Genomic DNA, 128,943 nt, shown 5'->3' on the forward strand with positions numbered 1-128,943 from the left:
CTGTGATCTAGTAATCATATACTAGTACTAGATCTAACTCCTTTCTGTCATATCGTGATCAGTAGGTGGCTGAAGTTTTATAAATCTATTCCATGACAAAACCCTGGCTAGATTTAGATCTAGTGGTCTAGACATCTAGATCTAACTAGAATTAAACTAGAAAACTGAATTAGAGAAGTAGCTTTCTGGATCTAGAACTAGAATCTATATATTACTAATATTAGATCTAGTTGCGTCAAACGCTTAATTTTTGGTTGTTGTTTTTAATAAATGCACATAAAATACATTGTATTTTGGCAATAAAAATACCCAGTTGGTAGTCAAGTAATTCTAATAATTAATTAATGAATGACTCTATCAGTATTTGTTTTAGATCTATCAGATTCATATGACTTATTATTTATACTTATTTTATATCATTCGTCCAAGAAAATCTAGCTCTAGATCTATTTCATTTTAGATTAGGCTATAGTTGTTTTGTTTTTTTTTTTTGTCATTTTATTTAGGCTACAATATTATCAAGATTAACTTTTTCTTTGTTTCCCACGAGACGTGTATGCCTATAGCCTAGTCCTTTCGATAATAAAAAAAAAACGATTAGAAATGCGTAGCTTGGAGTGTCAAAACTGTATTAGGCCTCCTATTTTTATTTCGTGCAATTTAGTATATCGTAACAAATACGCATTTGGCGGAACGGTAGACAGGTCTTCATCCATATTTAGTGTAAATAAACCAAACACAGAAACACTGAAAGATTGTATTTTCGGAATTTAGATTCTATTATTTGGAAAATAAGTGGCATTTTATAGGGTGATCGAAAAAAAAACACTTTAGTGACGATCTCTTATTCAGGGAAATTGTATCTATTTTATCAGATAGTCAGAAAATGGATAAAGTTTTTACAGATCTAATAAAATATAGTGTGGGGAAGTTTTACTCTCAATGAAGGTCAATCCAAGTGGCTCTCGGAGTAAATTTCTTCTTTGGCATCCTCATCGATTTTTCAAAAAGGTATGGTGCGCGAAAAAGATGCGCGACGGCACTTCGACTCTCTTTGTCTTTGTAAAAAACTCGAAGCTGGTGTTCCATTAGTATAGTTCCATGGTTAGACCTATGGAAAAAACTAAAACTATCCAGGCATTGCCCATCCATTTTCCGATCAAAATAGACGCAATGTTTAGTTTTGCACCACATATTTAAATTTTACATTCAAATCGATATGGTCAGTCACAATTACGGAACAGAATGTTTTAAGAAGTCACAATTGCGGAACACGGTAAAAATGTCGGAACAAAGTCTATATAAAGCACATATTTTTTTATTCTTATATGATACTTGAACTCCTTATCCTTTACATTAATTGTATTTTTATTAAAGCTAAGGACACACACTGTCCCTTTTAGTTTCTCTACCTCTTCTTTCATTGACGTCACACTACCCTGATATTTCTTACAAGGTTTTATTTCCACTATTCTTTAATTCGTTTTTGTTATATTAATATTATATATATAATATTTTGATTTGTCCTCTTTTTGCTGGACGTCTGGTAATCATAAATTCTATATTATATTATGCAATAATAATAATTATGTAATATTATTCTCTAAATGTTTTTATGTATACTAATACAAACTCATATTTACATTCCGATAATCTAATTCACTATGTAAATATTAAGCTAAATGCGCAGGTCAGATAAATAACATCTATAGTGTTCCACAATTGTGACTATCTTTAAAAAGGTAAAAACTGGGTGAACACCTCCCAATTTTTAAAATGGAATTCCTGAAAGATGGCTACGAAATGACGTTTTTCCACATCCATTTATAAACCTAAAAATAGATGTATCATGCAGGTGATGGGTCATTATCATTTTGTAAAAGTTTTAAGCCCTGACCCTTGCGGTTCTCCTGGTACCTTGAAAAATAATGGACGATTCCACACATGTCAACTTGGAGTCAAAATTAATTTTCTGCTGCGAAAGGAAAACCCGTATATTGGAAATGTAGAGAAATGGACCATGCGCAGTACCGTTACAATTTCAAAATAAAGTAGATTTTAACAAATTTCGACTAGCTGTTCCGCAAACATGCCTGTTCCGCAATAGTGACTCTACTATATAGTGAAATAACATCGATGTGTAACTTTCCAGTAAATATAGGCTACCATTCTGCTCCACCACATTCTGCTCCACCATTCTGCACCACCACTGCTCCACCACTGATGGTTTCCACTTCAAAGCAGGACGTTGAATTCCAATGGGAATTCGAAACAAAAAGGTGTGGTCTGTTGATTAAATCTATTTTATAAAGTTCAAGGCCATGTGGTCACCATGACGGACACATCAACAAATAGCCCACTAAATGAACATCGATCATGAATTGTAGGAAACTAGTGAATCCATGTATGGAAACGTCCGGAACCAACTGCGACTCTGGCGTGGGTGAGTTGGTACCAACTGGTGAGGGGAAACACTTCCCGCCAAAAAATAAAAATCTGATTCACCGGTGCGGACTTGTGTTGGAATGTTGGAACCACAAGCATGGGAGTTACTTTTGGAAAGAATTTGGAGTGAGCTTAATTGCATCAATGACACAAGGGAGTGTAAACTCTCGACCTATTTTCTGCGCTGTTCTGTGCCTCGTTTTGACGTTGGAATACTTTATTGAATTAACATTGTCTCATAAAAAAAAAACCACTACAACTAACAGATGTGTGTTAAGGAGTTCCCGTGTCTCGCTGTGGATGGTCACATTAAAAATAAGATCTATTCGGGTTCACTTAGTAATGATACTACAATAGGAGGCTGAGCGGTAACGCGCTTGGCTTCCGGACTGAGGGTTTTCGGGTTCGAATCCTGGTAAAGACTGGGATTTTTAATTTTGGGATCTTTGTGTGCCTCTGAGTCCACCCAACTCTAATGGGTACCTGACTTTAGTTGGGGAAAGTAAAGGCGGTTGGTCGCTGTGCTGCCCACGTGACATTTTTGTTAACCGTCAACCATAGAAACAGATGACCTTTACATCATCTGCCCTCTAGATTGCAAGGTCTGTAAAGAAGTAGCTAGTGATGCTACACGATACTGAATTATTAGTCATTTACTGGCTACACCATCACTGCCAGATCTACAAAAGTGCGAGATTGTGGTGCCGCCGCCCAAGATTTCTCCCCAAAAGGAGGTCTCCACCTTTAATAATTCAAAATTTATTTCCCTTTTCGGTATTAAACAAAATAGGTAAATTTTTTAATTGATTAATGTTTTTGTTAGGTACAAAAAATATTTGCGGAACATTTCAACTTGATCCGAGAATTGGTGTGGGAGAAATAACGTGTACAATTATCTAAGGTACAAACCCCACATATTTAGCCGTATCTCTTAATACTGAATTATTACTTTGCCTTATTGGTATAAAACAAAACAATTTAAAAAAACAGTTATTAATTAACTAATTGGTTAATTGTTTTTATTGATTCATGTTTTGTTAGATACAATGCAAAATTGTGCAAAGTTTCAACTTGACCCGCGAATGGGTGTGGTAGAAATAACGTAATCAAACTTTTGACCAGGCATACAGGGTCTATAGATAACAGCTTGGTAATAAGGGAAATGAGTTGAATTTTAATAGCTCTATTATTTTTTTCAGAAATGACATGCATTCTAGTTATTAAGAGAATTTCTATTGAAGCTTGAACAGGGTAGAGACTTCCACATAATTCTTTCACAGGGCCTCAGCTAGATGGGTTCCGACCCTAGTAATCACACACTAGTAACACCCTAATTCGCTAATTAAAATCTTGACTAAATATATATATCGATAGATTTGTGATCTTGTTGCATGATGTTATTCTAATTAAAGCTAAAAAAAAAAATTTGCAAAAAATATCGACTTTATCCAACGCTCTGTGTTCTTAAACGCCATAATGAAAGACTAAAGATCTAATTAGTAGGTCTAATGGTTTGAGGGGATTGAGGCTAGTGTAGGCACTTAATTGCACATGTCATGCACGAGCCAGTGACGAGCCAATCCCATACAAAGTAGGTCATCATTTATGTATAGGTTTTGGAATGTCAAGATGGTGTCGTTAACAGAGTTACACTATGGCAATGCATTTATTAATTATTTGTATGTTAATTATTTATATGTCAGTTTGTCCATGTCAAATATTAAGACGCTTAGTGAGCGTTTCTTAGTGTGTTTATCCTAAAATAAGTTAGTGTAACCTGCTCTGCCATATCAAAATGTCGGGTAGGCCCCTATTAGTGTAGATTTATCTCTTGATATAACCAGAACCACATTCCATGTGTATTAATGTATGAGTCGCGTCGCACTGCTTCTAGTAAATGGAAGCTTGCATATTATTATAACTTATTCATATACATTTATAGATATGTGAGTTAATTATATTTATCCTATTTTTCACAGCCGAACCGTATTTGAAATGTTTGGGCACTGTGTCACTTCTTAGTCTGACCAGCTTTTTGCTTCTGAGTTGGAAGTCAGGGGCGGCTTTAGGGGGGAGGTGAGTGGGGAAACCGCCTCAGGCCCCTGGCATTGGGGGGGGGGGCACTACCAACGGCGATAAAGAGAATCTTTTGCACCGTTAGCCCATCTTACAAATATCCGTGGCCCTGCTATGACACTCGCCCAGGGCCCCGTGCACTGCTAAGGCCGCTTCTGTTGTAAGTAGGTTAAGCTTTTTTGCAGTCTGTGTCTTATTTATGCCCCGCCTCTAGTAGGGCCTATCTATGCAGTCTGACTGTAAAGGGTAAAGTTTATAGTTTGCTCTTTTTATAAAGAAAGAAAGATGTAGGAGATTTTGCGTTTAATTTCACTTCACACTAAAGACTAAGTTAAGGCGAATCATTCCGCCTCTTTTGCTTATAAACCCACACACTCTGGCGGAACATAACATTCCAAAAGAGAAGCTCTAAGTGCTTTTTCTTTTTCTATAGTTATAGTGGCGCAAGGCTGTAGGCCTTTCTCTGCGAGGCTCATTCAGCCTCGACGCCTTGTGAGGTATCTCGCACTCCTATAAGACCAAACCGGAGCGCAGCCTCTTAATACACTTAAAATTTCCCCTTTCAGACCTTGCTATCTATAGGGCAGACGATTTAAAGGTCATCTGTTTCTGTCGTCAACTAGGGTGTCTTGTGGCCAGCACAACGACCAACCGCCTTTAGAGCTGGGTGGACTCAGAAGCGCCAAAGATACCGAAATTAAAAATCAGTCTTCACTAGGATTCGAACCCGGAGCCTCCGGCGTGGAAGCTAAGCGCTTTACCACTCAGCCATGGCGCTTCCTTTATTCACTTAATTCACATGAAATATCTTAGTTATGCCAAACAAATCACGAGTAGGCATAAGTAATGGATAATAGGTAGGCTAATCATTCTTGAATTAAGTTGAAATGCTCTGCAATTAGTTATTGTACCTAACAAAACATTAAATAAAAAAAATACCGAAAAGGAAAATTAATTCTGCATTATTACAGGTGGAGACCTCCTTTTTTCGGGGGGGGGGGAGGGAGTCTCTATCTCCTCCCCTCTACTCTGAAACATTTACTGCTCCTACACAGCACAAAGTAAAGCAAAAGACGAAAACCTTGTTGCCTCTGTCAATTGAAAAGGTATTTCAACGTATTTATAACGTCTTTCCTCGTGGTGACATGAATCTAATGTTTGCAATGGTAACATCTCCACCGAACATAAGATCCAAACCATGCCTCACGGGATTGAATTTGGCAATTAAAGGAAATTGAAAGAAAAGGAGGTCATGAAACCGGAACTGGCAACGAAGGACAATTTCTGTAAAAGAATATTTCCCTACTGACATCCGCTTGTTGCAAAGAATGTAGATAATAAATGTCATGTATTTCCTGCATCAATCTGTTTCTGGTCTAAAGAAATGGAGGTTTAGGAAAAGGGGGGGGGGATAAAATAGAGAGAAAGGTTTACCCTTGACCTCAAACACAAATTGATACAAATAAAGCATTTACGTGGGTAAATACAGCCTTTGCCTTGTTCTTTTTTCCTTCTCTAATCCTCAATCTTTTTTTCGCAATAAGTTTTTCTGCTAATTTCATCAAGTGTAGGCCTAAGTCTGCCCCAAACTTTAACTCACGTATGTAGAGACGATCTTTGGGTGTGTGTGTGTGTGTGTGCTACATGAAGGATTCGAACTCTTCTTCTATGGTTCAAATAGATGACAAGGATCTAATGGGCCACACCAGTAGGACCTGAAGATTTTATATCTAAATTGCTCTTTGACACGAGTAATTGTAATTCTTATCTGCCCTGTGAGATAAAGAAAGACGGTGGTTATATTATATCTAGATTTGGCCTTACTGTTATTTTGTATGAAAATACGTGATTGTGTGCTTCTGTGTGTTGGCGATTGGGGAAGAAATAAGAGGACAATCTTTGTGGACTTGGGAATTCCCCATTTGCCTTTAATTCGCTATAGCTCCCTGTCTGACAGTGTAACTGTTAATAGCAGCCTCTTCCTATCCTGTGTCAGGTCCTTATGTCAAAAGTCATTTAAAACGTGGCAACGGAAATATCCAATTCGGAGCGCGGACATGGAAATTTCCCCAGCAAGTCAAGATGTCGGTACAGCATATGGTTATGATTCTGTAAATATGTCTGGCATGACAGCCTTTCAAGTTTCTTTTTCGTTTGACTTTTTCGTTTGACTTGTTATTCAGATCAAGGCAGTTTCGTTCTTTGCTAGGAATGATGTCCTTCTTGTGAAAGTAGGTGTGTGTGTGTTTGTCTGTGTGTGTGTTTGGACAGTGTGGGATGGGGGGATTGAAGAAGAGATGACGTTTTTGTTTGGTATCAGAAAATGTTTTGTTTGGTAAAGAGTTATAGGGGAATCCATGATCTTTTATATAACACAAAAATAAAGTTTATAAACTAAAAAAATAACTCAATTTAATGAGGTGAAATCAAGGATGGTATTAGGAAAGTTTGAAATATCCGCCATTGTCTCCTATTTCCTTATTGAATGAGTATCTCAAAATGTTTGGTTTTTTTTACAGAAGTTAAAAATACAGATTGTATTTCAAATGCAAAAGGTAGTCACTCCGGGCGTAGATTTTCACAGGCTTCAAGTGAAGAACTGTCTTTTAGGATAGAATGAAGATTGGGTGAAATAAGGGTGGAATGGTAACCATGTTTCCCTTAAATTCTTTGTTTGAGCACCACCTCACACTACCCCAATACACTGCGACAGCATGACCACCACCTCACACTACCTCAATACAGTAAGAGCATGACCAACACCACACACTACCTCAATACAGTGACACAGCATGAACACCTCCGGACACAAACACCGTATTTATACACCACATCCATATTACCACCACACCACACCCAACATCCACACACCACAATCACATATCACCTTCACACACAACAACCAGCGAACAGCACCACATAACGCCCCAACCATCAACACCTTCAGTCATAACCACCTTAATCTCCAAACAGCACCGCACCATTACTACCTGCCCACACATACCGGCACCTCCGGTATGGAAGGTCACGCACACACTACCACCGTAACTTCCTCCACACACAACGGCCTTACAGCATCACATCACATCTACACTGCATCACCACACACCCCGAACAGCAGCATCACACAACTAAACAGCCGAAATGTTATAGTGTGCATAATCCTCCTCCTCACGTTATTTTTCTATTATCATTATTTTCATTATGGACATCAGAGAGCATAACAGCAGTGACGTCTTACAAGGTGTGTGCATTTTTTACTCACTCAGCCGAATCAAGATCTTTCGTCAAACTTTTAAAAAAAAATGGCGGGAATGGTATTCTTTCAATGTAGCACGCATCATGTTTGTGTGTTTTTGATTGTTATTTTATACAACTCTGTGTGTGTTCTCAAGAAATTTAAGATTTTTTTTTTTACATCGCGGAGAGACAAAATGGGGAAATCCCAAAAGCATCTCGCCTGACGGGATGTTGATGTTTCCCGCGCACTGCAGTGAAACAAGATAAACTTAGATAAACCTAGATAAACTCCTTGCCTTTTTGGATGATTGTAAGAAAATAAAAAAGAAACCGTGTTTTCACATTATTGTGTTGTTGTGTAAAACGTCTATAGAAGCCAGCAACTATAATATAATTACATGACATTATATACATATGTATAGAAAGAGTAAGCAACCTGTCTGATTTAAGCCTGGGATGGACTCGAGTGAGTAGGTCCACATTTACTCATGCTTCGCGTGTATTTGAAAAGTATTGCGAGAGGGATGCGGGGGAAAAAAAGTAATTGGAACAGCTGCTGATGACAGGAAACAACGGGGCTCAGCATCACCCCGCCCCAGTCCTCCCACTTATTGTACGTTTCCCGCCCTTCTTGCTCCTGCTGTTTCTTGACTTTGTCGTTGTCTTTCAGAGAAGTCATTTAGTCGAGAGAGAGAAGAGAAAACATATTTCCCCCCCCCCCCCCCACCATCTCCCTCTGCTCGACTTGCCTTGCTATGTTTTGTTTTTTATTCGATGCCTCGTTTTCCCGCGTTCTGTTTGTTTCAAAACCAGTAACGGGTGGTGGGCAATAATCTAGGTCAGACAATGGGGACTGGACAGAAATATCTCGTTGTATCAGTGCCAAACACACAGACATTGGCACCGGTATGGGTCGGTATATGAACCCCGTGATAGGCTGATAGCCTTATGTTTATATATGAGCCCTACGATAGCCCATACCTGCTCTGTAGAAGATTAAAGAGCACTGTGGTAGTCTGAATGAGCTCTTTAGTATTTCATATGAGCACTGAGGTAGCCTATACGAGATATCAGGTAGCTTATATGAGCAATGTGGAAGCTTACTTGAGCACTGTGGAAACCTTTACGAGCTCTATGGTAGCATATATGAGCACTGTGATAGCCGATATAGGTTCTGTGGTAGCTTATATCAGCACTGTGATAGCCTCCACGAGCTCTATGGTAGCGTACAAGAGCACTGCAATGTGGTAGCCTGTATGAGCTCTGTTGTAGCGTAATATATGAGAGCCCTGTGGTAGCGTATTATATGAGCCTTGAGGTAGTGGTATTATCCTTTTGAAAGCCTGACTTTGTATAATTTTTCACGATCATAAAAGAAAAATAATATTCATTGTAATGTTCTTAACACTGTCCGCACAAAGATTAAATCTTAATGTAATTCTAAAAAGAAATCTATAAAAAAAAAAAAAGAGAGTTGAAAGAAGCTTTGTAAAAATGTATTCAAATATCTGGTTCTCTGATGAATTTGCTTATGATGCGGTAGTCTGTAGTGATACTACCGCCCTTAGACTGGTAACAAGAATCTATTTACACTAGTGGACCCACGGCGTAGCATACGCCGCTATTTTGCAGAGCCGGCCTTAGGCCACTGCAACCTATGCGACCGCAGTGGGTGCCGCACGTTCATAGGACCCGCTCTAATTCTGGGTGTAAATTATTAAATAAAACCATTTTATAACTCCTGGAGCTCCTGGAAATCTCCTGAAATTTCAAAATATACGAAGAAATTATTAAAATCTTTTGGAAACTCACAAAAATCTCCTGAAATATATAAACAAAAATTGTCATTTTGGGGTGTCATTCAATTTGGAAAACGCCAATCCTATGCGCGATTAAACTTGATGCAATATCCGTAATTGTGGAATCTGGTGAAAGAAGCTTCTCGCGCCTCAAACTAATGAAGAATTACTTGAGATCAACAATTCTCGAAGATAGATTGAAACACTTGGTAATTTTTGCTACTGAGCGTGATCTATGTAGGAAACATAATATTTATTTATGATATACTGTATGACTTCGCTACACGCAAGGCTCGTAGAGTAATTCTGTGCGTAGTAAAGAATGAATAAAATGCAAAGACAAATTTATTTTCTAATACAAACTCTTAATTTTCACTTATTATTCGTATCCCTACCCAAACTGTGCCCCTCGAAACCCGTTTGGCATAAAGCCCCACAATGGTTTAGTCCGACCGTGATATTTAGTGACGGGTGAATACTACTTGTTCTCCCCCCCCCCTCTTTTTTTTTCCCTCTAAAGTTACATTACGTGGGATAACTCTAGTCCGACTTGCAGAAATAAAAGAGTGATCTTTCCATGACTTCTAGTGGTGTCAGGAATGGTTGAGCCATGAAGAGAATTATATATAGATATAGATATATATGCATGTATTCAGTCTGGAAGATGCATGTCATAGTAGAGATATCAAAGTTTGTTGTTGTTTTTTTTTTTGGGGGGGGGGGGGGTACAGCGAATTTCCATAATCGCTGAATCTAATTTCCAAACGTTTGGTTGTTCTGGTTTTGTTCTTAACTACTTCGTCATGGTATTATATGGTAGTATAATAATATAAATGAGTGTTCGGAGGTCAACATGCGTTGAAGACCAGTGTTTTTGTTTGTACGGTATTGGATCACTTACAAATCACTTACAAATCAAGAATTTTCATTTTCAGATATTTAAAAATGTACTCAATTGTTGCTTTTACAGGCTAATTCGGGCTACCCATTTTATGCTCAAATGGCACTTAGAAAGTTTGAGCGCTTTTTGTGAGATTGTCCTGGTAGAGATAAGATTTCGAACTTTTTAAATGCTTTTCTTTTCATAAGCGTGCCTAGGATTGTCCTCAGTGAACTGTTTGTGAGTGAGGTGAGCGAGGAATGGGACTGGGTCAGACGTTGAAGTAGACAGAGGTGCTCGTCTTTAGAATTGTATCCTATTGAGGATAACCATCCTACCTAACCATTCCCTGTAATACCTAGATCTAAACTCTTCTGTTAGTATAGCCCAGGGGTGGGCAAATTACGGACCGCGGGCCACATGCGGCCCGCCGGAGTGTTTTATGCGGCCCGCCGACACCTACAGAAGTCAGGTGTGCTCACAGTATATACTTATAAAAATGCAAATATATTAAAAATAATATAAATATAAATTATTGAAACTGTCATTATAAAAAGTTTCAAGCAAACGAAGACTATGCTTATTGGCTATACATCAATACACTCAATACAAAACACAATCTCTGATCAGTATTTATTCAATGCTATGAAGAACTGTGTTGAATGTTGGGTATACTTGGAACAAGATGTCAAGGGTGGTTTTTTTTTAATACCCCAACCATAAACTTTAAACAGGAAAAATTGCACAAAGGTGCATAAAATTTCAATTTGTAAGAAGCCTTATAGGGATAGTAATCGAACTTATTAGGGCTAGGAGTAATAACCTCATGTAATTTCGATGTTAAATCAAATAATCCAATATTTCCTCTATCGTAGCATGGGCAAGGTAAACGAGAACAATATAAAATCTCAAGGAAGAAATTGTTCTGTTACTTGAAGGACTGTGACCTTGTTACCAATATTTCTAATGAAGAGTGGAAGACAGATTTCAGGTTTCACAATTATCACTTCAATGAGTCTCTTGCATATGAAATGTAAATGGATGTTAAAACTTTTCAAACAAGGCCTTCACATTTCTACAAGCAAGCAAAAGAAAACAGGTTTTGTCATTTTCCTTTGCTGAAAGGTGAAATTATTTCTAGTGAAATAATTAAAAGTACAACACTTATTAAGATTCTTTAATTTTGCAATTTATAAAAGCAAATTTTAAGACGTCAAGAACCGGCCTTCAATACAATTAGCTCACCATTTAGCACAGAAGCTGATTTAGCTCCAGAGGACATAACTCGAGCAAAGAGAATTTCCAGTCAGTACTTCCACAGGAGTCTTATGGGTGCCAGAAGCTGTATGTCATCACTTTACAAAATGTGCTGCTGTTCACACTTTTTGTGTACACATACATCTGTTCTTCTTCTTCGTTCTCATTTTACATGTTGGAGGGTTTAGATCAGTAATCCTATATCTAAGATGAACCGCGCAATGTTTTCAAGATCAGGCAGCTCTCCGAATAGTTTTGGTTCTATAGGAGGGCCTTTGGCCAGAGTCCTGTTCGGGTCTCTGATTTATTATGCACCATTGAAGGACTTGGTCAGCATTCTCTGGTGATGCTCCAAAAGGGCAAGTTTCGCTCGTCCCGACATTTAACTTCCGGAACATATATTGTCTCATCCAGTGAACAAGCATTATATTTTGGGTGGGGAGAAACTAAACAAGTATAATTACTGGTCGATTTTGACTGACTGTAATTTGACAGCAGTCACAAGGGTAACAACTAGTAAGCTAGTTCCACAGTTCCGGAACATTATGCACGAGTGTAAAAAGTAAAATACTGCACATTAAGTACAACTGTATATTAATGGGTTATTGTAATATAAAAAGACAACAGCAATTAAAAAAATATTAATTGATTTCAAAAATTGCTAACTTTTCTTGTAATTCCTTAACGTGGAGTGTGGAAAAAAAAAACGTGAATATAATACAGTGTAACTATGAATTAAAAAGCATTCTACATAGTTAGCTAGAGTATCTTTCTAAGTTGTATATACATATGCGGCCCACCATTCCCAAATTTAAAGAAATGCGGCCCTCGATCCAAAAAGGTTGCCCACCCCTGGTATAGCCCAACGTGAACATGCAGTGTGAGATTTTCACTTTCATCATAGACTTTGGGCTCTTGAACTGGAATTTCTGTTTCCAATGTAAAGATAAAAAAAAAATATTATGTCATTTCTTATGACAAACCATTCAAATAGTTCTATGAAACAGAGCGAGGTGCCCATCCAACCAAAGAACAAAAGCACACACTAAAGAAGTATCCCAGGCGTGACAAAAACAATCTCAATTTTCAGTTCACATCTACAAAAGATTCTAATATAAAGATATAAAGTTAAAATAAAGAGTTGTCTTCTTGTAGAAATAAAAATCAATACAACCTTTAAAAAAACAACATGTATATGCTTTTTTAATTAATTTTCTTTACAATTAAAATGATTTCTTTTCCCTTGGTTGTAAAACTTTTAAAAGTGTTAAATTACGAAATGTCAAATATTCTCAGATCGAATCTAGGAAATTTAGGCACCGGATATTTAGGCAACCGGAAATTTAGGCACCGGATAATTAGGCACTTTTTTGATAAGGCGGAAAATTAGGCATCGGAAAATTAGGCACTCTTTAATAGCGACCTTAATTTTGGACATAATTAAAAAGTTTTGATGTATATTTTATCCTTAGGCTCTGGGCTATAGGTGACGTTATCAAAAGTAGCAACTCTAACGATTCTAACGACATGTTTATGATACAAAAGAAAAGCTGACAAAACGGAAAAAGAAAATGACAATCCTGAGAATGTGTGGAGAAAATGACTTCGGATTAATAGTCTTTATGTAATATAGACATCACAGGAGTCAGGGGAGGGGAGGTAGAGATGATTCTCCTCTCATTGCTTCACCTCCGATGCTTAAATATCCGATGACTAAATTTCTAGACACTTTGTTATTAGAACATGATGTGAAGAAATATGTGCCAATTAATCCTTGTTTCAAAAGTCAACGAACGACAATTTTAGACGTTGGCGGTTATGTTCCAAACTCCAAACAACACTGTAAATTGTGTAAATGATCGTGATCTATATACAATTTCTTGATTCACTTGACTGTCAGTGTTATATGGTCTGGATGCAGGGGCGGACTGGCTATATGGGCAAACGGGCAAATGCCCGGTGGGCCGGTACCAATTAATTTTGTTTAAAATTCAACAAGAATAAAATTTAAGATCTACACTATACACTGTACGTATTATCATTTGTAAAACGTTAGACCGTACTTTCTGCTATGCACGAGCGGCTTGGCCTTCAACACTACTTTGATGTCTTCAAGACTGTGTTTGGCCTGATCATTTTGCTGGTCGGCATGGGCCTTTGATGGCACTCCTATTTTGTTTTACTCCTTCCCTCACCTGTCTTTTGATGGCTCCATGAAAGTTAACGAAAAAGAGGGATGGGAGAGGTTAAATTAGAAAACATTGATATAACGCTGCAAAAGGGGAGACAATTAGCTCGTTAAAGCTTAATAGAACTTAATAACTTAAACACATACACACGGCCGAGAAATTGCAAACCACCAAACTTATTCATAGCTCAATATGGGTATAACCGTATAAAGTTCTAGTTTCTGCGATTTGAAAAGAAAAAAGTAAGTTTCTTGTTGTTTATTTGTAATAACATAGATCTAAAAATACTACACTTAAGGCTTACAAAAAAAAATATTATTTAATTAAAGCATAAATCTAGATCGAAAACGATACCTTTACCTTTATAATTAGAACTATATGATTAATGGCAAAGTTATGCTTAGTATGAAGTCATTGATGGTGAAAATTATTACAATAATTACAATAATTTATATAGCGCTGTCACATCCGATATTTAATGAAAGGAGATTTAGAATCATTTATATTTTAAATAATATATTCATATACGAATCGCGTTTTTGAGAATGTACTAGGACGAAGCAAGAGCTTTTCACATTTAGAAGTACCTCTCTAACCGTTCTGCTTTCTCTTATCTTGTAAAGGAATATATATAGTTCGTCCATCGTAGTTCGATTATGACCACCTTGTCATCCAGGGGGGCTGAGGGCTTTGCACTGGGGTTTTATGTCTCCTCGTGTGGCTGGTGAAACCTATGTGAGCCCGGAATGTTCGGCCGCACACTAGGCAGGTTATTCCAGCTGGAGCTAGTGTCATTGGCCTTGCTTTTCTTCTCTGGCGTTTTTCTTCTACCAGCTTTGTTCTCTTTTCCTCAGCAACCTGTGCGCCGGTTTTCACAGCGCGACGTCATGATGCTCTGTCATGTGCCTCTGTCTCCCAGGTGGCTGGGTCTATGCTGAACGCCTTCAGAGAAGCTTTGAGGGTGTCCCTGAAGCGCTTTCTTGACAACCTTGCGAGCCCTTTCCTTCGCTTAGTTGGCTATACAAGAGTCGTTTAGGGATGCGGTGGTCTTCCATTCTGCATACGTGTCCTGCCCATCGCAGCTGGGACTGCATCAGGATTGTGTGGATGCTTTGCAGACCCGCTCTTTGAAGGACTTCAATATCTGGTATTTTGTCTGGCCATTTGACATTCAGTATTTTTCACAGACATGTCGTGGTAGTGATTCAGTTTCTTTGCATGTTAACTGTACACTATCCATGTTTCTGAGTCATAGAGCAATGTAGGGAGAACGACGGCTCGATAGACCACTAGTTTTGTATTTGTGGTGATACCACTTTAAAAGAATGGGTTGCCTGAGTCAGCCAGGAAAATCAATGACTTAGCATATTTTAAGTCACAGATCAACACGCATGACTAGATTGACACGTGAAATGCGTAGGGCCTAATAATTTTCATTTTTTTGAAGAAACGTCTGTAATCTATAAGTAATACCAAAAAGTTTGAAACTCATTAAGGCTGATATTGTAGTGTTTATAGTTTTCAGACTACATACATGTATAAATAGAATACATTATGTAAGCCTACGAAAGCATGCATCCAGTTTTCGATGCGTTATCAAACTTTATATATTTTGAATAGAATTAGGCTTACACCTATGACAAAAACACATGGGCGTAGCCGAGAGGGGAGGCGTTCAAACCATCACCGGCCTCAGATCTCATTGTCTGAAAGGGAAACTTTACTTACTTCCCCCAGTGCAGCCAACTTAAGCAAACTACAGTCACCAAATTTCATGAGCGTAGCCAAAAGGGGTTTTGTGGTTTCCCTCTCCCCCCACCACCTCCAATACAAAAACTAAAGCATTTTACCTTTTTCTACCAGTCGCTGGATTCCACTGAATAGAAGATTTAGTTTTTGATTTTTTTAGCGGAAGAGTAGCAGGCTAATTGCACTGTAGATACCTCAAAATATGCATTTCATTTTTTTAAACTTAAAATAACGGAAATAATGCTTGGATCCGGGGCTTTGCCCCGGACCCCACTGGGGGAGCTTACAGCGCTCCCCCAGACTCCCTAGCTGTCCCTTGTCAGTGTATACTGCCTTTCACTAATTATAGGAAGAGAGTATTCTAGGGTAGAAAAAACTTTTGAAAGAATAATAGATAAGAATGTAATGAAGATTATTTACATATAGACACACACTAATATATATATATATATATATATATATATATATATATATATATATATATATATATATATATATATATATATATATATATATATATATATATATATATATATATATATATATATATTTATTTATATATATAAAATGCGGAGAGGTTTAAAATCCCACACACACACACCGAAAAAATATGACATGACATTAGTTGGCCGGTTTATATGGTAATGCCCGGGCCGATTTTGATACCCAGTCCGCCCCTGTCTGGACGTGAACTCAACACTTTGTTATTATCACTGAAATAATCTGAATTTTTTAAAAAGTGTCTGATATTCAGAATTTTTTTATTTTTTTATTTTCGTTTTCGCTAGTGTAGTAAACCCCAGTCCTCGGCATACACAGAAAAATAAACTTGACCCATATCCTGTTCACAAATAACTCGCAACAGGTAGCACCTTATTTACATCGGACAGTGCTGGGCTACGCTTCTTGGCTCGGGTTTCTTTTTCCTATTAATCCTCTATTTTTTGTTTACTGACTCGCCATGACGTAGTGGAAGCTATGACGCTGGGTCAGGGACTCCTGAACTTAACTTAACGGGACGTCATTACCAAGTGTGTGTGTGTGTGTGTTCTCTAAGAGGAGTGGGTGTGGCAAGACTGAGGGTGGGTGAGGGAAACAGGCGTGTTGTTCCTAGAATCTGCTAAACAAAGACAACCGCTGTGTTAAGGAGGCCACGCTCGCCCCTCTACCAATGGTGCTCAAAGTTCACCCCCTACTGGAGTGGCCACATTCTTGTGAATGAATTCTCTCTTAAACGGGAACAAAAATGGGAAAGGTGCGGTTTGGAGAGTAGCCTATTTCTGTTCTTTTGATTTTCATAACACATTTTCTCACAGTGTTGAAATGTCATTGCGAGGGAAAAAATAACCCGCGTTCTTCCAGCAGACGACGGGAAGAGTCTAGATGTAAATACAGAGCCAACATCTTTTATCATTAACTTGAGAATGTGTATAAAAAAAATAGTTCTTCTTAAAACACTTATTTTAAACATTCACAAAATTAGTAATTGAATTGTATGAAAAGGGTCTGATTGGTATGTATAATCGCGTGAACATTCCAGAAGTTTTGTTAAGTATTGTTGTTAAAATGTTAGAAAAGGAACCGATTCGAATTAATGTTTAAATACAATAACAGAAGGACATTTTCTGTATTTGCGTCGCGATATTTCTTAACAATACACCCAATCACTATGTCATCACACAGTAGTAACTTATGGTGTAGCATTATATTCATCTATAAATCATTTTCCACTTCTAGTGCGGGGGCGCCTACAATTTAAAGTGTTTATTGAGGGGCGAGGGAGGACCATAAAATATATTGTCTCCTTCGAACCGCGACTTCCACGACTTTGACGTCATCAATTTATCGGGTTACAATCACTGTGACTAAACTATACTAAGCTTTAACCTTATTATATCCACTTGTAGGCCTAACTTGAACAGACTTGTTTTACGCCTGACTAGTTTTATCTCTTTCCTTAAATTAACATTAAATTGCTGCCAGGCCTATTATCTGACCTTATCTGTCTGCTAGGTATAGAGCATGTGATTTGTAAAGCAAAGACCCCGGGTTTGAGACAAAGCCATAATTCAATACTAGGAATGGTTTCCAGACACCATAGAAAACCAAAAGTGTTGCAACGAGAATACAGACTTTTCGCATTTGGATACACGATACATGATTTCTCCCCCCCCCTTTTTTTTCCCAGAAATCTGTATTTCTTTGCATTTGTTCCGGTCACATGACACCATGTTTAACCGTCGCTTGTGAGCTAATCATCCTCTGCCCTAAGCTTGTTTGCCTTACTTTACGGATGTTCCTTCATTATCGAAGATTATTAGGCCTCCCAAAGGACGGTGCGGGGGGGGGGTGGATCTAGCGGCGAACAGGGTTTGAACCCAGGACCACCGAGACGACGAGTAAAGTGCGCATACTACACGACCAGGCAGTCATCTTTAATTAAAGATGGGAAGTAATTATAGAGATTTAAAAGTTTTCAAAATAAACATTGACTCTTTTGGGGTCAACTGGCAGGCATAGGGACAGAATCAAGGAGGATTAGTTCTGCCACGCTTTACTATTCTCGTACTAGGTCTAGGCCAAATAGTCTTTTTATAGTCCTTTCCAACATCTCTTTTCAACCTCTTTTTTCAACATCTCTTTTCAACCTCTCTTTCCAACCTCTCTTTTCAACCTTTTGACACAGTAATGAAGAACGTTAAATAAGAATCAATGAGGAGTCGGTACCACGGATTTTAAAGGTCTATAAGTTGGCAGCTAGAGGAGGAAGCATATTAACACGTTCGAGCATCCTAAAACATGGAATTCCTTCAAACCATCCTGAGGAATTTGTACCGAACCATTCATTTATCATCGCGTCCAGTGGGACTTCCGGGTTTTGTGCGTGTGTTGTGTGTAGCACTTGTCGCATTCCTTTCTCGCACTCCGACCAATCCTTGATACGCCGCGGATCAGTCAACCATAAAGATAAAGGCTGTGTTCCCAGTTAGCTCTGGATACACCCATTTTTTTTAAAACTGGAAATAAGGGACAGAGCAGGGCCAGATTTCAGTATGTAAAGGCCCATACACATTTTCGAAATTCAAGTATTTATCTAAAAGCATGCCATATTATAAAAGACAGTGCTTGTAAATAAAATTTAGTTTCATTCGTTTAAAAAATATATAATTATTTAATATGTATATTTTAGTAACAAAAAAGTATTTTTTTTTTAGGTTTACGCAATGTGGTATATCCGGCGTATACTACGAGCCATTGGCGTTGCTAAGAATTTACCATTATTTGGGGCCCGGGGGGGGCTTGACCTCTTTGGGGCCCCCCTACATTTTGAGTAATATTTAATGTAAAAAATTTGAAAACATTTGGTGGTCCCTCCTCAAGTGGGGGCTAGGGGTATTCACAATTTCTCCCACTCCTCCACCCTAGCTACGCCACAGCTACGAGCACACTATACGCGGACACTTTTTAACTACGATTTAAAGTATTGTTGGTAAAACTGCGGGGAAAAAATGTTTAAAAAAAACGTAAAGCCTCTGACTCGTCGAAATTTGGATTTTGTTTTCTTTAGTCTGGGGGGGGGGGCCCTTTCTGGTAGATTCCCCATTGGCTTTAGCCCCGCTTGCCCATCCTTAAATACGGTCCTGGGCAGGTGTCATTATATATTCCTTTAAAAAAAAAAGAAAATTCACACGATCTAGAGTCTAGAGTCTAGGTTGTACTAAAAGATTCCGTAATTTCTACTCGACTCACATCAAGAATCGTCTGCACGTGTAACTCTATTGTTAAATGGCCCACTCCCTCACTAGACAGTATTGCACGTGCTGCCATATGCTGTTGTGTAATACCGCATGTTAATTTTAAGACCTATACGACACTGCGTCTAAGTCGATGACAGCAGTTAACAAGTTTCGTATGCTACAGGCACTGACCTATATACATTTATATCCTAGGTCTATGGCTAAATGCGCAAAAGACGATTATGTAGATTAAATCTCAACTATTTGTCAAATTGCAGATAATCTCATTAGACGTTATACGAACAGGATATGTGTGTAAATAGAGACACTGGAAAGAGAATCAAGATTCCATTCAATCCTACACCGTTTGATTGAATCTCATTCTGATTGGCTTGCCGGATTCCCCATTCATGACTTGTAATTGACGTCACACTGTAAATAGAATATTCCTAACGAAATAATTGTCACACGATATATGCAAGTGAACTCTGGAAGTTTAAACATTTCGCGTGAAAATAAAAACAAAATCTAGTAGGGCCTAATTTGAAAAACAAATATTATATGCAAATTTTTTTTTCAGTCAACAAAGTGCAGTGTAGTTTTGGTTTTATAATAGTTTTCTTAATTATTATCGCGGTACAATTTTTTTTTCAAACTTATAGCGATCTTCGAAAAAAAAAAAAATGAAGCAAAAATTTTCGCATTTTATAACTTTTTAAAAAACAAAGCTGAACAACTCTTCCTTTATTTTGTACACCGGATACACCCTAAAGCTTGATAGTAATTGGCTTTCCGCCATGTAGGAAACTCCCCAATGCCCTACTTAATGCGATGAAATTTCTTACCGTACAGAATCATTTATATTGTTAAAAAAAAAAAAAAACTCACGTAACTTTATATATACCGGTACTTAATCATGTATTCAATTTAGAACTACACTGAAGCAGTTATACATGTTATATGTTATAAATGTTATTTAGTTCGAACAAAAATATTCTAGCAACATTTGAGGCAGATCTGTTACATTTAAAAGTTGACCCCGATAAGCTGCAAGGAGTGTGTGCGAGTGTGTGGAACACGTGATACCTTTGACATGTCTAATCAAAAGTTCGTTATCGAGGGATCCAGTGCTTCTAAATGAAAGTGTTTGCTAATAGACCTTTTAAGCAGGTTCAGAAACGGTAGTCACCTGTGTTGTTGTTTTTTTCTCTTCAGAGTAAAGTATTTTTAGTTGGCCTACTTTGCTGCAGTTTATACTATTTAAAACCATTAAGTTCCTGATAGGTAAACCACTAATAATTAATTTGTGTCTCACTACTTTTTTTTAATGTGCTGGGGACACGACACCCTCGTTACCGTGGGCTACAGAAACATATGACCTTTACATCATCTGCCCTATAGATTGCAAGGTCCCAAGTCTGAAATGGGTAGTCCTAGTACATTACATTTACTTACTTAATAATATCTTTTTTTTTTTAACGGTAGGTGAAAAGGGGGGATGCAGGAGAGGGGGTGAGTGATGTTCTCCCACACACACTTTATAGTTATAGACTAGGACTAGCTATCTGTGTAGCTTATAATCTCTCTCTCTCTCACATCAATGGCTTTGACCCAAATGCCTTTTTCCTATTCAGAACCATAGGTCTGGGGGGAAGTCCCTTCGCTTCAATAACCCTAATATTAAACAACAAAACTGTGTTCATAATGATATCCCACAAGTCCCTGGTGTGACCTCTAGACAGCTTGTTACGATTTAGGTAAACTATAGGTTGGATTGCACAGGCGAGATATCATTCTTAAAATTATACAGCGGGGAAAGTCTAAAATTACACCCTGCGCAACTTGCGTGTCTATTGGTGGAAACGCACCCACGTGACTCTCTCATTCACAAAACAGACGGGCTTGAAACCAACCACCGTGGCGTACCGTAGGGAGCGAGACTGATAGGCTGAGGAAAGCGAGTGTGAGGATATAGACGACCGGTGCAACAGGCTTCTTCAACGTTGTGAAATTCCGTTATTTCTATTATACGACTTGTGGGAGTTTTGAGAAGTTAGTGCCATCTTTGAAAAGTTTATAATGTGTGTTATTCCAAGTTCTTCGAGGATTATTGTGTGTCAAACTTAATTCCTTATTTTATGCTGGTTAGTAGAGACAGTAGTGAGTAGATAGAGTCTAGTCTAGATATTAAGATATCTATAATTTATAATAATAATCATATAGATTATAGATTTAAATGATATTTAAAGTAAATTATTTAGGGTAAGATCTTATTTAGTTCTGAGATCTATTTTGTAGAGTCTTAATAAGTTAATATAAATATATTATTCTAAGTCTAAGTCTTCTAGATCTAGAATCTATTTCTAGAATACTATAGTCTATAGTAGAACTAGACTTAGATCTATAATATATATTCTATATATATAGATCTAGATCTACTGTCTAGATTCTAGGTAGTGTCTGTAGTGACACTCTAGTCTAGTTAGATTTTAGATCTTTTCTAGATCTAGAATCAAAGATCTGATAGATCTCTATGTTATTATATCATTCAAACATGATGAAGTATTGTAGTTTATTTTATTCGATCTCGAATCTAATATTTCTCTCTAGAGCAGGAGTGGGCAACATTTTTGTATCGAGGGCCGCATTAAAAAAAAGTTTGGTAATGGCGGGCCGCATATAGATCTCTCTCTCTCTCTCTCTCTCTCTCTCTCTCTCTCTCTCTATATATATATATATATATATATATATATATATATATATATATATATATATATATATATATATATATATATATATGCATAATGTTTCTTAACTGTGAATCTATCTTACTAGTTGTTACCCCTATGACTGCTGTCAAATTATGACTGTAGCTTCTCTTTGCTTTGAGTTATTTTATGTCCTCTGGAGCTGATACGGTTTCTCTTAATAAGTGTTGTACTTTTATGCCTGGTCGTGCGGTTTGCGCGCTGGACTGTCGTTCGGATTTATCGATGGTTCAAATCCTGCCCGCTCCCATCCCCCGTCGTCCTGCGGGAGGTTTGGACTAGGAAGTAAACTATCTTCAACTCTGAAGGAACACCCGAAACATGTAAAACATTTTACAAACATAATCATTTCACTAAAGATAGTTATCATAGTTTCACCTTTCAGCAAAGGAAAATGACAAAAAACTATTTTTTTTTTTGCTTGCCTGTAGAAATGGGAAAGCCTTGTTTGAAAAGATTTAACATGCATTAGCATTTCATAAGTAAACAACCAATTGCAACAGCCATTATAAAAAACATATTTTGTCTTCTATTCTTCATTAGAAATATTGGTAACAAAGTCACAGTCAATGTCCTTCAAGTAACATAACAATTTCATCATTGAGATTTTACATTCTTCTCCTTTGCCTTGCCCATGCTAAGCTAGCGGATACATTAAATTATTTTTTCATAAATCAGAACTACCCGTGGTTAACTCCTCTAGCTCTAGTAAATTTAATACATTCAGTTACAATTGTAGTTTAGTGTTTAAATTATATGCAGCTTTGTGCAAACTTTCTTGTTTCAAGTTTATGGTTCTCAGTCAAAAATCGAGCTCCATCAGTTGTTACACTTGCCATCTTGTTCCAAGCCTACCCAACACTCAGACATTGTGTCTTGAATTGAGTGTATTAATATATAGCCAATAAGCATAATCTTCGATTACTTACAACTTTTTATAACGAGACAGGTTTCAATAATTTATATAGATATTTTCTTTTTAAATATTTGCATTTTTTATCTATATACTGTGGGCACGCCTGATTTCTGTAAGTGTCGGCGGACCGCATAAAACACCTCGGCGGGCCGCATGTGGCCCGCGGGTCGTAATTTGCCCACCCCTGCTCTAAAGTGTAGTCTCTATGTCTATATAGTTAATAATAAATAGGCTGAATGTAGATCGAGAACAAGAGTCTAGATGTAGTATGCATACATTTCTAGCTCAGCATAAACCGTGTTAAGGCATGCCTATATTTTAACGTTATAACGTCTTGTTCTAGAGACTAGACAAAGTATTGAGTATTGTCTAACTAGTTCTAGATTCCGTTTGAGGAGATAACACTTATAATCTGAAACTGCACAGAAAAGGTCTGTAGCATCATCTTTTTTGTTTTTAGGCTAGAAGGCAATTTTAGTTGACCCCATCATGCAAGCGCTATTTTATTTCACTAGCTAAGACTCGTGTACACAGGCAACAGAATTATCTAAATTATCATTTTAAATCTTAGCTAGAGAAGCTGTGTTTTGTTTTGTAGCTAAACTACCCTATGTAATACTTTCTGTATTTGTCATAGATTCTAAAATTATTTAATGTATTTCTTCCCTGTTTCAGTATTGCTCTATATCCAACAGTAATACAGATTTAATAATCATTTGGATATTAAACGTTTTACTTAAGTGATTAGTCGCACTTGACCGACTACTGACCCAGTTGGATACTCTTGTAGCCCAATGAAAGATCAAAAGTGTAAAGACTTCGTGTTCATGCCTCTCAAGGACGGAGCTCGCGGCTCTATGCGGGCCAAGGATGGCTCCCCCAAAGTGCGACCTCTGACAGAGGCGGATTCTAGCCAGGGGACCAAAGAGGTCCGTTCTAAGATTGTGGTCGTGGGATCATGTGGATGTGGCAAAACGGCGCTGATACATCGTTATGTGAAATCTACATTTCTACAGGTCAGTCAAATTTATAATTATACCAGATTCATTATAGCTTACGCGAGTAACCAAAAATAAAAGGAAACACAATTTAATACTTAGAAAAATACAAAGATAAGGCACATTTTATTCCATATGCTAGGACAATTTCCTACTAGTGCTCCTTCTACCTTAGTGACATTGCAGAAATGTTTAATTAGTGCGTTAGTTTTGATAAGAAAATACAGTTCATGAGTTACAAGCGTATACCTTTAAAAAAAACAGCTAAAGTAATGCTAATAGTGTTAGTGTCTGTTATGGAAATTTCTGCCGTTACTTTAAAATGCCTTTTTTTTTAATTCATAAAGATACATGTGGATTGTGAACTCTGACCTGCTTACTTATGACCCATTACTGAATGTACAGGCCAGAAGTAAAGCAGATCACGTGTTTAAGAGCACAGTGCGTGGGTGTGCCAAATGCCTTGTCATGTTTGGGCTGTCGCGGTTTTAGTGTTTATGTTAATGTACCCTTACACGCCTAATCCAACCACACACACACACACATGCATACCACCGAAGGGTGGGGTGGTTTGGAGGGGTGTTGGGTCTTGGGACCTAAGCACATTGCCCAGGCGGCGTGTGCTGTGCAGGGATAGGCCTCTTCTTGCCTTGGGAGATACCTGCCACTTCGGGAATTCATTATTTTGTTGAATGAAAGTCGTACATAAAAAGAGGCTAGGCTTCAGTCTAGATAGAGTCTACATTTGATTTTACTTCTGAATCTACTTCGTCTTGGAAAGTTGAGCTATGGTTTGAATCTCAAGGTACACATCGGCTCTACAAGAAAAGAGGGGTGACTATCCTAACGGGGTTTTATAAGTAAGAATCAAGCTCTATGACTAGGATTGGGGGTTTGGTAAAAGTAGCTTGGTATTTTATGGTAAAACTAGGCTGATGATGTTATGAACAGCGGTGATGTAGACTCAATGTAACGGATAAATGCTGATAGTCGAAATAGTTCACTAAAAAAAAAATTTAAACACAGTGGTCCCCAAAAAAATGCACAATTATGGGAATGATGAAAAAAAAAGTGAGGTATCTGAATTTTAACACTTAATCTCTTCATGCCTTCTATTCAATTTAATGTACTATAAAACACACACACACACCTGCACTACTCTTTAGTCATCCCTCGTTTGCTTAGCTGCCCCCTACTGTAGGCTAAAGAGATAAATCAAAGATAGCGTCGCCATCACGCCTTATATTTGCTGGTATAAATCGCCACCGGATGGACATTTGATTGTTCACGTGGGTCCACGGGTACGTCTCTTCCATTTCAATCTTATCAGGAAAGTAGTGGCCGATGAAAAGGTCAGAGATTTGTTTAATAATTAAATAGTTGAGGTCAACAGCGGGTCAGTGAGGTCTGATAAGGAGGTCAGCATTAAAAGAGACTCGCGTGTAGGAATGTTAATTGTTTTCACCGGCTGTGTCTTGTTCTCCCTCCTCCCCTGATTCGGTTTTTAGCGCGGCATTTACAGGGAGAAATTGTCTTGCGTTGTCTCAGTATATGGCGTCGATTGCTTCCTGTTCAAAACAGATCCATCTGCTACTTACGGTCTTGCAAAAGAGCTTGTGTCACACAAACTCGAGTAGGGGTCTCCTCCAGCCCCAGTCTCTTCACCAGATCTTGTAGTTCTAGGAAACATTCAAGAATTAATAATATGTCCTTGATTTTTGATATATATATACATAGATATACGATAGCTGCGAAGACATAAAAAATAGCTAAACATTTAAAATCCCAGTCTTCACAGAGATAGCTAAAGACGTACCTTATTGAATATTTAAATAAGGAAAACAAAAAAAAGGGGGGGGGGGTTGGTTGTCGTGCTGATCAGCTTTTATATATACAAAATGTGAGGTGGATACTCTTCCGATAACAAGTTATTACATTATATAAACTCGTCCTTCTTCGTTTTCAAAGATGTTCACAATCTCGTTTCCTTTTGGCGCGAAGATGTTCATATTCTGCTTTCAGTAGATACCTTCCAAATAGAAGTTGGTGATGTCTGGATACTAGCCCAGATTGTACATAGATACCTTCCAAATAGATGCTGGTGATGTCTGGATACTAGCCCAGCTTGTACTTAGATGACCAGACTATCACGCAGTCTGTGAACATCCTCAGTGCTCACTTGACCAACATTAAGATCTACTTCGACTTAGAAAGCTATCAAGGCCAGATAAGAGTATGCTAAAAATAGATTACAAGTAGCCTGTCCGTTGCAGCAGTTTGTGAAAATGGCCAAGTGAGAGAAGACAGTGTTTTAAGTGTAAACTGTTTTACTTGTTCATCTCTTGTACAGACATAATGGTGTCTACTGCGGATACGTTTGAAGTGGAAATGAGCAGTATACTGTCAAAGTGATGTATTTATATAGTTGCATATTTCCAGTCTCACTAATGTCTATAAAATGTGCATTTTGCCCTAATCTCTCGGCTTTCGTTTACATCGTAGAACTATCAGCTTATTGACAAATGTCTTTGGCTTGTCTCCCCTTTCTATGATTATTTCTGATTACGTTGTAAGGGCGAGAGTTCCGTTAATCAATGTACAAATACAATTACAAGCAAATGAAGGGCGCCCATGATTACTGTCAATGTGTGGGCTGTCTCAGGTCTTTCAAACAACAAAAACCCGTTGCTTGCTGCACCAGCTAGATATATTTATATCTGTTCATTTTTTTTTTTCAAACTAAACATCTATTTGTAAACTGTGACCTTGTGTGAATAATAAAGATAAATTTAAAAATAACTTTGTTTGTTAGGCAGACGCCGACCGTTGAGTCTCATCTGTAACGGAATGCTAGAAATGTTTATTGTAGATATTTATGTCTGTCATTTCATTTCATTGGCGGGTCCGTCACTTAATGAAAGATCCTGCCACCTTCGTTATGCCTTGTACTTTCTGTTGGCTTTCTTTTTTCACATTATATCGCCGCTAATGTGTGTGTGTGTGTGTTTAATGCAAACATTACAAGATACGTTTGTCAGATGGCTCGGCGCTACATGTTATTTAGTTTTAACATATACTCACTTGGTGAGGCTTATCTCCGGAATTCGCTTTACGACCTTGACACCGCAAGCGTGTCAACTTTCACCTCCGTTTCATGTAACAAAAGAAAACACTAAACACTTAAGTGTCACGTCTGCTGGGTTGTTTGCAAAAGTGGATGCTATTACCCAAGACATCGCCCCTGTCATTATCTTAGGCAGTCAATGTAATCCGGAACTCATTTTGCCTATCTTTGTGGGCCTGGCATTATTCAAGCCAGCTTTCGATACTATCTTCTCTGTCTATACACAGCCGGTCTTATCCTTGCTGGATAACCAGGGGAGATAGATATCGCTTTGCAGCAGATTTTCTTATCACAGCTGGACCAGCTTAGCCGCCCTCGGCCGAGTAATCGTTAGTCTTGAATCCTATTCTAAAATGAATGTAGATCTATTGGTTGCTCACCTAATCAGTGTGGCGAGTTAGACTGTGTTATTATGCAGGACATGAGAGGAACTGGCATGTTAGTAAAAGACTAACATGAAACAAGTTTAGTAGTCCATGTCCAACGACTTAAACTGACCGCTCGTCTGATAGCCCACTGTTTTTTTTCTCCCTTTACATATTGATCTGGTCCAGTCTAGATCTCACTACCATATACTATATAGCAATTTGTTTTGACGATGCAGCTATTACATTAAAACATACTGACATTTACTCCTTGACTAAGTTTAACTGTTTACATGTTTGTTTTTCATTCATGAATATTCTAATCAATATTACGAGTTTGGATTTTTATTATTTTATATGTTGTTATATTTTTTTTTTGTTAAATAATTGACCACGTGTGTCAGATGTGCCCATTAATTTAATGAGTCGCAAGGCCAACTTCTTAAATCTGTGGAGAGAGATGTAGGGAGGGGTGGTGACCTGTCTAACTGGGCTGAATATACATTGACCTACTTATTCCCCCGGCACCATGTGTTCACAAAAGTATACGTTTCTGTCTGAGAGGAGACATAGTTGACATTCTCTTCCACCTGTCCTCGGCCATCAGACGTGCTGCTGCTCCTTCTGGCAACATCGCGTGATGGACACATTTTAGTAACGACCCCCCCCCCTCTCTAACACACACACACACACATATATATATATATATATATATCCAGATCAGTCTGGTTGAATATGAATGGACGACAAGCATTACTGCAGCCCGATCTGAGTGATGAACATCTAGGTGCTGAATAATGTGTCTAGTCAGAATAACTCTGAAGGCTCTTACTTTTCTTTCACCGCACTACCACCCTGTTAGCTCTGGTGACAGCGTGTGTCAGACATTGAAAGTTTAGTGGTTATCCCTAACTGTTGGACAAAAAAAAATGTTAACAATCTTCCACTTGGTCATTTGGAAATAGAATTGAACGTTAACAAATAAATATACATCAGTTCTTTATGAAAGAAAAAGTCTTAAATTTATTCAGCTAATTTAATCCTAATTCGTGGTTTTAAAACATGTGACAAACACTACGCATATTTAGTTTAAACAACTGTTGCAATAAATGGAAAGCTGTCAAGTCAGTAAATCAACTTTGTGTACATTTAACCTTTGAGTGTTGAAGTATTAGAGTGCTATATTGTTTTTGTTTGTTTGTTGTTTGTGTTTGTTTCGAGTCTGAAATGTTGTGAAGAGGAATCTATATTAACATTTATCCATTCTGTCATGGCTAGTGCCTCTTCCTTCTGCTCGTCACTTCTCAGAGATGTCTCCTCTGTGTATATACAGTTTGAAACTTTACCTGGCAATCTCCCGTATGTGTTTATTCTGGGTTTACTGTCTTGGTGTTTGCTGTTACTGGGGTTTTGTCGGAGGGCCAGATGGGTTGTGCTAGCTTGTTTTTTAACACCTTACCAAACGGTGTCTATCCAGGTGACTCGAGCCGTCTTGTTGAGGGCATTAAGTGATTTAGGAAGGGGAGGACCTGTGGTTTGAAATACTTACAAAGATTATCAGATTAGACATATCTTGAGGAATTATCCAGTGAAAATGTACATTCCCTGGATCCTTTCCCGATTAGGTCTATCCACATCCGTTTCTTTCATTTCTTAATTATATATTCTCTCCCTCTCTCTCTTTCTCTCTCTCTCTCCCATTAATGAGACTCAGTGACAGAAAAATTTGATGACAGTGCATTAGATGTCCTCGTCACGTCACGATAACCTCCTTTCCCTATGACCTTGACATTGTCAAGCACTCTTACTTTTGAATGTACACCAAAGTGTCGGGGTAAATACTAGATCTTGATGTAAAGAGATCAGTCCTGGGCAGAGGGAGACTGGAAAACTGGGACACGTCAAGTTGAAGTTTAGCTCGAGATTTTGTACAGGTTTGGCCTTACCATACGGTTTCTTAGCCCCCCCCCCCCTTTTTTTTCACAACCAAGCGTTTTGTTTTAGCAGCTCGCAGAGAATGAAACGATTGAAAAAGTTAGTTGAGTCAATTTGTACCCCGCCCCTCCTCCTCTGCTTCCTCCACCACAAGCAACTGGCTGCCAGCAGAACATCGTTAAAAAAACAAACAAATCCGTGAGCAGAGTTGCTCAAGTAGTTACTCAAGTCAGACCCAGATCTAGACAGTAGCTCAACTAGCACACGGACTAGACAATATAAAATGGCCAACAAAAGACATTCTAAACTATGTATCAAAGTCACACCTGTAATGGACAAATGTATAGATTTTACATGTTGCTTTTAATTGGGAAAAAAAGTTCTTGTAAACCGCAACAATTTCCATTTAGGATCAATAAAACAGCCTTAGTCTTAGAAGTCTTTTTCTATATACCGGTCGTACTTTTTTTTCCATTGAGCTTATCGCACTTAGGTGTGGGCGTATAAATCTGGTCAAACAAATCTTTGCCATGTTGCACTTTTTTGTTTGAACCACAGACATAGGGGCCTATCAGTTTCATTGGCCCTTGAGGTCTCTAAGGAGCACGTTCTTCTTATGCTTTTGTTTCATCCGGAGACCAAGAAATCAAGACGTTGATCCAAGGGGCAGGAAGATTTCAATGCTTGACCTATCTGACGTGCACCCCCCGCCCCGCCCCCTCCCAATCTCAGCAGGTAACTGCATACATAACATATAAACACGGTGAACTTTGATCGGAGTCTTTGTTCCCCTTTCCAATGTTCATTGATCATTCCATCTTAGGCGCCCTAGGGCTGTGACTACAAACAACCCATTTGGTTATGGTGCTTGCCCTATACGTTCACGCCGCTCACATTTCCCCACTGAAGTAACTTTAAAATAACACTAAAACGGTGCAGCCGATCACAATGTAAACAATAAACCGGCCGGAGAACGAAGATGAACGTCAAGACACTGAAAAGGGAAGCCATGTTTTAAAGCCGTTCATTTCCGGCCGATAGGAAACGGAGAGAAAGAGAAAAAAAATCCGGAAATGAAAAAGTGTCTGGAAGAATTCAGTGGATTGGGAATGGGGGGCACAAGGGTTCGTTCCGTGATTGGACATTCTCTAGCTCTGTCATGTATTACAGTGCGTTTCTATTCCTGCCTGCTCTATTTATTATCACAATAAAATTTGGAAATGTGTATGAGCTATTGTTCATATTCTGTTCCGGGGAGAACTTTGTCTCAAGAGTTATCATCGAGATATAAAAATCACTGTATTGGCTGTGACAGATTTCGATGGCGTGCTAAAAAGATTACATTGATGATTTTCCACAATGGGGCTGCGTTAGTGTGCGTGTGTGTTCTCACATCATATACATATGCTGGCGTGACAGATGGATGTAATAGGCTGATCAGAAGAAAAAAAAGTGTGCATGCGTGCGTTTTGTAACATTACCTAATTCATTTTATGGTGTGTATAAATTAATGCATTGTGAAACGGATGTCCTGGTAGTGGAATGCAGAGCTTTCCTTTTGTGGACAGCGATACCAGGGCCGGACTTAGGCCACTGCAGCCTATGCGGTCGCAGTGGGCCCCGCACTTTCATAGGCCTCGCCCTAATTCTAGGTGTCAATTATTCAATTAAAACATCATAACTTCTATATAATAACAGGGTTTCCGCTGCTTCCCGAGTTTCCATGAGCTCCTGGAAATCTCCCGAAATTGCAAAATATACGAAAGAGTCCTGGAAATCTCCTGAAATAAAAAAATCTCCAGAATAATAAACACAATTGTCATATTGGTGTGCCTATCCTACACGCGATTAAAAAAAAAAAACAGCATTGTCAGCTTTCATTTATTAAACTTTATTGCAAAGACGAATGTATTTTCTATTACAAAATCACAATTTTGACATTATGCTTATCCGAGACCGATATTTTAAGTTCAGCTTCTCTATTCCTTTATTCGCTAAGGTGTTTGATGTGAAACACCACTTTTACAGTCTAAGACATTTGAATTAATGTATAGACTAGACTTCTACAGTAGTGAGAGCTTATTTATGTGTAAGATAGGTCTCCTCTTGGAGTGTCCCCAACACTGGTTTCTCCACTGCCCCTGCCCCAGGTCTGATGTACATCCATGTCATCTATTGATCCAGGTAAATTTCAGCTCCAAACTATCTCTGTCCGGAGAGATGTCTGCGCACACATTCATTCATTTGGTGTACTGCTCCCGTTTACATTGAATTTAGCAGAGCGTGACGACCCCGAGGATGAGAAGTACACTTATGTCACTCATTATCCCCTACCCTTGTGTGTTGCGCCTTGATGAAGACCTAGTGTCAAACATTCCCAGAAGAAAGAAGAACAGCTAACAGAACATTTCGGTTGATGTCAGATTATCTCCCCTGTCATCCATCACTTCTATCCTTTCAAAGTTCGTTTACTCTCCAGACCCCACCCTCCCTTCCTCCTCAAGTTCCTCTCACGAAAGACCACATTCTTCCCCGCTTGAGACTTCCCTTTGTGTTTAAATTGGGCCATTGTTTTTTAAGTTCTGCAAGTTGTGCAGTTTTTTTTCCCTATGCTCTTTTGTCGGATCTTAATGGACGGATTGAATCGAGAGTTTCTACAGTTGGGACTGGGACTGACATTAAACCAGGCACTTCCTAACTTTTCAAACATATTAGAAAATCGTTTCATGAAAAGTGTGTCTCGCCATCTGCCCGCTTACAAGATATCTTCTTTTTGTCTTTCAAGGGACCACCACCAGTTCTGTCTTAGCTTGTTACGTCATGCCAGTTGTGGTGTGACTTTAAAATGTGTGTGTATTTAGCGCGGGTGCTCAGTTTATAGATCATTTTATATGTTTCTTAGTGCTAGAAGCATTGAAGACCTTTGAGGATGTCCAGGTACTGTGTTCTTCGAAATAAAGATGTTAAAATAACGGTTGTCGCGTTGACATCAGACCTGCGGACACTTGTTATCAGATGTTTGGAACCTAAAGTATCTCCCGTCTTCCAATCTCATAGGCCCAACTCTTTATTTACTTGCAGTTAGTGGAGCTTAGAACTTAATAATCAAGTTTCGTAGGCAACGTTGGGGGGGGGGGGCTAGGAGGACATATTTCTTGGCGATGGCCCACTTTATGTAAGAGCGTAGTTCCTCTGGGCACTGGCCCACTTTATGTTAGAGCGTAAGTTCATCTGGGCACTGGCCCACTCTTATGTCAGAGCGTAAGTTCATCTGGGCACTGGCCCACTTTATGTCAGAGCGTAGTTCATCTGGGCACTGGCCCACTTTATGTCAGAGCGTAAGTTCATCTGGGCACTGGCCCACTTTATGTCAGAGCGTAGTTCATCTGGGCACTGGCCCACTTTATGTCAGAGCGTAGTTCATCTGGGCACTGGCCCACTTTATGTCAGAGCGTAAGTTCATCTGGGCACCCAGTCTTAGGTCAACGTTCTTCTACACCCCACCTCTTCCCCGACCTCCGATCTCTCCCCTCTTCTCAACCAATTTTTCTTTCTACCCTTTAATGGATTAGTGACACGGAAGCCTTTGTTGTGTAGCTATAACACTAGATGTCACGTCTGCTAGGAATCTTACAAAATGAAACGGCCCTTATTACAACTGGAAGGCGTGTTGCCTGTTTTCATTTAATAGCAGCAAGAAAGTGAACTCTTTGAAGTCGTCTTCACGCAAGTCAGGTGGGGGCAGGCTTTTAGGTGCACAATGGAAACCGCTTTATTGCATAGACGCCGTGAAAGCTATGAACCGACTAATGCAACAAAGCGAATGATGCATTTAAACGGGCTCCACTTAACATTGTACATTTGCTGAGCTATGCATCGCCAATGCTAATGGAATAATTAATGATATCTTTGATCTTCGCTTTAAATGTTAGTCTATTTATATTATTCTTTTTTTGTTTTTCTTGTACAACTTTTTATATCGACTCTCGTCTATCTGGTAACACTTTTGAACACGTTCTTTCTCCCACACCCATTCTTGGATCAAGTTGTAACTTTACACAACTATTTCTTGTACCTGACAAGAATTAATCATTTAATTAGTTAATTATTTATTAGTATTTTCTTTTGTTTGGTATCGAACAAGGGAAAGAAATGGTACTTGACGAACGTGGCCGCATAAGTTGATTTATTCCCCTTTATACTTTGTCTCTTAAAATTTTTTAACTAACAATAGAAAGCTATAAAACCTTCTATTTTCATAAGCACTTCGCTGGCACTGTGGTGAGTGTAGTGGCTTGGAGAGGCTTGAGCCCCCGAGTTGAATTCAAGTTGCACAACTTTAATAACTGATGACCTCTTCTTTCTCCAAACTAATGGACCTCACTCAACAATCGTAAACAAACAACATTTAGCCACGTGATAATATTGATAAAACAATGGGGGAAAAACGTATCACGTGACAGCCTTTATGGATTAAGTAATTTGTATAGAAGTGATAGAGAATAACGTGGCTAAATGTTGTTTGTTTACGATTGGTGAATGAGGTCCATTGCTACAATTACACATAATATTAGCTTTTTTTTTTTTTTTAAAGCATCATTTATATTTTTCTTGTTTCTCTCTCTTGTCAACAGACCTACACTCCAACAGGTTTTGATACCTACACATATCAATACAGTGTGTCGGATAACTACAAAATACACATGTCTATATGGGACACCTCAGGTGAGTCTAGTCTACCTTCATAATCTTTACTATTAGTACGTTTGGGTGAATTCCTTCAGAGATTAAGATTATGGCATAATCCTTTAGGACGGCAGGTCAGAATTTGAATTGGAGGTGACAATCCGGAGCGCATACAAATGACCTGTGACAGATCTTGAAGGCACAAATGATTGGAGGAGAGGCTAAAATGAAATGAAGTTACATAAAGTGAAAAGAGCATTCATGTAAAATGACTTTAAAGAACAAAGTTTGGTTTCCCTTTAAGAAGCTGATGTTGTGTACTTTTATAGCCATTGCAGTTTGACAGTGTTTGTTAGAGGTAAATGTGTAGACATGTGCTGAACTCATTATGGTACATTAGATTTGACTGATGCTTATCTCCAGAACGAGGCTAACACGTGTGTAGACTAAGTTCCATTTTTAAGTTTATTTTAAAAAAAAAAGTCTCGTCCAATTTATGAAATATTATAGATCTTCATACATGACATTAGTTTAATGACATACAAATAAATAAACAGCAAGCTTTTTGGGTGTATTCGGTGGACAAAATGAAAGAAGTGTTTATAGTTTATTTTATATTATATTTAATGATTTTTTTTTTTTTTTTTTTTTTGCACAATTTAGGAACTGTAAAATGAAAAATTTTAAAGCTCTTTAATTTGTAGCACAAAATAATTTGAATATTGAGGAAGCATTAGACTTTAAATCTTATTTGAAAACTAAAATCACAGCTCCATCTTTTTAATTTTGTTGCCAACAGTGACATTCAGTTATGCGTTCTTGGTACTGTTAGTTTATCGCGAAAACCTCCAATGAATGAAACACATTAAATGTGCATGGGTTTGATGCATTCTAAATAATGATCACACTTCATACTTTTGTGTGCTAGTGCGTAATTCTACGCAATTGACATCTTTAAATTTGAATGGAGACATTAAGCAACTTTTAATCTAAATATGATTTCACTCTCAAGCCGATGTATGTCTGTAGGTACAGGGCATCGTTGTATTGAAACTTGACATAAGTCTGGTAAAAAAAAAATGTAGTGTAACTCTGTATGAATCATAAAACTCTCACACTGTGCTTTTGTTTGGTCTGCACTACACTTCTGAACAAATCACTTCCTTGAGTTCCAGCCATTCCTCAAAGATTTTCAATTTATAGCTAACACTTTACTATCTCATTGTTTATAACCATGGGCATGAACTCGTATTTTATCTCTAAGTTGTTTTTTGCCTCCCCTTGTTTTTATTTTTTTTATTTTTTATTTTATTTTTTTTTAAATACATGTAAAGAATTTATCACTTTTGGCTCCTGCTCAAAATGTATAAATAAACCTATTTCATCTCCAGCTTTGCACGTGCTGTTTCTGCCCCGCCCTCTACCGCTTCCCCATCTTTACGACTTAGGAGAAACGGTCCTTGCTTGACATAAAATAGTTTTATCTCGTCAGAGCATCAGTTGGTGGTAAACAGAGAAAAGAGAGAAAAAAAAATCTGGCCACATTTGATTCTGCCTTTTATTTATATCTCAGCTGTTCACCGTTCTGTTGCATTTGTGCCGGGTAGTCATCATAATATTTTTTTTAGGCTCAACTTTCATTTTCATTTGGTTCATTTTTTAGCTAGATCTACATCCACAGCCTTGCAAACGTTAAAAAAAAAAAGTATGTAGATTGTTTTTGTTGTAGAATCTATTTTTAAACGACTCTCTCTTAGGAAGGAGACCATGTGCCCCTAGCCCTCCCAGGTACTCAAATCTTATCTCATGTCAACATTTCACCAATCTATGTTTCAATGAATCACCGAAGCGCTTTAATTTTTATTTTTCACTGTATTTTATAAGATAAGATAAGTGTTTTGTTAAAGTATCATTCCAAAGTAGCATTGCCTAGGAGTTTTGTCTTCTATATTATGGCCCTTTCCCTCTGTTGTGTTCTTTGCTGGCATGCCATATGATATAGCATACTGTCAACATGTTAGTACACCATCATGTTAATGTCACTGTCATCATGTGTGAATGATCAATAAGTAAACAAACAAGTATTACCGGGAAGAGAGCTTGTCATTTCTTATGAATCTTTCTTTTCTCTAAATATGTGAACACAATTTTTTCATAATATTTAGTATAACTTTTTTTGTAATTGACATTGACGATAGTTTTCACTTGCAGGGCAGATGATGTAAATGTCATCTGTTTCTGTGACCCACGGTTAACGAGGGTGTCATGTGGCCAGCACAATGACCAACCGTCTTTATCTTTCCCCAACTAGTGTCAGGTACCCATTAGAGCTGGGTGGACTCAGAGGCGGCTAAATATCCCGAAATAAAAAAATCCCAGTCTTGGCCAGGATTTGATAGGGACTTGCAAAAAATTGAAATAGTTTCAGTTTGGTCGATATAAGAATAGCTTAGTTTGAACTTAGGAGAGAACGATATATTACTAAAGCAAGTTAACTGTACATTCTGATCTCCTTTTCTCACACAGTTACCTTTCCTTGTCTTCCATTTCCCTTACTTGATCTGCGATGAATATTGTTTGCAGGACGTTATGTAATGTCCAGAATCTGGATAAACATTGTTGTAATGACCGCTTCGTCTGCCTTCTGTGGACGATAGTTAAAAGAGTGTAGACCTCCTGCATGTGCTAGTATCATTCATAAATGGAATAATCTGTTTTGTTGGGAAAAGATCCCAAGCCATATGCACGCACACAATTTAGTTTTTGACTATTGGACCTGAGTGAACATTTGGTACGGGAGTACGAGTGTATACTGTGTTAAATGTAACGTGTGCCAGTGATGTGCCCCCAAGTGCCCCAAGTACACACGTGTTACACAGTGCATCTACATTAAGCAGACATTTTAAAACTACTGGTGATTTCATGAATGACATTTGTTCAATGAACTTGAAATGAAAAAGAAACAAACTCTACTACGTTGCTGTTAAGTATTTATTTGTCACAGTGGCGATTTATGACTGACCACTCTCGTCTTCACGTTGAGTGTGGAGCCCAATCTGTGATTGACAAGGATTCCTCGTCGCCTTAAAATTGCAATGTTGGAGGTACCTCGCAATACAGAGAACTGTGGGATAGCTGGTATATACCGATTACCGACTGTTTACACACCAAAATGCAGGAACTCTTATTAAAGGAAACTATTGCAGTTTGGCAGCTGGTGAAAGAACAGCTGTAACTAAAGCATTTATCGAAGGCAGAAACCAATAATTCTATTAGGAAAAAATCTTTGGTCAAATGTTTTCAGTTAGTTGAGTGATACTATTGTGAGGAGTCATCTTTAAATGATGATTTATAATTTAATCTCGACGGAAATTTAAAAAAAAATATTCTTCGACGGTGTGAGCATTGAAGGCTTGAATTGAATAATAGCTGTTCTTTTAGTGGACTAGATTTCTTTATCATTATCTGGCGTCTAGCAGGTTGCACCTTTAGGTCATCTTGTCTGTTGTGATATAAAGTTCAAGACAAATGTATTTCACCACACTCTGCATGCTTTTCTCCAGACCCCCAAACTTCTTAATTCCCTTAAGTTCCCACACACAATATTGCGGACACATGGAGTTAATTACATTGTAAGAAAAAGTCAACCGCGGACCCGGCGGGCTCGACTTACATACTCACGACCGTGGGAATTTCACGGCTGGTGCATTCCGCGTGCATCATGGGGCGCTGCCGAAAGACGACCAGCCACGCTCTCTGCAAATGTGCCCCCACCCCTCCCTAAGTGGTTTAATAAATTTGTTTGAAAGCATATGTTTTATGTCACACCAGTCTACGCATCAAGAACACGCTTAAAAAAAAATCACTTGTGTGTGTGTAAAATCTTTGTGCGTCAACTTTCAAGGTCGCCTCCATCTTTTGGTATAATGGCATCCCTGCAATCTTATTTTTTCTTTCTTAACAGTAGAGATTTCCTTGAAGAAAAAAAGGTTTTGCTTGTCTGCATTTTGGGGAAAATATATTTTCCCCATCTATGGATTTCCCAGCATGCCGTGTCTCGCACATCTCCGCGTTGACTTGTTCTAAACGTAGATCTAAATGTTGAGAGCAGACGATAGTTTATATTGACTTCTGACCGTCTCTGTTTGTTTTGGACCTGTGCACCCACAGCGCCACAGCGTTCACCTGGTAGCAAGCACATCCATGTGCATTTCAAGACGTCCTGCCACGCATCCTGTAGTGCACTTCGCTCTTGGTGCTGTGCACTCCCAGACTCTATGCATTGCCTGATTCTGTGCTCTTCACTCTTGGCGCTGTGATGTACAGTTTATCAGATAATGCTTTTAGTTACTTCAATACTTATCAGAGACTCAAGTATCATTTTGACGTTTTGATAGTTAAACTATTCACTTGTTTTTTTGTTTTTTTTTGTTTGTTGTTGTTTGTTTTTTTTTTCAAGAAAAAAAATCAAATTAAATGGAAAAGTTTAATACTAAAAGCAATACTTTTAAAATTTTCATTGTGGAGCGAGATTCTATACTATACTATACTATACTATACTATACTATACTATACTATACTATACTATACTATACTACAATCACTGTTAAAAAAATGAGACGTTACTTTGTGGGACTCTATGGTGAACATTTACTTAGGTTTCTCGTCGTTATCACTCTCTCCCATTTATCTCTCTTTCACCCACCCCCACACACACACACTTAAGTTAACAAGACTCAGCTTTCTTTCTTGCTGTCTGTCTGGCTCCGCCATGCGTGCCCTAACGTAGCTGCCATGTCTGTCATGCATGTACGTAACCAGGTTGAAGAAGGAACATTTTTTAAAAATAACGTAGGATTGGTTGTTGTTAGTTGAATATATTATCTTTGTCACATTTTGTTGTCTTGCACTAGTAGAGTATAACAAACAAAATTCCCTACTAAGGAATGTCTGTGAAGTTTTAACAGATACTACAGTCAGACGTACTCTTTTCACTTTCAAGTAACTAAAACTGGCAGAGTAAAAACACGACTTAGTAAATGTGCACATTAATTACCCATATAAAAACACTAATTTTCCTTGCGTCAACTAATCAAATTATCTAAAAACCTCCAACTGAACCCTCGGGGAATTCAAAAACTAGGTCAGATATAGATCTCTATGCGCACTGATCAAACGGTAAATTGGCTTACATCGCCCGAACCTAAAACTGTCTTGCTCTGTTTATTAGTACGTGTAAACTCGCTCGGGTATAAAGTGGGTTAAAGAAATGTTTCAACTCGCAGGCTGCAAACAAATGTGCATAAAATAAAGAAGGTCAGATTAATAGCTGATGTCGTACCTGGTAACCACTCGTAGCTCGCTCTTTTGCCGACCTCCATTTCCCCAGGTGCTGATATCTTGGCAGAAGGCCAATTATCATTTTTAAAGAAGGGCCACATATTTTTTAAAATGTTTGAAACCTCTAGATGTTATGTAATTGAACATGCAATACAGCCTTGCTTTAGTCTATCTCATGTTTGCTACAGACATCTTGCATTGTATTGACATACACACTACAAAGACTGTTTATAACAAAGAATAGCTGCCTGCTCGTGTGTTATGCGCTCTGGACTGTCGTCTCCATGGTCCCGGTTTGAATCCTACCCGTCGCCAACAACCGCCGTCCTGCGGGAGGTCTGGGCTAGGATTTATTTATTTTCAATTCTAAAGGAACATTCGAAAAAAAAAAAAAACATAGCTCACTTATGATGAACTAGACTATATCAAAGCCTTCAGAAAAAGGCTCACAAAGTCTACCCAAGTTGGTATCGGTATGCCGCTGGGCTAACGGGATGGTATTTTTTTTTTTAATCCTGGACCAAACTTTGGCGGAATGTCATGCGCAATGTTGAACCTGGCCCGTTCTATTATCTCCCCTTGAAGAGCTCTTCAAAAATTTGACACTAGAGTTCTTACCAGCGATAAGCTCACTCTATTTGATAAACCAATATCTTTGTCCACCCTCCTTCCTGCCCCCCAATGCCATCCCATTCCCTGTATGCTTGTGTACATCAACAGTCAAAGGTCATAGGTCGATGTGAAGATTGGGAATTGCCACCTACTTGAAGCTGTTTACAGTCTGAGATCTTCAACATTTTTCTCTGCTCGGCTAACTGCATTACATTTCTAAACATGGCGCCTAGTGGCATCCCCTTCCCATCGGTTTTCTTTCAGTTACTGGTAGTCTTCAAATATTCATTAAAAAAAAAAGTGCGCTGTTAATTTCAGAATCATAGTATTAAAATCCCCCACATGGCTGGTTCACTGGTTGAAAAATTGTAATATTGGTTCCAAATTTATCGTCACATTGTGCGGGCGGTGTAAACTTTTGAAACTGCTATTGGTCTATAGCCCTATAGTGTATAGAGCACAGTCTACACTTCACTGATCTAGAGAATTTAGTATCACGGTGTAAGGGGACAGAAATGTTAACGTTCTGAGTTGTTTCTTAATATAGCTGTCTGTTAATTAGCTACTTTGGTGCTAGATGTAGTATCTTCCATTTCATTTCCACCCATTGAGTTACTGGCTGGGTTACTGAATGTTCCTATGTTTATATCTCCAGGTGATGTAGGCTATGACAGAGTACGGCCATTGTCTTATAGTGAAGCTGATCTGGTCATCATATGTTTTGCTATAGACAGACCTGAAACCATGGACGATGTTGTCTCAAAGGTGAGACTTTTATTTATCTTTTTAGAATCAATATTGAGAGATATTTGAGTGAACATTTTGGGTTGTTCACATTTTTTTTTTTTTTGCACTAGTTTCTATTCATGTTGTTGCTGGGATGTGTGAATGTCTACACACTTATTAAAACTCCAATTTTGGTTCTCTTTGATTTTTCCAGTGGTATCCTGAAGTGAAAGAGCAATGTCCTGCAATACCTGTGATGTTGGTGGGCTGCAAGTCTGATATAAGGGCAGAGATCAAAGCCATGCCTTCAGATAAACCCAGACCCAACTTTGTCACATATGATCAGGTGAGTAAAAGTAGTTAAGCACTAAACTTAAAAAAGTAAAGTTCCCCTTTCAGACCTTGCGATCTATAGGGCAGATGATGTTAAAGTCATCTGTATCTTTAGCCAACGGTTAACAAGCAGGGTGACCACCTTTACTTTCCCCAACTTAAGTCTGCTACCCATTAGAGTTGGGTGGACTCAGGAGGGCCCCAAAAAAATCCAGATTTTCAAAATACCAGTCTTCAACTGAGATTTGAACCCAGGACCCCATGTTCATAAGCCAATCACTCAGCCACCATGCACTAGTTTGTGTGTTTAATCTGTTGAGACACAATTTTTTTTTTTAACAATTATTTACAAATACAGGTCAAGTCTTGACAAAGACAATCTAAGTGAGAGAAAGTGAAACAAAAATAAACATAGCATCTGTAGGAAACAACAACAAATCTGTAGATTGATGATTTCAAATAAATCTGAGGTTGGGTGGCGAAAACCACTTGAATATTTATCAAGGGGGTGAGTTCAAATCCTAACCTGAGCTGAGTTGTGTTTGCTGAGCAGATAACTCCCTCCCCCAGACACGTTCACAAATGATATTGAGCATTAGCTCATGGAGCAATCAATAAGTATTCAAACAGTGCTATACTACAGCAAGTTATCAAAAAAAAAAAATGTAACTTAAATTCAATAAACACTGTATAACTTTCCTAGTTTTGGTTTTTTATATATTATGTAAAGAAAGCTAATTACAAATTAAAATCAATGTTGTTTGTATAGTTGTAGCTGTTTTAGTGCAATATATGTACATTTTATAGAAGGACAGAACAATTTTAAACTTTTAACTATAAATTTCTTTCAGGGTTTAAAGACTGCCAAACATATTGGGGCCCTGGTTTACTCTGAGACATCTGCCAAGACTTCTGAGCGCAGTGTGAATGATGTCATGGAAGTTGCTGCACTATCCTCAGCAGGCTCAAAGAATGGCTGCACATTTAATGCCACGAGTGGCACCACCACCACAGCCAGTAACTCAAGTACCGGAAGCAGCGGCAATAGCACCTCCAGCAGTGACAGTCCTGTCTTTCGGAGACAAAGGTCTTTCAATCGTAGGAAAGGCTTCAGCGGTGTAAATGAAGCCAAAGTTCATTTGAGGAAGGAAGCAGCCAAAAGCTGCATTGTCATGTGACCCACTTATCTTCTTTTCATGGAGTCTCAGCCTGTGCCTGCATCTTATCTTTTCATCTCTTGACATCTGTGATGGCGCATTGTAAAGAGGCTGGTTCAAGGCCAGTGACTCTATACTGCGTCCATGTGTCTAACTAGTTATTTGATAAAGCTGTCAGTACAGAGTTAGTTTTAAGAGGCTAGTTAAATGAATCTATATTATTTAAATCATATTTATGCACACTGGTATTGACCTTTATCACCTTATCTGCATAATTTATTGTTAAGGTGAACCTATGCTATTCTAGTTGTTTTAAAATTAGTTAGAAATAGTTAAAACATAAAAACTTATTGTATGTTTTATTTCATGTACTAGTAACTTCAACCAGTTGTTTATGGGTTGTTTTATTAATTCTCTTAAATAGAATTGATGCCATTTTTTAAAAATCATTTCTTCTCGAAAAAACTCATTTACTTATATGGCATCAGTTCCAAGACAATGCCATTTTTATCATTGAAACATGTGTCTATACACACTTCAGTATTACACCGCATTATGTATGTTTGTATCACTATTCATATTTATTACTTCAATGGTTAAGTGTAGACTTTAAAAAAGGGTGTGTGTGTGTAATTCAATGGAAGAGTTATTTATTACCTATGCTAGTCCTATGTTATGTTTCTCAACCTTATCAGACATTGTGGTGCATTTATTTCATTCTTTTATCTATTATGTTTTTATGCATTAATAATTTAGATTTGTCTAGTTTTTAAAAATGATTTTAGGGATTAGCAAACTTCTGTAGTCAATAATTAGAAAGTGGTGAAATCTAAATTATAGATTGAGCATGCAGAGCTGCATGCATAATAAATTGAAATCCCTGTTCTAAAATTAAATATGGATGTTGTTGAAAAGCCAATTAGATGAAATACCACACACTCAAGTGCCTTTTCATAATTATCTAAGAGCAACTTCACCTTTAATATCTGGTAGCCTAGAGTTATCTTCTGTAGAAACTAAAGAATCATGGCTATATTATATAATTCTACTAAAACATTCATGATACAGCTCAGGTTCTAAAATTTTAAACATTGTACAAAACTTTAAAATAATTTTTTTGTGACATTTGTATTAATTGTCTATTCATGTAACATCATTTTTTAAATTAGTCATAATTTGTTTTTTACTATTCGATTTTTAACTATTTTCTCAAGTTAAAACTGAAAATTAGATTTTTTGATATTGTTCATAAATATTTAATTTGATTGTAAATACTTTGTACATTTGTATAAACAATTTTGTTTAAGGTCTGCTCAAAGGCCTACTTATTTTTTACTAATGCTTGCTCCGGAGCTGTTGCGCAGCTCATTATATTTTTACATTATCAAATTTGTGGCTCTGTATATAAAATATAATGACAATGTCAATGCATGCTTCGAGACAGCGGGAAGCTAAAGGGTTTTCATGATTTGATTTTCTTTTGTTCATTATGAGTAAATATCTTTTGCTGTGCATCTCTGGGTCAGACAGTAACATTTGTAATACCAAAATTGTCATTTAAATAATAGAAGATTTAAGCATTTGAACGCAAATTTTAAAGCTATTATTTTTAGTACTTCATTATAACACACTTTAATGTAATGCAAACTAAAATTAATTACATTGCAGAATTTTAGGAATATTTTAAAGAGGTATTTTAGTTTCAGACTTATTTAGCATCAGTCATAATAAAATAAAAAATAGTTTGTTCAATTTAGTCTGTCCTAAAGTCAGCGTGAAGAGGTCAGTTGTGTTCTATCATAGAGTGTCAGTGTGAAAATGTAAAGTGTCTATCTTGTGCAAAGATGTAAGACATCTTAGAGTGTCAGTCGGTGAGCTGTACTAGATCCTAGAGTCTGTATGTGTGAAGTTTCAGGATGAGGTATGTGTTTGGAGCTGCCAATGATAGCTGATGATATTATATCTATCCCTTGTCAAGTCTTTCATTGTAAAAAGTCTGTACAACATCACTTTGAGTTTTCTTGTGTTTGATTTCCAAAAAAGTTGTCATTGCACTAGCTTGTGTAGTAATTATGTTGTAGCTGGAGGCGGACAAACAGAAAAGTTTGTAACAATTTCAATAAATTCAACTATTTAAACCTGATCATTTGAGTTTTTAACTTCATATGTTGTGTGTTTTCTACCTGTGTTGTTGTGTTTGACTTCATTAAGCCATAAGTACCTAGGGTACATATACAAGAGAGCTTTGAGAATCTTCAGTCAGTCTAGAAAAGTCCTTCCAACCATGCCCCTAAAGGAAGAGAAAAGCTTGTGAGGCCGTGTTCAATGTCAACTAAACGAGTTCAGAAGATGTTGTCAACTAAGAGATTATTTGGTTGTCTTTGTAGAACATGTTACTTCCAACACACACAATAACTTGAACCTCCGGGTCTTTAAACTTAAAAGTGGATTCTTTTCATTTTGACCATCCTAATAATAAGTTTGGTGTTTAAAGTTAAATATCATGGTGATGTGGGTGATATCTTAATAAAAGCTCAGCGTTTAAAGTTCAATATGTGTGTGATAGTTGATTTATAAAATAAACCATTACTTACAAATGCAATAACAAACAAAACATAATTACAAAGAATTAGTGTGGAAATTTGTGTGTGTGTGTTAATAGTGATCTTAAATAAAAAATCATTGAAATTAGAAATAAACCCTGCCATTAACATCAACTGTTTTAATAATTCTAACAAGAAACAAAGTTAAGAGGCGCATTTCTTATATCATATGCTAGGACAAATTCGTACAAGTTCACCTTCTTTCTGAGTGCCATTACTGAATGGAATGGGTTGCCTGAATCAGCCAAGAAAACCAAGGACGTAGCAGAGCTTAAGTCACTGATTAGCATGCATGACTAGATTGACACATAATATGAGTAGGACGCAATTATCTTCTCTTATGAAGTAACGTCTGTAATCGATAAGATACGATAATAATATGTTATGAAGGGTCGTTTTTATGTATGTCAAAGTCCTAGCTCAACCACACATCAATCATTTACCCACTTAAGGACGATAAGAAAAATAAACTGTAACAAGTTATTACTTACCATATACTTGGGACAACTAAGTTGACACAATTGAATTGACCGGCGGTCAGCTTTTCTATATATCTATTCATCTGTCGTAAAGCAGTCCCAATAACGTTTTTAAAAAGATTAAATACAAATGTTTAATAGTTTTAAATGGTATTTCGCACTAAAAAATAACAACAACCTGCAATGCACTCTTAGGAACTTAAACTCGCGATTCTAGATACTTACCCCTCACCTATCCCCACACCCTAAAACGTCCTGGTTACGCCCATGTATAAATATATAAGTATAGAAAATTATAGTTTGGAGGTATTGATCCAGACTTATATAAAAACATTAAAAGACTAGAATTCTGGATTTTAGTTAGAAATATAGTACTGATAATGTGTATTAATAAATTGTATAGGTAGGCCTATTATAAATATAAGTATATTGACACAAATTAACTCTATCCGCCCAGCTAATGAATTCTATATACGAAGGTGCGCAAAATGTTCCTGATCGTTTTTTAAATATTTGTGTGTGTGTGTGTTAACTCTTTAAGGAATACACGTGGGAATACCCACTTCCTGTGTAAACACAAGCAAAATTTAATTTTGAGATGATTATCTGTTGAATAGACTATAAAGGTCAAACCAGAGTTTTTCGGTGTGGCCAATAAGCTAGCAATAGCTTTCCCCCTAAAAATATACATAAACTGTCAAATTTCTAGGAAAATCGTTAAAGCCTTTTTGGAGATCCACGCCCACCCACTAGGGGTGTTTTGTTTTCTAAATTCATGAAGAATGTACAAGATAAGAAGAATTGTAAAAATTGTTATGGTGAAATAATCAACTTACACCAATTATTTCAATGTAGCAAAGTACGTACATTTTCTTTTCCCCTTCTTCAATACCTATGCCATTCCATGCTAAAGGACAACTGCAAACGGCTAGTTCATGTAACGGGAAGCAATTCATAATTTGGCGAAGAAAATTACTGATGTGCTGAGTTATTTCCCGTATTTTAAATATGGGATGAAATTATTCAAAAATAAAATTAAATATCATTCATGTACACTGTACAGTGTACACTAATGTACAGATTGTATTAAACATGAATACAGACAATGTAATTGTATAGCATCTAGAACTAAACACCATTACAGTGTTACTATTTAAGGAGGGCTACATCAAAACAAGATTACAGATGAAGCTTTGTGTGTACATTAAAAACTTGTAAGAGGCCCCTATGGGTCAGTTGTAGTCACACTTCGCTTGACACACTTTCACCTAAATTGCATCAGTGTCGTCATTGGGGTCGGCAAAGGGCGCACTGCAAAGGGTGACCAATATCAGGGAGCAACACCAAAGTGTGAAAAATAATTGCATTTCTGCAAAAAGAATACGCTTTGTTTTATTTTTCTTCTCTCAACCCCCCCCCCCCCACCCCAGTAACACTATTACTATATTCATTCCAATACAGGTAAAAATAAAACAAGAAGTACCAGAGAGCTCAGATACGTGCGGATTGTCGGCACCAGGGCCCAGGCCCCGCATGTTCTTATCGCCGCCTCTGTGTATCCAAAAAAAAAAAAGGAAAAGCTGTTTTGTTCATCCTTCAACTTCATCTATCCCATTGTCTGTTGGACAGTTGGGGAATCAGTCAAGATTTGTCGACCATCTTTCTCCAACCCTTAATGTCTTTTGCCTCCTTCAATGGCAAGTCCGTTCACTTGTTTATGTTGTCTTAGCATCGCTTTCTCTGTCTGTCTCTTCTTTTTCCTGGTACTGTTCCCTGCCCACAACTGATAGAGAGAGTCTTAGTTACTGAAACACTGAATTGGTGCCCACAACTGATAGAGAGAGTCTTAGTTACTGAAACACTGAATTGGTGCCCATAACTGATAGAGAGAGTCTTAGTTACTGAAACACTGAATTGGTGCCCACAACTGATAGAGAGAGTCTTAGTTACTGAAACACTGAACTGGTGCCCACAAGTGATAGAGAGAGTCTTCGTCATTGAAACACTGAACTGGTGCCACAACTGATAGAGAGCGTCTTCGTCATTGAAACACTGAACTGATGCCACAACTAATAGAGAGAGTCTCCGTCATTGAAACACTGAACTGGTGCCCACAACTGAAAGAGAGAGTCTTCGTTATTGAAACATTGAACTGGTGCCCACAACTAATAGAGTGAGTCTTCGTCATTGAAACACTGAACTGGTGCCCACAACTGAAAGAGAGAGTCTTCGTTATTGAAACACTGAACTGGTGCCACAACTGATAGAGTGAGTCTTCGTTATTGAAACACTGAACTGGTGCCAACAACTGATATAGAGAGTCTTCGTCATTGAAACATTGAACTGGTGCCCAGAACTGATAGAGTGAGTCTTCGTCATTGAAACACTGAACTGGTGCCCACAACTGATAGAGTGAGTCTTCGTCATTGAAACATTGAACTGGTGCCCACAAATGATAGAGTCTTCGTCATTGAAACACTGAACTGGTGCCACAACTGAAAGAGAGAGTCTTCGTCATTGAAACACTGAACTGGTGCCACAACTGATAGAGTCTTCGTCATTGAAACACTGAAATGGTGCCCACAACTGATAGAGAGCGTCTACGTCATTGAAACACTGAACTGGTGCCCACAACTGATAGAGTGAGTCTTCGTCATTGAAACACTGAACTGGTGCCCACAACTGATAGAGTGAGTCTTCGTCATTGAAACATTGAACTGGTGCCCACAACTGATAGAGTGAGTCTTCGTCATTGAAACACTGAACTGGTGCCCACAACTGATATACAGTCTTGGTCATTGAAACATTGAACTGGTGTCACAACTGATAGAGCCTTCGTCATTGAAACACTGAACTGGTGCCACAACTGATAGAGTCTTCGTCATTAAAACACTGAACTGGTGCCACAACTGATAGAGTCTTCGTCATTGAAACACTGAACTGGTGCCCACAACTGATAGAGTCTTCGTCATTGAAACACTGAACTGGTGCCACAACTGATAGAGTCTTCGTCATTGAAACACTGAACTGGTGTCACAACTGATAGAGTCTTCGTCATTGAAACACTGAACTGGTGTCACAACTGATAGAGTCTTCGTCATTGAAACACTGAACTGGTGCCCACAACTGATATACAGAGTCTTCGTCATTAAAACATTGAACTGGTGCCACAACTGACAGAGCGTCTTCTCTGCTAAAGAAAAAACAATCATAAGATTCGAAGTCCACATGGATCCCTTCCTCAGCAGCACCCTTCCTGTTTTGACAATTGTGACGTAGACTCCCTAGTCATACCATTTGAATGTTTGACAAATGACAAGGACTTCCCAATCTGGACGCCTGTCTTCATTGTTGTGAAACAATATTTAATTAGCAGTTCCTGTCAATCTACCACACAACTGTTCTTATGCGAAAATAATAGACTCACAAGGTCTGCCCGCGAGTTTCGGTGTAATACACCCCCACCCTTTTATTTCTTCGATTGTGATCAATATCAAAGTTCTTTTCCTAGATTTCCAAAATGTATAGTTTGCATAGTTTGCGCATGGTGCTGCAATGCCCTCTAGACCCATGTATATCAAACCAACCATACCAAAGTTTTCGTTTGTGCTATGAAAAAAGGTCTTGACCTTCTAGATAAGTGAAAGTGATAACGAACTTGATACAGCAGGTCATGTGCCAAGAGACGATAAGTATGCAGATACTTGTGAGGAAACACGTAACTTTCTAAAATATTGAATGAGAGAAGAGGTGATCTTTTGGAGATGTAATCGTTCTCGTGGATCCCTTCTCTCGTGACTTGCCATAAATATTCTAATGTAAGTTCCGTGCTTAGATTTCTGTTGTCGTCTGCTACACACTGTACTGGAGTTACCTCCCTTTGCAGCACAGCTTTGATCTTAGAAAGGTCTCTCGCAAATTAATGAAAAAAAGAAAGATCTTCACCTTTCTACTTTTCATCTCTCAAGACACCTAAAACTAGTGTACTGAATTGATAATAGTGTATAGGGGGAGTGAAAGTTACAGAAGACATTCTAATAATAGTTAAAAATAGTTGAAATAAAGATGAACATGGTTGTGAATATGTCGTGATGAAAAGCTGTTATATCTGATAGTCCTAAGATAGATTCCATATCATGCACGAGATGAATCAAAATTTGGGGATCCAGAATTTGGCCTGTTAAGTCACAATCTGGACTGGATTTACACTTGATAAGGCCCTAAGCTATTCAAGATATGGAGCACTTGTAATCAACATAACACAATTTTCTCCTTCTTCAAAACATTTTTTCGGAGTGGAGGGGCTATAGATTTTGTTGCCTGTAGGTAAATCCAGCATTGGTCACAATAGACTCTGCCCCGACTTAAGTAGAAGCAACTAACACCAGAACATTTTCTGGGCGCGCCCTTTGTCTTTCGAGACAGAAGTGGCCATTTAGGTCTACAAATCGTAATACTTCTGACCTGATATCACCGATTTGCAATCTGCATGTGTATTTAAAAATTTCACGAGTTTAAACGTCATTGTGATAAATTCACATAAAAGATTTTGTCCAAAAATCTTAGACAAAGTTAAACCAGCCACCTAAAACAAATAGCAACAAAAAGGGAAAATTCCCTTTGTTTTCCCAACAGTTGCTCGAGTTGCAATACAAACTGTGAATGATGTAAGTACATAACACTCCCCATCCCCTCCCCAATGGTATCTTCAAACGACGATGCAGCGAATGGTGTGCTAGCCCTCGTATATGGTAATGAATGACTTGTCAAAGTTGACGTCTCGCTTATTTGAAGCAAACGTTGTGTACACATGGCTTGGAAGTCTAACGACCAAAGATATACCTTCCTTCTTGATCTTAAAGCTCGCAATGGATCTACACACATTCCTTATAAACAGTGGCGTGTGTGTGTGTTTTGTTGCAAAAATTCGGGTCTGCTCTATAGCTTACAGCCCTACACAATGATTTATACTGGATAATAAACGTCTTCAAAACATGCATCTTCATATTGTCATGCCTGTGTGTGCTTTTGTTCAGGTTTTACTATTATAAATACAACAGACATTTGCACATCACGTGACACTTGTTGTAGATGGTTGAAAACAGAGAGAGAGAGAGAGAGAGAGAGAGAGAGAGAGAGTGTTCCGACAAAACGTCCACATCGTTGTTTACATAAACACTTAATCTTTACTTCCCCCTCGACCCCCAGTTATGGATAAATTTCTTATTGTTCTCATACAGTTCTCACTGACTTGTCACTATGTTTCCAAGGACGATACTCACCCCCCCCCCACCCCTCTAAAATGTGCCATTAGTGCACCAGAAAGATGCATATTAGTTTTAGTGTGAAGACACGGTATATTTTTATTATTTATAATATAAATTAATATAATAATATGACTCCTTATGTCTCGGAGGACAATGCATGCGCCCAGGTGAGTCAATGTCTTTGGTTTCGTGTTGAGACGGGGCAGAATCTGGTGTGACTGATCAAGCCGATTATGGAGCGGCAGAGTTTGCCACAGTTCGTATATTTATATGATAATTGTATTAAAACAAAGTATATAGTATATACATCTATATACATCTATATACATCTATATACATCTATATACATCTATATATACATCTATATACATCTATATACATCTATATACATCTATATATACATCTATATACATCTATATACATCTATATACATCTATATACATCTATATACATCCTACACAGATAAACTTCTTTCCGAAATGTTCATTTCAAAACAATTTTTTCGGGCCGGAGGGGGAGGGAATATACATTTCTGACAAATGAAAAATTGTTGAGTTAGCAGAAGATTCGAGAGGCATGTGCCTCGGTCGAATGCTGGACACCATTGTTTTAAAAGTTTCACTGCCGCGCTGTTTTCTTTGCAGAAAATGTAGACTTATAACAGGGTGGGTCGGGTGGCTGGTCGTGTTGTATGCGCTCCAATATCTGCCACTATAATCCCGGGTTGGAACTCTGCCTGTCACCATCTTCTGCCGATGGTCTATTATCTGAAAGAAAGAATTGAGTTTGCTTGATCGCACGGCATAAAAACAAGAAGTTTAAACCATCATCATAGTAATAAAAAAAATCAAATAAACTAAAGCTAGATTTACCTCACTGTAATAACAAATAACCAGAGAAAATAGAGTTAGAAGCATCCAACATTTAAAAGATGCTTTAATATTATAGCCGTTAATAATGCTATTTATAAGCTATAGAAATTTAAAGAAAAACAACTTGTATAAAGAAGAACGCTGAGTGTAGCTGAATAGCCTAACAAGTGTGTAACCAGTGCATTTAATTAAGAAAATGCAAAAAAGATGCTGATGCTGGATTTTCAAATAGGTCTAAATATAGCCTAAAACAGGATTACGTTCTGTAGATACTTTGCATACAAGTTGACTTCAAACTGTTTCAGTTGTTGCACAATAAATGTCATGAATGGGACCCACCCAGGCCAAAAGAAAATACTTAATTGAAATCACTATCTTTACCAGGATTTGAATCCCCGGGTTGAAAAAAAAACACATTTTTACCACATGAACAAAGTCAAAACAATACACTACCAATGATTATGAAATTTAAAAAATGGGTAAACAAGCAAAGTTTAGGCCAAATTAATGCACTTACTAATTTATTTAAATATCCCAAGATACCCCTTAACCAATTATTTTATGATTCAGACTTTGAGTTCGCGAATCCGAGCCTCCCCAAACTCATAGGCCTTACTTCACTGCGTTGAAATGTTTAGTATTCTTTAAGTGCTTTCATTTGAGCAGAAAGTCGGACCCCTAGGCCCTACCATTATTTTTTTCTGCATTGTAATTTATGCTTCCCATAAACATACCTTTGTGAAATCTATTTTGTATTTAAGTTTAATAAAAAAAAAGTAATTTTATTACTGTTTCTGACTATTCTTTGGGTTCTCCATTTTATATCAAGATGTAGATCTAGCCCTTATAATTTCCCTTATCTTTGCACACACGTAGCCTACTCAACATGGCTTCCGGCTGGGAACGGCCGTAAAAAGAGACAATTAAGCGAACAGGGAAGCAAAACAGAAATCACGTTGGGGTGCTAAGGACCGAACCTTGGATGGAAGAGAGAGAGAGAGAGAGCTGGGAGATGGGTTTGGAGGTTATCATCCTTTTCTTACTGCCACCATGACTGAATAAATGAGATTATTTTCTACGGTCATAACAGCAGAGTCCTAAACAATAAACAAACCAACAACAATCCAAACTAGATATAGAACTGTACATAGTACATTTATGTTTAAAAAAGAAGCAATACTAATTTTTTGAAAAATAGCCACAGGAGGAAAGTAAGTATAAACAGTGGAGGCGCAAGACCTAAATTTTATGTGGGCGAAGAATATTTTGGGAGGCCCCCCCCCTTTGGCGGAAAGTATGTATAGGTGACGATAAAACTGCCTAACTTAAAGTCTTTCCTTAACCATTATATTTCTTAAATATTTTTTTTTTCATTTTACTTTCGAAAAGCTCCTTTTAGTTTACTTTTCTGTTATGTATTGGAATAGCTGCTTAACATCTTCAATGGCATTCTGTTAAGTAGATATCAGTCTGTGTAATTTTTCAAGTGATTATACACCAGTGTTTCCCAAACTGTGTTCCACCGAACCCTAGCGTTCCGAGAGGCCTGAAGATGTGTTCCACGAACAACTGAAATAATGAACTAGTAGGCCACAACGTGAATTAATCTCTAAAAAAAAATACGCAAAGTGTTCCGCTACTTCCTCAGAAGGTGTGAAGTGAAGGAAAAAGTTTGGGAAACACTGTAATCTACAGGTTGGAAGTTACTGCTCTCATCCACTCGTAGGACTATTTCATCTTTTGGATTACTTTTTAGTTTAGGATTCATCTACAATATATGAACTTCAACTTCGAATCACTATTAACGCCTACCACCTTGCGCCATTGTCTTATCTTATCTTATATAATACAGACATTACTTCAAAAAAGAAGATGATTACGTCCTACGCGTCATGCATTTCAATATTTTACCTATTTTTTTAAAGCTCTCCCAGTGTTGTGTTCAATATTATCCGATAATTTTTTAAAATCATTTTGCCGGTTGATGCATAGGCTATATGTCAAAATCTGAATTAAGATGGCTGGCATTTCTAGTGTAAAAAGAAGAAGAAAGACTCGTTTACCATACGGATCACTTTATCTGTAACGGCTGTTGATTATTTTGAATAGATGTTGAATTAGTGAATTAAAGTAATTATGCACCCTATTGCCATATTTGTAAACATTCGAGGCCTCTCGAACCGCGAGGCTGTAGACGGTCGCCCACTTCGCCTACGCCTTGCACCGCCTATGCGTATAACTGAACTAGACGTATGTCGGCTATGTTCCAATGCAAAAACAATACCATGATGTCGACATATACATGATCATTGTCACAGACGTGGTTTGCACTTAATCTTGTCACTGTAAGCTTCTTCCCTAAAGAAGAACACAGGGGTGTGGCAGAAAAGCGCATCAGATTGCAGTTTTATTATAAATCAATGGTGGTGTTATAGGGCCTTTAATTACATTTGATGCTTGTCTGTATAACAACTGCTATAGATTTATTTTGATCTAGTATTAATTTCAAACTGATAGTTTTATTAATTTGGGTGCCTGTGCGGTCTATTTTTTTTCTTTTAATTAATTTTTTTAAATAACAGGTGGGCGTTTCTTAGTCTATGCAGTATATATATAGATTATAGATGTACATGTATTGTATACAATATTTTAAGTAACAGGAACTCCACATGACTCATTTTGTTTTTTAAAACCCTTGCGCATGTCAAAAATATCAAAAATGGCGACGATCGGAAAAGTCACTGCTAGTACAATTTGAGCATTGCTATTTATTTTATTATTTTTTTTGTATTAACACAATCTATAATGTAAACTGCCTTTCGCTGTTGTGCCTTTGGCTCGAGCCTTAATAACAATAAATACATGAGAGTTACTGCTAGATCTGTAGTCTATATGACTATATGAATAGACTTGTGACTTGTGTTTATCAAGTTTATTTTTATGTGCATTTTAATTTATTTTAAGTCATTTAAGACATTTAATTTATTGTTATTGGAAATTTCAAGAAAATTCACTTATTAGTCTCATTTGTGATTTTTTTTACAACATCGCGAATACTTCAACTTCAAGTAAGGAAAGTGATTGACTGTCCAGAAAATAAATTTAGATTAACGTTTGTATTTGTATTGCGATGAATTCATTGAAGGAAGTGTAAACTAAAACTGTGAGTGAAATATGATAATATCATGATCATTCATAGAAATAGAGATCTAGATCTACTCTAATACTGATAAAATGATAAATGTTAAAGTGATATACTCAGCCCTATCATATAGCTCTAGTCTAGATCTAGACTAATCTAGACCTAGATTGGCTAGCCTAGATAGATTCTAGATCTAGATCCAGTGCCAATAGTAGTAGACTCTAGTAACTAGTACTCTAGTAGACCTGAGAAGTAAACATTAAAATTAATGACTGAATTAACAATTTGACAATTCAGTATTATTATTTATTATTAATCATAATTAATGATTAAACTTAAAATAAAACAGCTTTAGAAGCTAAAACTTAGATCTACTCTATACTATACTATACTACTATAGTCTTAGTCTTAAGTGCCTAGGCTAAAGTTAAAGAATCCAAAGTCTCACTTCAACACTTGTAAAGTCAGTAAGGAGGGAAATAAATAAAAATTTGATCTAGAGCTAGAGAGAATCTAGACTCTAGACCTAGAATATAATATCTAGATTAGATCTAGTCTAGAGATTCTAGATTAGAATCTAGCTAGAAAGACTCAATTCTAGATCTAGAATTAGATATAGTAATATCTATCTATAGTCTATCTATCTGATTGAGTCAATTGAGTGGCAAGATAATTTTTTCAATGTTTTAAATGTTTACCCACATATTGTCAATATTGAATTATTATTATAATACAAATTACAGTCAGTTAATTATCCAGTTTTTTTTTACTTCAGTTGAGTTTGATCTTGACTAGACTCTAAATTGATTCTAGATTCTAATCTAGATCTAGTGCAAAAGAGCTTACAGCACAGCAGGAAAAAGCTGGCTAGAAGAAGAAGAATCTAGTATCTAAACAGAGAAGAAAAAAAGAAAGTTAGAGCAAAGCAAAGTGCAGCTTAAAATAGGAAATAAAATCAATTTAATATTAACAAAATTAACAGATCTAGATCTATTCTATACAATTGTCACAAAATTAATTGCATTTTCTCACTAAACTTTTAAATACAAAATAATAGTCTATTACTAGCTTACTAGATTCTAGATCAAAATATTAAAAATTATAATTAAATGTTAAATTACAAAATAAATTAGCATGCTTGTCTGTTGCAGTAATGAAAGTTAATTAGTTGTTTATAGATCTGACGATCTGTTGGGTTCACATCACTGTGTGTATTATTGTGGATTCATTCTTTATTTCATTTTAATCCCCCGTCTGCTTAGAACATTTTCTCTTTTAACTACATTACTAGCTTTATGACATCCAATAGATATAGAGACTAGGACATATAGACAGAGGGGACTCATAGAGATAGTCCAGGAATGACTTTAAATTTAATACTAGAACTAGTAGTTTGACAACATTAATATAAATGTAAAACAATTAATATATCTTAGTATAAAAATATGCAAATAGTCTTAAATGTTTTTGTATTTAGGAATTTTCGGACATTAGGCTAAATGATTTTTTTTATTTTCGCTCACCTTGATTGGCTTGACCTTAAGAATGAAGCAGTGTTAAAATGCTGATTTACTTCTGTGTTGGAAAAGTTTTGCTTTTGCACTAAGGAAAAAGGCTCAACCTAAATAAATATACTTCTGAATAACTTTCTCTTACCAAAGGAAGATCATTGTGTTACCTTTCGGCCTTATAGAAAGAAAGTTACACTGACATCAAAATGTCTTTTCTGAGTAGCTTTCGGAAACTTTTCAAATTTGGTGCAGATGATGATGATAAGAAAAAAGGACAGTGGAATGTCAACATAAAAAAAGATGCTGATCCTAATCAGTTTTGGGAAATTATTGGTGAAATTGGAGAAGGTGCCTTTGGAGCAGTTTATAAGGTATTGGTTAATACTCCTATTTAAAACATCTCTAAGTTCTTAATAATATAATATATATATATACTAATATATATTTACCTATATTTTTAACATCTCATGTTTATAAGGCAATACTTTATAATGCCCTAGACAATGCTTTTATACAATTAAGAGTTATATTTGTGTTTGTTTGTTGATGATAGAGCTCTATTTATTTATATAAAAAAAAGCTAGCTGACTTATGTTTTTATATAATTTTATCTTGGTTAGTTTGTTAGCCTACATTTGTTTAAAGGACACATCAATTTTTATTGTTGAAATATGATAATGAGGAATTATCTAACTGATATTTTAAATTGTTCTGCATTGATATTTTTAACTTATTTATTGAACAGTATTTGATATTACTTGCTTATGGTATTTGAAAAAATATCTTTTGTTATTGGAATCAAAGACCAGTATTATATATATCCAATGTAAACTATTTATCAGTCTACTTCTTTTAAAATGCATTTAATAATAGTTCAGATTGAATTTAAGTAGTTTTTAATGCATCAAGTGGCTTAATTGATAGAATATATATATATATATTATGTAAAAGATAAATAATATATGTTTAGAAATTAAATTAACATGACACTGAAAATAACATTTAACAATTTGTTTTTGGACCTACAGGCACGCAGGAAGGACAACAATGAATTAGCTGCCTTGAAGCAAGTAGAGATAAAGAATGAGGAAGACTTGGAAGATTTTTCTGTAGAAATCAATATTTTAGCAGAATGCGCCCACAAGAACATTGTTGGCCTCCATGAGGCTTTCTTTTTTGAAAACAAATTATGGGTTAGTTGACCCTTTTTAAAAAAACAACAACTGTACTTTCCTTTCGTCTTCTGAAAATGTTAATTTTACTGGATATTTAAGGATGTTTCTGGTCTAATGGACATGCTTTGGAAAAATATTAATTTATAATTTAATTAACCTTTATGTATTGAAGAGGCACTTAACAACTAGTCTCTCTTTTTGCCTGAATTGCCAGAGTGTCACTTTGCACTTCTCTCGCCCTTCTCTTGGTCTCATGGAAATTGGCCCCTTCCTTTCCCTAGCTCACCTCATCCTGTCTTGCCCCCACCTCTGGTTCCCCATTGCCCCTGACATGCTCTTTGTTACCCTGCTTCTTGTACTACCTTTTAATTGCCCCTATTTAATAATAATTTAATTTATAGAGCACTGTTAACAAACATGAAGTAGGCTCAAGGTGCTATGATAACATTGCAAACATAAGCACAAGAGCTAAAATGACAACTATCTAAAAAGTTTGGAACAGATAGGTCTTAATGTTCCTCTTGAATGTAGTGAAGCATGCTGTCTGTCTGAGATCTATGGGGAGTGAGTTTACCTTTTGTCTGTGTACAAAAAAATCCAGCGAATAGTAACTTTTGAGGGAGAAATGTGGTGTCACTTGAGTCCATGGAGCACAGTGTTCTCTGAGGGACATATGGAGTGAACAATTCACTAAGGTTCAAAGGCTTTTCTTTATTGTAAATGCACTGATGGCAAAGTGTGGCCTCCTTGTTTTCCATTCTTGCTTTCACTGGAAGCTGATGGAGTCTGTGCAAGAATTGCTCTCATTTGTGAGCTTGAAAGAAGTGGAAAATAAAATAAAACATCCTTTGGAAAGCTTATCTATAGAGTGTGTATATGTACTTTATGCTTGTTATTTAAAAAAAAAAAAAAGCTCATTTTATAAAAAGCTTAACTATGTCACTGTTACAGATGTTTATAGAGTATTGCGGAGGTGGAGCTCTAGATTCAATCATGGTAGATCTAGAGAAACCTCTCACAGAGCCTATGATTCGTTATGTTGCTCATGAGATGTGTGTAGCTCTGGCATTTCTGCATGAGCATAAAGTCATTCACAGAGATATCAAAGCTGGGAATGTGCTCCTGACTCAAGAAGGAGATGTTAAATTAGGTAACTAGATTAAATTTTATATAAATAGTTCTTAGGTTAATATATAATAGGAAAATCATCATACAAAATAGTTATAATTAAGATTGTTTAAGTTCTATAAGAAAGTTATTTTGAAGGACTGATGTCATTAGTATAATAAATTGAGTTCTTCATCAAAAGGTTATATGTTGACTATTTCTGTTTCAGCTGATTTTGGTGTCTCAGCTAAAAATACAAAAACAGCTCAACGCAGAGATACATTTATAGGAACCCCTTACTGGTAAGATAACAATTGATCGTGAATAGACTATTGTCCCTACTTTGACTAAGTAACCAATCAAGCTGTAACATTCTACCACATGTACTTCTGCCACATCCACTGTAAGAACAGGTCACTCAGCAGGCAGTTTTCCTGATTGTTATTAAAATTAGCGGTTGATGTCTGGGCATAGAATGATAACTGAGTATAAGCTACTTATCTGCTGACATCAAGAATAATTCTAGATTGTTGCTTAAACTACAGCAATCAAATTCAATGGCTATTTACTTCAACAAATATCATAAGGAAGTTTTGTTGTGTGTTGTAATTCCATATTAAATAACATTTCAGAAATTTCAATTATCAATGTATTTGAAAATTAGTTAAAAACATGAGAAATTAGGTTTTGAGTAAAATAGTTGGCTGTTACTTTTTCCACAAACCATTTGCAAATATCTCTAATGTAAAGTAGATTTAAAAAATAAAAATAAATTTGCAAATGTGTTTTGAATATGCACAGTAGACTAAAATCTGAGATTTTCAGCTCAAATCACACACCAGACTTTTGTGTCATCATTACATGATAAGAAAGTACACTTTAAAATCTTTTTTAATTTGTTAAATCTACATATTTCAAATCTCAAGAGCTCACCAGTTGATTTGACTTAATCTAGTAAGCTAATAACTCTAAACATTTCTTTCAGGATGGCGCCTGAAGTTATACTGTGTGAAACATTAAAAGATGTTCCTTATGATTACAAAGCTGATATATGGTCTTTGGGTAGGAAGTTTAACACATTATTGGTACAATGTAGTCCAAGGTCCAGAATTAGTTGTTAATAACTTTGTGCATTTTTGCCAGGCATATTTGGGGACATTCTTATTTAACGATTATTTATTGTTCCACTAACAATAATCCCATTGTCTGAGACGTGTGGATGAATGTCATAAACTCCTAGCATGCGTGAGGGTCTTGAATTCCAATTCTGATGAATATTAGGAATGTAGATCTTGCTGAGCTGTATTTATCAAGCAACCACAGAAACATTTTCCAAATCTCCCACATGTTCACAGTAGGAAATTGAACCAGAGTGAAGAGAACATAGTATTGTAGCATGGGGACGCACTTTTCAGAAGTTTATTTAAATAATGCAATTTTAATTCTAATTATAAAAATAATAGTTGCAAATTAATTTATTCCACTGAGTTAAGATTTAGTATTTAATATAATAATTTACCCCTCCTAAATTATAACTATGAAGAGTTGATAGCATCAAATTAAATTATAGCCATTGTCATTATATTGGTGATTGTATGATTTTGTATCCAAGTCATTACAATAAATGTAATTTTTTATTTGCTCATTATTTTCACCACTCAATTATTTCTTCATTCTACTACTGTAGGTATAACAATGATAGAATTTGCTCAGATAGAACCACCTAACAAAGAGATGCATCCCATGAGAGTGCTGATTAAAATACAAAAGGCTGAACCACCAAACTTTGACAAACCTTCCAGATGGTAAGTGTATGATAGTTCATTTCATTAATTTTTCCATAGATCTTTTAGTGTTGAGGTTTTCAACCCATGATGCAGTTCAACAACTCAGTATATCCTAATTTTTTTTTCTCATTTCAATTAAGTCACAAACAATTTAATATTCTGAAAGATAATTGGACAAATAATATTATCCACATATTATACTCTACCTAATGTTTGGATGGCCTTGACCCCAGCTAAGTAAGGTTGTATTGTTGTTTTTTTATTCCTTCCCCTCAAAAAACTGGTTCTAGAGCCTCTATAATACATGTATGTTTAGTTGTGACAATAAATTGGATATAACTAGAAACTCCATAGATTAATTTCTAGGAATAAATATTTTTAAAAACTTATTTTGACTTATTTTTTAGAACTAAAATTAAAGCATCTCATTTGGCCTTTTATCTTGTCAAATAAATTATGTCATAAATTAAGACACTCTTAGTTTAAAGAACATTTTCAGTGACTAAAATGTGCCCTTTTCAGCTATGAACATTACATACTCTTCATTAGATACCTACGAAAGTGTTAAAAAAAAACTAAGGGGGTAATGTAAGTGTATTGAGAAATGTGTTGGAAAGTGAAAAAAAAAATTAAAATAAAATTATCTAGTACTTCAGTACCATGCTTCCATAAAATACAGATCTGCAGGGCACCTCCTGAACCTTTAGAAATGTTTTGATATCAGGCTCAATTTAAAGAAATGTTTTGTGCTAGCCTAATTTAAATTGTAAAGCTTGGTGAAAGCTAACTTTCACTATGTCAGAGCTTAGCAGCTAATTGGCAAGAAGAAGAAACAACAAAGGGCAGGGCCGTCGCTACCTATTGTGCAATGTGTGCATTGCACGCAGGCGGCCGACTTAAAGGGGCGGCCAAATCATTATTCCAAGGTGACTTAAAAAAAAAAAATTAGTTAAATAAAAAATGTTCTTAAATATTTTATATAAATTCTAATTATTCCATTATCCTTTGAAAATATAAACGATATTCGTACATAAGAAATTATTTTGGAAACTAGAACCAAAAAAATAAAGCAGTGTACGAGGGAATCCCACAGGTTTTTCCATAGGAACATACTCATTTCTGGCCATGAATTTTCACAGTTGTTGTAATATTTGTTTGAGTCAAATAGCCCGCACTATAAGTAGATCTATTACCAGTAATTAAAAAGTCAAAAAAGAGGAGTTATGGAGTGTGTGTGTTTCCTCGGCGGCGGTAAGAAGAGGTTAAGTGATTGATTGCTAGTTATGCAGTGATGATGATTAAATTAGCATGCCTAGTGCAAATGTGAGATGATCTTAAGGCATGAAAGAGTAATTACTTTTTTTTTTGTGAGCTAGATTTTGTTTAAATATCAGTTTATTTTATTACTATTAGATCTATATCTTATCTCAAGTTAAATCGGGAATAATAATAGTTATATTGAGTTTTTGTTCGCAAAGAAGTTTATTCAAGTTATTTAAAGTTTAGTTATTAACAAATATAAAACGCTTACATCGGTTTAGTTGTACTAGCTGTCTTGAGCTATAAGCCAACAACCGACAAACAACCGTAAAAGGGGGAGGGGGCGTTGAAAACAATGTTCAGACCCCTCGCCGACTTGAATGGAAACCTACCATATCTTCAATTCTACCTTCAGGAGGAACTTTTTACAAGGCTTACACCTTATGTAAACAAGACGTTAATTTGGTTTCTATCATTTCTAGACACAGTGTTCAATTAAAGAAGGCTAAATGACAAATAAAACCTAAAAGTTGTGACTAAGTTTCTTTTTTTTTTACTACATTCTAAAAAAAAAATCACGGACCTCACTATTGGAGCCTACATCGTTCCCTGGGCTACAGCTTTTTATAGGGGCTCGAACGAAAATGTTGTTATCTAGGGATTCGCCACCCGGAAATGCGAGAAACACTGCCTTACTATGTTTTATTTCAAGTCATTGTTTAAGTGACTTGTACTTTGGATTATTTACTTAAACTCATGAAAAATATTCAGGGCTGAGTTGCTTCATTTGTTGGATACATTTGTAGGCAACTCTGAATCCGTGTATGTCAGATGATTGTGAATACAATGCACATCTCTCCAAAATACAATCGTGATAATTATTATGAAAGTTTACGAACGTTGAAAAAGTTCTGATGGCTTTTGTATTTCAAGCTTTTATTTATTCTTATACTTTAACTTACAATAAAAACATGTGAACATATCCACGTCCAGACTATGTAATACTCTTGACCAGTCAAAGTTTTTGAGAAATTGTATATAGATCATGATCATATCCGCTGTTCATTGTAATATAGCTGCCGCAGCTCATCAATTATAATGGACGCAAATACTGGAGAATAAACGAGCAGCCAGAACGAGATCAGTTTTTGTTTATCACAAAGAACCAATAATTCAGATTTCTGTAGGCACATATATTCAAAATTGTTCCTAGTATATGGCTCATAGTTGTACCTGAGGGATACAACAGCAGTGCAAATATGCAAGGAAAAAAATGGAACTGTCTACAAAAAATGGATTTAAAACAAAGGCCACTTTTGGAACAGCGTCCAGCTCAGTCTTAATGGAATTGTTTTTTAGAGTAAAAAAAAGGGGGAGGGTGGCATTTTTAATTTCGCACGCAGGCGGACACAACCCTCACGGCGGCCCTGACAAAGGATAAATATGAGTGAGAGGGTTAAGGGGATATATGATTCTCAGGACAAGTCATTATGAATTTTCATTCAGTTTACTATGTGTAGAATTTAGAATGCTAGTGTTTAACCATTACATTTTTCACATAAAAGAAAGCTTATGACAATAAATATTCAATACCAGTTGTACTGGTGCCCCACAAAAATGTTTTTTGTTTGTTTTTTAAATTACTTTCTTTTCCATTCATTTTTCTGACCAGGTCCAAAGATTTCAGAGACTTTGTGAGCAAGTGTTTGGTGAAGAACCCAGAACAGAGGGTAACAGCACAAGAGTTACTAGAGGTAGGGAAACTCTAATAGTTTCAACCCTTAGTTATTAGTGAGAATCTGTTTCTTTTCATGTCATAAGAAACATTTTTGTTTTGTTCAAAGCATCCGTTCATTAAAGGATATCAAGACAAAAAGGCCATCTTGGATTTAATATGTGAAGCCAAAGCAGAAGTTGTCGAGATTGTGGAGGATTTGACTGAAGAAGAAGATATTTTGGCTATTAAGGTTGTTAAGTTTTTAATTTACTAGATATACATGGATCTTAAATGTCAATATATTGTTAAAAGACTCAATAATTTATTTGGGTAATTGCAAACACATTTTAACAAATAAATAAATCATCTTATCTAATCTTCAATGCTTAATATTCCTTAGCTTTATTCACACCTTGAAATCACATATAGTTGAAATTTAATGTTTCCTCTATTCCTTTCATTCCAAAATAGTCTTTCTTAATGTTGCATACTTAAGTTCATTGATAATGCTACAACATATTTCTATAATTTCTTAATATAGTCCATTATGGTTTTGTATTTGTTGTTCAATGACTTTTACTTAAACTTGCTTTTAAAATCAATTGTATACACTTACTGTGTAATGAATTTACTCCCTAACTATTATATAAAGTGTATTAAGTAATTTCATACTAATTTGCTTTTTAACAATTTATTTTGCAATGCAGAGAAACATGAGCGCAGATTCTCAGTCCATTGATTTGGATAGCATTTCCCTTGCTAGCGATGAGAAAGACAAGGTAAAAAATAGTTTAAGATTGGGTAAAAAATAAAATTTACTATTCATATATGTTGACACTTGTCTGTATTAAAAATACTTCGTTTTATATCTCAGACATTAGGCCTACTTTTGTCATAATTCCTTTTTGGCAATTGCAGGAGGCATGGCTTGTCTTTTTTTTTTTATATTGGAAGTTTTAACTATTCGGCCATGACATCTCTTCTGTGTGTCTTCTAGTTGTTTCTAAGAAGAATTTAAAAAAAAAAAGCTTAGAAAATCCTAGATGATATTTAAAGGCTAATATGAAATTCTCTGGAAGAACAGAGATTTAAAATACTATAAAGTGAAGATGATAATTAATTTTGGGTTTGTTTATTTGTTAATTGTAGTCAAAGTGAAATGATTGCATTTGGTTGGATATTTGTAATTGATAGATACAACTTTACATTTCCATCCATCCCATGGAGTGCTCTGGTCTGCTTCAGCACATCCTTCCATTCAGATCTCTTGAGCTTTTTGTCTCCATGCCTGAACTCTCAATCATCTATCTATCATATTCATATTTGCTCCCCTGTTATCTGAAATCTTATCAATGTGCCCTGCCCTGCGAAGTCTGTCTTTTTTTTTTTTTCCCTGTCACTATCGGTGGGTTTTCATACAATTGGTTTAAATTACATGTTGAGTCTAGTTTATTAAAGTGTTGAAGTAAATTTGTTGTTTGTGTTCCTGTGCTTTAGTAATTGTCAAACTAGCATCATGCTTAAGTGGAATAAAGAAATTTCTAGATCCTTGTCATTATAAAGTGGCAGCCACACAACCATCTTGATATATATAGATGACTCTTCATAGTCTAACACACTCAGTAATCTGATGTGTAGTGTAAATTTGTGTAATTTAGGTATACTGTAGTACCTATATTTTAGAATGTAGGTAGGTTTAAATTGTAATTTAGTAAAGTATGTGAAAGCTAAAATCATGTTTTGCATTTTTAATAATTTTTCAATAAAATGTTCTTTTTCGTCTGTTGTTTATTTTATACTCTTGAAAGTCTCCCAGACAATGCTTCTCAACCTCAACATGACATCAGGTGGCAATAGTCATTAGAAGAAAAAAAAAACACAAAAAAAACCCAGTTAAGTTGTCTAAGGACATGAGTACCTTGCACTGGTGTGGATGGTATAGTTCAGACACACTGTTCCCCATTGTGTGCTTGGCCTTTGGCCTCGCCTCTAACCCAAGCATATTGGGATACGAGCCATGGGCCTAGAGTTACAACTCAACTCTAAGGACAATTACAAAGAAGAAGAATACCCTTGAAAGTCTAAGTGAATATCTTATTATATTATAAATATAAATCTCTTCACATATATGGTTATTTTTTGAAGTATAACTAACCTTTGGTAATCTGACATACCTGGTCCTGTAACCTTTGTACTATCTTCTTGTATTTAGTGTTCGCTACATACATTATATAAATATTAAAAGCATCAACATTGTAAAAAATTTGTTACTGTTTGAAAGGTTTAATAAAGAAACCTGTCTATGGGAATATTTGTTTAACCATTTGGATTTCTTATTGTATTAATTATTTCAGTGTAGTATTTTATTATAAAATCATAAAAAAAATTATCACATATAACATAGAGATTATTGTTTTAATTAATGTATTTTATCAAAGCTGTTGAAATTGTACTTTTCATTCATTCCTAGTTCTTGATATTTCAGTTTAAAGTAAACTAATATAAGGTTCAAAAAGTTTGTATTATATAAAACCTAGTAAAATATTCTAAATTGGCTTCTAATTTTCTGCATGTTTCAGGATCATAATGATGACTTGGAGCATTCTAAAGGAACACTCTACAGGATTGATGAAAACAAAGTAGCTTCTGTAGAAATCAAAGTTAGTGCTCCTGACAAATCACCCATGGCCACAAAGAAGAAGCAAGCCCCATCTCCCCCTGAAGTCGTTAATGTCACAACCATGCCATCTCCAGTGCCTAGTTCTGAAGCGGAAGAAAAACGCTCGACTGATGAAGGCATAGGGCTAAGTGGTGATGATAAATCTCAGAGTTCAGACTCTAGTCAGGTTTGGACAATTTTTACAAAAATTTGGTTAATTGTTCTATTAAGCTATTTAAAGCTTAAAGTTTCCCATCAGCTCACTACAATGAATTTTACATAATTTTGATTGTTCATACATAGTGTAATAGATAATATTGTTGGTACTTGGCTTGGTGCTAAGAATATAAAGCTGACTTTTTTTTCTCTGTTTTATTATGAAATTGAAAATTTATATGAGTATAAAAAAACAAGTAAAAAAAAAAAAAGCTTTTACAGTGAGTTAATTTTTTAAAATTATAAAATGCAAACATTTATGCTACAAAAGTTTTGTTACCTACCTATATGTTATTTTTGCATTATTATCTTTACATGTATTTTCTGCTTGAATTCTTTCATTGCTACCACATTCTGACCAGCTATTTCCAGTGGCTAAATTTATGTATAGGTTTAAATGAAACAAGAGAGAACTTACAAATCATCGCAACAAGTATACTTTAACATTGTATTTTATTGTCCTCAAATACCCTACCTTAAGATCCTTTCAATATTTGATTGAAATTCCCATAACACATCAATTGCTATAATACGTTCAATCATTTCTTTATATAGCTTAAATTATAGTATGTGAAACAACTAGGCTAATAGCAATTTGTATATTCTATTCTAATTCATAGACTAACTGCATTATTTACCTGCTTCTCTAGCTTGATATATGGCTTTTAAAAAAATTGTACTTAGTGTTTAACATGTCAGATAACATCATCTTTTGGAAAATGTGATGCATTTAACATAAGTTTGCATCATCTAGGTAGACTCATACATGTATACATTAGCTGACTGGCAAGTGTTAGGAATGTGGCATTGAAAGAGTCCAGTGGAAGAGTAGTTACGCCATTGTTATATGCAAATGTGATTTGGGCTGTATTCTATTCTTTCTCTACAGCAGAGTGTTAGTCCAATCAAACTGAGAGAAGAGGAGGACAAGAAAGAGGATTTACCTGTTCCAGTTGTAAGCATTCCTGCTAATGGGGAAGAAGTGGTTTCAGAGATTGTCTCTGACATAATTGATGATGTCCTCAATAGCACAATGCAGGAGCCTTCTGTTGCAAGTGTGGTTTTTGATACAGTCAGGGAGTTTATAGCCCCTGAGGAGTCCAATGAAGGCAAAGATAATGATGTGACTATTCCGGATGTAGTGGAAAAGCCATCGGAAGGTCCTGTAGATGTCCCAGTTGAAACGAAAGATGATGACAGGGTAACACCAAGTTTAGAAAAGATTTCCGAACCCCCTTGCATAATACCAGTGGAACCAGTGAAATCCTCTAAAGAGGCTGATATACAGCAAGAACAAGACAAACCAATGACTGAACGAGGTACCATCACTGTCAATGGCTTTGTGGTCCCTCCGTTCAAAGATGTGCCTGAAAAACATTCCTCGAGCACCAGCCCGGAAAGGGATACTAAAATTAATGAGCCACCCAGAGATACTTCCATTGGAGAAACTGCCAAGGTTCCCACCTCAAGTCTTGGCGTGCCTTCTAGTGTAGTCATACCTGTGCCTCAAACAGACTTGGACACTTTTGAAACCAAGATGATAGAAGGGGTGTCCAATGTTGACGATGACTCTGACAAGAGGTCGGACTCTGGTAGTGTCAACACTTTGGACAGTGACATGCATGAGCAGGATGAGGATGGTGAGACAACACATGTGCAGAGGAGACCCAAAAAGGGACATATCCGTGGGAGAAATGTAAGTCAGCCTTTTTGTCTCTTACACCTTTGGTTTTTAGAGGGTGTGCCACTGTCTGAGGTGCCCCAGATCACTTGCAAAATAGCCTACTTGTGTCTGGGGTGCCCTACTTCCACATGAATGCAATGGCCTCCATTCTAGGGGATCTGCACATTACCTTTATTAGTTATTATTGTTTGACAAAGTAGATTTGAAACCAATGTAGAGGCACACTTCATACAACTATATGTAGAAATGGTGATCACAAATCAGAGGTGATTGAGAGCTTGTCTTTATAGCTCTTACTTTTTAAAAGGTTTGATACCCATTTGGCAATGTTAAAGGTCATTAAAACCTCCTGTCCTTATAGCAAAGTCCTTATTATATGAACGTTTTTCTTCCCAGTCTTAAGTAACAATTAAATTCCATGTTGTATCAAATATTTCAAACAAATTTCTGTCCCTGTGTTTTTCATATTGAGGTTTGATAATACAACACTACTATTACTTGGTGGCTTCAGTAATTTGGCCTTGGAATTCAACTTTATTGAAATAGTTAAAGGTCAATGTCAGAATCACTGCTGAAGGTTAATTTATTTAGTATGTAGATAGAACAACAATAAAAATTATAAGATTATACCTTGTTCATATACAATTTGGGCCTCTTCGAAGCCATAGATACAAAACCATCTGTCATTGTAGCTGTCCTCTGTCACACACTGCATTGCACCAACAAAATACAAGGTAATGCTCTTTACTTAGACAACAGCACATCATAAACAAATTTTAACTGACATTGTATTCATATCACTGAAAAGTAAAGTAACCTAATTACTTTAGCTAAGAAAAGATGATGGACATCACTAGTATCTATCACCTTTACACTCATGCTGTGAAATCCATTACAAAATAACTACTTCAATAAGGCTTATCATTAACACTATATGCTTTAAAAAAAATGAAGTTAGAATTTTGTGTAAAAATGTAAGTATTATTCTATGTAGATATTACTATTTTAAGCCACTTTATTTAAATCATATAACATCCCAATATTTATTTTGAGCACACTTTTTTTTCTTTGTCATATTATTGTCTCTTTCTGTAATTATTGTCAGTATTCTGAGGGCATTATTCACATCATTGTGCACAACCATGTTTTTATTTAACTTTAGTTACTTTTGTGTTTGTTATCAGAAAATGTTACATTTCTTATAGAGTTAAAGCAGAAAGCCTTTTTCATATTACATACATTTGTATAGAACCAATTATTTTATACACTATACAATGAAAATGTTATGATTCAAATTTAAAAAAAAAAAATTATTTACACAGCAATTTATATATGACACATTTAAAAACACATAAAATGATTATCTTGAGCTCATTATCACTTTCATAGACAAATCAGAGAAAATTGAAGCATGTCACTTGAAACACATCAGTATTTGTAAAAACTTGTTGAAAAGGAAAAAAATCAGCAATGAAAAACTTTTAGGAAGAAAAAACAAAGGAGTTTTAAAACATCTGGGACAGGAGCATGATTTGACTGAAAGGCGGATTTAAATCAACGATGGGATATTAAAAAATTCATCAGCTAAACTGTTTTAGTGGGAGCTTCTTAAAAGGCTCAAGCCCTGCCATTATATATTTCCATAGATACAGTTTAGCAGAGACCGTACTAAATTGCTAGTAACTAACTGGGAATTATTTACATATGATGAAATGTTCTTGGCAGATTTTTGGATTCTGCCAACCCTTCGGATAGTTGAGTATTATGAAATGTTCTTGGCAGCAGAATGGATTGTGTCAACCCTTTTGAATAGTTATTCGAGTATTATGAAATGTTGCAGCCAAATGCATTGTGCTAACCCTCCCTGCAGATATACAAGCAATCACATCTATGTGATTAATTACCCACTACTTCAAACATAGAAATGAGTTCCTATAAGGCAGCATAGAAAACTTTTTCCGGATAATTTTAAAATTAACTCCAAATAATTCAATTGTTATCTAAACAAGTGATGAACAATGACAGATTTAATTAAAAAAAGAGTTTTGTAATCTTGGTTATCTCCCATTGATGAAGAATAAAAGAGAACTTTTGAAATTTGTTGCATTACATATAGCTTTATACCCCACTGTCGATCAATAATCCTGGTTATGTAAGCCAGCTTAATTCACATTTATGTTAATATTTTCCTTGCAAAATCATGTTTCATTATCTTCCATCAGTTCAAATGATTTTCCATTGAACATTTATATCTTGTAATCCTGGTTATCTCCCATTAATGGAAACCAAATTAAAAAACAACCCTCTCTTGAAATCAGTTGCTTTAGATACAGTTACATCCCCTGTCAGGGAATTAGATGTGTCCTACATGGCCATATCACAAATATCTCAAAAGAAGAGGAAAAAATGAGATCTTTTGTTGCAAATGAAATTATCAATAATCTTATTCAGTTCTTCATTTGTTGCTCCCTTGAGCACTGCAAGGATTCTTGGGAATATTTGTAGCTGTTGTAAAATAATGGCTCATTGTTCTCTTTCTTTAGTCTTGAGTTATTCAGCTGGTCCTAGAAACTTTAGGTTACTTTTAGATTATTATAAAAATGACACAAATAAAATTTAGAAATACAATCACAGACAACTTTGATTTTGTCATTTACAAAACTTCATTACAAAGTAAAACAAAACAAAAAAACAAACCCAGCAATGTTTTATGTCTGCTGTCTATATTTGAAAAGTAATATATATCTATAGCTCCTCCTTCGGGGTCCAAGATGAGCACATTTCTCATTTCCTATGAACATGAAGATGACTGTAAAGTTCAATCCTCGCTTTGAAAGGCCAGCCACATATGTGGCATGGATAGGTTTGGTCAGTTGCAGATAGGCCTGCTTCTTCTCTCAGATTTTGTTGGTTAAGCGCTCTTTCATGTTGGCCACTCTCCTTGCTTCGTATCTTGAGACTAGGACACTCAGAGCTTCATGCCATGACGAACCATCGAGAGTAGGAGTATTCCTTTCAGGCTCTGAGATCTAGAGTGCAGATGATGTAAAGGTCATCTTTTTCTATGGCTGACAGGAAAGAGGAAGCTCACTAAATAATCTGCATGAAATAATGACTGATGATTTGGACTGTGAACAATGACCAAAAGATTAATGAGGACCCCAATAGTTCTACGCTCCTTAAATATTACTGTACCAAGATTTTTCTGGACCCTTTATGATACTGATTGTAGATTCTACCAATTACTAGCTTGATCCCACATCATGTTTATGCAAATCCCACACATATGTAATATGTCCTGAATAATAAGGACTAATGACTTCCTGCTAATCAATCGTGACATAGCCCACTCTTTCTATTTTGGTTTACACACTGAAACGTGACATTAGCCTTGCTTTCTCATTGTTTTTATTGAGTGTTCAGCAAGAAAATTTTGATTTTTTGTAATAATGGGGAGTGCTTAGTTGTATATTACAGTTTAAATTTTGGTAACTTTTAATGATCACTGTTGCATCATGCTAATAATTGAAAGTAATGAATAATGAATGTAGAATATCATTCTCAGTAGTATCACTATAACAATACAAAAACTGACATCTTGAAAATATCAGATTCTGAGCTTTCTCTATCAGAAGTCTGGTGTTGCTAAGTACTTTACTTCATGCCAGTTGATGTTTTAAGCTTTTTTTTCTGAAGCATTTCCTGGAAGGTTTGTTACTCTACATTACTACTGGATTATTTCCCTTCCCATCAGACAGGTCAAACTTAGGCTAGAGTTTAGGCATTACCAACAGGTTATTGAATAATGATGAAGCAATTTCATAGTTTTAAAGCTTATCAAATGTTTCTGGAAGGATAGATAGCATTCATTTCTGTTCAATCTTTCTAGACTTCCATTCTTCATTGACTTTCAGTCTAACTGCATCATGTATATCAGTGCATATTTGTTCTGACTTGTATTGTTGCTTCCCCCCGCCCCCCTTCCCAATCTTTCCACATTTTTAGATACTAGCCAACCCACCCACCCCATTTCCCTTTCATTTTATACATCTTGGTTATTTCTTTGAAGCCTAGAAAATGTTTGGAATTCTTTTTTTTTTTATAACCATTTACTGTTTATAGAGCAAAAAAAATGTTTCTTCTATCATTTTATGGGGGGGAAAAAATTGCATAATTGATAAAGATTTTAGTTACAGTAAGCATTAAAAACAATGACTGACTGAATATAAAACTTTAAAATAGTGGTCAATAGTGGTCAATAGTGGTCAATGTTTCTTAAGTGGCTTAGACGTAGGACTGGGGAAAAAGAAACAATCATTTGGTGATCTAAATTTTTTTTTTTAACATCATCACATGCAAGATCCTACTTATCTAACTATTGTTTGTTGCACAGGAAAGCAAGAGCCACTACAGAACTATTGCCAAAACTAGAACCTACATGAAAGATGGTCAAGTGGTCACTTCTACCATCACTAAAGTGATAGCCACTGGGGAGGAGAACAAAGTCAGGGAGGAACATCTTCACAGGTCAGTGATGAAATTAGTAGCATAAAGTACATATAATGTGTACATTTGGTAAAAGGATTTTTATTTATATTTAATACATAGTCTGAAAGAATGTAATTAAATATCCATTTGTGTAATAACCAGTGCAGTATGATAGAAACATTTTGGTGTACATTTCCTTTGTTTCTGAGTCATTAGCAGCACCATTCTATTTACAAGCCAACACACAGTGAATTCCTTTCCTGGCCATCTGACAAGATTTCTTTCATTTCCCTTTTTTATGTTGCTGTCATTGAATTTTCTGGTTTCCATGGCAACCTGTCGATATTTTAAGAGTGCCATTAGCTTACATCCATTTGTTTAGGCTGTTAAAAAAAACACAACTGTTATTTATTGTGTTCTGTTCACAAAACTCGGACTTGTGCTATCAATTTGCATGTATGGGTCATCACTAGCTCAGTGGTTCCTTCCTTTTCCCTACATCAAATTGTATGTGGTCTCCCCTGAAGCTTTCATCAATAGGGTAGCGAGCCAATGGACATGGCAAGAATGACGCGTGAGTCATAGCAAAGGGAGGGAACCCATTCGTAACCTAGCGTGCTGGTCCCTCCCCCCCCCCCCCATTTCCTGCTAGTCTGATGGAATCTGGCACCGTGACGTCATGTTGGTCACCGAGGGTGACCTAGTCGTCTGCCGCTATGTGTGTGCGTGTCTTTGTCGGCAGCACATTGTTTTGTATACAGATTTGGTTTTATCAGCAAAACAATTCTAGGTCGCTCTACAGTGAAGCGATGTCCGAACAGCTTTTGTTTGTGAGGTTTTGTATGCGTGTGTTTGTGTGTGTGTGTGGGGGGGTAAGTATGCTGCTGCTACAGAATGTACATGTATTGTGTTACAGAATGTACATGTATTGTGTTAAAGAATGTACATGTATTGTGTTACAGAATGTACATGTATTGTGTTACAGAATGTACATGTATTATGTTACAGAATGTACATGTATTGTGTTACAGAATGTACATGTATTGTGTTACAGAATGTACACGTAGTATTGTGTAAAACACACGACCTAACCCACGTGTCTGGAGGCTGTACACTGACACCAAATGCACGTTCAGAACTGTATATCATGGCCGTGATAGATCTGACACGAATGTTCTAGTGTTTGATGGTAGATCTGACACGAATGTTCTAGTGTTTGATGATAGATCTCTAGTCTGCATGTTATGGTAATACCAACAAGAGATAACCACCAAGTATAATGTTGATGAACTATAAACGAATGTGTCATTTTGATTGGCAATATTCAGGGTCACGTTGGCATCACTTGTCTCCGCCTCTATTAACATCTCTCGGTATTAGTTCTAGCAAGCCACCTACTGCCCCCCCCCCCCCCCCCCCCCCCCCAAATATGTAGTCGTTGTGATGACGACTGACAGATCTGAGCATGAATATTTGAACGCAGTGGTTTTACATCGAGTCTCGTGGACACAGTATTCACTCACGTTGGCTGGCCGTGTGTGGGAGACACAACTGTTGACGGTACTGGCCACATTTCCAACGGAACAAAATCAGGCCATTTAATGAAGTGATGGACAAGCTCAACAAGCGGCCCCTACAAACTATCGAATTATCGAACTTTGTTTTTGTTCTCATTTCAATAGATGTCTGTTGACATTGTGTGTGTGTGTGTGTGTGTGTGTAAGGGCGTTGTTTTGACTTGCGTGACACGTAGTTGATATTCCTTACACTTAGGAAGGAAGGGAGCAAACTCTTGCACATCTCTTTACTAGAGACAAGCAGAGAGTAACTTTAAATCCATACAGTTGAAGGATGAATTAGTAGAAGAGTGTCTTTCTTCAACTATAATCTTAGTTCAAATACAACAATAGAACTTCAGATGGAGCTCCCTGTATACCTCCTCCCCCCCCCCCCCCCCAGTAGTTCATCTTTGATTTGCTTGTCTCTTTTTGTTTAGTTCCATATAACGCGTTTGGCCTTCTAGCGCGTATATTGATTCACTTACTATGAAATAGCCAATCGAAATAGAGGAGTATACCCAAATTTTTCTCCATAGATTTGATTCAGTTACGAAGATTTAATGTTTCAAGGGGAATGAGCTTGGGCTGAGTGAGTTAAATGATCCAGTGCCTTGAGTCGATGACTGATGGCCGGAGATGTGCCTCGGAGTTGACAGATAACTCTTTTGTGTCGAGGAGAATGAAGAAAGTGGCCATGGAGAAAATACACCCAGAGAGTGAGAGAGGGGGAGAAGAGGGGATTGATTTACGGAGAGACGAAACTCGGGAATCACTTTGAGCGTGGATTGCGAGGGCCGAGCATTGAGGCCAAACCACCAGTTGAATGTGACGCTATTTGTGTGCGTGGATGGGGGGTCGCTGGACGTTGATGTTTTGAGTAGCCGTGCATCTACAGTGTACTGATGGAGTGAGACGGTCTATTCGGATCAAGGGCCGGCTCACGGTGGCCCAGTTTAAGACTGTATCTACATGCCGGGGGGCCGGTCGGAATAGATCGATTTCCTGTGCTCTGCTGTGAAGTCAGCTCCTCAAATAGCTCGAGAAACAAAGTTTATGCTCCTTGCACGGGATTGTGTTATTTCATTGAATGCGTTTTACGATCAGATCGGATATTGTGGTGCACAGCGAAGTGGGATGCTAACGACTTGATTCGCTTGGACACCAGATCGTTAGCTTCTTGGATTGAGGAAGGGTATACAACTTTTGTGTGCAATTAGGCGAGATTTGCTCATAGCATAAGCTTTACAAAGTGTTGGTAATGTCAATGAGCATCCAGTTTCGATTGAAAAGTAATATTTATTAAAACACTGCATTATTACTATTCACATGTATTGTGAGTTGATATGCTGACAACTTTTCCAGAAGGAAATTCTGGGACACTTATACTTGTGTTAATTGAAATATAAAAGAAAAAAATAATTAAGTTAGCATGATTCATTAATTTTTAAAACTTCAACCACTGGGAAAAAGAATGAGGCCAGAAATGCTTAAAATGTGAAAAGATGTAACTCTTAAAATGGCACAGATTTCTCTAAACACACACTTTTGGAAACTGTCAATTTGAATACATCTAATGAGTGGGACGACTAGTTTATGACTGTACAGGATATATTTCTCTAAATAGTTCTGGATTTTCCCCTTTGAATTGTGTCATTTGAAGTGGTTTCAGTTCACGTTGTCCCCCCAACCTGTTGTTTCACATTTGGCTGTTCAGTTTGAGCTTGGGGAAGTCTACAACATAAACCTTGAGATATTGTGTCTATTTGCTGTCAGCGTCGTTTTATGGAGCAATGGAGCCCTGTTCTTTCTTCATGGCTACGTGATTTTTTCCCCCTGTTTTGATGACATTTGGTTGGCATTTGGTTGACTTGGAGATTGAGACTACATTACTTAATCATGTGAGGGATGCCCAAAGAAGTCACTATGTTCTTCGGTTCCACTGAAGGCAACGTGACTCTGGAGGACTTTGATGAGGCATGCTGGGAAAGTGCTCGCTCCAGTTGGATCTACATGGACATGGACCCCAAGCAGGAGACTTGCTGGTTTGAGAAGGGCTTTAACGTGACCCCTGATGAGTTCGAGACGCGCCGCTTGAATGTCACCTTGTGTTCCGATGTGATCTCAGAAGGAGTTGAGGCCGGGTCTCTGGACACGTCGGGTGGCTGTGATGGGGACATGAGCCTGGAGTTTGTTGAAGGCTACACGCTGGCTCACCCAGAGGAAGATCGGGATGGCGAGGCGGACTACGAGGACATTGATGGTGACCAGGAGCCGTGCTATGAAAGCTGTGATATTCAAGTCAGTAATGATAACTTCATTTTAAAAAAAGTCGACAGAGACATTTTGTTCAGACCACGTAAAGAATTTTCTGGACGGGAAAAAAGTTCCACAACCAGAAGATCAATTTCACTGGACAGTTATCCTTTTCCTAAAAACCCAGTGCACCTGTTAAAGATGTCTGAAACGTTTCACTATCCAGCTCACATCAACAAACAACGCGCCCTCCCACCTGTGCCATCAGAACATTCGAATAGTTCCACACTAGCCTGGCCCCAGACTGCTCAACTTTCGCCAGTGTCTCTCATATCAATGCCGGGTCACCTGGAGCTGGACGCTGACAAGGATTCTGTCCTGTCTCTGTCCACAATGGCCACTGTTTCCACGGCGACTAGCTGGGGCAGCCTATACCGCATTCCTGCCAAAGTTCGCAAACTTTCTACCTCGGCCAAATCTACCTGGTCCGCTCTCACCAGTAAGAGTGTCATCAAAACTGTGGACCCGGCGATCCAAGACTCTTCTAGAGTCAGTCCGCAGGTGTACACATCGTCTCTGCCCAAGTTTCTGAGGGAGGTTTTTTCTTACCTGTGGTGTGACAATCCCGACCGCGACCCATTCAATACTTTCTCTGTATCAGAGACTGAGTTGACCTCTGCCATCGCTCACTTGGAACAACAGCTCAGCACCAGGGTGTCCAACCCTGAACAAAAGTCTAGAGCCAGTCTATTCTCTGCTCTGCTGCCCCAATCCTCTTCGGCACCCAGTAGCCCCAAACACGTGGCGCCTGATTTTAGGGCAAATGATTGTGAGAACAAGCCAACTCCCCTGGACCAGCTTCCATTCCGAGTACATTTTATTATGGAGAGTTACTGTAGCATCTATATGACAAGGTAGGACATGCTAGTTTTCCTGTCTTGTTTCGTGACCATTGGAGTTAAGTATTACTTTTGTGACCATCTTGTCATTTTACATTTTAACTTTTATCTAGACATTGCATAGACAATGTAAATTCTCTGTCCCGCAGATGTGTATGGACAAGTTATTAATAATGTAACAATTTGTGTTTCCCATGAAGTGTATGGAGAAAATGTTTCCTTGTGACTATTGTATCTTTGGTCCACAGAAATGTCGTGTGCTTGCCAACGTTTAGCCTCGAGCCCTGGGAAATTAATTCCGTAACTGGGTTTGAAAAAAAATATCGATTTTTTTCCACAGAGCAATTTTTTGTTTCTTGGACACACGGAGGTTTGAGTCTGGGCGAGAGTGAAGACCTGGCCTGGCGAGAATAGAAGCGGCCACGCACGCGCAGACACACCGACACACGTTTCTACCTTACAACTCTTAGAACAGACTGTTCAATTCGTTGAGAAACTACCGCACGGGCCTAGTTTGGTTTAGCTCGTATGTTGTCATAGCAACGCGTCATTAGAGTTAGGTGTCTTTGAAGACGTTTTTTTTTTATCTAGTCCAATGTGAGCACACATACAGACATACAAGACGTTTACGTCATAGCGATGGCCTAATATAGATGGGTTGGTGGTCAAGCTATTTGGCAAGTCTAGAACATAGTACACTGAAAAACAAGATTGGCGTTAGAACACAATAGTGAAGCTGGATTTTAATTGCTCTAATAATTAACATGAGCCACTACCGTATTTTCGCGCATATACCCCGCACAAATGTCAAAATAAAAATACATTCGTACAACCCGCACCCTTACATCCCCCGCATGTGCACAGCGTGACTTGCCGTCAACTTGTCACACTGGTCTATATGAAAGATTGTCTGCCGTATCGGTACAATTTGTTTTCTTGAGGTTTAGAAGGAGATGCTCCTAAAGCTTTCCAAACTAGCCTACATTTCACGTTTACACAGTCAACTATCTGAGGTCTAAAGACCCACCGGTATGTCCAGAGTTTCCGTTATACTACTGTTGATGAGTCAAATAAATTTAGTGTAAACCCCGCACAGCCGTTTGTACAAACGTGAATAACCCGTGGGTTACCTTGTTGATGCCTTGATGTAGTTAATTGGTAAAGATTGCAGTTGTGTGTAGATGGTATATGCGAGTTCCATTTAAACACATCCAACAGAACAAGGAATAGATAGATTGAATCAATCCAGAGGTGAATTTGAACAACAATTTATTGAAGGGCTCAGTCTGCGTTGTCTCTAGATCACAAGTCGGTCTTCCTTCGTCCTCCTGTCTAAACTATGCGACATTTGTTCCAGCGACATTACACTCGATTGTCTTTATAGCGACATTTGTCTTCACCGCCTTACTTCGACCAAAAAAAGTCAGATCTACATTTCGTGGGATGATTGTTCTCATTGTCCTAAGAACTCTAGAACTAATGTCATTGGAAAAGTTTTTTTTTTCTTTTTATAGCTTGTTTATATGATATTGTGCTATTGAAGTCAATTATATTTTCATCAGGGCAGTTGACGAATCCATCAATTAGTTGCCAATAAATATTTCAAACGGGGGGGGGGGTGTCAGTATTTTTGTTCGTTTCTCTTGACCTCCTCTGGAATCCACTGTGTGTCTTGGCCGTGTTCCACTAGAGTCCATCTGGTCGTCCACTGTCCGGATCTATTCAGGTCACTGGAGGATCTTTGCCTAGGATTTGTTTTTTAACGTTAGAGAAATTGTGTTACTTTTTCAACTGGACAGTTCATTGTAGAATTACTGAGTTTTTTGTTTTTTTTTTATGATGTCAATGAATTTACAAATGCATCATCTAAACGTAACAATGCCTACAACTTTAGCGCATGATTTTGAGTCTAGAATCGACTATCGACTTTTAAAAGAACACAACTCGGTCTAAGTACACACAATGTATTAGTGTACGACGACTATCGACTTTTAAAAGAACGCAACTCGGTCTAAGTACACACAATGTATTAGTGTACGACGACTATCGACTTTTAAAAGAACGCAACTCGGTCTAAGTACACACAATGTATTAGTGTACGACGACTATCGACTTTTAAAAGAACACAACTCAGTCTAAGTACACACAATGTATTAGTGTACGACGACTATCGACTTTTAAAAGAACACAACTCAGTCTAAGTACACACAATGTATTAGTGTACGACGACTATCGACTTTTAAAAGAACGCAACTCGGTCTAAGTACACACAATGTATTAGTGTACGACGACTATCGACTTTTAAAAGAACACAACTCAGTCTAAGTACACACAATGTATTAGTGTACGACGACTATCGACTTTTAAAAGAACACAACTCGGTCTAAGTACACACAATGTATTAGTGTACGACGACTATCGACTTTTAAAAGAACACAACTCAGTCTAAGTACACACAATGTATTAGTGTACGACGACTATCGACTTTTAAAAGAACACAACTCAGTCTAAGTACACACAATGTATTAGTGTACGACGACTATCGACTTTTAAAAGAACACAACTCGGTCTAAGTACACACAATGTATTAGTGTACGACGACTATCGACTTTTAAAAGAACACAACTCGGTCTAAGTACACACAATGTATTAGTGTACGACGACTATCGACTTTTAAAAGAACACAACTCAGTCTAAGTACACACAATGTATTAGTGTACGACGACTATCGACTTTTAAAAGAACGCAACTCGGTCTAAGTACACACAATGTATTAGTGTACGACGACTATCGACTTTTAAAAGAACACAACTCAGTCTAAGTACACACAATGTATTAGTGTACGACGACTATCGACTTTTATAAGAACGCAACTCGGTCTAAGTACACACAATGTATTAGTGTACGACGACTATCGACTTTTAAAAGAACACAACTCGGTCTAAGTACACATAATGTATTAGTGTACGACGACTATCGACTTTTAAAAAAACACAACTCGGTCTAAGTACACATAATGTATTAGTGTACGACGACTATCGACTTTTAAAAGAACACAACTCGGTCTAAGTACACATAATGTATTAGTGTACGACGACTATCGACTTTTAAAAGAACACAACTCGGTCTAAGTACACATAATGTATTAGTGTACGACGACTATCGACTTTTAAAAGAACACAACTCGGTCTAAGTACACATAATGTATTAGTGTACGACGACTATCGACTTTTAAAAGAACACAACTCGGTCTAAGTACACATAATGTATTAGTGTACGACGACTATCGACTTTTAAAAGAACACAACTCGGTCTAAGTACACATAATGTATTAGTGTACGACGACTATCGACTTTTAAAAGAACACAACTCAGTCTAAGTACACACAATGTATTAGTGTACGACGACTATCGACTTTTAAAAAAACACAACTCAGTCTAAGTACACACAATGTATTAGTGTACGACGACTATCGACTTTTAAAAGAACACAACTCAGTCTAAGTACACACAATGTATTAGTGTACGACGACTATCGACTTTTAAAAGAACACAACTCAGTCTAAGTACACACAATGTATTAGTGTACGGCTTAGGAGAGCCCCCGAGACAAAACTTCCTCGCACCTTTGCATGCACTATTGTGGTGGGTCATTGGAAATCACGAATGACTCGGCCATATACTACATACGTCTAAGACGATTTTTATCTTGAGTCCTTTTTTTTTTTGTGTGTTTTCTGTATGTCGCCGTCCTATCCAAGAAGTCCACGAATACGCTGCTCTTTCAATTGGCATTGCGTTCTATTTTGTAATGCTTGTGGTCTACGTCGATACGCGCTTCTGCTTGAGCTTCGTCAATCATCTGGAGCTAGTTGATTTACTAGCTGAGAAGTCAACATAGAACCTTGACCCTTGACATGTACTACTGAACAGCTGAGACATTAAGTGACGATAAGAACACGTTTGTCAAGTAATGAGGCTTCTCTTGCTCAATGTGTAGTTTTGTATGCGGCTTGTTCTGGTGTCAGTATGAGCACTTACCAACTCGTAATGCGTAAAGGAAGCCGACAGACCGATGTGCTCCTTTCATCACGATATCTAGATCTTAGTGATCCTAGCGATTGATACAATTAGTCTGGTCTTCGTACGATGTCTAGATCTAGATCTTAGTGATCCTAGCGATTGATACAATTAGTCTGGTCTTCGTACGATGTCTAGATCTAGATCTTAGTGATCCTAGCGATTGATACAATTAGTCTGGTCTTCGTACGATGTCTAGATCTAGATCTTAGTGATCCTAGCGATTGATACAATTAGTCTGGTCTTCGTACGATGTCTAGATCTAGATCTTAGTGATCCTAGCGATTGATACAATTAGTCTGGTCTTCGTACGATGTCTAGATCTAGATCTTAGTGATCCTAGCGATTGATACAATTAGTCTGGTCTTCGTACGATGTCTAGATCTAGATCTTAGTGATCCTAGCGATTGATACAATTAGTCTGGTCTTCGTACGATGTCTAGATCTAGATCTTAGTGATCCTAGCGATTGATACAATTAGTCTGGTCTTCGTACGATATCTAGATCTAGATCTTAGTGATCCTAGCGATTGATACAATTAGTCTGGTCTTCGTACGATGTCTAGATCTAGATCTTAGTGATCCTAGCGATTGATACAATTAGTCTGGTCTTCGTACGATGTCTAGATCTAGATCTTAGTGATCCTAGCGATTGATACAATTAGTCTGGTCTTCGTACGATGTCTAGATCTAGATCTTAGTGATCCTAGCGATTGATACAATTAGTCTGGTCTTCGTACGATGTCTAGATCTAGATCTTAGTGATCCTAGCGATTGATACAATTAGTCTGGTCTTCGTACGATGTCTAGATCTAGATCTTAGTGATCCTAGCGATTGATACAATTAGTCTGGTCTTCGTATGTACTATACAACATTGGCCTGATTCAATCCATGAGGCATCTAAAGAGCGGCTTACTCAATGGGGAAGATACATTTGATGTGAACTAACAAGCTGCTATTTACTAGACCACATACACACATACACATTGGACATTATCCAAAGGAAGAAATTGGAGAAACTCTAAACAATTGGTGAAGTTTACGTCAGTCTTGTCCTTCCCCACATCACTCGTCATTCTGGTGCTACCTTGGTAGTCTGCATTGTTGGCCTTTTGAAAAGTTAGCTCAACTTTTTGTCTCGACTGTTACATGAAGACAAATCAAGAGATTCTTTCTTCACTTCCTATTGGAATTCCAAAGTTTGTGTATTGACTAGTTATCTTTACACATCTCAAATATAGTTTTTTATGTTGTTTTTTTGCCATTATAATTTTTTTTTACAAATGTGAACATTGGAGCAAAAGTGGTTTTTGTTTGTTTAGTGAATTTTGTTTTCTCATTCTGTTTGTATTATGTTTAATTACATTTAATATTTCTTGTACTGGCTAGAAAAAAGCAACTTTGAAATTCCTAACTAGTGGAGGAAATAGTTGAATGGTGCTTGTAAGATTTTCTTCATTTCTGTGGAAGAAATCCAGTAGCAGGCTTCATTGAACATCTTTAACCCAAGACAATAAAAAGATTTGATGCTTTTAGATGTTTTTGTTTTACTTGATCAAATAAACAGTATGTTGTGAATTTATGGGTCTAGACACATTGTAGTTAAATCAAACATGGATTGATACCTTTAAGAGGGTGCATAGGTGCTAGTTTAATGGCCTTTTGTTATGTTCATAGACTGTGTGCTTTCATAGATGTAATAGTTTCATGGTATGCTTTCAGTTGGGTATTGTTTAGGGTCTCACTGCTTTCATAGATGTTATAGTTTCATGGTATAAATTCAGTTGGGTATTTTTTAGGGCCTCACTGCTTTCATAGATGTTATAGTTTCATGGTTTGCTTTCAGTTGGGTATTATTTAGGGTCTCACTGCTTTCATAGATGTTATAGTTTCATGGTTTAAATTCAGTTGGGTATTGTTTAGGGTCTCACTGACTGCTTTCTAGCTGATACCTCAAGTTTGTTATTAGAGCTAGAACTCCACTGAGTGTGTTTGCTTGTGACATGATCATGTAACACAGATATGTGAGGGATACAAGGGGAGGCTACTTCAGTCCTGGTATTAATCCTTCATGTCCAGTGCTTGTGTACACATTCACTTACAGCCAAATGGCCTGACATGTTGACTCAAACTGGTCTCCAGGCCTCCCTTCTCCACCAGTCAGCTATTCAGTGTTCAGCTTTTGGCCCTACATAGTTCTCATTGTCATGTGTGTGTGTGTGTGAGAGAGAGATTACACAATAACATATTTTGTGCTCATTGGACACATGAACTTTAAAGCTTTTTTATGTTAGTGTGTTAAGACTCTTAGACCAGGGCATTGTCCTTAGTTTCATTTTGTACTTTAGTTTGCTAAAAATCCAAAACATTATTGAGAAAGGCAACTCCATGAATACTTTGACAACTTTCACTTCGTTCTCCTAAATCTATTCATTTAGTAGTATAAATTTTGAGTTCATTCATCAACTAGACGCAAATATATATCATCATCACCTAGGCAAGGTATCATCCCCACTTTAACTTTCTCTGACCAAAGCCAAGATCTCAATTCTATAGAAATAGAAACCTTCTTTCTTCATGTTATGTACCATTTAACTCAGTAGAAGAACCTCTGTAGGAGTAAATGACCTCCCATGAGGAATAACTAATTGGACTGAACTACTGGTCAGCCATTCCACTATTTGAGATTGTTTTCCTTGGGAACTTATATTTTCTTTTCAAAGACATTTCCTCTAGGATCTAGGATATTTATTCTGTTGAGGCCAGGAAAACATTTTTTGCCTTAAGGACTGTTTGGTTACAAAGGGATTTTTCCCTTGCTTTCGTGCTAGATGTACACATCTTAATATACGTCATGGCAAAAAGAAAAGAAAACTTAGGAAATCTCTTCTGCTACTTTGGACAATTCTTGTAAGAAAAATTGTTAAAACCACTTTAAACACTATAAAGTGTACACTGCCATGCTGAAAGAGAGTTGATTATAAGTAATGCTAGGTAAGACACATTTTGGAAAATCATAATTTGGCTTATCACTCTTTCTAATTGCACTCATCATGGATCACTTACAATTTTTTTTTCAAATTTTGAACCATAATAGGGGCAATGGCATCCTACTTCAATCCTTGCCACTTGTATCCTCTGACATTCTTGTAGGGTCTAGGATGTAATAGTTTTCATTTCAGTTGGCACATTGGAAACTTTTAATGAAAACCATAATTCCAGCTTACTGGTTATTTTCTTATCAAAGTATTCAAACTAGTTAGAATCTGTTTGAACAAAATCCACATCTAGATTAGGGCTCTTAGACCTATGTGGATAACTTTGAATAGGCTCACTAGTTTAGTGACTTGGCCTAAGCCTGGAAGGCCTAATGCCTTTTCTACTAATAAAAGTGAACAAATTACTTGCCATTGCAATTTTATTTTGGTACAAACTATTATTCACTATATTTTTTAGTTCAGATTATGTTGTCACCTTTAAATTTTAGAACTGTGAATATTGGATCTTCCTCCTAAGGGTTGGAGTTCTACTCATATACATCTCTCCTATGAATATTGTAGACACAGTGTTTTTAGAACTAAAACTTTGTCTCAACAGAAAACAAGATTTAAGAGAGCTGAAACTTCTACAGAAACAAGAGAACAAACAGATTACAGACTTGGCTTACAAAAATAAATTGGCATTAGAAGCTAAAGAAAGAAAGTTTGAAACAGACAATGCTGTAAGTTTTTTTTTTTTTTTTTGCATCAGATTGGCATTATAATAATGTAGCACAAATACAAAATTAAGAGATTGGGTATCCAAGAACAATATTAATAGCATTGAACATTGAAGGCATTCACTGAGTATGAGATTTTTTTTGATTTTTTTTTGGACCAACTTCAAAAAAGAAATTAAAATCTGAAAAACAACCTTTGAACATTGAACAGCCTTACTTAGATTCTGCTGTCAGATTCACAATTTTATTTATCATTGCAGTTTTTTTTAAAGTGCTCCATGTATAGATATTGTAGAATAAATTGAACTTCAGGAAAATTTATTTGATTGATAAACTTATAAATATAAGAAATATGGTTCCTTTCATTTTTAATTAGCAAGATTTAGATTCAACTGAGTGTCATATTATTGCAAAGCATGTGTTTTTACACTAGGGATCACTAATACATTTTGATGATTTGGTGGTCGACTCTGATAATAGTAACAGTCTTATGATTAGTTTTCATGTATTCAACTTGTTAGTTGACCAATAGGAAAATGATTATGGTCTGCTATCCATTACAAGGTTAAGAAAAAAAAGTAGCTCTTTTAGATTTTGTGATGTTGTGGGTAGCACAATGAACAAGGTCCTTTACTTTCCCCAACTCATGTCAGGTACTCAGTAGAGTTGGCTGGACTTGGGGGGGGGGCATTCTAACCATTCAGAAATTCAAAGAGATTTGAAACTGAGACCCCTCAGTGCTTTACCACTCCACTACCACACCCCCTCTACAAGGTTGAGAAAAAATATTTTTTTCCTTTACCCAAGAATTGACTTGCACATCATAAATTGTGCATTCCAGACTGCCAAGAAGACATTTGACCAGGAGCTGGACATGCTGACCAAACAACAGAAACAGCAGATAGAGAAAGCTGAACAATTGCAGCAGAATGATATGAAGAATGCTTCTAAGAAAATCAAGGCTGAGCAGGCAAGTTACACAAGTGTTGGTGTCTTGATAAGATGTTCTCTGTGTTCTAATGTTGCTAAAATAATATCTGTAGAAGTCAAAACATCAATGTTCTGCCCATAGTATTGGCTGAATAATCATTCATTATTAATTACTTAGTTAAGTTTATATATATATATATATATATATATATTTACAAATTAAGAATAGTTGTAGATGAAATGACAAAATTATTTAATATCAACAAAACTTCTTGGGGAACATTTGATTTCACTTTCAAATATTGAGATTATTACTTTAGTTTTTATTGTATAGCTAGGAAATTGAATGATGCAACAGAAGTCATTCTATAATAACATTCAAAATTGTGTTTACATCAACCATATAGAGGTTGCCATGAATAATTCTGTTCTTATTGGTTGTAGGAGAAAGAGCTGAAGATGTTCAGGGAGAAACAGAAACAAGAGATGAAACTGTTGAAACAGGAACTGGAAATGTTGCCTAGAGACAGCAAGAAGGAAACAGCTCAGAAGATAAGAGAGTCTAAACAGATTGAAATGGAAGAGAAAGTAAGAAACATAAAATAGTTTGAGAGTTTAGAGTTGTGATCACACTGTGGGCTAGTAGTTTGTTCTGTTTACTGTGTCTGTTTCTTTTTCCCCATTTTCTCTTGTACCATATGTAGCATTTGTAGCTGTGTCAAAATCCACCAAAAAAGCTGTTTTAAGTATCATAGAAGCCAATAATATTTCAGAACAAAATCATTCAATGATATTTCATGAATTAGAAATAGAAAAATATGCTTCAATATTTTTTTTACTTGAGCATGTTTTATTTTGTTGTATGTGTATACAGATCTATCTTATAAATTACAAATGTTTCTTCTAAAAAGAAAATGATAAAGTCCATTGCATATCCATGTGCTGACCTTACTGTACATGCTAATTAAAATTTTCTTGTTGATTCCTGCAACCTGTTCAATGCTCTAATAGCAACAGGAAAGAAAAACACTTAAAAGTGAATTCACTCTAACATTTGGAAAAAAAAAGAGTCTTTATCTTTGCATTTCTATGTTTTTGTATTTGCTCAGTTTCATGTTGTATGTAGCATCTTTATCTAATGTCATAAGTTATATTTGAATGACTTGTGGTATCAGGAAAGACTGTTTATGGAAAACCAGGCAGAGAGATTAGAAAAGGCTATGAGGCAACTGGCTGATCAACATAGACAAAAAATAGCACTCCTTGAAAGCCAGTGTCTGCAACAGAAGCAGCAGTTATATAGAGGTAGGATGCTAATATGTATATATTTTTGTATCTTGCAGATTTCATCACTGTTTTCAAAAGCTCAACTTTTTACATTTTTTTGTTAAAGACAAATGACCCTATTCAAAATGAGTTGTGGTTTTATATATGGTAATAGGTCCAAATAATTTGTAACTAAAACATGGAAGCATTCTTTTTGTTTAGTAACTAAGTAGGTCAGCTAATGTGGTCAATTGAGAACATTCCTACATGATGACTTTAATGTTGTCCAATGTTAGTTCTATTTAGATAAACACAAGTTAGAATACAGTCCATTCTTGTTAATTGGACCACATCAAAATGAGAGGATTTGGTCCTAATAACTAGCTGTTTCTGTGTCCAAGAATAGTTTGGTAATTAAGTCCTCATAAGTGGCTGGTCCTGTGATCAGATTAGAATGTATATACAGATTTGTGCACACCATTTGTCTAGCCTAAAGAAACATTAAGCAACCAACCTCTAGTCATTGTTTAGAAAACTGTTGCTAATGTGTTATTTTATAGCTCGTGAAGCCACTGTTTGGGAGATGGAAAAGAGTCAGCTCCATGAGAGACATCAACTGATGAAAACACAGCTTAAAGATATGTTCTTTGTCAAACGTCATCAGATGCTCACAAGACATCAAAAAGTAACCTTTTTTTCAATGTTACCTAACAATATAAAATAAAAATAAGACCAATTCTATTTTATCATTTCTGAATGAATTGTTAATATCTTGTATGCTGCTGTTCTAAAGGAAATGGAAAACTTGAAACGCTACAATCAGACCAAAGAAGATGAAATGATGAACAGGCACGCCTTAGAAAAACGAAGATTACCCAAGATTTTAAAGAGTGAAGCCAAGACTAGAGCTCAGATGTTTAAACAGAGCCTCCGCTTGAGTGTTGTAGGAACACCAGAAGATGATAAAACAAAAATTAAACAGGTTAGCCCTATAAAAAAATGAGTGAGATTGAAGACTTCATTATTTGGTATTACATTTTTACTCTAGTTTGACTAAATGTAAGATAGTTTTGAGTAGGCTAGATATAACAATGCAAGTTTTCTTGTTAGTTTGAAGAGAGTGAGAAGAAACGAATGAAGTCAGAACAACAGAGACAAGAAGAGAAACACAAGAGACAGTTGAAAGCATTGCAGGACAAAAATGAGGCGGCAGTTAAAGAACTAGAGCAGCTTCAGGTAAACCATTCATTTCCTTTGCCGTTTTTTTTTCTCAAAGGTCTTTTAGTTAAATACATTTATTGCCATCATTTAACATTTCATTCTTTTGTTTTTATAATTTTGCAATATTTATTTGCTGACATTTTGTTTTCATCAATGGGGACATCATTTGCTCTCAGATGTGTCAAAATGCTGCTTTGTAAATGTTCAGTTTAGCTGTTTATTTCTGAACTCTCTGAGTTGAAACAGAGCAGAGTTTCTTGAAGCTTTAATCCTGTAGAGTATTGAGCATCTTTATTTGTAGATGTAACTTTGAGTTGACTTGGTTTCAGGCTGAAAAACGTAAGATGTTGATGGAGCAGGAGACACAAAAGATCAAAGAACTAGATGACCAGTTTAGTTCTGACATGGCTCAGTGGAAGGCTTTACTTATACCAAGGAAACAGGTACGATCGTCTTTGGTAATTTGCTGTTTTTTTTGGTTAAAATTCATCTTTAAAATATTGAAACATTTAGTCCTTTCCTAAACAGTATTTTTGTTATCTCCCCCCTCTCCCCTACTTTTCTGTTAGTTAAGAAAAAAATCTTGAACTCTTTCAAATACACACAAAAATCTTTATCTAGAATCTAATGTCATCTAGTCTGAAGATTACAGAAGAGAGCATTATTTCACCTGGCTGTGCAGACTGTTAATTGTATACAAGACAATTAATCAATTAACAAGACCAATTTATAACCAATCATTATTATTACAATAACATGAAGAAACAGTTTATTTCTTCTTCTCCAGAGCTTACAATCAAAGAGTGTAGGTACATAAAAGTATTTTGATGTGTGTGAAACTATTGGTCTTCACATTGGTAGACCAGCTTCTTGTGTACTTAGAGCTGCTGATTGTTTCCATGAGCCATTAAGTTCCACTTTTGTCTCTCCCCAGGCCCTTGAAGAACAGTTCCAGAAAGAAACAGAAGAGCAGCAATCATTCTATGCAGATGTTGTGGAAGGGAACATCCCAGCCTTGCCCAGTATTCGGTCAAGCACATCTACAGTTCGGAGCAAAGGAAAAGATGGATCCAATTTCTCACGCCATTCTACTGTAATTTAAGCACAAGAGAAGGTTATCATTCAATCAAAATTATCATGTCACTTGTAATTCAAACTGTTCCCAAACAATAATATTAATCCTGAAACAAATTTTTTTTTTTTAATCATTTTGTATTGGGAAGACATTTCCTACTTGACATACCAGAAACTTAGCAATATAAGCTGCCATTTATATATATATATATTATCTGCAGAGCCTTTGTACACTATCTACTTACTCATTGAATTATCTGCATTGTACAATGGTTTATTTTCAATGTCAATGTATTGACTAGTTGGATTGCAGTGCACTTCCAGAAACAAGAAGTTGTACTTTCCATTCAGTTTCAGCTTTGTCTTCATTTTGTTGTTGGCCTGGGGGGCCTCTAACTGGTAACACAGGTTCTTGTTGGCCTGGGGGGCCTCTAACTGGTAACACAGGTTCTTGTTGGTCTGGGCCTCTAACTGGTAACACAGGTTCTTGTTGGCCTGGGGGGCCTCTAACTGGTAACACAGGTTCTTGTTGGCCTGGGCCTCTAAATGATAACACAGGTTCTTGAGCTTCTCCAGTTTAACATTTCTGTACATTGTAGAATTAAACTTGTTCTAATTTTAAGTCAGGGACTATCTTTTGGGGATAACAGCACAGGTCTGATTGACATGAGCCACTTAGTATTGTTGGAAGATATCTTTTTATATTTTATAAATAATGAATCATTGTATCCTATTTAATTTAACTTTGGCAGAAACTTTCATCGGAAGTTCAAATTTATTATGCCATTATGGTTAAACAGCCATCACTGAAATTTCTACTGGAGATTTATGGACATAATTATTGTATCTTCTCCTAACCTCTGAGCTGAAAGTATAAGAGTTGAGCTGAAAGTATAAGAGTTTTTAATTTTTATTCCTTGTATTTGTCAAGTTTTGTGATCAACATTGCCCTCTTTTGTTTTTTATTGATATGAATATAAATACTTGTGCTTTGTCTTATGAACTATTAACTACATTTTTTTAAAGTTAATTGTTAATCTATTTGTATTGGAATACATTACTATATGGGCTCTGTACGCTGTATATCTCTATCTCTGAGCATTTTGAACATTATTTTTTGACTGTTATATGTACTAGTTACACTGTATTGAATTAATTTGTTAAAGAGTCATGGGGTAAGTTTCATTTGGGAAGACTTTACAAATAAAATCTATATTTAAATACACTTTTTAAAAAATTTATGTGTTCCATTATGAAGTCAAAAATGATCAATGCAAATTTTTTTTTACTCGAAATACTACTATTTGAGTGTAATGAGCTTTTGAATAGAATATTTATATTGATACCATTTTATGTCATGTAAGAATTATTTCACTGAATCAAGGCCAATGTCTGTGGTAACAAATGTTGTTTTAAATGTACACTTAATGATGTTTAATTTTCATAAGTTCTCCTTCAATAAAATTAGATCTACTCATGTCAACTTTGAGCTCTGTTCAGTTAGTCTTTCATTGAATGCTGCTACTTTGTATGCTTCAACTTAGCTGTAGATATACTGTGCAAAGTAGGATTTTTTATATCAGTTTAGATTAGTTGGCAGTAGTATTTGTTCATTTGATAGGATTATTCTATGGAAATGTATTCTTCAAAATGTAAACTGGTGTCTTTACAATGAAACAATCATTTTATTGATCAGTAAGAAATGGAAGTAAGGCGTAATTGTCTTCTTTTTAGAAGTAACGTCTGTATTAGATAAGATAAGATAAGACCACTTTAAGGCTGTAGTTGTTTGAAAAAGACAACTCACCTTGCTATTCAAAGTGTGTCTGTTGCTACTTGTAATATTTGATATTAAAATGTACAGCCCTATTTATTGTGTTCTTTAAGCTGACCATTTCAAACTTAATTTGAAAAGTTTGTACGTGTCTCATTAGTAGTGATGGAGTTTCAGTTCTTGCCAAATTTTAGTTGATTTCATTTGATAACAAAATGTAGACATAGACTGTAGTTGTAGTAGTCCAGCTGACACTAATCAAGTTTATGTAAATATTTTTTTTGTTACAGCGTAGCTTACAAACACAAACATGTATAAATAACCCAGCCACTACAATGTTGTACTAGTCTGTCTGACTGGTGGCGTTTGTTTTTCAATCTTATGATGGAACATAAGATCCTAGCCCCTCAATGCACATTCCCTATGTGGTTTAGCTGGAAGTGAGGCCTTTCCATTATGAAAGAAATGTCTTTGAGAGTTGTATGTGTATATTTTGTGAAATATAGTTCTCTATAAATATGTATATCATTGTTCAACTCTTCTGACATGGCACCTAATGACAGGCTGGCGCTGTCCTGGGAGAAGTCATATTTTCATTCATTGCTTTGACCTTGTTTCTATCTTGTCCCATAATGCTCGCTGTGGATTTGTTGTTGACATAATACTGTGAAATCTCCACTCTTAGCACATTGTGGCAGGAAGCCAGCCATTTCTATGTATCAAGAAGTTTGTGTTTTGTATTTGGAGCTCATGCTCCTTCTGTGGCTTCCAGACTTGTGTATTTTCAGTTAGCCAGGAAACCAGTTGGCTGATATAATCATACAGGGTCACCTTTGGGTGGGATAAAATGATAATGAGGTGCAAATGTATTTTTTTTTTTTACATATTATTTTCTTTTTTTTTTGAAAAGCTTATGTGTGTGTGTAAATGTGAATATTTTATTAATGGCATCTCTAAGTATTTTTATGTTTATTGTCTAAACAGTTCTTGTGATTTTTCACTTAATGTCATGTGATCATTTCATAGCCAATACATTTCATTTCTAAATACTCTTAGCCCAAACAATGAAAGCTGAGGAGTGTTTGGAATGTTGGCATGCCCATAAAGGACAAAGGAAACTTGTGGACTAACAGCTCATTTTGAATATTTCATGCCAATAAAGGACAACGGAAACTCATGGACTTAACTAACCAAAACTTTCTTGAGTTGAAAGGATATTGTTGATGAAAATATACCAGCTAAATATAGAATGCCCAATAGAACCTTTTGCTCTCATCAGCGCTAACATTTTCCACCCAGGAATGTTGGATTTCTTATAATGTTAGTGATTCAGAAATTAATTTTTTGGTAATATCACTATCACGTTAGATATAACATTTTTACAGGAGTTGATGGAAATTCTGCTTTCAGTTGCTTTTAAGAAATGACATGTTGTATCTCTTATTTGTAGGTTTAATTTATTCACATTTTTCAGTGACACATTAGTACTTCATTTAATACAAAGACCAATTGGAAATACTATTTCTTTTCTTTCTAAATTTTAAGAAACAAATTTAGTAGTCAGTGTGTTGTGCTTATAAAAACGTGCATAATCTTAAAGTAATTGAATCTGGGTTTAATTTGGGAATGTAATTGTAGGTTTGGTCAAGTAGAACTTGTACTTGAGGTGTCTGTTGAACACTTCATGACTTGTTAAGCTTCAATTGTCTTATAGACCTTCAAGTCTTTTGTCTCTTTTTTTTTTTTAATTCTAATTTTATGAATATTATTACTCTTTATTATTTTGTATTTTTGTGTCTTACATGATGCAAAGAAATAGAAAATCTTAAAAAAACAATTTATTTATGACTATATATCAAACCAATGTGTAACTATTATTCAAGAAATGTTCTGCCTTCACTGGAATGTGTCAACTAGTGCTCCATGGACCTTGATGTATTTACTGTCTGAACACCACTGAAAGCCTTCACGTCTGCTCACCTAGACCATTTCCTGATTTGCACAGTTCTCTTGCTTGATGCTGTCAAACTTATTTATAAAGAGAATACCTATTGTAGAAATGTATTATTATATGTATTTTGTTTTTGTTATGTTCTTTGTCATTACTGTAAGACTGCTATTTTTATGAATCTTGTCATTTTTTAGACTTTGCTTTAAGGAAAGCACTCTTTGTTCTAGAAAAAAGCTTGGAAGAAAGCTTTTTGTTTTTTATATGTAGAATAATTTTATTGACTTGGTTAATTTTAAGTTGTTTTGTGCTTTAGTTGCTGTGTTGTTTTTTTTTCTCTATTGTTCATCATCGTTTTTTTTTGTTCTGTTTTTTTTTTGTATCACATTTTATATAAACTTTTTTTTTAATGAAGAAACAAAATAAATTGACTGGAATTAAAACAAAACTGCATCTGTGAGCCAGACTTTGAACTAGTTGTATTGAAATTCATAATGTGTCAGTGTTGGGCTGAATGGCCAAGTCTCTAATTCAGTCATCTTTCTGTCTGCATTGTGTTTTAATCAAACATTTGATTTGTCTGCTTTGTGCTTGATTAGCCCAACTTGTAAATGGATCAGTGTCAGTGATTGAAACACTTTGAGTTTTCTCTACTAGTATTTATTTCTGTTTCACTATGATACTGTGAACTATTAAACATCTGTTAAAGAATCTAACTGAAACCTTTTTTTTAAATTATTAATTGTCCACTTTTTTTTTTTTGCTGTAAGAAACCAGACTAACAAGGAAGTAAAAAAACAAATCCATCCATTTCTTTGAGGGATTGGGAGAAGTCTCTATTTTGAGGAGTGAATCTGTAGAAAGATTCAGAGCAGAAAAGATAGTTTGTTAACTTCAAGCTTTAATTGTCTTAGTCGATTCTAATGAGCTGAGAACATAAAATTCTCCATCTATGATATAACTTCTGCTACCAAGCTGAAATAAAATAACGAAAGGGAGGTAACCTAAATGTAGCTTCAACCATTTTGTTTTAAAACACACGACCAAACACATGTTTTCAAAGTAAATTTCTATTTTTCTGAAATAATTTAAAATTCGTATTAATAACGATGTAAAAGCTATTTCATTAAAAGTACTTTGAATAATGCAGCAATGAATTGCATGGGTAGCTTTTGAAACCACAAGGCAATCTATTGCATGCACTATGAAGGTTAATAGTGACTATCTCATTTGCACTATAGACATATGACATGAAATTTCTGCCACAATATATCAAATATCAGATGGAAAAGGAGTGATAACACTATCCCAGCGGTTGTCAATCTTTTAAGCTCGGCGACCCCTTTTTACAACCCCCCGCACGCACATACACAGCAATAGAACAGACAAATACAATCCAATTTTTCGATGGTCTTTGGCGACCCTTGGCAAATCGTCAATCTACCCACAAGGAGGACCAACAGGTTGAGAACCCCTTCACTCTACCAACCTTATCAAGTGCATCTTCATTTAAAATGGGAACTTTTAGGAACAAAATATAAACAAAGTTATTGATTGTTGTTTAAAATACTTTTAAAAAATAAAGATTAGGTTTGGCATCAGGATATTAACAATAAAGATATCACTAATATTATATGGATGGTCGTGACCTTTGAAATGACCTTTGAATTGCGCCTCTCTTAGCTCCCACAAGTCCTTTAATTCTAGTGGACCAGAGCGCTCTCAAATCCTAAAGTAGTATAGAGACACTGTATAAACAGAATAAGCACAATTACATCTGTAATCATATTAAAAGCATTTTCGAGAATTGGAAAAAATAATAGAATAGCTAACTATAGCAAATTCTTATTCAAACCGCAAAAACGTGATAATCCAACAAAAAAAACTAGATAATAAATGGGCGTTAGAAGCTCTTGTGGGGCAGTTGTACTCACTCATTACAAGCTTTTGTAATACTAATAGTATCTGGGTCCTGGGATAAACCATGTCAATTAAACTCATGATGTATACTTGTTACAAAGTGCAAAGCTTGGGAAGACCACAAATGAATTCACTTTCAGAAAAAATTTCTTGAGTATGATACTTGCAACGTGAAATCGAATTTTCAAGAGCAATTGCTAAAATACTCCCCTTCATTCTCCCTTCACACTTGTCATAAAAATTACCTCACCTTCACATCTACATTGATAGCCTACTACTTTCAAACTTACCTTCACATCTACATTCATAGCCTACTACCTTCAAACTTAGATTCATATCTACATTCATAGCCTATCTACCTTCAAACTTACCTTCATATCTACATTCATAGCCTATCTACCTTCCTACTTACTTCTTATAGCATAAGACACATTTTTTACAAAGCTTATATCAACTCTGTCTGCCTAGTAAAAAGTTTGAAGATTTTTTTCTACCATTTCCCATTCTCCGATCAAGTTGAAATTTCGCACAACTATTCATTGTAGGCCTATCTGACAGGACACGAGCCAATCAAAAATATTAAACAATTAGTTAATTAATCATTGGTAATTATTTTGTATGATATCGAAATAAGGGTAATAAATTATATAAGGCCTATATATATATATATATATATATATATATATATATATATATATATATATATATATATATATATATATATATATATATATATATATATATATATATATATACTTATATACATATGAATCCCTTCATTACGCTTTGATACGTTTTTTTCTCACACTTTCCATTTTTGGGTCAAGTTGAAATTTTGTGTAATTATTCATACTTGACGACAATACACGAATCAATCCATATATGAAATAATTAGTTAATCAATTAGTACTACTTAATTAATTTTGTTTCAGGCCTACATAGCAGAATGGGAGCTAAACCCTGCCATGAAATGACATATTTTAGAATAAAGAAATAGAGTAGCCTACTTATAAATTGTATCTAATGTATTCTGCTGTAAAAAAAAGTTACAAATATTTCATATGCAATAAAACAAATGTATAGGACTGTGTTGTAGGTTTTTGAGTTTGTGGAGAGTAAGACCATGGGTGACTTATAAAATATCTCTCTGTCCCCCCCCCCCCCCCCCCCCCCCCCCCACCTTTCCTGCAGGAGGTTTGGGTTAGGATATAAAAATCTTAAATTCGTGGAAACATCCCAAAACATATAAAACAAACCAAACCAGGGACCACCTAGAGTCTAGATCATAAGCCTACTTCGCGTTCTGGCGCATACAATACAACTATGACTAGGCCTACTTGTAGATGACTGGAAAGAGTTAACTAGATCTATAATAATTAAATATTGCGAATTTCTATCTCACTAGTCTTCAAAATATCAAAGGGGAACTACTCTTCAATAATAAATCCCCGCAGCAACAGAAAGCGTCAAAATGGCTGATGGCGACAGAGTTTTATTAGATCTTCAAGCTGAATTACAACGTGTTAAAAGCGTTAATCGAACAATATCTACGTTGGCAAGACAAGGCAATGATAAAGTACACATAAAAATAACCTATAGTATAGTATAGATCTAGAATTCTAGAGAGATCATGCTCATGGTTAGAACCAATTTAAGGGAAACTCTGATGATGGTTTTGGAAAATTTTGATATAATAAATAATATGAAAATAATAATGATATAGATCTAATATGTGTTTTCATTTACAGATAAGGAATATAATTTTTTTTACCATTTTATTTTCAATAATAACATAGTAATTGATATTTTTCTGTCAATTTTTCTTCACCACCGAAATGGTCAGATTTTTTTCATGTTTCCATGTGACGTCTAATAACTCTAAATGCGTACTCTAAGTATATCTGACCTGGTTGTTAACATCAGTTGGACGCAGCCTATCTACTTTTTTTGACAGGAAAGAGTGTTGATGAAAATCCTTTTTTCCCCTAGAGTTGGTTATCATAATGCTTTGACTAGATCTATATGATTGTAGTTGTCACCTAGATCTCAGTAGTACTGACTGGTAGGATAATGGTATCTATTATGCTCTTCAGCACCACATATCTTTGAAAGGTGTGTGTTACAAACATTTCCATTATTTCTACATGAGAAATGTACAGTTATAGGCCTGGGCTTGCACACAATGCATTTTTCGGTTATTTTTACATGACAAATTATCACCACCTGAAAAATAAATTTACATATGAACTATTGTTCACCATTAATCTTTTAAAAATAATATTTAAAATTGATAACTAGCTTTACAGTATAAAAATAAGTGGATGTAAATAAACAAAACCTAAAAAATACTTTAAAAGTAGGCTATAAACATTAATTATAAAGTAATTTTTTTTTCCCAAATTATGTAACAATCATTGGCTACCATGCATATATTAAAAATGTATAATCTTTAGTCCCTTCATCCCTGGTCATTTCATCCACTGATCTTTTCATCCAACAAATAATAATTGTAAATTTATTATTTTTGCTTATCAACATGGAGACGTATAATTGAAACTCTTTGGACAATGCTGATATGGCATGTTCATAATTATACATTAGATGAAATGAGCGCTTAAAGTCAAAGTATTAACAGCACAATTTCATAATAACCGAGAAAAAAATATTTAATTGGTAATGTAATGAAGTGACCAAAGATGAAATGAGTGGGGATGAAATGACCTGTTATACCATTTATATATAAAAGTAATTTTATTTATAAAGCACTGTTAACAAACTATATATTTGTCCAATTTTTAGCTTGTTCAAGATTTCCTAACAGATGATTTTAAAATTCAAAGTTCTGGACCGCTAGCTAAAGTATCTCAGCTATATGTTGGTAAGATGATATTTCTTAATAAGCCTTTAAACATTAATTCAACATTGCTTTTATAACCACCATTAGCACTAAATTTTATCACAATTCATTTAGTTAAATTAAATGGTATATGTCTTATTGATAAATTTTTTTTAAAGCAATATATCTAAATTAGTGATTTTGATATAAGAAATACCCTTGAAAATTAGTGCAAATTGTATCCAATTTCTTTAAAGATACAGGGACTATGGTTCAAATAACACTTCCAAGTCATTACAAATTCTGCACTAAATAAGTCTAAATGAAAATAGAAGCCAAATTCCAACTAATATAACTCCTTTTTAAAAAACAATTCTAAATATTTAAAAAGTACTAGATTTGAATTTAATTTAAGATTTCTTTTACATTTTTATCTAGCTAGCTTTTGGGGTTTGAAAGACAGTGTGCAACATCTTTTGGATGCTGGTACAGGTACAGCTGTATTTATCTCTTTTCTACTAATCATAGAAAATATTTATTAGAACATTCACCAATCTTAATTTGTTCTTCTGAAATTTGCTCTAATCCAATGATATATTTTATATTAATTGTTAGACCCAAGCTTTCAGAATGACCAAACACTTTGGACGCCTCTTCATGCTGCAACATTCCAAGAACATGGACCAGTAAGTTAGATTTACTTTAGTAATTCTATAGAATGGGCTTTCAATTCAAAATATTAATATAAATAAGCTAGTTTGACACAGTCTCATCTCATCTCTGCCTGTGGTCCCTTCTGAGGCATAGGCCACCAACCAACTTCCTCCAGACATCTCGGTTCTGGGCGAGTCTCTCAAACTGTCCCCATGTCTTACCCATCTGCTTGGCATCTGCTTTCAAATTGATGCACCATGTATTCCTAGGCCGTCCCCTCTTCCTCTTTCCTTGGGGGTTCCATGTTATGGCTTGCCTTGTTATGTTGGGTGCAGGCTTGCGAAAGATGTGACCTATCCATCTCCAGCATCTCTGAAGAATATCTACTTCTCATTCGAGATCTTGTCTGGCCAGCGGATCATAAGTATCCTCCTCAGGCAGGTATTGGTGAATACCTGGATTTTTTTCATGGTGTTGATGGTGGTTCTCCAGGTCTCTGCTCCATAAAGTAGTATCAGTTTAACAATAGTGTTAAAGAGCCTGATCTTGGTGGTGGTGCTTATTTCCCTAGATCCCCAGGTGTTCTTCAGCTGATGGAAGGCTGCTCGAGCTTTACCAATGCGGGTTCTGACGTCTGCATCTGTTCCTCCATGGTGGTCTAGGATACTGCTGAGATAGGTGAAGCTTTCCACCTCTTCCAGCGCCTCACCTTGGACTCTAATGGGTGTGTTGTTTATCTTTATCTTGAACACCTTGCTCTTTCCTCTGTTTATGTTTATTCTAGCTGAATTGTCAGCAACAATGCTTATCTTTTCCTGCATTTGCTGTTGTGTGTGAGAAAGAAGAGCAAAGTCATCTGCAAAGTTGAGGTCATCTAGCTGTGTCCACAGTGTTCATTGTATACTGTTCTGCTTCTGTTGACACAGTAGTCACCTGAAATATCTTGTTGCTTGTCAATGTATTGTATATGTATCTACTGACTACAATGTGATGCTATGAATTACAGGACTAAAAGACGTTTATGGTTTGCTTGTTAAAGTTTCAGACACTTCTTCAGAAATGAAGATTTTTTACATTCTAGACCAAACCTTCTGTAGGATGTTAGGGGATAACAACAGGCATGGCTTGGAACTCAGACTATCAGACCACAGTCCAAGTGCACACCACTCAACCAGGCAGCCATCAGCAGTAGCAGCATAAATAAAACATATCAATTATTTAAAAGTTACAATGAGATATAGACTAGGACAACTTGTATCTGTCTCAATACTGACATCACTCCCCTCTATATTTTTTCTTGGTTGAATACATGAAATAGAAAAATTATAAAGCTAGAGCTGAAGAAATATTTTGTGAATTCAATTTTTTTTTTCTTAAAACTAGTTACACAGGTCAAGCCAAAACACTCATTCTATTTAATCTTGGCAGATTATTTTAATATTTTAAATTACAGATTATTATGTTACTTCTGGACTATGGTGCACAGCCCGAACTACCAGATGCAGAAAACAGGTAATCAATTTATGATATTTTACTATTAAGGTTTTATGTTATTTTACATACATTTTTTTTGCATTAATACTCTTGAATGTATGTCATGTGCATATTTTTTTTTTAAAGTAATATCTTTCATTTCAGAACACCTGCTGATTTTGCTTCCGCTTCAGACACAATCTGGCCATTATTTGCCGCTTTGAACATTCCTAGAACACCTCGGAGTGAGTTGATCAACAAAGGGATTTTGAGACCTGTGAGTGAAGTAAATCATATTATTTCTCAACGTGTTTATTTTAGCAAAACCCTTGTGTTAAATAAAAAGATAGTATTGTTGATAGTTTATAAAGGACAGAAGGAGTTACATTGGATTACTACAGTAATACAAAGGTTTTTAGGAGTTACTTGATTATATATAAATCAAGCATTAAGAATTTCAAGTTAAATAGACATATAGAATCAATGTCTTATATTTGTTATGCATCCTTTTCATAAATACACATTCACCAAACCCCCTCTAATTTTCAAACTTGAACATTTTAGATCTTACATATACTATCTTCAAAATACTCTCTCACCTAAATAGATATTCTCTTTGCATTATCATTTTTTTTTGTTGCAAGCCAACCTACTTTCATTACCTGCAGCCTGTCAGGAGGTGTTGCATAACTGATTGTAAGATTTTTTCTTAGCTAGAATGATCATCTATAACTTACTAGACATAATGTTGTTGCAAATGAAAATCCTTGTTTAATAGCAAAAAAATGATTCACTAAAATGTTCTATAAATAAAATATTTTGGATATGTAACTTAGTGCCAAACATATTTACGACCTCCATTCTTTGAGAATAAAATAAAAAACTATTTTTTTAAATTTTTTATTCTTAAAGTATAATTTTGTAAAAGTAGTATTTTTTTTACTGAGCTTATATCTAGTCACTCAAGTCTGGTCAAAATATTTTACACCTTATTTCTACCACATGAAAGTCAAACCCACAAAAGTCGAGGGATTGTATCTGTTATTTCATGTGAATTTTTTTTTGTTTTGTTATGTAACAAATTTTCAGACCCTACCCTCCATCTTGTAACAAATTGTAAAAATTTTTTTACCCCTCCCTTCTTCAGCCCCTTAGTCATTTTGTAATATACGAATGTTCTCTTATTATAAACAAATTATGATAAACATTGTTTTAATTTTTAAAGTTTAACTTTTAATCTGCTCCATGGACATGGGTCTCATTATAAATACTTTTACATTTATTGAATTTGGATTTTATTTCAGGGGACAGGCATGACAGATCAAAGAGACAAAGTTCTAGTAAGTAAGATAAAAATATAAATTATTTGTTAGAATGAGACTAGACAGTGGTTAAAAATTAGAGATTCTCTAATCTTAATTTTTTTTTCATAATTAAAAAAAAATAAAACAAAGTTATTATTTCACAAAATGATTTTTTCTTTTCTCTTAAACTTTTTTTTTTAATTATACACAATATTCAGCTTGATTTTAAGGCAGCGATTCCTACGAGTCACAGTGATGGAAAAACCAACAACTTCATGGCAGCAATGTCAGGGGACGTGTTAGCCAATGAACTAGAAGATTCACAGCTGCGAGATCCACGCTATGGCATAGAACCACAGTACACTTTGTGGAAATAATCATATACAGATGTGTACACAGACTATAAACCTTCCTATTTTTTAAAGGCCGGTTCAAAATATTTTATAATGTATATTATTTCAAAGTTGACAAAACAAATAAGCAACTTAAAAAAAAAAAATAATCAACTTTAATGGCATTATAGGAATATTGTTTGTATAACAGAACATAGGTCTGATAAAACTATGATATAGATCCAAAGATGTACTTTCTTACATATCAATAAATCCTGGCTATTTCTGTCACAAATGATCACAACTTGTTACAAATCTCAGGTGCTGTGAGATTCAACAGACCATTCCTTCACAAATATATTTCTACTTCTATACTTGAAGCATATGCTTATGGTCATCTAGAACCAGATTTAAAATTCAAATGTTGTACATAATAGCATAATGAGTTCTGGCTATGGTATATTTAAATCTACCAGATACTGAAGGAAAGTGATATGTACAAATCATTGCATGTATTTATTATGTCAAGATAGAAGATAAATATTTATTCTTTTCACTCAACTGAAAAAGTAATTAAAAAGGTATTAATTTTATTTTGACTTTAATTTATATAACATTTATTAAGCAAGCTATTGAACTGTAAATATATTTTAACTAAGCTAGAACAAATATTTTTAAAAGTAACCTCCCATTGACTTTGCACACATTTTGTGTAACACACAACATGATTTTAAAAAAGGATTTAAATTGTATGGCGCTTATTATTATTTTTTATACTTTTCAACAATGAGATTCTAGTCATGCCTTTTTCAAACTATCGACAGCCTATTGATCAATTTCAATTTTGTAGCTGAGCACTAATGAAGGATACAGTTATGCACATTGAGGTAGAGGATCATTGAGAAAGCAGAGTGGGGAATGGTTGATGCTTGAGATTTTTTCTTCTACTTGTAGGCCCTATTCATTAAAGAGTTTTATAAATTAATGTACAGTAACATTTTGCGCACCATATTGAAAGTCTAAATCTAAAGGCCAATCAAAGGAATATTATAAAGTCTAGTAGATTTTACATTCTCTTAATCAGGATTTTTTCGGGGGGGGGGGGGGGGTAAATAAAAGAGGCAGTGTAAAAAATGCTCAATTTAAAATTAAATCTAACACTCATTGGTTATTAAGAGCAAAATAATTGCTCTTTATGTTTTACAAAGGAGGTATTGTCTTTTTAAAAAAAAAGTACTTTATATATTTTTTTCTTATTGAATATTACTTTACTTGTAAATTACTTTAATTATTTACCCCCAAAAAAGGTTGACACCAGTGTTTTATGTTTTATATTTGTAAGAAATTTATATTCAACATTTGCATTTGGGGAAGGAAGGATTAATCAAATTTCCTAATTATAAGTTTAAGAATGAATGCATAACACCATTGTCTCTGTTATTTTAACTATCTTATCATGGCAATATTTGTCTAGATAGCTATGCTCTTTCTAAGTTGCAATATCAGCTCTTGGAGATTATTCCACATTAGATTGTACAGCCATTGCAAATGTTTCATCAAATGTGAATTTGTTCTTGAATTTTATTTTCTGTAAACCTTTTATTAACTTTTTGTTGTAGGCCTATGTGTTTTATATTGTACGTAAAAAAATCAAAATATATTTGATTGTTTTCCAAAATAAACTTTTCAAAAATTCTGGGGGCATTTTTTTTTTATTTAGAAGAGACTTTGAATATTTTATTTATTATTATAAGAAAATAGAGAGGTTTCGTGGCTGAGTGGTAAAGCACTTGGCTTCTGAACTGAGAAATCTCAAGTTCGAATTTCCTTGAAAACTGAGATTTTGAATTTTTGGATTTTTAGAATGCCCGAGTTCACCAACCCTAATGAGTATCTGACATAATTTGGGAAAGTAAAGGCGGTTGGTCATTGTGCTGGCCACATAATACCCTAGTTGACTGTCAACCATAGAAACATATGACCTTTATATCATCAGCCCTATAGATTGCAAGGTCAGAAAGAGGTACTGTACTTTATACAAAAAATAAGGGGGTGAGGGGCATTTCTGTGTGTTTGAAAACTGTATTCTTTGTAACAAAATGGTAAATTGAACACAATGATTGTTATTGTTATCCTGACTTGTCGCCATACTTTGATAGGCTGGTAACATGAAGTGACAATAGTTTTAGGCCAACAATTTCTCCACGTTCACTGCGCTATAGAATACTGTGGAAGCCTCCTTAGCCATGATGTCTCAGCAAGTGAAGCCTCTTCCCCATGCCTCCTTAGCCATGATGTCTCAGCAAGTGAAGCCTCTTCCCCATGTCTCCTTAGCCATGATGTCTCAACAAGTGCAGCCTCTTCCCTATGCCTCCTTAGCCATGATGTCTCAACAAGTGCAGCCTCTTCCCCATGTCTCCTTAGCCATGATGTCTCAACAAGTGCGCCTCTTCCCTATGCCTCCTTAGCCTTGATGTCTCAACAAGTGCAGCCTCTTCCCCATGCCTCCTTAGCCACGATGTCTCAACAAGTGCAGCCTCTTCTCCGTGCCTCCATAGCCATGATGTCTCAGCAAGTGCAGCCTCTTCCCCATGCCTCCTTAGCCATGATGTCTCAGCAAGTGCAGCCTCTTCCCCATGCCTCCTTAGCCACGATGTCTCAACAAGTGCAGCCTCTTCCCCATGTCTCCTTAGCCATGATGTCTCAGCAAGTGCAGCCTCTTCCCCATGTCTCCTTAGCCATGATTTCTCACAGTCTCAATAAGTGCATGTGTCATGGTAGGTCGTTGGATTATAGCTCCAAACATCTAATACAACTAGATCGACGTAGGCGTATTCTATTTGTCTTATTGTAGGACTTCAAATAACTTGAACTAATTTTATTGTGAATAAACTCTCACTGTCACTTCTACTAGCAATACACACAGATTCAAGTTGAGATGAAATAGAGATCTAATAGTAACACATTGAAACGAAATCTCACAACAAATACATATCTCTTTAACGTCTCTGGGTCCTTTCCCTCAACAAACATGTCACTTATATTATTATGTGAATTACGCCACACCTTATTGTGGTTTCATCATTCTGAACCGCCCCCCCCCAAAAAAAAACAACAACAACAACAACAACAAAAACTACAACCGCATAACCCTCTTCTCGTTGTTACCTTGGAAACACACGCACACCATAACGCCGGGTGTCTCAATAAGTGCAGCCTCTTCCCTCTGACTTCTTAGTCATGTCTCACAGGGGGGCAGCCTCAATAAGTGCGGCTTTATCCCCACATTGTTGCCTCAGTGATAATTCTTTGTCTGCCATGATCATGTCAGCATGTACAGTCTGCTCCCAAACTGTTCACTCGTAGTCAGCTTCTTTCAATGTAATTTTAATATTAAGATCTAGTTTTCAAGCATATCTTTTGACTTAGCGTAAAACGTTCTTTTTGGTCAAACTTACATTTAAGTTCTACACATAGGCCTATATTTAGGTCTTTCATTTGGCATTGCTGTACTAATGCATCTTTACTTTTAAATCGTCTGCTTGTTTGGACCATCTCACCAAAAAGTTTGAAATTGGCGCCATTAATTTTGACTTGATCCTTCGACTATAATTCAGTAGGCCCCTATATGTAGCCTAGCTAAAATATATTAAAAAAAAAAAAAAAAAAAAAAAAAAAACACCAAAAAACGCAGTCTTCGTTGCCGTACTAATGCGTGTTTAATTTTTTTACAAAGCTTATATCCACTCTGTCTGTCTGGTCAAAAGTTTGTACACGTTTTATTTCTCCCACACCCAATCTCGGATCAAGCTGAAATTTCGCACAATTATTTCTTTTACCTGACAACACAAGAATCAATTTTAAAAATAAGCAATTAGTTAATGAACTTTTGGTAATTAATTATTTTGTTTTTGGTATTGAACAAGGGTGTGATGGAGTGGGCTTGTGTGTTTCTATGGTGACGGTGGGAAGAGGTTAGTGATTGGTTGTGAATGATGCAAGTAAAGCAGCATTGTCGTCTGCGGTCAGTGGTCAGTGGGTATTCCTGCATGTCTACATTAAAAAGTTATAAAATAAATATATGTTTAGGAACATTTTGCGCACCGTCTTATGTAGAAATCATTAGCTGGACAATACACATATGCATACAATAACCTATTTTAACATTTTTTAATACACATTATCAATACAATATCTGTAACTAAATCCAGTAGGCCTACTCTAGTCTAGACTACTGACTTTGGAATGTTTGTATATATAAAGTCTGGTATAAACTGGGGGAGGAGGATGTTTAAATTTTGTTCAACAAAAGTGAATTATCACCCAGTTATTCCTTTGCATAGGCCTACACTTAGAATAAATAAACACTTTTCGAAATTAGTTACTGCCAAATGCAATGCAATACAGAGCTTTTTAAAAGTATTTGATATTGAGTTGAGAAGCCGAAGAATAGTCAAATGTGGTAATTAGGAATGTGTGTGTGTGATAGTACACGATTTAGTAGGTACTGTAAACTATATGCAGACCCTTCGTTAAGTGTTAGAATTGATGTTTAATTGACCAGTGTCTTCTCAACAAGTTTACTGTATTGTTAACCACCTGCATTACAAGATTTTCTTGTCCTCTTGTCAAATTAATTTTTTTTTTTTAATTTGAAAAATTATAACGGTCAAGCTAGAGTTTTCCCAGTATGGCCAACTAGCTAATAATTCTTTTCCCAACGATATACATCAACTGTCAAATTTCTAGGAAAATGTTGGAGCTATTGTCGAGGTTTTTGAGCCCACCCAGTTCCCACGAAGATACGAGTTGAATAGAGGTGTAAAAAATTGAAGAAAAAATACTGGCAATGATAGTATGTTTGTAAATTTGTACATTACATATTTACATTTGTATATTGCATGCTTCTGGAAAAGGATGGACATTAGAGCGAGAGTGTGAGGTCGACGTGTTGCGCGAATCCTCCTCATTTTAATCATAATTTTCAGCGCAAGTCACCCAGTCATCCCCTCCCCCTCCTAAAAAAAAAAAAACACACACAAATGAAACTACGGTTATTAGCATGCTGGTTGATTGTAAGTTTAAAATTAATTATGATTTAAAAAAAAAATGTTGGGATGAAAATGCGAATAAAAAATCTTTTTGAGGAAAATGAACCGCTGCCGCTTCGATCGTGAAAAGTGCTTAGTTGGTCAAGGCACTCGGTGAGTAAAAACAGGTTTAAATTTAATAATGGGTCAATGAGCCAGCTATTGAGCTGAAGTTTTCGCGTATTTAATCCCAGAAATAAATAGTTTTAAAAAACCACAACTAATTTAGATATTTACATACTATTTACATTAACAAAGAAAGTAGAAGACGTAATCTTTTTTTTTTGAAGTAACGTCTGTATTATATAAGATAAGAAGATAAGAGACTAGGATGTAGCACAAGGAGCGTTAGAGTTAAACAAATGTCATTGTATTTTTTTTTAAATTCAGTTTTAAAGTTTAATGATTATATAGTGACTGAACTATACCATTATCTATATTATAAAGTAGAATGTGAGGGGTATGTATGTATGTATGTTACTTATAGACATCAAAACCGCTTGACCAATCTTGATAAAACTAGGCAGGAATGTTCCTTGGGTACCAACTTAGACCTTAGTGAATGTATTGTAGCCCTAAAACAAATGTAAGACCCTAAAAAAAAAATAATGTTGTCCGACTCTATTACAGCTATAGTATTTTATGGATCTAGGCCATGTCTACAATGTTGACATGAGAAAAGATAGAAAGGATTTAGACCTAGATCTAATTTTAAGAAATACACTTTGCGCAGATAGTTTTTTACTTTGACACATGAAAAGACAAAAGAAGATCCATTGATTTCATTATATAATAAAATTAACCTTCAATTTTGTGTTTCAACAGCATTTTTTACATTAATTAGTTCCTTATATCTGTGATTACAGATTTCCTGACGAACATTCTTTCATTAGACAATTCCGTAATGAATCGCGTACTAAATATTAATTCGTTTAATTGTTTACTTTATAATCCCATCCCTAGATCTAAAACTCTAATTCAACTCTAAGATGATAAAACTTCTCTTCGCACAGATAGTTTTATACTTTAACACATAAACATATCAATTAAAGTCCATTCATTTCATATTTTGATCAAATAAACATTCAAATTTGGTTTTTAAAGCTACATACATTTACGAAAGCTGCGAAGCCGAGTTGAGATAGGCCTAGATCTATATTCATTCATGAATCGCGTACTAAAAATTATTTCGTTTAATTGTTCACTTTATAATCCCATTCATTTAACAAAGCTATCGCTCTTTTCGTTTGTAATAGATATGAATTTATCGGCTTCGGGTAATCCCATTTTCGCAAACCTAATTTTATTTTCGTAGCGAAAGAGAAAAAACTTGAAAGGATCATTAGTTAAGTTTAACATACATCTAAATCCAATCCACTAGATTAGTAAACACAAACTTAGACCCGAAGGCCGCGGGAAAAGTCTGGCGAACATCCTTTCATTAGACATTACCAAATGGTTACAAATATACAGTGATTAACACATCTCTCTACTGAGTCTGTTCCTAGGCCTAGGTCTAAAACTCTTATTGAACTCTAAGATAATAAAACTTCTTTTCGCAAAGATAGTTTTATGCTTTAACACATAAACATACTAATTATTGTCCACTCATTTCATATTTTAATCAAATTAACATTCAAATTTGTTTTTCTAAAGCATTTTTAATACATTCGTTCGCTGTTCGCTAAATAAAGCTGCGTAGCCGTGTTGAGATAGGCCTATATTCATTCATGAAAAAAGGTCACGCATGCGCAACACAGAATGAACTCTAAAAGGCAACTAGATTAGTGTAGATTTAGATCTATGTCTACCTCAAGATCTACTTTTTACTTTAACACATGAACATACAAAATTAAGTCTATTCATCTCAATTTTTAATCAAATATATGTAGGCCTACAAGCAAATGTTTTAATTTGAAAAAAAAAATAGATTTAAGCCTATTAGCTATTTTGATTTGATAGCTTCATTCACACCATTTTTACATTGACACATTCGCTTTACTTATTACATTATTATTTCGTTTAATTGTTTACAAAACACTCTCAGTGACTATATCGACAGTAATGCGCAAATAAAGACCCGCGGGTCGCGGGTAACATATGTCTAGTTAGAAATAAAAATCACATAAAAAAAATAGAAGACCCCAACTAATGACAACACCGAAATGTTACAGAACAACTTTTGTGACATTACTCTTGCATAACACGACCTTTTTGTTCTCCATTCATCACTCTTGTGAAATATATTAAAAAAAAACAAAACAACTTAGATTATTAGATTTTAAAAAAAAAATCTAATCTGGTTTAATCAGCATTAATGGTCCTTGTGTCTCCTGGGAGCCTCGAATTCAAAGATTTGTCCTGCTCCTGAACACCGTCTTCCCAAATTGACTTTTCCCTCCACTCCTTGAGCAGACGACAGCACTAGCAGAAGGGACGTCCAAACAAGGAGCGAATCATAATTCTATTAAAGCCCCTCTTCACTCCAGTGCCGCCGCTCCGCCCGCCCCTGTGCGCCGCTATCTTTGTTTACGCTTGGCCTATCTGCATCATTCCCGCTAATCACGGCGGAACAATGCGAGGGGTGTGAGGCGGTACAGCGCCACCTGTCACTCTTGTACTCGCACGTTGCCAGCGCGAGACCTAACTTGTAACGGTCCTGTTTTCTCGCGGTCTTGCCGCGGTTCACATTGTCGTCTGCCACTAAGAGTTTCGAGAGTTTCTGACGTCTTGTTGCGCCACACGCATGACAGAAATCAAAAGGTCATCATATTTGGACTAGCAGGGAAATCTTTTCTTGAAGTCTCAACATTTTCTCTCACACGTGTTCAATTTAACAACTCCCCCACCCTCTTTTTATTAGCAAATTTATGCAAATGAGACGAACCAATTAAAGCACTTAAACTATAATACGCAAGGACAGTAATCGAAGTGATTGGTATACAAGAAGCCACAAATGATAGTAATGTCGTGCATCGTAAAGAAGGTCACGGAGGGTCTCATGTTGGCGACAGCCGCGACAGCGATGGTGTCAGAGATCCATTACTTTTTGGTTGGAGGTGGGGGAAAGGGACAATATCTATCGTCTGTTCTTCTGGTGTCCGTACGAGGACTCGAGGGCAATAATTTGAGGGAAACACAAATACTTATCAGTTGAATGAGTACTGGATCTACACTCTAGTAATTACATTTAAAAAAAAAAATTATTAACTGAAAGCTATACTGGATGCGTTATCAGAGTCTCTGAAAAGTAATAGATTCACGAATTTTAAACCTCTTCATGACATGACATGAGAGTCGGAAATTAAAATGGTCCGTCGCCCAAATAAGCTTGAGCATCACTGCTGTAAACAGTTTTTGTTACACATAAACTCTTGGGCGACCTCTGTGGGTCAGTCGTACTTATGACGTGGCCCATTAACATTTAAATATTTCGAATTAATAGGTGTATTAAGCTGTTTTTTTTTTTATAAACTAAAGTGAAGGCTATGAAAAGCTGTTGCACCAACCTTTAATCACATTCTATTTGAAAATTTAAATGTGTTAAATAAATTTAAATATTTGATAAGATCACTAAATCTTGTCTTTAAAATGGTGTAAAAGGTTCGTTTCCAGGAGACTAAGGCAACCATAGCACTTCATTTGAATTTTGAGCAACATACGGCCGATTGTTTTCAATTTTTTTTTTTTTTTTTTTTGAGATCTGAATGTGACAGAGAGCCAGAGACGAAATACATACAGACACACACGCACGCACGCACGCCAGCGATAGATGCCTTATCCTATGAGACCGTTCAAAGCGATACTACTTACTTTTTGAGCTGATACTAAAAGCTTGACAGTCTATTTATGAAATGTTATTTGCTATGGTAAAGAAATCTATACAACATGCCATATCGAAGGTAAAGAAATCTATACTACATGCCATATCGAAGGTAAAGAAATCTATACAACATGCCATATCGAAGGTAAAGAAATCTATACAACATGCCATATCGAAGGTAAAGAAATCTATACTACATGCCATATCGAAGGTAAAGAAATCTATACTACATGCCATATCGAAGGTAAAGAAATCTATACTACATGCCATATCGAAGGTAAAGAAATCTATACTACATGCCATATCGAAGGTAAAGAAATCTATACTACATGCCATATCATAGGTAAAGAAATCTATACTACATGCCATATCGAAGGTAAAGAAATCTATACTACATGCCATATCGAAGGTAAAGAAATCTATACAACATGCCATATCGAAGGTAAAGAAATCTATACAACATGCCATATCGAAGGTAAAGAAATCTATACTACATGCCATATCGAAGGTAAAGAAATCTATACAACATGCTATGTCGAAGGTAAAGAAATCTATACTACATGCCATATCAAAGGTAAACAAATCTATATTACATTCCATATCAAAGGTAAAGAAATCTATACTACATGACATATCAAAGGTAAAGAAATTTATACTACATGCCATATCAAAGGTAAACTAATTCTCTTTACTCACAGACGGAAAAATATTTTGCAAAGGGTCATAAGAAAAATCAGAAAGAGTTGTTTAACTCAGTAATAGACTTGAGTTCAGGTACGTTTGCAAAATTGGTAAAATTAACATGGGCATTTTATTAGATGTACTCCTTAAAATAAGAAGTAATATTAACTCAATTCTTTTAATGGACGAAGGATACTAGTTTACAAAATAGAATAGTCAATGTACTCATTGGTGTAACTGGTTGATTTTAAATCCCTCACATTTTCAAGTCGTCCATTTGCCCCGTGATGAGACTTCAATTCTCTAGCACTCTCATCTACCGCCCCAACCCAGTTCCCATTATATAACATCAGCACACAAAGTTTTTTGTTTTATATGTTTCGGATGTTCTTTCAGAATTGAAGCTTATTAAAGCCTGGCCCGAATCCCCCGCAGGACGGCGGAAGATGGCTGCTGGAGGGGTCGAACGCGTAACCCTTTAGACGACAGTCCAGAGCGCTTACCACACGACCAGGCAGCCATCTTTGGTGATGACTTTTATTATCATTACCATTATTATTAGAATTTGAATATTTCTTAGAATTTTAAAGATCCTATACCCACTTCTCCAAAGCTAGTACTTCTATGGAACAAGACTATAACTTTTTAATCTAGTTTAGCTGGCATTTAAATTCTGTGAGCGTGTTAAGTGACGATGCATTTAAGTCAATTTTCCAAAAGTAAACTATTTATCTATTGCATTATACATTATTAGTTGTAAAAAATAGACCCATGTTGGGACATCACAGACTTCGTGCTTTCTCTCTAAATTTCTGCTTCCGCTTCTCCTGGACTGTTTTTACCAAATTTGATTACTTAAGCCCTATTGTAGTGCTTAGAAGATTAATGCGCGGCTAATGCAATCAATCGCGAGTCCTCTCTGATTAGTGACGTCTGATCGCAAGATACGGCCCGCCATTGTTTTAGACCTCGTCTCTCTAGCATCATTGGTAGAGCAAAGAGCAGCCAGCGCCATCTGTTCAATTTTTACATTGCTCGCCTCTACTCGCTTATCAATATGGTGACGTAGATGGTGTTTTTTTCCCTACAGAGACACCCACTCACTCAAAGTCTAACAACTTATAGATTTCAAATAGGCAGACTAATTTTTTTTGTTCATACTGATGTTCCATGTTGCGAGAGGATTTAAGTCACACAACCCTGGGTGTTCTTATCTTATTTATCTTATCTTATAAATTAGAGACGTTCCTTCAAACAGAAGCTAACATCATGTGTCTAGTCGTTATGTTAATAAAAGACTTTAATTCTTCTAAGCCTTAGGTTTTCTTGGCTGAATCAAGCAACCCGTTCCACACTCTAGTGGCACTAGGGAAGAAAAAGCACTTGTCCTAGCACAAGGAATAAGAAATGTGCCACATTCTGTGTGTCTTTCTGATTATTATTATGGAAATGAATTAATTTTCATTCTCTGGCACTGCCAGGGACCGATGCTATTTGGTGCAAACTAAATTCACTGTAGTCCTTCGAATGCTTCGAATTTGTCTACGAGGTCAGTTGTCATTATCCCTTCAATTGATGTAACAACATGGTATATTTTTATTACAGTAGATAGCTTCCATAGACGCTTCATCTCTAAACTTAGAATTTCATATTTTCTTCGTTGTTCAATGTCAGTTTTCTTTCTATTGTGGCGCATTGATACGGCGATGTCAATAACTGTTGCGGATTTTTCTTTTTTGTTGATAAACAGTAAATCTGTGCGATTGAAATCAAACATCTTGTCAATCAAAATAGGTCTATCCCAATATAATAAGTAATCCGTTGACTCGAGGACTTCCTGTTGTCAGTATTTGTAGTAAGCTGGCGTATCTTTCGTAATCAGATTATTATTATTATTATTATTTTGTCGTATTCACACTAAAAAGTTAACAAAAAAAAAAACAACAACAAAAAAACAACAACAACACAAAAACAACATATTGTCTTTAAAGACTAAGAAGATTACAACTTTTATCCCACTCTGGCTTGGGGAGGGACGTCCAAATTTGAAAATTAGCCGGGCCCCCACTTGAGGGGGGGCCTTCAAATGAGTGTCCGAAATGTATTTATACATTAACTCTTTCTCTCCGTAATTATTTACCACATTCTGATGGAATCAACGCTGGTATCGTCAGTTAGGAGAGAAAGAGTTAAATATATTACGCCATTATCTCATGGCATGATGTCAAATGTCAAAATGCAGGGTTCCTAAATAGGTCAAGCCCCGCCCCCCCCCGTTCCCCAAATGCCTAGCTACGCCACAGACTATGATTGTCTTTTTTCAAACAAGTTGAAATTTAAAAAATCTACCAGAAGATGCCATTTATATGGTTTGGAAGGAAATTGTTCAAGGTTCTAAAATTGTACCAAAAAGAAAAAAAATTAAGAGTCGAACTGAAATAAAAACTACAACTGCGGACATAAAATTTTACGACTCTGTCCAATTGGGATGTTATGAATAATTTTTTTTTATCAAATTTTGGCAACATCGCAATTAAACGACACGGTCTGGGCATATTTTGCACCATCCTAAAATAGCACAGATGGCTGGTATCGAGGTTATTCATTGTCTTCGCCGTCCTTGCGCACCCGTTAGATCCCTGGAGTATTCCTACGCGCCCATTCACAGAGCAAAGATGAAGGAAGGAAGAAAAGTTCGAGTTGGCTTATGCGGCCATCTCCGGTCTTGTGAGTCATAACACTGCGCGGAAACAATGGCTTCAAGTGTTGTAGCGGGTGTGTGTGTGTGTGTGTGTGTGTGTGTGTGTGTGTGTGTGGAGATCGATTCATTAAAAAAAAAAAGAACATTAAAACAATAAAAAATTTCAACAAATATTGTAGTGTTTTAATCTGTACATTTATTTTTCTGCTGATTGAAGGATTTTGAGACAAGGGGAGCCAACTCTCACATCTGTTATGAAAGATAACAAAATCTGTTAGTGATACAAGATACAGAACAACGAAACTACCGTGACGGATGTCTATCTGGTGGATGGGATGTAGTAGAGATAGGTGCAACAATGAATCTGGAATCGATTTGACATAAAAAAAAGGACATGTATCAAGTGGACATCTATTTTTAGCTATTAACCAAGAAAGACAATAATGGAGAACAATGCATTTTCGTAAATCTCATATTTATTAGCCACTCCCAATATTCTACCGTTAGTTAGTGACATCGTATTCGAGTATGGAGATTCAGGAGATAACTTTAAATAAAAATAAAATGTACAAAAAAAAAAAAAAAGAAAAAAAACAACTTTGAAACTCACTGGAGGTTTTATTGTCTCAACCACTCTATACCTAGAATATTTTTGTTGTTGTGGCCAGGGGCGGACTGGCTATATGGACCTCTGGGCAATTGCCCGGTGGGCCGGTATCCTAATGGGCCGGTATGGCCACCCAAAGGGCCTCATGAATGCCACTATAGAACTTATTAAATAAAATTGTAAAAGGCTTCATAATATTCTCTCGTAAAAGGGGCCCTCTGAACGACGTGTTTAAAAACATCCTCTACAGACTCTATACAGTATAATGCTAGTTAAATCTAACACATTTTCCCGAAATGGTGTAGTAGCCTTTATCTGTAGACAGCGCTACTAGTAGGTTTCATCCTTTTAGGACATACAGGCTTAGCGATTAAAATGCATCATAAGGCCTATATTACTTATAAAGATACAGAGCTCATTGTATGCATGCGTTCAGTTATCGATACGTTAGAAGTGGATGTCCATCATATGATATACAATTTGTGGGCCGGATTGTATAGAAATGCCCGGGCAGGTTTTAGCTCCCAGTCCGCCCCTGGTTGAGGCTATTGTATATATTCATACAAGAAGTTACATAAGAATCGATTCCGGGTACGATTCCTAAAGATTAAAAAGTTTGAATCGAATCTATCATTTCTGTAATCTCTCTGTCCATGGTTGATGTAATAATGGCGCTAAAGATGACAGATGGTATGTATTATCTCCCTTCCAATACAACTCTGTCACCAGCAGCCCCACTTACGTCAGTAGACAAAAGAGACCAAGGGCCACTAGACAAGTTGATCTAAATGGAGCAGGTTTGGAGCGCGGGCCCACACGTGGCACCACTGAGACCACAGACCCTTCCCCTCTCCTCCAAGCGTGAACATTATTTTTAATATTTTGCATCTGTAAATGTAATTCTAGTCTGTATCGTTTTACAAATCTTTGATATTTCTCGGTTTATATTTCTTATATCACATCATAGGAATAAATACAATAACAACACATAATGAGCCTTATCAATAGACCAAACACTCTATTGAGCGGCCTGGTTGTACTCACTTTGTAGACAAACTCACTTTAGGACAATGCAGAGATGCAGATGACTGCTGACTGTCGCTTACATTTTGTTTTAGAAATGTAATTTGTATGTGCTTACTAAAGCTGTAGATCACAAAATATAAAAAGTGAAGACTTTCAAGAGAACTCGACCTTTTTTTTTTTTAATTTACATTTATTTAGGGAACGTCGAAACTTTATATAAACAAACACACAGACAAACACACAATCAGAGAGAGAGAGAGAGAGAGAGAGAGAGAGAGAGAGAGAGAGGGAGAGAGAGAGGGAGAGAGTTATTATAATATACTATTTCTATAGTTTTAAAGTATATAAGACTTTTAATATTTAAAAAAAATTGGTTTATTAGCGACCCCCGAAAGGGGAAAAGACGCTATTAGTTTTGTGTGGCCTGTCTGTCCTTCTGTCCGTCTGTCCGTCCCGTTTAGATCTCGTAAACTAGAAAAGATAGTGAAAATCCGACATCACAATATTTTAGATTTTGGACCATTCAAAGTTCAAAAATCTAATTTTTCAAATCACTTATGCAAGCAGGCTTTTTTTCATACAAATACACCACTTTTACAACTATTCACTATTAATAGTAACAAACACTTGAGGCTCTTTATTAGGTGAAACTGTGACCTACCATATTTTTAACACATTGTGCAAACGGTTGTAGATTTTTTGTCAATTTTTTTTATATTTGTATTGTTATGTTATGTAAGTTCTGTTATACTAAGTACTATATTTACACTCACACAAAAATGTTTACTTTTTTTTGTTTAAAGAGAAAAAATGCATAACTATAGAACACAACCAAATAATTTTTTTTTTTTTTTTTACGGATTCTTATTTGTTCTTATGGAATAAGAGATTGGCCCTTTACAAAACAATTAGATCAATTAGATATTCATTATAAGACATCACTTAGGCCAGGTTCACATCTAACTTCACATTCACTTTCACCTATCCTTTGGTCTGCTGGACCGCTCTGTTAACCTTTTCTTTTCTCCATTATTTTCTATCATTTGTCTTTGATAGAATTTCATTCTGATAATATTGAAATCTGCCTTTTTACCTGCCTGGGTGGACCACTTCGGAGGCAGATTTTCAGTTTGTGTTCCCACACAAACTGTCTTTGTAACCTTGTGTTTATATAAATTTCAAAAACAGTTTTCATACTAAACGAAAGAAAATTAAGCTTTCCTTTAACATAAGCCATAACATTTCGATGACTAAACAGGCGATGGTGAAACGAATGATAAATAGCGCATTTAGTTTTTGAGACTAACAGACAGACGGACTTAAACAGACAAATAACACGAAACCGCTAGCGGATTCTCCTTACGGCTAAAAATGTAGACACTGTGAAGGCTGTTTGATATAGTTGTTTTATTACAAAACTTATATCAACTCACATTTTTCTGTCTGTCAGTCTGTCTGTCTGGTCAAAAGTTTGTACACGTTTTTTTCTCCCACTACCAATCTTGGATCAAGTTGGAATTTTGCACAATTATTTCTTGTACTGACAACATAAGAATAAAAAAAAACAACAAAAAAAACACAACTAATTAGTTAATTATTGGTAATTTTTTTTTTTGGTATCCCAAACAAGGGAAAGAATTTGTACTTGTGGTGATATAAGCAGAATTAGTCCCCTATATTCACCGTCGTCTGAGTCTCAGTGAACACAACATGAAAACTAGGATGAGACTATAAAAACAATAGATAACTAAACAATCTTCCATATTCATAGGCTCTCCACTAGCAGAGTGGTTAGTAAGTGGTACAGTGTTGGTTTGAGAAGCCTGAGAAGGCTTGGGCCATGAGCTCGATTTGAGGTCGTTCCCACCTTTTTTTAATTTTTATAAATGCTTTTTTATTGTTATTTAATATCTATTACAAATTTAACTGCATGACTGATCCAAACTAATTGATACAAGTACGCTTAATACAAGCTTTGATTTAAAACAAAAATATTTTTAAAATGTTTTTCTTATTAGATTCATCCTACAATGCGTAAAGTGCAACTACAAAGCGAACAAGATGACACTGCGTGAGTTCAAGCCTCTTAGTCTAATAAGCATTTGTTTCACATAAAGTAGTGGGGGGGGGGGGTTCAACTTTTTCACCATGTCATCAGTTTTTTGTTTCTTCAACTTACGTGAGAGAGGGGGGGGGGGAAAGAGCGGTGAGTAAAAGCGAAGTCTAGTACCTCCCTGACTCACCCTCTCTTTATTGTTTGAGACTGGGCCGGAGGGAAGGCGAGGCAATTGGCCAGGTACCTCCATCAGAAAGGGGTCCCCACAATAGAAAAAAAAAAAAGCATATTCCAAGTTATTTCAAGTTTTACAAGTTAAGATATAATACTCCTTCAACGGTTTTGTTGTCTACCAGAAGTTTGGTGCTACAAGTCAACGACCGGTAGTAACACTACTGACACAAGCGGAATATCGAAAGTATTGTTGTTGTTTTTTTACAAAAATTTAGAAATTACAATTTAGAAGAACGTCACGCCAAATAGGGGTAATTTTTCAGCAGCTATAGTTGGCTTGGAGACGCGGTGGCTGAGCGGTAAAACGTTTGGCTTCCGAAGCAGGGGTCTAGGGCTCAAATCCTGGGATTTTTTTTAAGCTCTAGAGGGTACCTGACATTAGTTGGAGAAAAGTAAAGGCAGTTGGTCGTTGTGCTGGCCACATGACACCCTTGTAAACCGTAGGCCACAGAAACAGATGACGTTTACATCATCTGCCCTATAGACTACGAGGTCTGAAAGGGGAGCTTTTTATTTTTAAAAAATATATTTTGCTTGATATAAGTTTTTATATTGATATAATATGATACCCAGTGTGTATACAGCTTACATTATAGTAAACTTGATATTTATTATAATATAATCGTATTCCTGTTATGTCAAGCACAAGAGTCATTTAGAGAAGACATTGAGGATGAAGAGTTTTAATTTCAGCAAGATGGAGCACCTCCACATTACCAAAACAGTGGTAGTTCTTCTTGGATCTTGCCAATCAGATTGAACGAACTGGTTTTGTTGACTATCTTCCACGCTCACCAGATCTTATGCCATGCGATTCTTTTTTTTTGGCGGGAATACCTACAAAAAAGTCTATGCCATGAAACCTGCTGCATCGATAGAAATTCTTGAACAAGAGTGCTTCAAAATACCAAGAGATTATTTCATGATGTGTGTGACTTCATTGCTTTGCATTGGCAGCAGTGTCTGGATCATAATGAAGAACAGGCAATGAAAAAAAAAATGAAAAAAAAACAAACAATAAAACGTTACTTGAAAAAACGTTTACATTTATGTAGTGTTGTATGTTGCTGAATATAATATTATGTATATGGCCTCGGGGCCTCCACAAGAGACACAAAAAAAAAAAAGAAATATCATAATTTCCACTGGTCCTAAACATTATTCAAAACATTTCTTTCACATTTTTACCAACACTATTTCAAATCTTGCAGTTGGCAACACTGTGGGGGTTAAGAATTGTCCGCTTGTAGAATGCCCGTGATATATAGTCTTGGATATACGACAGTGCGTCAACCCATAAACTCAAAATGTACATTTTTAAACTAAAATATGCATATTTAAAAAAAAAGATGACAAATGAAAATAGATTTGGCAAACTTTTATATATAAGTAATATTATTAATAAATGAATTTTTATTAAACCTTTTGAAAAGTGTAGGGGCTTGTACAAAAATCCTGCCCCGGAGGCGCCACTTACTTTAATCCGGCCTTGATTGTATATATATATTATTGCATGTAATGTTATTGATGTAAACCAAATTCTAGTTTAGAATACATGCAGGAACTATGTAATCAGATTACTACACTTAAAGAGACAAATAAAAATGCAGTTTTTTGGATTATGGGTGATTTCAACCTACCTGATATAAATTGGAAAACACTAACCATAGATAAACACCAAAACCTTAAGGACATAAATGAGCTTTTCATAGAAACTTTACACAACCTAAGTTTAGATCAAATCATTAAAAAGCCAACTAGATTAAACAACACATTAGATCTCTTCTTAACCAACAGACCTGGATTAGTAGTTGATTATGAAATTATCCCTGGTCTATCAGACCATGAGATCATAAAAATACACAGTCAGATAAAAGCAGTAGCCAATACAAAACCCAAAAGAAAAATCTTACTCTGGAATAAATGTAACCTAACACAACTACACCAAGCTGCACTAAACTTTCAACAAACATTCTTATTAGAAAAAGACATTAACCAACCAGTCGATGACCTCTGGAATTTCATTAAAAACCATCTTAAAAGCATAATAGAAAATCATATACCAACTAAATACATATCAAACAAAATAAATAAATGCTGGTTTAATAATAGACTAAAGAAGCTTTGTAAACAGAAGGAAAACCTCTATAGAAAATTTAAAGAAACTAATGCAGAAAGAGTTTACAAAAAGTATATAAAAATTAAACACTTAACCCAAAAAGTAAGCAGACAGCTGCAGAGTGAATACATAAACAATGTAATATCTAAAGATAACAACAAAAACCTATGGTCATACATTAAGTCTAAGAAAATGGAAACAACAGGCGTAGCGCCATTAAAAGATGAACATAACATAATACATAATGATAATGAAACTAAAGCAAACATTCTAAACAAATACTTTGCATCAGCATTCTCAGCCCCAGGAGACAAAGACATATTACTGAATTTGAACCAAGTAGACAACATAGAAGATATAGTAGTACAAGAAAATGGAATTCAAAAACTATTAGCCAACACCAAACCAAATAAAGCTTCTGGACCTGATGGTATTCCAGCTAGATTACTCAAAGAACTAAGTAATGAGCTAGCCCCAGTGTTCAAAATACTCTTTCAGGCTTCACTTAACCAGGGCAGAGTACCAAAGGACTGGAAAGAAGCTAATGTCACCCCCCTATTTAAAAAAGGAGAAAAATCTGACCCAGGGAACTACAGACCAGTATCACTTACCAGCATCACATGTAAAATCCTAGAACACATAATATGTAGCAACATCATAAACCACTTAGACAAACATAATGTCCTCACACCATACCAACATGGCTTTAGGAAATATAGATCATGTGAAACACAACTAATAGGACTAATTGATGATTTTTCAAAAGGTTTAGATAATAGTGAACAAATAGATGCTATCTTACTAGATTTTTCTAAGGCTTTTGACAAAGTTCACCACCATAGTTTGCTTAAAAAATTAAAATATTTCGGCATTAATGGTCCACTGCATCAGTGGATTAAAGACTTTCTGATAGGGAGAGAACAAACTGTAATAATAAATGGCTCTAAATCAACACCGATAACAGTAAACTCAGGTGTACCTCAAGGTACAGTCTTGGGTCCACTACTATTTTTAATTTACATAAATGATTTACCAAATTGCATTAGTTCAGGAACAAAAGTCAGATTATTTGCAGACGATTGCATAATATATAGAACAATAAAAACAACACAAGACACAGATATTTTACAAAGAGAATTAGATGAATTACAGAAATGGGAATCAAATTGGAGCATGTCTTTCCACCCAGAAAAATGTCAGTTGTTAAGAGTAACAAAAAAACTAAAACAAATTAATTCCACTTATCTTATTCATGGCAAACCAGTATCACAGACTAAAAACGCAAAATACCTAGGTGTTATAATAAATGAAAAACTATCATGGAATCCACATATTGATGAAACTACAAAAAAATCAAACAAAGCATTAGGATTTATTAAAAGAAATTTCTATAAATCAAATAAGAACATAAAACTAAAATGTTACTTAACCTTGGTTAGGCCAATAATAGAATATGCATCCTCCGTTTGGGACCCCTCAACTCAAGAAAACATTAAGAAACTGGAACAGACACAAAATAGAGCAGTGAGATTCATAACAAACGAATATTCACATTTGACTAGAGTAACACCTTTAGTAAAATCACTAAATTTAGAAAGCCTTCAGGACAGAAGGCTCAAAAGTAAAGTAGCAATCATACATAAAACACTGAACCATAATCTTCAAATACAAAAACAAAATTTAATAAAATACTCTGAAAGACACAAAGATAAAGGCACATTCCTCGTCCCATATGCTAGGACAAATTTGTACAAATACTCCTTCTTCCCTAGTGCTATTAGAGCATGGAATGGGTTGCCTGAGCTAGCCAGGAAAACCAGTGACTTGGCAGAATTTAAGTCATTGGTTAATATGCATGACTAAATGCATGACGCGTAGGACGTAATCATCTTCTTTTTTGAAGTAACGTCTGTATTATATAAGATAAGAAGATAAGGTAAACTTGTTCCCCCCGACTGACCATTTTTTCCCACGTGAGAACTTTTTGAATTTTGTTTATGTTTGGAGGCGAAACTGACCTGAGCGAGTGTGTTGATGTGTAAAGTAACTGGAGTCATGATCGCGGATTTTTCAACGGAGGATTGTTTTTCTTGAATCGGTTTTTGTGACTAGTTGTATGTACATTTTGATTAGGAGAACTGTGAAGTTATTTCTATTACTTGGATTATTGACTGTTCGTAGTGGATTGTGCTTCTGCAACCAGAAGGATATCGGCGACCTGACAATCGGTGAGTTAACTTTCTTTAGTCTACACCAAAGTCGTAACATGATGTTCAGTAAAGACATTATGTTTGAACTAGATGCGATGTAAGGAGAGAAGGAAAAAAAAGCTCGAAAGATTTCAAAGGAAAAAAGTAAAAAAAAAAAAAATAGGAGGGAGAGGGGAGATGGAAGGGGGGCGAACATGAGGCACAGTCTCATTAGCATATCCCCTACCATTCTATCTCTTTCACTGAATACTTCAGTTGTTTTGATTTTATTCATTTCGTAATTCATTCTAAGCTTATTTATGATCCGCCTATGCCAATAATTCAATAATTCTTAAAACACGAGAACAAGGTTTGACATGATGACATGATTATGTAGATGTTTGCAACGCTCTGGCGCTTGTTAACGAATGGTTGGGAATCGAAATCAATCTGACCTCAATACGAGTGAAGAGGACTCGTTGACCTGATGCACGTCCATTCATTTTGTCACAGTGTCAAATAATATGCACACTTCTGCTGTTTTAGACGGGAGAAAAACAATCATTTTGAATTGGCCTGTTGCTAACTACGTCATATGTCATGGGATCAGCATAAGGCGTCATCAATCATTGTAACTGATTCGATTCATGTCGCTCATTTTAATCATATACACACATCGGCGTCCAAAGAAACGTATTCTTGGATGCAACTACAAATATAATAGCCGCCCTTAGCAGACATAAAATAGCTGCCATCCACAGATATACACTATTAGGAACTCATCAGATTTGGGTTACTAACAAGATTAAGAGCCAACACCTTCAGAGCATTTTATCCCATTACATTAGCTATTTTCACATTCATAACTTGGAACAAGATAACAATGGGAGTTGGTATCTTATTGAAACTCGTAGGTGGATCCTGCGTGTCCTTGGTTTGTTACGTCATTAGACACAATGAATGTTTAAACATTTTAAAGCTAAAAATAATGAGGGTGAAATTGAATAACAATATAGCGCTTTTTTTAACACATGAATATGTCACTAGTGACCAGTAGTAGTTGTAATTATGAATATAAGGGTTGGAGTTAGGGTAAGTGTATCTCTGGGTCAACAAACAGTCATAGGAAACATTCATATGTGGACACCAGAAAACATGAGCTATGAGATATCATGAATAACAGTTTCATATTTCCTCATACAATGATATTACAATGCGTACACCTGAAGCCCGATTTCCATCGATGACGTTCTAGAAAATTGAAAATTCATAAATATAGTTGGTAAAAGAATTACTAGCGCGTTGGCCACATTTGTAAAACTCTAGTCTTTATAATTTAAAAATTAAACACAATTAAATTTGGCTAGAGGAGTAGAAAATCTTATCTTGTACCCGTCTCCGAGTATCGCATGTAGGCTCTATTGATTAAAAAGCTTAATAAAGTATTAAATTAATAGTTCAGGAACATTTTGCGCATCTTCTTCATAGTCTAGATCTATAGGCCTATCATTAAAATTTTATAAAGTCTAGTAGATTTGTAAATTCGCTTAACCAGGAGTTTTACTCGGGGGGGGGGGGGCGGAATGGGGCTGGGTAAAAAATATTACATCATTAGATTTTAAGACCAAAATAATCAGTCTTTTAGTTGTATTAGAGGAGGAAATGTCTTTAAGTTGTATAAAGGATGAAATGTCTTTAAGTTTTATACAGGAGGAAATGTCTTTAAAGTTGTATACAGGAGGAAATGTCTTTAAGTTGTATACAGGAGGAAATGTCTTTAAGTTGTATACAGGAGGAAATGTCTTTAAGTTGTATACAGGAGGAAATGTCTTTTTTGTAAAAAAAAAATTAAATTAATTTTTCATGTTAGATTTTGAGACCTGAACCTGACATACAGAGGGACAGACAGACTACACAAAACTAATGTTATAAAAGAGTGGTTCATTTTAAAATCCGATTTTATCTTGCTCCTAACTTGTTCCTCTGTAACTTTTGGCTTAGTGCAGTGTTTCCCAAACTGTTCTTCGGAACCCTGGTGTCCCACGAGGCCTGAAAAGTAGTTCCATGAGCTACTGGAAGAATTAACTAGTAGGCCACCACTCTAAAAATAAGCAAAATGTTCTACTAAATACTAAAAGTGTTCGAAGTGTTCCCTTAAGGAAAAAGGTAGGGAAATACTGATCTAGTGTATTTCATGTGGTAGGCCTTGCTGCTACTATAGAATACCATTTGAGCCTAAAGTGTCTCTAGGTTTAGGCTATGGGTGTTGGGAAGAGGGCTTACTTTCTAAAGGGGGTCAAGTTCGAATCCCTAACTAAACTAAGAATATTTAATAGCTTTGTCTCGAGCTGATTAGCATTTGCACAAGGCAGCACGGAATCCTTCTTCCTCCAATGAAAATAGATCGGAGCCATAGGCGCATAGAAGACGTGCTACTTCTGATACTACTACTACTTTTAGTACAAGTGTTATTCCTTATTTAATGCCTTTTTTTAATAATCTAAATCTATTTGTGTTCTCCATTACTTACAGTTACAGATTGCGATGAGCTAATGTGTTGCTAGTGTGTTGCTAGCTAGTGTGTTGCTATTGTGATGCTAGTGTGTTTCACAAACACTAAGCCAATGTTTGCTTGCGATCCAAATAGTTTGCCGTCATCATCGGATCATGGCGGCGAATAAAAGAAAGTTAATGTCTAGAAACATTCTATTATTACATAAACACTAATTAACAAGTTGAAACAGAATCTAGACACAATGAGGCAATTGGCATTAAGTAATGATTAACTAAAAACTTGAAACAGAAACTATCCACTGGAAGGTCATTAACGTTAAGTAATGATAATAAAATTAAATATAATTGTGTATACAGAAACATACATAGATTAAGAAAAAAACAAGGTTACAAAAGACAGTTTCTGTGGAAACACAAACTTAAAATCGGCCCCCGAAGTGGTTCACCCAGGCAGGCTTCAATATTTTCAGAAAGAACATCCGAATGAAATTATATCAAAGACAAATGAGAGATAAGAATGGAGAAAGAAGATTAACAGATCTTGTGTAGTGCCCCAACGGTCCCACAGATCAAAGGATAGGTGAAAGTGAATGTAAAGTTAGATGTGAACCTGGCCTAACTAGTTCCCCTTTCAGACCTTGTGTTCTATAGAGCAGATGATGTAAAGTTCATCTGTTTTGTGGCCTACGGTTAACGAGGGTGTCATGTAGCCAGCACAACGACCAACCGCCTATACTTTTCCCCAACTAATGTCAGGTACTCATTAGAGCTGAGTGGACTCAGAGGCGCCCAAAGATACCAAAGTTGAAAATCCCAGTCTTCATCAGGATTCGAATCCTGGACCCCCGGTTCGGAAGCCAAGCGCTTTACCGCTCAGCCACCGCGCCTCCCCTGGCCTAACTGATGTCTTATAATTGATCTAATTGTTTTAAAAAGGCTCAATCTTTGAACATGAGAACTTTTAATGGTCTAAAATATTGTGATGTCGGATTTTCAATATCTTTTGTAGTTTACGAGATCTAAACGGGACGGACGGACAGACATTTCGCACAAAACTAATAGCCTCTTTTCCCCTTTCGGGGGCCGCTAAAAAACATTCCCATTCCCATATAGACTTACATTCAGACAAAATTTAAAGACCAAAACAACCGATGTGGTATGATGTTGCAAGACGATTGCTAGGTGTCAGTATCAAGCCAACGTCAGTGGTGTCACAGGCTTCAAGTATCGCGAGAATTCTATTCTATTCTAACCATGACCCTTCTGTGGTTATAAATAAAATACGCCTGCTCAGAAACGTCGTAGAAGATTTGCATATATGGTAATGTGATGAAATAGAAATATCTTACAATTGAGACGCTGATAATGTGCATGTATCTTATAATGTGTATGATTGTATACACCAATATGTAAGAAATATACATATATTGATGATATGGTGATCTTATCTAAAAATAAATAGAAAGAAAAAAAAAGGGACATAATGATAACATCATTTAGAACTGACATTTAAGAAGAAGAATAAATATGTTCTAATCATCAACAACAACTATTTTTTTTCTCTTGAATGTTAGCACAAGTTCACATTATTTGAAATGCACAATTTCACTTCTCTGTGTGTTAGAGAGAAAGAGAGAGTAAAGTAGCAATTATACATAAAACACTGAACCATAATCTTTAAATACAAAAACAAAATCTAATAAAATACACAGAAAGACACAACGATAATTACATACTCATCGTTCCATATGCTAGAGTTAAAGAATAAGAAAAAGAGAAACAAAAGAGAGAGACTAAAAGAGGGAGATTAGATCGAGTAAAACAGAGAAAAGAGAGAGAGAGAAAGAGAAGGAGAGAATTTAGGATTGCAAGGTAACAGGTGGGTTTGACGATAGAAGATGAATAATACTTTCAAACGAACACAACAGCACTAATCACAAGAATGGCACCAAGTTTTTGTTTTTAATTGGTTGTTGATCTATCTAGAGCTGTCAGACTTTGATTACTTCTATGGTGACTTAATGCAGTGTTGACTTTCAGATACTCATTGGTGTAGAGATGTATTAATATAGATAGATAGAGAAATAGAGAGATAGATATATAGATAGATAGATAGATAGATAGATAGAGAGAGAGAGAGAGAGAGAGAGAGAGAGAAAGACAGAGACAGAGAAAAAAAATCAAAATTATGTTTCGTGACAGAAAAAAAAGGTGACATCCGCGCTCACTGTGTCAAACTGATATTTAAAATTTAACAAGAGAAAAAAAAAGTGCTATAAAGGGGAGTTATAATAATCAAAGGCGGAGCTATCACAAGGCCAAACAAAGGGTTGCTCTAGAGGCGAAAAAATATAAAATGACATTAACTATCTGCATCCTTTCTAGACTAATCCCTTGCCACTGGAAACCATACCTTTTGGGATCCCAAATAACAACCGGGACTGATTTCTCTTTTAATCCCGGATCACTTAATGGACTATCATGCTGGTGAAAGATTTGATCTCTAATGACACTTCTGTTCCTCGCGGACGATACTCCCTCTTTTTGTTGACTCATTTCTGTGACACGAAACCGACTGGGATGTCTTCGTGCCCTGAATATCAACTTTTTGACTTTTTTTTTTCAGCTTGAGTTGGCAGTTTAGTTCACTAAAGGATGCGATAATTTATAAGTTATAATATTTCTAACAAAACCTGACTTTCGAAAACATGAACTATTATACAATGTTAAACTGTTTTCTATGCACCCCTTCCACGCCACCCCCCCCCCTTCTTTTTTCCCATCCGCACGCTGCACTGCCTTCAATATGATAAATTATAGAATTAGAATAGTGTTTGTTGTTCAGGCGGGTATCGATGTCAAGCTTCTTAGCTTGTTGCGATAAAAGGATAGTCTTAGGATAGTCTTAGGATAGTCTTAGGAAGTTTTCAAGTCAAGAAATGGAGAAATTGAGATTTTTATAAATAGCTAACAATATTTCATCGACTTAGTTCCAACACTTTTTTTCCAATCCCGGAAATTCGATCCAAACCCTGAAGTCCGTGTTTCTCTACAGTCAACCGCAGCCGGTATGGCGTACGGGGAAATTTGAAAATTGAAAAACCAGATGATGAAGCCGATAAGAAGCTATTAGACTGTGTTGGAAATTACAGAGGTGTCAACTTCCGAATTGTTCAGGTCGAGGGAACCTTAGACATCCGGGAGTCTGCTCCGTCGGCACGGCTGCCCCCAGTGCGGATGTCAAACAGCGCGTGACAACAGTTTATCCACGGATGGCCTGCACGAGAGGTGTGTCTGCATCTTGAGTTACGGAGCCCATGTTGACCTTTCCAGGAGACCGTTTGACCTATTGTGTAGGGGGGACGAGAGTTAATGACGAGGCTCGGACACGGGTGTGAATAAAGTCTAGTCAACAAATTATAGCCTAGGCGGGGCACTGTCACAGTTTATCTTGATGAAAGTGAAGGTCCATTTTCAGTGCCGGATGTGACACCTCCTCTGTGTCGTCGTCATACGTTTTTAAGGTTAGCGCTGAAAGTTTTAAAACTATTGATTTCTTCCATGTTTCACCATCATTATGGACACTTTCTTGCATGTTTCTAGTGCAATTATTTAGAAAATAAAAGTGTTTTTTTTTTTTAAACTAAATTTTTATCTAAGATCTAGATTAAAAAAAAATAATTACATTTTAATGGATTAATGTTCCCAACGATAAAAGGGTTCACAGATATTACATTATAACAGCAAGTTTCTGCAGTTGGAGCTTTACATACTGAAATCAATCATTGTTTTATCTTCTCTTATCTTATATAATACAGACGTTACTTCAAAAAAGAAGATGATTACGTCCTACGAGTCATGCATTTAGTCATGTATATTAACCAATGACTTAAATTCAGCCAAGTCACTGGTTTTCCTGGCTAGCTCAGGCAACCCATTCCATGCTCTAATAGCACTAGGGAAGAAGGAGTGTTTGTACAAATTTGTCCTAGCATATGGGACGAGGAATGTGCCTTTATCTTCTCTTTATTTACATTTTCAGTTCAAGATCCGGTTTATATTATTTAAGTAATAAATACAATAAGATAGACAAGAAGAGAAAGCAATTTGGGAAAATATGTGGGCAATTTAATTGAGGCTGAAGAAAAACGTGCGACAATTGGAGAGGAAGATTGGGAACAATTGTAAATGTAAAGTAAGATTACTGTTGGCAACTACAAATAGAGACTATCGATAATGCAATGAAGAAGAGCAAAGAGCAAAAAAAAACAAAAAAAAACTATTTAGTTTAGTAATATTTCTGTAAAGCCAAAAAAAAAAAACCCACCAAAAACTCCATTACGAAAATCTCCCATAAACTATTT

At 36.0% G+C, this 128,943-nt stretch overlaps 3 protein-coding genes across 17 annotated transcripts; all 3 read left to right on the forward strand.

Moving 5' to 3' along the window:
• The first annotated feature begins 21,214 nt into the window (after positions 1–21,214).
• LOC106075757 (uncharacterized) lies at positions 21,215–44,475 on the forward strand. Of its 2 annotated transcripts, none has more exons than XM_056023096.1 (6): positions 21,215–21,532; positions 23,732–24,072; positions 34,113–34,203; positions 40,772–40,881; positions 41,057–41,188; positions 42,027–44,475. In XM_056023096.1, the coding sequence occupies exons 2-6, from the start codon at positions 23,851–23,853 to the stop codon at positions 42,351–42,353; spliced, it is 882 nt and encodes a 293-aa protein (XP_055879071.1). In that variant the 5' UTR covers positions 21,215–21,532; positions 23,732–23,850; the 3' UTR covers positions 42,354–44,475. The 2 variants fall into 2 exon arrangements, with proteins under 2 accessions (XP_055879071.1, XP_013092104.2); XM_013236650.2 differs by having other exon boundaries at positions 21,218–21,516.
• A 9,739-nt stretch (positions 44,476–54,214) lies between these two features.
• Positions 54,215–93,736, forward strand: LOC106075759 (serine/threonine-protein kinase 10-A-like). 14 transcript variants are annotated; one of them, XR_008776900.1, is made up of 23 exons: positions 54,250–54,716; positions 56,173–56,577; positions 57,235–57,399; positions 58,333–58,531; positions 58,718–58,790; positions 59,474–59,550; positions 60,176–60,293; positions 63,208–63,289; positions 63,380–63,502; positions 63,960–64,031; positions 65,832–66,098; positions 67,017–67,823; positions 72,205–72,338; positions 84,687–84,810; positions 85,649–85,777; positions 86,182–86,325; positions 86,913–87,042; positions 87,564–87,688; positions 87,797–87,985; positions 88,114–88,239; positions 88,554–88,667; positions 89,159–89,781; positions 89,821–93,736. XR_008776900.1 is itself a non-coding variant. In XM_056023158.1 (22 exons), the coding sequence occupies exons 2-22, from the start codon at positions 56,413–56,415 to the stop codon at positions 89,324–89,326; spliced, it is 3,531 nt and encodes a 1,176-aa protein (XP_055879133.1). In that variant the 5' UTR covers positions 54,215–54,300; positions 56,240–56,412; the 3' UTR covers positions 89,327–93,736. The 14 variants fall into 14 exon arrangements, 13 of the variants coding, with proteins under 13 accessions (XP_055879133.1, XP_055879160.1, XP_055879084.1 ...); XM_056023158.1 differs by having other exon boundaries at positions 54,215–54,300; positions 56,240–56,577; positions 89,159–93,736; XM_056023185.1 differs by having other exon boundaries at positions 54,238–54,300; positions 56,357–56,577; positions 89,159–93,736.
• A 2,651-nt stretch (positions 93,737–96,387) lies between these two features.
• On the forward strand, positions 96,388–103,207 carry LOC106075760 (ankyrin repeat and SOCS box protein 11-like). The gene is made up of 8 exons (XM_056023220.1): positions 96,388–96,516; positions 97,740–97,818; positions 98,215–98,268; positions 98,392–98,462; positions 99,884–99,942; positions 100,069–100,180; positions 101,208–101,243; positions 101,426–103,207. Exons 1-8 carry the CDS (start codon positions 96,412–96,414, stop codon positions 101,582–101,584), a joined length of 675 nt encoding a protein of 224 aa, XP_055879195.1. The 5' UTR covers positions 96,388–96,411; the 3' UTR covers positions 101,585–103,207.
• Positions 103,208–128,943: the final 25,736 nt, after the last annotated feature.

This window comes from Biomphalaria glabrata, chromosome 1, assembly GCF_947242115.1.
Source record: "Biomphalaria glabrata chromosome 1, xgBioGlab47.1, whole genome shotgun sequence".
Lineage (NCBI taxonomy): Eukaryota > Metazoa > Mollusca > Gastropoda > Planorbidae > Biomphalaria > Biomphalaria glabrata.

Excerpts from the sequence above, each read along its gene's own strand:
- LOC106075757 (XM_056023096.1), top strand. The coding sequence starts at position 23,851 with ATGAAAGATCAAAAGTGTAAAGACTTCGTGTTCATGCCTCTCAAGGAC. Across the intron at positions 24,073-34,112 it reads TGAAATCTACATTTCTACAG|ACCTACACTCCAACAGGTTT; the intron begins GTCAGTCAAATT and ends TCTTGTCAACAG. Across the intron at positions 40,882-41,056 it reads TGGACGATGTTGTCTCAAAG|TGGTATCCTGAAGTGAAAGA; the intron begins GTGAGACTTTTA and ends TGATTTTTCCAG.
- LOC106075760 (XM_056023220.1), top strand. The coding sequence starts at position 96,412 with ATGGCTGATGGCGACAGAGTTTTATTAGATCTTCAAGCTGAATTACAA. Across the intron at positions 98,269-98,391 it reads TCTTTTGGATGCTGGTACAG|ACCCAAGCTTTCAGAATGAC; the intron begins GTACAGCTGTAT and ends ATTAATTGTTAG. Across the intron at positions 100,181-101,207 it reads ACAAAGGGATTTTGAGACCT|GGGACAGGCATGACAGATCA; the intron begins GTGAGTGAAGTA and ends ATTTTATTTCAG.
- LOC106075759 (XM_056023158.1), top strand. The coding sequence starts at position 56,413 with ATGTCTTTTCTGAGTAGCTTTCGGAAACTTTTCAAATTTGGTGCAGAT. Across the intron at positions 57,400-58,332 it reads TTTTTGAAAACAAATTATGG|ATGTTTATAGAGTATTGCGG; the intron begins GTTAGTTGACCC and ends TCACTGTTACAG. Across the intron at positions 87,043-87,563 it reads GAAGCAGCAGTTATATAGAG|CTCGTGAAGCCACTGTTTGG; the intron begins GTAGGATGCTAA and ends GTTATTTTATAG.